This window comes from Spermophilus citellus (genome assembly GCF_964194105.1).
Source record: "Spermophilus citellus genome assembly, chromosome: 6".
In the NCBI taxonomy this organism is placed as follows: domain Eukaryota; kingdom Metazoa; phylum Chordata; class Mammalia; order Rodentia; family Sciuridae; genus Spermophilus; species Spermophilus citellus.
The window spans coordinates 38,616,655-38,760,833 of record NC_138187.1 but is presented as its reverse complement, the minus strand read 5'-3'; the positions used below and the strand labels follow the sequence as shown (position 1 = coordinate 38,760,833).

The following is a 144,179-nucleotide window of genomic DNA, read 5'->3' as shown; positions in this document are numbered from 1 at the left end:
GTGAAAGGAGCAGGATTTATTCTAGTGGGAAGACAAGACACAGAACTCTTGCAGGGAAACAGGGGACCAGATAGCAGGTTGACATTTGAACTTGGGGTTTATATAGCCCTTGGGTGAACACTATTAGTCCAAATTCATGCTAATCAGAGTTCCTTTTTTTTTTTTTTTTTTGGTACTGGGGATTGAACTCAGGAACATTCAACCACTGAGCCACATCCCCATCTCTAATTTTATTTAAAGACAGGGTCTCACTGAGTTCCTTAGCGTCTTGCTATTGCTGAGGCTGGCTTTGAACTAGCAATCCTCCTGTCTCAGTCTCCCGAGCCACTGGGATTAAAGGCAAGTGCCACTGCTCCTGGCTTAATCAGGTGTTAGAAAATACCAATGCTATTGGTTAGCCCTGGTCTGAACTTTCAGGTCTGCCCCCACTTCTAGTTTCCCTGATGCTCATGGGGGAAGTGGGAGGTTGAGGTCAGAGGATCATGGATGCTCCAGGGTTCAGGTGGATGGTGCTATGTGGACTAGATGTCCCTAGCAGCCCAGGCTCAGCTATTGAGGTGTGACAGGTCCACTCACTGTGGGGTGCCTCGGCCCTGGCTTGCCATGCCACAGGCCCACACTGGCATGGTGGGCTCTGTGGGCCACAACCTGTGCTCACTCCAACCCACCTGGGCCACTGTTTCTGGGACTTGGCTTAGATTCACTTTCCTTTCCCAGCACCACATCACATCATCTCAAAACAGGACAAGCTGAAAATACTGAGGCTTATTTTTGAGCTCAGCTTCTTCAGGAAGAGACAACAAAATCAAACTTCCATCAGGAGTTTGTTTTAAAAAGCAAATTACCACAAAAACAAAGCAAATTCCCAGAAATATTTAGATGTTAGTTTTCAGTTACCCCCCACCCCCACCCCAGGCATTCCCACTGACAGTTGGAGGCAAGCAGAATACTCACCAAAAAGCTGGCAGGCTTCAGAGAGCCTGCTTCTCACAAATAATCGCTGCACAAGGGTCTGCAAGGGCAAGCCCATCCACCCTCAGACCCTCTCCCACATCACTCCAGCTCTCCACATTAACCAGAAATGAGCAGCCAGGGCCCACAAGCAAGGCCACCCCAGATGCCACAACCTGGGCCTGTGAATGACACTGCACTCATTCTGACATGGGCCAGGCCATTGCACCTGGGCTCTGCTCTCTTCCTCTGGCCCCAGCCACCCTTCACAGCATACGCTGCCTTGAACTGTCCCTCCCAGGCCTCTTCCTGGCATAGGGTGCCTGGTTTTCTGGTTGAAGCACAAATGCTACTTCTTGGCAAAGATGACGTGTCTGCCCGCTTTGCCCCCATGCTCTACATGCACCTTCTGTTTCTTTATGAACTTTACCACCATCTGTGAGTTTGTTTCTGGGGCTCTTATGGGTCTGTGGTCAGCAGGAGCTCACAAGGACCACGACTCTTGGCCATGTGCACACACACCCACCTGCCATGCAAAGCAGCTTGGATCAACTGGAAGCCACTCCTCCTCAGGTGGCCTTTGTGGAGCAGGAACATGACTTCCTGTTTCTTCCAAAACCTGCATACAGGAAGGCCATGTTGCTGACCACTCTCGACTGCACTGGCCGTTTTCACCTGAGGAACTGCTTTCACTGGGCTTGCTCTGTGGTCAGCGCCCAGCTGGGCCCACAGTGCGGAGGCCAATCAGGCCCAGCGGTGGAGGTCCCTGAGGTCAGCTCATCAGTGCTGATGCCCTGGAGGAGCGTGGCCTCATGGGACAGGCCTGTTGCCCTGGTTTTGTTAAACAGGGAGTCCCAGAGACCAGGAAACAGAGGTTGTCAAAGGGGCCCCTGGGAAGAGGGGACAGCACATGAGGGGTCCAGTAAAGAGAAAGCACACTTTCCTTGGGGGTCACTGGGATGACTGGCAGGGGTGTGGAGGGTGCCAGTCACGGTCCAAGTGGGCAGTAGGAGAGGAGTAGGGCGGAGCAAACATGGAAGATTTTGTTTTTCTCAATGAGATCAGGCCTGGGAGTGACCTACGGCGTTTCCCTTCATGTCCCACCAGGGGCTCCACAGGTCCCTCTAGTGGATGGGCAGGGCAGGGCAGGGCTGCTCTCAGCATGGCACCATCCAGCTCTGAAGGGACAGAATGGAAGCTGCTGGGGCTGTATGGGCAGCGGTCTAAATGTCAAGGGTTCCCTCTCATTCCTGCTGCTGCCGCCTTCCCGTCACATCTCCCTGAAGCAGTCACTTTACATGGGGCTCTTGAGAGTCATGGACCCCAAGCAGGAGAGGTGCTCATGAAAGGCGGGGGCGGGTGTCCCAGGAGGAGTCCCCTGCCCTGGTTGCAGCACCTGCCTGTGACAGGCCTCCTGTGGTGACGGCTTGCCTGCTCACAGGGCACTGTTCTTAAGTCCACCTAAATTCAGGAATCAGAACTGAGACCACAGGTGACCGACACACAGCATGTTCTGTGTTATCCAGATTTTCTAGAGTGCTTCCCTGTCACATCTCAATACTGCTGTAAGCCCAAATCAGAAGTGTAAGTGACATGGGAGAAGTCCTCATCTCAGCTCAGTCAGTGCTTCCTGTTTGGAATGCGAGGCTCCCACAGGAGTCCCTCCCTCTATAAGGTGCCATTCCTCCTGCTTTTAGCAGTGGATGGTCCACTCGTCCCTGTGCAAGGCCTCCTCTGAGTCGCTCTTGCTATACTGCTGAGGATGGGCTGGGAGCCCTGGCCACGTGTCCCCATGGACATCCATACATGAGTGACCAGCAGGCGTCTCCCATCTTCAGTCATTTGCAGGAGGTCTTAGAAAAACCCATTAAACTGTCACTTCGTCAGTGCTCACATTTCCATATTTTTGAGGCTTTTGATGTGATTTAACAAAAAAGGGGCGTGTTTGGTGGGGGACCTCATATGCTTGCGCTCTCGTCACTGATAGCACTTTTCCCTCGGCCCTGCTGGCCCAACCGTCCTGCTGACTTCTCATACTTCCCCACACCTACAGGCCTGTGCTTCTGAGGGCTATTAAGTTGAAAAATGCCTGACTCTCGCTGAATAAACACCGGGTAGGATGTGACTCTGCTCCAGGGCGTGAGGAAGAGAGTGGTCAGCACCTGGGGGAGAAGGCAGCAGAGCGAAGGAAACACAGGAGAGGGGCTGGGTCAGAGCCGGGCACGGGCACCCACTTACCTCACTTGCCCATGCGTGCACCTGACACATGCACTCTGTCCACGGTGAGGCCACGGAGACCTCTGCTTCAGGAGCAGTATCAGACTGAAGGTGGAGATTTACCCCAAAGCCTGTGAACCCAGCTACACCTGCACTCAAGATCCACCCAGGTCACTGTTCGGCTCTGACACAGTCAGTGGATGGTCACATTCAGGGGCACGCTGTATGGTAGTAGCCTGTGGGGTGGCAACTGGCTGTTTGATGGGAGGCGACCCATCAGGAAGACACGTCGTTTAAGGAAACTTTTAATAGATTTATCAAAATGACATCTACAGAACCTGCTAACTAACCACCAAGGTAGGAAATACACTTTTTACCTGTCGCAGCGCAGTGGCCCCGTCTGGGCAGTACTGGTGCACATCGGTGCTTCCCAGGGAGGAGCCCAAGGCAGAGCATCAAGGCGCTCAGCACTTAAGACTCCTGACAGCTCCCTGCTGTTCTGTCATGAATGCTTAGGTGCCAAAGCTACATGCCACCCCCATCTCATCCCACGCCTGGGGCCTCAAGCTTCCAGCAGGCACAGCTGCTCTCCATGGGTGACAAGCTGAGCACTGAGAAAGTGGGCTCAGGACTAAGTGGTTCTGAATGGGGTCTGGGCATAGCAACACTGAACTTCCTGATCACCTGGGGCCACAGCCAGTAACAGGTCAACTGGTTTCACTTAGTTCTAATGGAGTTAAGAAGGATGTTTAGAATGCTTTAAATCAATTTGCATAAGGTCCAAAGGTAATTCTCCAAGGTTCTAGAGATTCAAGACTCCATGAAAATCTATCTTTAAGTTTCTCCTAACTAGGCCTGTTGAACCCTGCAGGTGAACTCCCCATGTGATGGTGTGTATAGGTGAACAGGCCTTCCCCCCCCACCCAAGTTCAGCACCCTTCACCCACCCCCAGGGGTTGATGAGTTTCTGGCTGCCAACGTGCAGGTGAACCTGGAAAAAATTTTATCAGCCCGACAGCTGGAGTGAGCAGCACAGACAATGTACTAGTCTGACATTGAGCTGCAGGTCACTGCAATTTTTGACATCTGAGTTGCTAACCACACCTGACGTTCCTTAGAGAGAATGGCACCAAAAATCTGCAGGGCTGCGACACACAGAGAACTGCTCATTTGCAAGGGTTTCCTATGGTCACACCCAGTGAAAAAAAACCCACCTCCTTCCCGAGGCAGGCTGCTGGCCACAGCCAGGGGAAGGCTGGGTAGGTAGCAGTTCTCACTGTGCTAATCACAGTTCCACAAGCCTGGAAGGAACCTCAAGTCTGTGTACTTTCATGGCCCTCAACCCTGGCTTTGCATCTGAATCTCCCAGGACAGCAGGAATCCATATATATGATGTTTGAATCTGGGCAGCCTTGGCTTTGTCAGCTGAGCCAAGTACATCCCACAGCCACCTGCACCAACCAGGAACACAATCTGAGAGAACTCACGGCTCTGTACAGCAACAGAAGCACATTGTCTGGCAAGAATGAGGCAGAAAGGAGCACTGAGAACAAGGGCCACTGCCCAAAGGTGCTGGTGGGCAGGCCATCTGTAGAAGCCTGGATTTCTCCAGGGAAGGCAGGCTTCAAAAGGGCTCATTGACAGAACTCTGTAGCACCTGTGGCAGGATCTAAGGCTGCACTAGCACCGTTGCTAGCTTCCAGAAGCCCAGAAGAGGGAGACGGAGATCCTCACTATTTTCTAAAGGAGGAAACTCCACCTGCTGGCAACCGTTGGGTCAGAAGACACCTTGTAAGTAAGATGTGTTTTTTTTTTTTTTTTAATTGGTTGTTCACAACATTACAAAGCTCTTGACATATCATATTTCATACATTAGATTGAAGTGGGTTATGAACCCCCAATTTTACCCCAAATGCAGATTGCAGAATCACGTCAGTTACACATCCACAATTTTACAAAATGCCCTATTAGTAATTGTTGTATTCTGCTACCTTTCCTATCCCCTACTATCCCCCCTCCCCTCCCCTCCCATCTTCTCTCTCTACCCCATCTACTGTAATTCATTTCTCTCCTTGTTTATTTTCCCATTCCCCTCACAACCTCTTATATGTAATTTTGTATAGCAATGAGGGTCTCCCTTCATTTCCATGCAATTTCCCTTTTCTCTCCCTTTCCCTCCCATCTCATGTCTCTGTTAAATGTTACTCTTTTCTTCCTACTCTTCCTCCCTGCTCTGTTCATAGTTGCTCTCATTATATCAAAGAAGACATTTGGTATTTGTTTTTTAGGGATTGGCTAGCTTCACTAAGCATAATCTGCTCTAGTGCCATCCATTTCCCTGCAAATTCTATGATTTTGTCATTTTTTATTGCTGCATAGTACTCCATTGTGTATAGATGCCACATTTTTTTTATCCATTCATCTAATGAAAGGCATCTGGGTTGGTTCCACAGTCTAGCTATTGTGAATTGTGCTGCTATGAACATCGATGTGGCAGTATCCCTGCAGCATGCTCTTTTAAGGTCTTCAGGGAATAGTCCGAGAAGGGCAATAGCAGGGTCAAATGGTGGTTCCATTCCCATCTTTCCCAGGAATCTCCAAACTGCTTTCCAAATTGGCTGCACCAATTTGCAGTCCCACCAACAATGTACAAGTGTACCCTTTTCTCCACATCCTCGCCAGCACTTGTTGTTTGACTTCATAGTGGCTGCCAATCTTACTGGAGTGAGATGGTATCTTAGGGTGGTTTTGATTTGCATTTCTCTGACTGCTAGAGATGGTGAGCATTTTTTCATGTACTTGTTGATTGATTGTATGTCCTCCTCTGAGAAGTGTCTGTTCAGGTCCTTGGCCCATTTGTTGATTGGGTTATTTGTTATCTTATTGTCTAATTTTTTGAGTTCTTTGTATACTCCGGATATTAGGGCTCTATCTGAAGTGTGAGGAGTAAAAATTTGTTCCCAGGATGTAGGCTCCCTATTTACTTCTCTTATTGTTTCTCTTGCTGAGAAAAAACTTTTAAGTTTAATTAAGTCCCATTTGTTGATTCTTGTTATTAACTCTTGTGCTATGGGTGTCCTATTAAGGAATTTGGAGCCCGACCCCACAATATGTAGATCGGAGCCAACTTTTTCTTCTATCAGACGCAGAGTCTCTGATTTGATATCAAGCTCCTTGATCCATTTTGAGTTAACTTTTGTGCATGGCGAGAGAAAGGGATTCAGTTTCATTTTGTTGCATATGGAAGATGTGGTTTATGTCCTTGCCATTAGGTGGGGAGAGAAGGGAAAGAATTACAAAGCACCACTGTGTGCATGTGGACAGGGCACCACAGGGGCCCAGGGCTGCTCCGAATCCACACTGCTGCTGGGGCATTAAGGCAGGTCCATGGCTCTCAACCTCGTCCTCCATGGAAGGGAGTGGGGACCCTGACACAGATCCTCGGCTCAACCTGGGGGCTCTTAGGACATTGGCACAAGTTTTAAAGGCAGTGTTTTCACTTGGGAGGTGGCACTAAGACCCTGCACCAGAGCTGCAGGGCTGGCTCAAGCACTGTGCCCAGCAGCACTGGCATGCATCTCTACAAGCTACCACGAGGCGAAACTTTTGGTTAGTCTCAGTGAAGACTCAGAGGTTAGAGAGAAAAGCCATGTGCAAGGCCAGCTGGTTTTTGTATTTTAGTCATTAAATAGAGAATGTGTGTGCACACACCATCCTCAATTAAATTGTGTCAGGAAAGGAATGCAGTTCCTGTAAAAAGAAGGCTGTGTTATTAGGTACTGCAGATTAACACCAAAGTGAGCACTGGGATTTTCAGTAGTTTCATTAGTCCCCAAATCAGTAGCTAACATGGAGTTCCCGCATCCTCTTGCCTAGAGCTCATGGCTGGAGCCCAGCGTTCTTGAGCCAGGTATTCGACGGCGTGGATCTGAGAAGCCCTGCAGGACTACACAGGCCACAAGTGCCAACAGCCACACAGGCTGCCTCAGAAAGGCACGAGGGGGCTTCCTCTCACTGCAGCATGACATCCTCTAGGTTCTCCTGCAGGATCGTGTCTTTCACAGCATGGAACATGAAGCGGATGTTCTCAGTGTCTATGGCAGAAGTGAAGTGGTGATCAGCAGCTTGCTGTGGTCTTGTCTCTTTCTGACAAAACACTGGACCAAGTGCTGCTGGATGTCCTCATTTGGTAAAGGTTGCCCTTGAAATCCAGGAAGTGCTTCCTGATGCTGACCATCTTCACACTCTCCACCAGAAAGTCCCCCTTCTTGAGGAAAAAAAAAATTATGGAGATGTTGAAGAAGAGCTGTTGATGATAGTCTCAAAGATGTTCATCGACTCCATCAGCCAGTTGGTGTGCCTGTCCTCTGTGAGAACCTTGTTGTATTAGCTAGAGGACACCATGAACAGGATTGACATGTTCTCATTAAACACTGGAATCACTTTGGTGTTGAGACCGCTGGCCACCCACATCCAGCATTTTAAGAAGGTTTTTTAGAACAATGAAGTCATGTTCCACAATCTCCTTGGTGGTGTTCCTGGTGTCCTGCTTACTAAGGAAGTAGTTCTGTAAAATACAGGACAAGGAGACATTCAGGAGAAAATAAGAACCAAAATATGGCAAAAGGAAAGGGTGCAGGCAAAAGTTACCCTAACTTTGCAAGAAGTTTAACCAAAAACTAGAAACAAATTTGCAGAGTTATACATTTACTATGAAACAAAGTTAAAAAGGACTGAATGCCTCATTTCAAAATGAATGGAGGCTCAATCAATCTGAGGAGGAATGATCAGAAGCTCTATTGTCAAGTCCCATGGGAAGATCTCATCTAGCTTCTTCTCCAGAAGTCACTGTACTCCAAAGTGTATGGTGACTGAGACTGGATCCCTGGTTGCTTCATGGCTGTGGTGCACCTGCTGCCTAGGAATGTTTCTGTGCAAGGTACAGGATGCTCTGTTGCTATGGTGACGCCCTTCCCAAAGAGGCTCTGTGCAAGAGTCTTATCAATCTCAACCTTGATCTCAGGCACAGAGCTTCTAAGGCTAGAAGAATTCTAAGCCTGACAAGACAACCACAATGTTTCACTAGCGCTGCTACTTCTGAGCTGGTGGCTTAACAGTAACTTGAGCAATGGGCCACCTGAAGTGCTGCAGGAAGCTCCAAGCATTGCAAAGTGGAACACCTACAAGAATGTTTCTAGCCCTATAATCTTCTAGTGCACAAAGAACACAATGCCTCCATGTCCTTAACTTCTTGATTATGAGACCCTATGTAAATAAACTTGCTGGGCCAGCTCTTCAGTTGCCATTCTCCATCACAGTGCAACAGATCCCAGCTTTAGCTCAACACCTGTGTGTGTGTGTTTTTCTTAATCCACTTCCCCTCACAGGTTTCTTGGGTTCAGCTGTGCAGGGTGAGGCAGACTATCTTTTTCTTTTTGTTTATATATAATAGATATCTTCTTTGTTTCTCACTTCTAGAACATAACATTCCAAAACCTTACTATGACTTCATTTAGGTTTTGCAATGCTATTTAAATTTAGTCTGCAGTATATTTAATTTTCTTGTCTTAGAAAACTTTGTTTTTGCCTTTGGTTTGGTTGTCTGTATTCTTCCTTTTTTTTTCTTCTCATAACAGGGATTGACCCCAGGGATGTTTGTCCACTGAGCACATCCTTTGCCCTTTTATTATTATTATTATTATTTTTATATTTTGAGACAGGGTCTTGCTAAGTTGCTGAGACCCTTGATAGTTGCTGAGGCTTGCTTTGAACTTGTGATCCTCCTGACTCACTGTTTTGAGCTGCTGGCAGTGTAGGCCTGTGCTTAGCTGTATTCTTCCTTCTTAGAAGAGAGAGAATGCAGAAAAATGAGAACCAGTAAGAAATAAAACATCAACAAATGAATAGGGGAATACAATCATTTCTAATGTAAAAACCAGTGTCTCTAAGTTTTCATGCATGAGTCTCTCAGTCTAATTCTAACACTGTGAGGAAGCTGACGGACACTGGGCTACCTGTCGTGTTCTTCAGAAAGGCTTGTTCAACTGCCTCTCAAATGCATTGTGATAAGACGAAACTAAAATAGAAGATGGAAAGACCTCACCTGACAATGATGGCTGCCATTGTGCCATTTAAAACTGTCTTGCCACACTGGATACTATCCACTACACAGGTGGCTGGGAGAGAAGCCCAGACCATTTCTGGCACAAAGAGCACTTGGGTGGATGTACAGCAGCTGAGACATCAACTTCTGTGGTTCAGGGTTACTAGTGGTCCCAGAAATACAGAAAATAACTAATGGCTCACTTGCCTCTTCAGAGAAGAGCTTCACTTCCACACAAATACAGCTATGGGGACACACATCTGTGCACACCCACACCCATTTTGGATTCCTCCCACTTGTGCTTGGTAACCAATACCCACAGTGGAGAGCAGCTGACAAGCTGAAGCCTGACTCACAACAAAAAGCCTGATTTGTTTCTCAGCTTCAATAGGGGTTAAAGCTACTTCTGGGCTCTAACTGAGGTGAACACATAATCACTGCCCAAAAGAAGAGACTTTGAGAGCAAAAGGGGGCACTGTTAATAATCAGGCTAGGGCAACAGGCATACCACAGGACTGTCCCAGGCAAACAGGATGCAGTCCCCTAGGTTCTAGCATCCAAGAAAACAAGCTCCGCACTTACAGGAGACTGTTTTGTTCTAAACACCATCCTAAACCCTGTATGTCTGTTATTCTTTAAGCCTCACAAACTGTGGGTTAATCATTACTCATTGTACAAATGAGGAAACTGAGGCTCAGACAGCATAAGAGGTACTTTCTAAAACAAAACCTGGGTCTGCATGACCCGGGCTCTTTGACTCTTAGTCCTCACTCTGGGGAAATGAACTAATCTTTTTCATTTGGTGCTAAGGATAGAAGCCAAGGTCTTGCTCATGTTAAGCACGGGCTCTACCACTCAGCTATACCCCTCAGTCCCAGAAGCAAAAAATTCTGATATGTGAGACCCTCTGAAAAAGCCAACATTGAGACATGACAATTTTACTGTATTTGTAAAATAAATCCAAGTATCAGTAGAGGCCTGTGTGCTCAAATATGATGTAAAATATCAACTCTCTCCTTTTGGGAAAATTCAAGGATAAACACTAATCCAAGTAAAATAAAAATGCCATAGGATTAAAGCAAAAACAACCTTGGAAAAAATCTGAAATCTAAAGAATGACACGGTAAAGAGCAAGCCTTTAAATTCCAAGAATTATCCTCTGTTAGAATCAAGCAAGTTCTGTGAGATTCCAAATCAATTCATGATTGGTTTTACTTTAACTTTTATTAACTTTTCATTTTTCTGACATATAATCCATTTTACAAACAAATATATTACAAGATAGAGTTTGCAGGCTTGAACTCTATCTTGTAATATACTGTACACCCTGCATATTCTGTTGTTAAGATATGAATGGACTGGCACTTACTGTTTTTTTTTTTGGTATTTCATAGCACTTAGTTTTATTTGTTTCTCTTACCTACAATTGTCAGATTGTTTCCATTCTTGCCTCTACATTTTGCTGTTAGTATTTATATTTCAGATAACTTTTCATACATTTTGCCAAATTTGCTCCAAAAGAACCCACTGAGAAGATCATAATGCTATAATTTGTATCTCTTGAACAAAACTAATATTTATCCTACTTAATTCACATAGATTTGTGAAATAGATCCAAGTTTCTGCACTTCTGTTATACAGACTCCTAAGCCTGGATTCTAAATTTGATTGTACTTGCCTCATGTGGAAAAAGGACAAATTTTCCTTAGGTTTGAGTAAAATCAAATGATGGGGAATTAGATTGGTTAGAATTTATTATCTCTGCAGAATGTTCTTATTGCTATGTAGTCACCTACTTTTCCTAGCTATAGCACCCTTTCCACTTTCCAAAGAGCAGTAGCAGATGTAAGACCACCACTCCATTTATATGCTTTGTAAAGAAGAAATCAAGAAAAATGACATGTCATTGAGTAGATTTAAAAGTATTTCCACACCTGGGAAATAGCCTGAACAAGAGAGACAGCACACATGCAGTTACAAACATGAAGTCGCAGCAGCTCACCCCACTAAGAACACAAGGTGAAAACAGAACCATCTCTAACATAACTATTTTTTTCCACTAGCATCATAAAGTACTGCTTTACATGTATTTGCACATAAGAACAGATGTCTTCTACTCAATCTTGTAAGATAGTTTGGGCTGATTGGCAGGTAACACTTGAAAAATATAGCAATTCTAAACCCAAAAATCTTTCATTGAGTTCCATTAATGATTTAAAATCAGGATGCAATAGGGACAGTGGTTTGGATCTGCAGTGTCCTCTAAGGCCCATGCACTGGAGGCTTTGTCTTGCTATTGGGAGGTAGTGGAATTTTTAGAGGGGGGGGCGTGTAAATTAAGAGGTAGTCAAGTCAATGAGGGTGTGCCCTTGAGGAGGTATTGGAACACGGGCCCCTTCCTGTTTCTCTCTTTCCTTCTTGACTGCCATGAGGTCAATAGACCTGCTATCCTTCATGCTCCAACCATGAGATTCTGGGCACCCACAGGCCCTAAGCAACAGGATAAGCAACCATGGACTGAACCATGACTGTTTCAGTCATGGCTTTGGCTCTGAGATCAAGAGCCAAAGTGAACCTTTCCTCCTTTTAAGAGGGTTATCCAGGTTTTTTTTTTTTTTTGTCATGGAAAACTGACCAAAACACTAAGTTATGCCATGGAAACATCTCAGACATCTCAGGAGTTCAAACGAGAAAGGTGTTGTCCTTGGGCACATGGCATGTCCTCAGTGGATGTTCAGGCAGCTTGTCATTGGGTCCCTGAGGAACACAGGCTGATGGTGGCTGCACCAGAGGCAGAAGAGGGCTTTCTGCACATCTCATATTAGAAATACACAGCACTAAAAAGTTAATAAAGGTGATGTTGACTACAGCTGGGAAATACAGACTGCTAGAGCACACAGAGAGGTGGAGCATATGTGGGTGGAGGCTGTGGGATTTCCCCCTATATGCTAGCCCATGTTTTATACATGCAATCATGTCTGTCCTTGAATTCCCCATGACTTTCCCATGATCTAAAACATTAACCAAGCCTTGAATTAAACAGTCATACTTTTGCAGATAACCACATCCATCATCAGGCCGGGTAGACTGACACTGTGCCCTGCCATCTAAATCTTACTTACCCAGTAGTAAGTACTGATTCATCCCAATGAGTGCCACATAAACCTTCCCGTTTTCTCAGTGTCCCCAGCTCATCTGTGGCATTCAATTCATTCAGCAAAAATGAAACCATGCCCAGCACTGCTACCTGGAAGTGGTTGGGTGGCCAGGAACATTGCGGCCAGCCCTGGCTAAAGTTGAACATGGCCTGAGTCTAAACCCTTGCTAAGAGAGTAAAAGTGACAATGGTGACAGAAAAGCCACATATCCAACCTCCAGGGGACACCTCTCTGTGTGCTTTTCTGCCTCAGGTAGTGAACAAAAGCCATGTTTGGATGTCTAGGAAGCAAGGGAAGAAGGGTAAAGCCAGAATTTGCTTGGACCTTGCTCTCACCTCCCACTGTGCGCTCACCACATTCAGACCCAACTGGAAGCCTCTGCATGTCTCATCTCTCTCAGGTTCTCTGCACCATGACCTCCAGCTACCATGTCTCCTTAGACACCAACTCTGTCCTTTCCACTCAAAGAAACTGCTGGCTCCCCCATGTCCCCTCTGTGTCTTGAAATTCCCCATTTGGACAGTGAGCTCAACTGGCCTTTCTCTCAGGGGATCTAACTGTTAAAGACTGATATTACATATATTTTGCCCTCTTTTTGAACATGATTCATCTGGGACAGGAAATCTTGACCCTGAGAAAAGTCCACCGTAGCAAAGTCCACTGCTTGCACTCATTCTCTTTTTCTCAAGGCTTTCCCTGCTTCTATGGGTCATAGAACATGTATTTCTCTTCAGGTCCAGAGACCTTGGCTCCCATCAGGGCAAGGGAAAGTGAGAGAAGCAGAGTCAGCAATGTGTAGAGAACCTTCTGGGGAAGAGGTAGACGGAGCTTCCTAGGATGATTCTTTTTCTGTGGGTGGGGTACTGGGCATTGAAAGGGCTCAACTACTGAGCCCCCTTTTTTGTTTTGTATTTTATTTAAAGACAGGATCTCACTGAGTTGCTTTGCACCTTGCTGTTGCTGAGGCTGGCCTTGAACTTGTAATCCTCTTGCCTCAGCCTCTCTAGCAGCTGGGACTGCAGGCATGCACCACCATGCCCAGCCTCTTGGATGATTACAATTCTTATGGACTCTAAGGCTCAGTGAGTGGCTGCACCAAGCAGGACAGCAGGGTGTTTCAGAGTGTTCCCACAAATGAAGGACTTGAGGCCCAGCACAGTCCTGCCCTGTCAGACCATCATCATACTTCACCTTCCCACAAAAATCTTCCTCTTTATTTCCTTCTATAGTGATTTCAATTTCTTTTCTCTCTTGATACCAGGGACTGAACCTAGGGGTGCTCAACCACTAACCATATCCCCACTCCTTTAATATATTTTATTTGGAGACAGGGTCTTGCTGAGTTGCTTAGGGCCTCCTTAATTTGCTGAGGCTGACTCTGAAATCATGATGCTCTTACCTCAGCTTCGTGAGCTGCTGAGATTATAGGCATGTGCCACAGCACCCTGCCCGATTTCTGTTTCTTTAGGATCCCTACTACCTTCTCCAAATAGAGATTTTGAAATTTTAAAGTACTATAGTGAAATACTGTCATTCCCATTTAATTAGAATCTGTGAGGAACGGGCTGACAAACTGTACTGTAGTGATCCTACATGTCACCTTATGCTACAAGTAGTTAACTGCAAAGCACAATTATTTACTCTGTTATCTCCCCAGTATAACTATCATTATTGCTGCATCAGATTGTATCCATAAAAGGAAAAAAGTTGCAGAGGTGAAGGTACATATCAAACAGAATCTGCACATGTTACTCCATTTTAAAACAAGGTAATCACATATATTAAGATGGACTGTGCCTGCTATCAAGAACACAAGCAACAATAAAGGTTGGCAAGGATATGGGGAAACTCATACATTGCTGGTGGGACTGCAAATTGATGGAACCACTCTGGAAAGCAGTAAGGAGATACCTCGGAAAACTTGGAATGGAACCACCATTTGACCCAGTCATCCCACTCCTAGGTTTATAGCCAAAGGATCTAAAATCAGCATACTACAGTGACGCAGACACACTAATGTTTATAGCAGCTCAATTCACAATAGTTAAACTATGGAACCAACCTAGGTGCTCTTCAAGAGATGAATGGATATATATACACAGAATATTACTCAGCCTTAAAAAGAATGAAATTATGGCATTTGCTGGTAAATGGATGGAGCTGAAGAATATTATGCTATGTGAAATAAGACAATCCAAAAGAAGAAATGTGCAGATTCTAATTCCCAATAATGTGGGTGTGGAGAATAGAGGTATTTTAGATTAGACAGAGAGGAATGAAGGAAGGGGAAGGGTCATGAGGGTAGGATTGACAGTAGAATGAATGGGACATTATTACCCTATATGCAGATATGATTATATGACCAGTGTAACATGTACAACCAGAAGAATGAGATCTTATACTCCATTTATGTAAAATGTGCCAAAATGTATTATACTGTCATGTGTAACTAATTAGAATAAAATTTTTTTAAAAAAGGATGAAATATGCCTAACTGCAACATGTCTAGACCAGGTGGCCAGCAGAGATAGGAATTGGCAAACTATGAGTTGAATTTGGGCCAAAATTAATGGGACTTTTAAAGGTGTAGAAGAGAATTTAGTTTGAACAGAATCTTCTCACACAGTCATGCATCATTTAACGCTCAGGATAAGGACTGAAAAATATGCCCATAGGAAATCTGTCTTTGGGGGAAGTCACAGAGTATACTTACAGAGGCTAACTAAGTTGGCTCCTACATCAACAGGCGATACTATCGTGTGAGATCAACATCATGTATGTGGACCATCACTGACCAAAACATTATCATGTGGCATGTGGGTGTACTTGAAGGCTGTCCACTACAAGGGAGAGTGTGAACTTCTGATTTGCTATGAGAGAACCCAAGCAGCTCTGATGCTTAAAGACATCATGAATAGAAATCAATCGGTTTTCCACAGCAACATGACCTGCTTCCTGACAGTCAGGACCTGAGAGAGAGCTGCCAAGGAACTCATGGTCACTTGGAAGGCTGCTGGGTCCTCATTCAACTCTGAACATCCAGGGTTGCAAAACTAGGTGGACACTCATTCTCAGCTGGTAACACAAATCAACCTGCATTTACTCCTGCTTGGAATGGGGTCATCAGAATCATGTAAGACATTCAAATGCAAAATAAAACTTCAAGCACACCATGAATAACAAACATGGTCTTGTTGATAAGGTCCAACAGTGGGAAAAGAAAGTCTTGCAGCTTAAATGTGGAATCAACCCAATGCCCACTGAGGGATAAACAGATGGACAAAAGATGTTATCTTCTCTTCTGCTATTCAGCCTTAAGAAAGAGGGAAATTCTGACCCCTTCTCCAGCAATGTAGAATCTTGAGGACAGTACACAAAGTGAAATGACCCAGACACAGTGGGACACATACTGTATGAGTTCACAGTCCTCAACACAGATGAGGTACCGAGGGTTCTCAATTTCATAGAGACAGAAAGTATAATGATGGTCAAGTTGCGGAAGGAGAAGTGGGAATTAATGCTTCATGGGTGAAGAATGGCTGTTTATGGTGATGGAAAAGCTCTCCCGATGGATAATACAGCTCATGCCCCACATGATGACGTTATGGCCAACGATGGAACAATGCACCACATACATGAATTTGTCCCACAGTATGACAGCACAGTGAGATTGTAGCCATCTCAGTTGGCGTAAGAGCACTCTAGGATGTTTATACAATGATGAATCACCCTATAACACATTTTTAGGAATATATCTCCATTTTTAAGTGAGACATGCATGTAATTGAGACAATTCACCCTCTACACAGCACAATGGTTAACATGGCGAGTTTTCTATACATTTAAACACATTTTGTGGACAGAAAGATAAAACATGGATTGAATGCCCAGCTGTAAAGCAAAAGGCTAAGTTAGGACGTTTGGAAGCAGCTCCCCAGTTCCACTGGGTGCTGGGTCACATCCCATGCACTTCCCATCTTCTCAGCAAATATTATTCTCTGTCTTCAATCAGAAAATCTCCCATTTGTTTCTTTTTTCTACATGTGAGACTTTCCATAGGGTGCATAGGTGACAATGAAATATGCAGGTCAAGAGCAATGTCTGTGCTCCCAAATACGCTATGTAACTGGAGAGAGATTGATTGGAACTGAGAGGCTAACCTGAGGTGATCCATAGACTCCCAGATAGTGCAGACACTCTAGGAAAACCATGAACATGTTTACAATTTCCTATGATTTTATGACCTCAAAAGGAATCCTTGTGTCAAACATGCCTAAGTGCAGAGTGTGTGTCCCCTTAACAGATTTCTGAAAACAGTGAAGGCCAGTGGCACTTAGCAGATTAGATTTGCTAAACTGAGTGTTTCCTTTTAGGGTTTTCAAGTGATAATTCAGTGTGCTTGGGTTCTTTTGTACATACTGAGCTCCTTCTTGGGAGGTCATGTCATTTCTGCCCTCCCCCTTCTTCCTTGCCATACTCCTTCATCTCCCACTGCACTGAACTCTGAAATGGAAATGCCCAGAGGTTGGGTATCTAACATGTGTTGTGTTGACAATGGAGAGAAGAACCCGGGTCTAGACAGAAGTGAAAGAGGGAGTCAGAGACCCATAGGTTAGTTTGGCAAAGTGGACAGAGTTTGGATCAGTCACAGCAGAGACCATCTCCTCTAGAACTCTAGGACAGGTGCACATACCAGTCTGACAGTTACAGGTGTTTTCCTTCAAACTGGTTGCCAGGTTGGAATGAGTGATGACATCAGAGGCTTCCAACCTTCCTGATTGGAAGGGACAGACTCTGTGGACCACTGGCAGTGCAGTGGGCAACAGTTTGTTCTCAGCACTGTTCTTCACCTGATTTCTCCTGTTTGGAGAAGAGCAAACAGACTCCTATTCAACCAAATTCTGGAAGAAAGATTTACCTTAATAAGAACCTAGGTTTTGTAGAAGGAAGACAGAGTATTGGAGAACTTATGGCAGATCAAGAAATCTCCCCGTCTGGGCAATCGCCTTCCCAGTCTGGGCAATCGCCTTCCCAGTCTGGGCAATCGCCTTCCCAGCCGAGCACCTCACAATCCCACCTGGGGGTGGTGGTAGATGATGAAGTGGCAGGTCCATCAGGTAAGGGAGCTAGAGTGAGAACTGATTTGACATGATGACTGGTAAGGACGAAGGGGTAGAGCAGTCAGGAAAGGTGGGAAGCCCACTTTTGAAGATCAGAATAGGCCACGGGACAAGGAAGTCCACATGGATGGAAAATCTACAGAGAAAGGAATTGGGCTAGAAGATGAGATCTAAGTTCAGGAAGTGGGTAGAGGGAATGTAAAAAGGGTCACTCCACCCATGAGAGAAAGTGTCCATAATGAGGAAGAGTTTTAAGGAACAGGGAGATGGGACAATGATACAGAGAATCAGGGGAAGACGGCTACCAGCCAAGGGGAGAGATGGAACAATAGCTCAGAAGGCAACAGTTGAAGGTCTGGCGTGTGGGAGGTGAACTGGGATCAGAGGATGAAAGGATGAGTTCCAAATTCAGGAGCTTGACTCTGCTTCCTTTACTCAGCTCTGTGGGTAAAACCCTGCCTCCCATGTCGGTCGAGAAAGAGAGAGTGGACCTCAGAATCTGAGGGAGACTCGGAGGATGATCCCCCGGGGATTTTTGATTCTGCACCCTGGGTAGAATCTGGTCTCCTGCCTGAGACCACTGGCATAAAGAGAAAGAGAGAGTCCTCCACTGAATCTGAGGATGAGCTGGAGGATGTGGAAAGTGAGCTAAATCACCCCTGGGATGTGGAGTCACTGTGTGGCCTCAAAATGAAAGTCAAAAAACGGCGCATGGACTTGGTGCAACCAGAACACCATGAGGTTTTCAACAGGCTTCTAGGTAGGGAGACACCCAGGTAGCGCCCTTCAATCCTGCTCTTTACACAAAGAAGGAACTTATAGCCTCTGCACTTTTCCAAAGAGCCCTGCTATCCCTGAGATGCCCATTCCTGGAGGACTGAGGACCCATGTACCCTGTGAAACTCTTAGATGATGGATGATTACATTACACCTGAAAAATGACCCTGCTTGGGATCACAGAGCTTGATTCCAATTATCCTCACTGATTGCAGACACTGTGGCTCTACTAGATTTCCTCCTCCCTGAGGGGTGACCATCAAATGAGAAAATAACATAGTAACTCTAATTCTGAGGTGGTGCATTCTTGGGGGATGATGGGCCCTCGCGGTTTAATCCAAGTTCTTAGTCATACAGACATCTATCTCTTACCCCAACCCTCACTCAGTTGTTTCCCGGGGGGTTTCAGGGCAAAGCAGCTTTCCCAGGAATGTTCCTGTCCTTTTCCTATCCAACTGGGATATTTGGCTCTTTTGGGCTCTATTGCACTCCAATCCCACACCTTCTCCAATGGAGGTCCTATTCTTCTCTCTGTTCTCTATCACCCATGAAGCCCCTTCTGGTTCCCAACTAACACCAGTGTTCTGTTCACAGAGGATCCTGTTGTCAAAAGATTCCTGGCCTGGGACAAGAATCTGAGAGTGTCTGACAAGGTGAGGTGGTTCTCCACTGGGCAGTGATCCTGCTCCAGCACAGCCTGGAGAGGGGAGGGCTTTCTAGCCCATGGTCCTTCTGTCTCCATGTAGAACCAACAAGATGTGCCAAGTCCTGACCCTTTGTGACTTGTCAACATCTCCCTTCAGGGCCTAGCAGTTCCATGCAGTGAGGACAGGTGGACCTTGCTTCTGCTTGGGGTGTTGCATTCCTATCCTCCCCTCTCTGCTATTGTTATCTGAGATTTTGGGCACCTCTCCTCTTTTATTTTTTTAAATGTTTTTTTTTTTAGTTGTAGATGGACAGAATACCTTTATTTTTTTTATCTTTATGTGGTGCTGAGGATCAAATCCAATGCCTCACAGGTGCTAGCAAGCTCTCTACCACTGAGCCACAACCCCAGTGCTCAACAGCCTTTTATCTGTGATGCTAGGGATTGAACCCAGGGCCTTGTGCATTCGAGGCTAGCAAGCACTCTACAGAGTGAGCTATATCCTTATCGCTGGGGCTCCTCTCCTCTTTGCTCTCCTTGGGACCCCCCATTCTCCAGCTTACCCAAGACCCTCCTCACCCAGCTCACCTACATGCCTTTCCTCAAAAGGTCCCCTCAGAGCTGATCCTACAGTACACACTAAGCCTCCTCTTCCCCCGACTGCTCAGACTGTCACAGGTCCTTCCCCAAACCAGCAGGTCTCCTTACTTGGCGACCTTCTCTTAGGGGCACTCTTCACCCCAGACTCCCATTCCTCTGTCCCCTCTTTCCTCCTCTTCCAGGATGTGACCTCTCTCTGTGTTCTTCCTCTCTCTCCATCAGTACCTCCTGTCTATGGTCATAGCTTATTTTAGCCGAGCTGGCCTCTTCTCCTGGCAGTACCAGAGAATCCACTTCTTTCTGGCCCTGTGAGTATTTGGTCTCCTTCATCAATCAGGACTCACTACCTGGGAGGGTAGGAGGGGAGCAGAGGGGCACTAACCTTTCTTTGACTTTTAGCCTCTTTGTCCTGTTTGCTCCGTGTACACGAGATCACAGCACTGTAGTATAGTTTGTTTTTCTTTTCCACACTTCCCTAGTCAAAGCAAACACACATGCTCCCTAAAGGCCAGTTGTTAAAGATTCAAGGAAACCAAGGAAACACAAAGCCCACCTGAGAGGAGTGGAGGAAAGCATGGGCACCTCCTATCCCTGGCAGAGACTGGAGGTGCAGCCACATCTGACTGCTCTTCCTTCCTGTATCTATACCAACATTGCTCTGTTTTCTGCCTCTGGATTTCCAAGACAGATGCCCAATTCCCAGCCTGACACAGGTCCAGTATAGGGTGGTCCCCTCTGGTTCTTCATACAGGAGTCTTCTCACATTTGTGGCTCTTTCTACACACCCCCTGAAAATTCTCCCAAGATGGGTCCAACCACCCCTTAGGCCTCTCCCACAACTGTGTTGCTCAATGCTTTCTAGAAAAAGGCTGGAGTCCTTCAGAAGGTGTGTGTCTGGCAGAGTCCTCTGGACCAAGGTGTGGTCCTCCATAACACTTAATAGGGCTGGTGCAGTCCTGTCTGAAGATGGTCCTCTGGGAGTCCATTTGGGAAGCTGACTCCAAGGGCAGGTCCTTCTTGGTTGTGCCTCTAAAGAGCAACCTGGTTTCTTTCCCCAGCTACCTGGCTAATGACATGGAAGAGGACAACCAGGCTCCTAAACAAGAGATCTTTCGTTTCCTCTATGGGAAGAGCTACGCCCAGCGTCCCCTGTTCCACAAACTGCGCTATCAGTTCATCTGCTCTATGGGCTGGAACACTCGGGTTTCCAAGGAGGAGTGTGAGGAGGTGAGTGGTGCTGTGTGTGCTTGTGGGGGGAGAGGGATGGGCTGACTGGAGAGACAGGAAGGTGGGTGGCTGCAGGTGGGCTCTGGGGAGGAGAAAGCTCAGGAGGGAGGGAAGGACTTCCTGTGCAGTCCTCAGTTTTGCATTTATCCATGTTACTAAGTATTCTTGATGGATCCAAGCAGAAATATTCCTAATGTTAAACCAGTATTCTACTCAAATCAGGGACAATGATAAAGCTTGTCTCTTGATAAAATCAACTTTTCAAATTTGATGGGAAGAGACACCAAAAGGATTCTATCTGTCAAAGCATCTTTATAAATGCTTAATTTAGTTATCTGATACAGGAAAATATACTCGATTTTTATTGAAAAAAAATCTGAAAAAATGTGTCCTACATTTTATATAACATGATTCTGATGTGTCGTCCATGTGAGTAATAGCTGAAATAATGTTGTGATATCCATATATAGCTACTTCATTTGTCACCAGGCTAAATAAATCTAATAATTACACCTTGCTATATCACCTCCTTTGTAGCTGACAGAACTTAGTTAATAGAATCAACATTGTATTTGTTGAGATATTTGTAAACTGTTGAATCACGGTGACTAGAAAGTCCAAATCAAGGTGAAGTAATTTTAAGGAATGGGAAAATAAATTAACCATAACTTCAAAACCCTCAATATCCTGTAAAGTCATCAGCTTTGGTGGGGGCTCTTTTCCTTTCCAGATTCAAGCTTATAATCCGGAGCTCTGGGTGTGGCGCCGAGATCGCACCCTCATTGCCTAGAAGTCCTGGTACCATGGAGGCCTGAGGGGAGGGACAAAACTCTGCATCCCTGGCTTGATGACAGAATCAGTGATTATCTATTCAGGATGCTCGAGGACCTAACTTCTTGATCCTGTCCTGTCCACCTCCACCCACAGCCACCCTCTGCAGATGGTGAAACAACCTGAATCTCCAAGTCAGCTTCATGGTCTCAAACCCCAACCACACAGATGACCCCCTAGAGGTGTGCTGGGTGCTCTGAGGCTGCTCAGCCAGACCTGAGAGAGAACAGTTTATCACTCAGGATGTGTAAAAATCCTTAACCCACAGCAATTGGGCCCACATGTCAGCTTTGATGAATGGCTGATCTTGGTCTAAAGTTAATATCCTTTAGCCATGAATCTCTCTCTCCTCCTGTAAATTCTCTTTTTACCTCTCCTTTTAATTCATCTTGGGTCACTTATCCCTTAAGGATACTAAGCACGGAGATAATTTATTTACAGGATTGTCACAGTTTTAGTACATATGATAAATGTTGTTTATTTTGAACTATGGTTATTTTAAATAGTTTTGAGATAGATGTTGTTCAGAAAATTGTTGTTTCTTATTGGTTTTGTGATTAGTGTTATAACATGTTTGTGTACATAAATATTTCTCTCAAGATTTTAATCTTTTTATCTATTACTTTTATACCTCAGTAGTATTATCCCATAGTCTTATAAATATAGTTTTTATTTGATGTTCAATCATCAATATTGTGACTATTGAGCTGCTAGTATTTAACTTACCTTGACATGTTTTCTGTCATTTTTAAATATGTATCATTCGAGAGCACATGTGTTATGTGCTTGTGAAGAGCACAGCACAGTGCATTTGTGAAAAAACTGAATAAAGTTGAAAATCTCCTTACCTTAATGATACATATGATCATGTCATTCCAGATTGGTTGTTTGCTGTCAAATGATACTGCTGTTTAACAGTGTTGTTTTTAATTGACCAAATTTGTAACCTGTGGGGGAGAAAACCACCTCAATTATTTTTCATGTAGCAGAACAACAGAGAAGGTTGTAGAACTTAAACTAGAGACTGGAAACAGGAAACACAGGGAGGATGTTGCAAGAGAGAACACAGGAAGAATAAAAGAAAATTCTGGAGGAATTCCAAAGCCAAGGTAAAAGTAAAACTTCCTGGTTAAAGTCCAAAGACAGGGACACCCAGGGAATAAAAGACTTTGCTACTTGAGTCACAATGGGAGTCTTTCCTGAAACCTATGTATGTTTCTAGTTTTACATAAGTGAAGGAAATCCAAAGGGTCTTGTTGAAATAGAAACTAATGAGATGATAGGAAGTGCTAAGGTTGCTAAATAGATAGGCACAGAGAGGAAAGAACTAAGAGTGTGGGCACTGAATTACTGCAGACAAGCATCTTGGGAGATGGGAGAGAATATGGAAGCAGCTGTGGAAAGAAGCAGGTGAAGAAAAGTATCAGCAAGAAGTTAAACCAAAGTTAAAGAGAGGTTGCAACAGAGCCAGTGATGAGATGTGATGTGGGGTTAAAGAGGTAAGTGGAAATGATGTGAAGAGGTTAGAAAGGACCAACATGGAACAAGCTTAAGGTTGGTTGAATGTGTTAAAAGAGGGATGGTGGTTGGGTGAGTTGAGCAAGTGAACAGGTATAAGTTCCTTGAAGGAAGAAGTCACTAAAGACTGGCACTGTGCAATGCAATTCTGATGCTGATCAATTGCATGGAGGTCACATGCTACAGATTGAGGCTGCAAGCCCCCTCTACACTGCCCTGTCTTCAGAAACAAGCTGTAAGTTCCAGGTTTCCCAGGCCATTCACACTTCTCACCACTGGTGTATATTTGGGGATTCCCATGATCCTACTGTATAATTCTCTACAATATCTCACTGAGGTTAGAAGAGCACAATCCTATAATTACTGATTTGTCATGTAAAAAAGGACACAAACTGGGACCAGCTAACATAAGAGATAAGAGGCACATGGCTGGAGGTCTAGGAGGGTCTGAATAAAGGCTGTCATATCCTCTGGATGTAACATCTTCAGAGGACATGGATGTATATGACCTACCAGGGAAGCTGACCTTGGTTTCAGCTGAGTTTTTATAGGAATTTAACTAAGCATTTGGCATGAGTTGGATGAGCACAGCAATAAACTAGGCTCAAGTGCTGCTCTCTGGGTACTTACCATAGAGTGTGGGAGACAGGTTAGTGTCCAGGAAGTAAGACAAGGGCAGGTGGTACGGATAGAGATGGGGGAATCACGATGTAAACTATGTAGCGGGAGGGTGGCATCAGGCAGCATCAGGGTCTCCAGACTGTTTTTTTTTTCCTGATCCCCATGTGTGAGGTGCCCTTTAGAAGACCCTGACCAGCAAAGCCTTCTTGAGGAAAGGCCTGTCTTGGGTAATGCTGGGCAGGCAAGCACTAAACTCTGATTTTGGGGCCCACCGGGAGGCTTCCTTTCTGACCCCACCTAAGTTGGCCTTCCTATTCCCACTGTAAGACTGAGTTCCTGGCCACACCAGAAGTCCACTTGCACAGCTCACCGGAAATCCATGTTCCTGGGCTCACAGCAGGTCTGAAGGCAAGTACTTGATTTTACTTCCCAAGAGGCTATGCACCCGGTCACTCCCACTTAGGGACTATCTGAAACATGCCTGCTTCGTCTAACAGTTCAGAGGAGATATGCTGTGAGCACTGGCTCCCTACAGGCCTCCCACATTTCTCCCCAGGTTTCTCCTTAGATCAAGGGAATGTCTAGAATGCATTTTCTTGGTGTGGTGTTTTTCCTGATTGCATCTTGATTCAGTTTAGGTTACACACATCTATACATGTGGTAAAATGGTAAAATACCTACAGACTTCTTGCATAGATGACAATTTCCTAATGTACAGTCTTGTCATGCACATGCATTGGGGGATACTGCATGAATGGTACATTGAACCTGTGTGTTTTGTCATTACAAGTTTCCTTGAAACTGTATTTTGATATAATAAAGCAAAAAATTCGAAACAAGCATTTATCTTGACTAAAAATTCCAGAGCTTGGAGAGCACTGTTTAACTCTCATTTTATGGATCTTTGGGAAAGACTGCTCTTATCTATAGCAGCCTGGCAGATTTCTAGAGGGAAGGGCTGGGTTGGTCCTTCTGGAAAAAGTCACAGAAACATCTCATTATTTTGGTGATGATTAAATGGGCATGAGGCTTGATATCTTATTTAGAATAGCCATTTATTTACTTATTTTTTAACTGCCAGGGATGGAATCCAGGCTACATGCATGCTAGCAATTCATGTACTACTGAGTTATACCCCTAGTCTCCATGAAGAAAATTGAGCTCACAGTTCTGTAAGTCCAAGAGCACAGTGCTGGAATACTAGCAATTCCTCCAGCTCCCCAGACATCACAATGTGGTGCAGAAGTAGAAAGGGAGCAGGCCAAGTGCAAAAGGAGTCATATGCATGGTGTAGACTCCCTAAATAACAACCTGTTCTCATAACTCAGCATTTGAGATCTGCATTAATGCCTTCTGAGGTGAGTGTCCCCATGATCTAATTACCTTCCATTTGGCATCACATATAAAAGGTTCCACCACCTCAATACTGCCACACTGGGGAACAAGTTTAGGCACTTGGACCACTGGGAGGCACATATCTAGTTTCAGTAAGCTGTCTTCCTTTGTTCCATTTCCTGTGACTCCTTGGCTTGGATCGATTTGCTATCTGCATTACCCAGTATTTGAAGTTTTATGGGTAACAGGGAGAGGCTATAATTTAGAGTGGGGCACTGGGACCAACACTGAATTTATGATAACAAGCCAATTCCAATTGGGGAGAGCCAGCCACACTAGAAATGTCACCACATGATGAGGGGAGGGTGTGAAACTTTGGGCTACATATCAGCCAGTGCTCCAGGAAGCAGAGGAAGGCTAGAGATTGGGTTCTATTGCAAGACAACTGAAACCCCATGCCTCCCTAATGAATTCCAGTAAAAACTCAGGCCACTGAAACCAAGGTGAGCTTCCCTGGTTGGTGAGGCACTGAGCACATCAATGTCCTGGGAAGACGATGCATCCTGAGGACACAAATGCTTTCACTCGGGCCCCTCCCACACCTCATGCCATGTGTCTCTTTTGGGGCTGGTCCCAAATAGTGTCCTAACCTTGGGGATCCCCGTGAATAGGAAGCTTCCAAGCAAACTCCACTCACCTCCTCCCCAGCAGGTTCTCCACACCTTGTCCTCTCTTCTCAACATCCTCCGTCCTCTGGTGAGTCAAGGTCTCTGCACCTCAAAGAGTGTTTCCCCTCTGTGACCACAGATCCAGTGACATCCTTGGGAAAAACAGAATGAGCGTCAATGGTGGACTTTGGTTGCTTCTGCCCAACATGGATTCAAGGGTCCAGTTTGCTGTCCCAGCTGAAATAAATTTAAAAGGAGGGAAATATATATGGAAAGTCCATGTTTAGGAATTTAGATTCCTGAGAGGCCATCCCAGAGACATCCCAGAGACAGCCCAGCTCTCTGGCCAGATAGGGAGTGTTCAATCCACAGAGAAGGAGGGGACATGGGGTCAGCAGTGTCCCTGAGCAGAAAGGACAGGATATCTAAGGCAACTAGAGGTCACAGTGCAGAGAACTAGAGAGAGGCGAGTTTCAGAAGGGAAGGGGCACAGCAGAACTCCCCACCACAGTGTCTTAGGCTGGGGCAACTGTGTGCTGTTGACTTCCAACCAGAGCACACAGGCAGTGGGAGAGTCTAGGGCAGGGGACCAGTGATAGGTGTTTCCTGGCAGTGATGAGTCAGTGGGTGAGATGTTCCCTGCAGGCCAGCAGGGACTCTCTTGTGTTCAGCATTGGGTACCCCCAATCTTCTACCAGGCTCTGTCACAAAGGGGACTTCAGGGACTCCAGGTAGCTGATGGAGTAGTGATTAGATGTTACACACCAGGGAAGAGAAGGCATCTTCTCAAAGAGAAAATCTGGGTGGGGGAGCAGCCTCGAAATGCCAAACTTTACCAACATTCAGCATCTGAGGCCCAGCCATGTGGACTCTTCCCTAATGGAGATGGAAACTGTCAGAGCAGAATTGGGGACTCATAAGTGAGGGAGATTCAAAGGAAGTGGGGGTTCGCACAGATTCCTTTCCTCCTGTGGTCTAAGCTTTAGGTTTCCCTTTCAACATGTGGAAACCAGAGCAGTGCAAAGCCCCAGCCCCGTCATCTCAATCTGCGTGGGGTTGCCCAAAGTGTCTTTAAGGTTTTGGCTGATGAATAACACAATGCTGCTGCTGGGTATTCTGCAAAGTGCATCTAGAACAACAAGAATTTGTGATTCTTGGGCTGGGGTTGTGGCTCAGCGGTAGACCGCTCACCTCACACGTGCGAGACCCTCAGCACCATATACAAAAATAAACAAGTGAAATAAAGGTGTTGTGTCCAATTACAACTAAAAAATAAAATATTTTTTTAAAAGAATTTGTGATTCTTGCCTAAATGTGGGCATCTGTCAAGTCAGATGTGGGAGAACAAGTGCCCAAGGATGCACAGTTTGAGCCACCTGACCTTGTTAACTGGCTGATTAGACTGCCCTGGCTCAGAGTGGCAGATCCTCCCTGGGGAGGAAAAGCTTAGAAAAGCACACGCCCTTCCCCAGTCAGCATCAATATCAGCAGGGCAGAAAAGTCTTTGCTTTGCAGAAGGACACAGAGGGGACACATCCCATACTCTATTTGCCTCTAGAGGATTTGTGTAGAACTCCACAAATATGCTAGGATTTGGGGTTCCATTATGGGGTATGAAGTTTGAATCAGGCCCTTTGGCCTGCCACCTGGGCCATGGTAGCTAAGTCACTTCATGTCTCTGGGCCTCAGTTTCCCTGTCTGAAACATAGTGATGAAGCGAGAGTTTCTCTGCTTCTACTGCAAGGTGGGATTTTTGTAGTTACAGGCCTCTGAAGCCAAAAAATTCCATTTCTTCTCAACTCCCATGGAGTGGTGTTAAGAGTGGCAGCTCTCAATGGTGGGTCATGGGCCTAGTATTGCAGCAGACCCCACTGCTCACTGCAAATTTCTTCTTTCTGAATTCTTTGTCATGAATTTGAAGAATGAAAACCACAGATGAGGATAAGTGAGTGCAAGAGCAGAATATAGTCAAGTGTGAACAGAAGCAGAACTCCCACAGGGCAAGAGGAGACCCAATAGGATTGCTACTTGGGAGTGTGCTAGTCTAAGGATTTATACAGCACTTGGGTGAACACACTGGATGAAATTTATGCAAATCAGTTTTGGAAAAAATACCAATGCTATTGGTTAACTCTTGAGACTGAACTTCCATTCAGGTCTGCCTTACTTCTGTTTTCTCACTACTGGCCTGCAATCCCAGCTTCCCAGGAGGTTGAAGTTAGTGAATCCAGGATGCCCAGGTGTTCAGAACTGCAGCCCTGTGTGGAGAGGGTACCTGTACTGGTCCAGGGCCAAGTTGCAGTGGGGTGACAGGTTGGCATCCTCTGGCTTGCCTCAGTATTGCCTCACTGTGCCTCAAGCCAATTTTGTCATAGCAGGCTCTGGAGAGCTATGGTCTCTGTGGATACACATTCCCTGGGATATCTGCTTGCACTTAGCTAGGGGTAGCAGAAGGTGGTTGGCAATGTGGGTGGGCCCTGGTGTATTCCAGCTCACCCTGGCTATTGCTTTGCTATTCTGGGACAAGTAAGTACATGGATTCAGTGGCATCTGCAGCTCTAAGTCATAAGGCCTAACTGACTGACAGAGGTACAGCAACAGGTAGTGATAGACTTTGGTACACAGCAGCTGCAGTTGTTAAGACAATTAACAGGGGAGAGATTGCAGATCACAGCTAGGACCTTCTTTTGAAGGTTTTTTCTTTCAGAGCTATCACCATGGCCAAGATGTTGGGTTGCATGTGGCAGAGAGAACTGGGTAGGTCCCTCCTCCAGGGCACCCTTGGCTGCTAGGAACACATCTTCACCTTCAGTTTTGGGCTCCACATAAGAAGTGGGTCTTGTGCAGAAATGACCTGGCAGAGCAGAAGGATTTAGGTGGAGGCTGACAGTGGGTAAGAGACTTCCCCTACTGATGCAGGAGGAAGAATATGGCCACACAGGCTTCTCAAGAGGAGTTGTTGTCTGGTCAGACATCTACGAACAGATCCTAGAAAGGAACACTACAGAGTGACGCCCCTGGGCAGTGAGCTTTACAAAGATCACTTCCTGTGTGGGGTGCTGAGTTTAGGGTCAGCCCACTTCACAGATAAGGAAATTAAGGCTGGGAGAAGTCACTTGACCTGCGCATGTATCAGAGCTGGACACTGGTAGAAGCAGAGATTGAATTCAGGGTTACCTGGCCTGATACTGTATTGAAAGAGACTGGATTGGACGTGGGGAGCAGGACTTGGGAACCTGCAGCATGGCTGCTGTCCTCTAGGGCTCCTTATTGTCAGAGATCAGACAACACAAGAATGACCCAGCCGGGGAATGAGGAGGATCAGCGGTGGGCTGGCCAGTGTGCTTCCAGCATTCTAAGGGCAGGTGGTCCAGCTGGGCATAAATGTGCTGGGCTTTGGAGAAGAATGACAAGCTTCTATCTGAGACACTAGTGTGCCATGCCCTTCCCCTGAGGCTGGCATCCCGGCAGTGACTAGAGGAAGTTGGGCTTAGACTGGCTTTGCCCCAAGCAGGCTAGTTGGCACGTCTGGGGTCCATGACAGCTCCTTCCTAACTGCTCAGAATCAGCACTGCTGGCATCACGGTCATGCTCTACATCAGCCCATACCTGAGGATCTGCTACTAATCCTGTGGAGTCAGCCTCTCTTCACTTGTCCTGCTTATAGCTTTAGGAGCACTCCTCCCTAACATGTGGACACACAGCATCTTGCTGAGATGAGTCTGGGGTGGTCCTGGGACCTGCATTTCTAACAACTGCAGGGTAAGGCCAAGGCTGTTGGTCTGAGGAACTTGCAAACACTCCCACAGCCTCTATGCTTGGTCTGTGTCCATCTGTCCTTCTAGTATGCCATCTGGTTATCTCCCATCCTTCAAGGCCCTTCCCTGCCTTGTCAAACCCTTCTCCATAGCATGAGCCTACACTCCTGTTTCAGCCAGCCTGACTTTTTGTAGCTGAGATACATGCTTACTCCTACCACCCATGCCAGTGGGCCTTGCCTGGTCAATTTACAGGGTTCTGGTGTCCCTGCAGAAGTCCATGCCTCCCTGAGTTTCATTTTACAGCAATTCCCATCCTTTGTTTTTGTTTCCTTTTCTTTTTGCACTGGGACTGAACCCAGATGTGCTCTACCACTGAGCTACATGCCCATCCTTTTTATTTTAAATTTTGGGCTCAAACTTGTGATCCTCCTTTCTCAACTTCCCAAGCAGGTAGGATTATAGGAGTGTGCCACCCAGTTTAGATTATTCTTTACAAATATCTACACCCTGGGATGATAGTATTCTTGAGGGGATTTTCTTTTTCCTCTGCCAGGCCCCACTGGGACAAAGATGTGACCCTTCTCTGGGCAGCTCTAGGTCCCTCAGGGATGCAGTCTTCATCCCTCTCAGAATACGGCACCTCAGATTGGCAGCCAGGATCATACTGGCTCCTCGTCTCAGGAGCAGCGCAGCTCTGTTGCATTGAGCTCCAATCCTCCTGGTTCCTCAGTAGGTTTCTGATGGATCTGAAGTTTACCGGGGTATAGTTCAGACAGGAGGTTCTTCCTCATTAGTGTATCGTCTGAGTTTGGGGGAGTGTGTCTGACACAGCCATCCCTGGTCACAGAAAAGGAGCAGTCCTGCCCCTGAATTTCTCAGTGGCCCTGCAGCCAATGCTCCCCTCTGGAGGTCTTGGATAGTGTCTGTGATCTCACTGTTATCTGCTGAGGGGAGGGGTGGCTTACCTCCCTAGGTCAGGGAGCAGGGTCCAATCCTCTGGTGGTATGCTCCTTCCTGTTTGGTCACTCTGAGCACCATCCCATTCATCAGTCACAGTGAGACCCCTCCGGGCTTTCCTGGCCACTCTCCCTCCCTTGGGCTCTGCATTGGTGGTGTCCTGGCTTCCTCAGTTCTGTCCATGCCCACACTCCTGGGGAGTGAGTCTTTATCGTGGCTGTATGGGTGACCATACACCTGGTCCTACAGTTCTGGGGGTCAGGATTCTCCCTGGGCTGAGGTTGAGGTGTGAGTAGGCTGCATTCCTTCTACAGGCTCCGTGAAGAATTTCCCTCCTGCCGTCTAAAGCTTCTGGGGGAACCTGCATTCATTGGCTTGTGGACCCTTCCTCTATTCTCCAAGACAGCAATCAGCTCATGTCTTTCACTCTGACCTCTGGATAATGCAGAATAATCTCCCCATCTCAACATCTGCAATTGTACATGCAGAATCTCTTTTGCCATATGAGGTGCTATGTTCACAGGACCCTGGAACATTGTGGGGCTGTTTCAGCTGCCTATCCCTCCCTGAGGCTATTGTGGCACGTCCTGAAACCCATTTTATTAGCCCAACAGCCTTGTCAGTGTCCCTGCTTGGCTGTTGACAGATCTCAGTTCTGCCAACCAGATCAGCTCCCATGACCCTAGAAGAAACAGCAACCTGAGAAGTTACTAGCCCAGAGGTGCATACTACCTGACTCACAGGCTCAGCCACAGCCCTCAGACCATAGCATGTGGCTGCTTTGAGCTTTCATCTTCACAGCAGATGTTGCTAGCTCATATATGGTTTGGAAAGGGCTGGTCACAGACAGGAGAGGACAGGGCTTGCCTGCCCTGAGCTGGGGCGGGGGATAGGTCCCAGCTACCTCCTGACTTGCAGCCCTATCTCCCCAGATGGCATCCTGTACTTCTTGAAGAAAAAGCTGGGTGGCACACTGTATGTGTGGGTCTCATGCTGTCCTACCTGCACCCCCATGAGACCTGGAGATTGACCTTCCCAGGTTCTTCCCAGGGCAAGTGAGACAGTAGAAGACTGGGTACTTATATATGATGGATAATATCAACTCTCTCCTTTTGGAAAACTTTTTTTTTTTTTTACTTACTATTGTAAGTAAAATAAAAATGCTATACAATTAATACAAAATTTAAAAAAAATAGAGAAAAATACCTAAGATCTAAAGAATGAGATAGTAAAAAAAAAATAGCCTTTAAATTCCAAGAATTATCCTGTTAAGAGTCTCATTTTAAAATAGTAGGCAATCTATGTCCTCATTTTTGGCTCAAAGGCAGGTTTTATAAAGTAATTAATTGTAATAGTTCTCTTTTGCAGATAAATGGCGCAGATCTGTAAAAACAGTCCCACATAGCTGGCCCTCCAAGCAAAACAGAAAACAATACCCCCGCACTGTCTCCTGGAGAGCTGGGACCCTCAATAAGAATATGTCCTAACACTTCCATCCTAACACTATCCAAAGTCCCTGGGCTTGAAACACCTAGTGACAATGCCCATCGTCTCAGCAAATATTATTCTCTGTCTTCAATCAGAAAATCTCCCATTTGTTTCTTTTTTCTACATGTGAGACTTTCCATAGGGTGCATAGGTGACAATGAAATATGCAGGTCAAGAGCAATGTCTGTGCTCCCAAATACGCTATGTAACTGGAGAGAGATTGATTGGAACTGAGAGGCTAACCTGAGGTGATCCATAGACTCCCAGATAGTGCAGACACTCTAGGAAAACCATGAACATGTTTACAATTTCCTATGATTTTATGACCTCAAAAGGAATCCTTGTGTCAAACATGCCTAAGTGCAGAGTGTGTGTCCCCTTAACAGATTTCTGAAAACAGTGAAGGCCAGTGGCACTTAGCAGATTAGATTTGCTAAACTGAGTGTTTCCTTTTAGGGTTTTCAAGTGATAATTCAGTGTGCTTGGGTTCTTTTGTACATACTGAGCTCCTTCTTGGGAGGTCATGTCATTTCTGCCCTCCCCCTTCTTCCTTGCCATACTCCTTCATCTCCCACTGCACTGAACTCTGAAATGGAAATGCCCAGAGGTTGGGTATCTAACATGTGTTGTGTTGACAATGGAGAGAAGAACCCGGGTCTAGACAGAAGTGAAAGAGGGAGTCAGAGACCCATAGGTTAGTTTGGCAAAGTGGACAGAGTTTGGATCAGTCACAGCAGAGACCATCTCCTCTAGAACTCTAGGACAGGTGCACATACCAGTCTGACAGTTACAGGTGTTTTCCTTCAAACTGGTTGCCAGGTTGGAATGAGTGATGACATCAGAGGCTTCCAACCTTCCTGATTGGAAGGGACAGACTCTGTGGACCACTGGCAGTGCAGTGGGCAACAGTTTGTTCTCAGCACTGTTCTTCACCTGATTTCTCCTGTTTGGAGAAGAGCAAACAGACTCCTATTCAACCAAATTCTGGAAGAAAGATTTACCTTAATAAGAACCTAGGTTTTGTAGAAGGAAGACAGAGTATTGGAGAACTTATGGCAGATCAAGAAATCTCCCCGTCTGGGCAATCGCCTTCCCAGTCTGGGCAATCGCCTTCCCAGTCTGGGCAATCGCCTTCCCAGCCGAGCACCTCACAATCCCACCTGGGGGTGGTGGTAGATGATGAAGTGGCAGGTCCATCAGGTAAGGGAGCTAGAGTGAGAACTGATTTGACATGATGACTGGTAAGGACGAAGGGGTAGAGCAGTCAGGAAAGGTGGGAAGCCCACTTTTGAAGATCAGAATAGGCCACGGGACAAGGAAGTCCACATGGATGGAAAATCTACAGAGAAAGGAATTGGGCTAGAAGATGAGATCTAAGTTCAGGAAGTGGGTAGAGGGAATGTAAAAAGGGTCACTCCACCCATGAGAGAAAGTGTCCATAATGAGGAAGAGTTTTAAGGAACAGGGAGATGGGACAATGATACAGAGAATCAGGGGAAGACGGCTACCAGCCAAGGGGAGAGATGGAACAATAGCTCAGAAGGCAACAGTTGAAGGTCTGGCGTGTGGGAGGTGAACTGGGATCAGAGGATGAAAGGATGAGTTCCAAATTCAGGAGCTTGACTCTGCTTCCTTTACTCAGCTCTGTGGGTAAAACCCTGCCTCCCATGTCGGTCGAGAAAGAGAGAGTGGACCTCAGAATCTGAGGGAGACTCGGAGGATGATCCCCCGGGGATTTTTGATTCTGCACCCTGGGTAGAATCTGGTCTCCTGCCTGAGACCACTGGCATAAAGAGAAAGAGAGAGTCCTCCACTGAATCTGAGGATGAGCTGGAGGATGTGGAAAGTGAGCTAAATCACCCCTGGGATGTGGAGTCACTGTGTGGCCTCAAAATGAAAGTCAAAAAACGGCGCATGGACTTGGTGCAACCAGAACACCATGAGGTTTTCAACAGGCTTCTAGGTAGGGAGACACCCAGGTAGCGCCCTTCAATCCTGCTCTTTACACAAAGAAGGAACTTATAGCCTCTGCACTTTTCCAAAGAGCCCTGCTATCCCTGAGATGCCCATTCCTGGAGGACTGAGGACCCATGTACCCTGTGAAACTCTTAGATGATGGATGATTACATTACACCTGAAAAATGACCCTGCTTGGGATCACAGAGCTTGATTCCAATTATCCTCACTGATTGCAGACACTGTGGCTCTACTAGATTTCCTCCTCCCTGAGGGGTGACCATCAAATGAGAAAATAACATAGTAACTCTAATTCTGAGGTGGTGCATTCTTGGGGGATGATGGGCCCTCGCGGTTTAATCCAAGTTCTTAGTCATACAGACATCTATCTCTTACCCCAACCCTCACTCAGTTGTTTCCCGGGGGGTTTCAGGGCAAAGCAGCTTTCCCAGGAATGTTCCTGTCCTTTTCCTATCCAACTGGGATATTTGGCTCTTTTGGGCTCTATTGCACTCCAATCCCACACCTTCTCCAATGGAGGTCCTATTCTTCTCTCTGTTCTCTATCACCCATGAAGCCCCTTCTGGTTCCCAACTAACACCAGTGTTCTGTTCACAGAGGATCCTGTTGTCAAAAGATTCCTGGCCTGGGACAAGAATCTGAGAGTGTCTGACAAGGTGAGGTGGTTCTCCACTGGGCAGTGATCCTGCTCCAGCACAGCCTGGAGAGGGGAGGGCTTTCTAGCCCATGGTCCTTCTGTCTCCATGTAGAACCAACAAGATGTGCCAAGTCCTGACCCTTTGTGACTTGTCAACATCTCCCTTCAGGGCCTAGCAGTTCCATGCAGTGAGGACAGGTGGACCTTGCTTCTGCTTGGGGTGTTGCATTCCTATCCTCCCCTCTCTGCTATTGTTATCTGAGATTTTGGGCACCTCTCCTCTTTTATTTTTTTAAATGTTTTTTTTTTTAGTTGTAGATGGACAGAATACCTTTATTTTTTTTATCTTTATGTGGTGCTGAGGATCAAATCCAATGCCTCACAGGTGCTAGCAAGCTCTCTACCACTGAGCCACAACCCCAGTGCTCAACAGCCTTTTATCTGTGATGCTAGGGATTGAACCCAGGGCCTTGTGCATTCGAGGCTAGCAAGCACTCTACAGAGTGAGCTATATCCTTATCGCTGGGGCTCCTCTCCTCTTTGCTCTCCTTGGGACCCCCCATTCTCCAGCTTACCCAAGACCCTCCTCACCCAGCTCACCTACATGCCTTTCCTCAAAAGGTCCCCTCAGAGCTGATCCTACAGTACACACTAAGCCTCCTCTTCCCCCGACTGCTCAGACTGTCACAGGTCCTTCCCCAAACCAGCAGGTCTCCTTACTTGGCGACCTTCTCTTAGGGGCACTCTTCACCCCAGACTCCCATTCCTCTGTCCCCTCTTTCCTCCTCTTCCAGGATGTGACCTCTCTCTGTGTTCTTCCTCTCTCTCCATCAGTACCTCCTGTCTATGGTCATAGCTTATTTTAGCCGAGCTGGCCTCTTCTCCTGGCAGTACCAGAGAATCCACTTCTTTCTGGCCCTGTGAGTATTTGGTCTCCTTCATCAATCAGGACTCACTACCTGGGAGGGTAGGAGGGGAGCAGAGGGGCACTAACCTTTCTTTGACTTTTAGCCTCTTTGTCCTGTTTGCTCCGTGTACACGAGATCACAGCACTGTAGTATAGTTTGTTTTTCTTTTCCACACTTCCCTAGTCAAAGCAAACACACATGCTCCCTAAAGGCCAGTTGTTAAAGATTCAAGGAAACCAAGGAAACACAAAGCCCACCTGAGAGGAGTGGAGGAAAGCATGGGCACCTCCTATCCCTGGCAGAGACTGGAGGTGCAGCCACATCTGACTGCTCTTCCTTCCTGTATCTATACCAACATTGCTCTGTTTTCTGCCTCTGGATTTCCAAGACAGATGCCCAATTCCCAGCCTGACACAGGTCCAGTATAGGGTGGTCCCCTCTGGTTCTTCATACAGGAGTCTTCTCACATTTGTGGCTCTTTCTACACACCCCCTGAAAATTCTCCCAAGATGGGTCCAACCACCCCTTAGGCCTCTCCCACAACTGTGTTGCTCAATGCTTTCTAGAAAAAGGCTGGAGTCCTTCAGAAGGTGTGTGTCTGGCAGAGTCCTCTGGACCAAGGTGTGGTCCTCCATAACACTTAATAGGGCTGGTGCAGTCCTGTCTGAAGATGGTCCTCTGGGAGTCCATTTGGGAAGCTGACTCCAAGGGCAGGTCCTTCTTGGTTGTGCCTCTAAAGAGCAACCTGGTTTCTTTCCCCAGCTACCTGGCTAATGACATGGAAGAGGACAACCAGGCTCCTAAACAAGAGATCTTTCGTTTCCTCTATGGGAAGAGCTACGCCCAGCGTCCCCTGTTCCACAAACTGCGCTATCAGTTCATCTGCTCTATGGGCTGGAACACTCGGGTTTCCAAGGAGGAGTGTGAGGAGGTGAGTGGTGCTGTGTGTGCTTGTGGGGGGAGAGGGATGGGCTGACTGGAGAGACAGGAAGGTGGGTGGCTGCAGGTGGGCTCTGGGGAGGAGAAAGCTCAGGAGGGAGGGAAGGACTTCCTGTGCAGTCCTCAGTTTTGCATTTATCCATGTTACTAAGTATTCTTGATGGATCCAAGCAGAAATATTCCTAATGTTAAACCAGTATACTACTCAAATCAGAGACAATGATAAAGCTTGTCTCTTGATAAAATCAACTTTTCAAATTTGATGGGAAGAGACACCAAAAGGATTCTATCTGTCAAAGCATCTTTATAAATGCTTAATTTAGTTATCTGATACAGGAAAATATACTCGATTTTTATTGAAAAAAAATCTGAAAAAATGTGTCCTACATTTTATATAACATGATTCTGATGTGTCGTCCATGTGAGTAATAGCTGAAATAATGTTGTGATATCCATATATAGCTACTTCATTTGTCACCAGGCTAAATAAATCTAATAATTACACCTTGCTATATCACCTCCTTTGTAGCTGACAGAACTTAGTTAATAGAATCAACATTGTATTTGTTGAGATATTTGTAAACTGTTGAATCACGGTGACTAGAAAGTCCAAATCAAGGTGAAGTAATTTTAAGGAATGGGAAAATAAATTAACCATAACTTCAAAACCCTCAATATCCTGTAAAGTCATCAGCTTTGGTGGGGGCTCTTTTCCTTTCCAGATTCAAGCTTATAATCCGGAGCTCTGGGTGTGGCGCCGAGATCGCACCCTCATTGCCTAGAAGTCCTGGAACCATGGAGGCCTGAGGGGAGGGACAAAATTCTGCATCCCTGGCTTGATGACAGACAAAGTCAGTGATTTTCTACTTAGGATGCTCAAGGACCTAACTTCTTGACCCACTCCTGTCCACCTCCACCCACAGCCACCCTCTGCAGATGGTGAAACAACCTGAATCTCCAAGTCAGCTTCATGGTCTCAAACCCCAACCACACAGATGACCCCCTAGAGGTGTGCTGGGTGCTCTGAGGCTGCTCAGCCAGACCTGAGAGAGAACAGTTTATCACTCAGGATGTGTAAAAATCCTTAACCCACAGCAATTGGGCCCACATGTCAGCTTTGATGAATGGTTGATCTTGGTCTAAAGTTAACATCCTTTAGCCATGAATCTCTCTCTCTCCCCCTGTAAATTCTCTTTTTACCTCTCCTTTTAATTCATCTTGCGTCACATATCCCTTAAGGATACCAAGCATGGAGATGATTTATTTATATGATTGTCACAGTTTTAGTACATATGATAAATGTTATTTATTTTGAACACTGTTTATTTTAAATAGTTCCAAGATAGATATTGTTTGGAAAATTGTTTTTCCTTGTTAGTTTTCTAATGAGTGTTATAACATGTTTGTGTTCATATATATATATTTCTCTGAGGTTTTTATTCTTTTTATCTATTTTATCTTATTACTTTTATACCTCAATGGTATTAACCCATAATCTAATAAATATAACATTTTAATTTGATGTTCTATCATCATTATGGTGAATATCAAGCTGCTGTTATTTAACTTTTCTTTAAATGTTTTTCTGTAGTGTTTATTGTTAGAGAACACATGTGTTATGTGCTTGTGAAGAGTACAGCACAGTGCATTTGTGAGGAAACTGAATAAAATTGAAAATCTTCTTACTGTAATGATGCATATGATCTTGTCATTCTGGATTATTTTTTTGTTGTCGAACAATACAGGGTTGTTGTTCATTGACCAAATTTCTTACCTGTGGGAGAAAAACACCTCAGTTATTTTTTTAGGTAGCAAAATAACAGAGAAGGGTGCAGAACTTAAACTAGAGACTGGAAGAGGAAACACAGGAAGTCACTGAGAGAGACAACACAGGAAGAGCGAAAGAAAATTTAAAGGAAGCTGTACAATAATCTTAAATCCAAAATCGAGGAGAGCATATTAAGAGGAGATGGCTTCCTGGTAATGTCCAAGGTAAGAGACACAGGGGGAATAGTAGTCTTTGCTACTTGAGTCAAAATGGGAGTCTTCTCCACAACCTGTGTTTCTAGTTTTACATGTGAGAAGAAAATCCAAAGAGTCTTCTTGAAATAGAAACTTGTGAAGGGAAATGAAGGTACTATAGCAGGTTGGGAGAAGAATGAGATGATAGGAAGAGCTCGAGCTGGTAAATAGAAGGCACAGAGAGGAAAGAGCTAAGTGTTTGGGCAATGAATGACTGTAGACAAGCACCTTGAGAGATGAGAGCATCAGAGAATATTGGAACAGCTGGAAAGAAGCAGGTAAAGCAAAGTATCAACCAGAAGAAAAACAAAGCTAAAGAGAGATGGCAACAGAATCATCAATGTGATGTGATGTGGGGTTAGAGAGGCAAGTGGAGATGATGTGAAGGGACTGGAAGGGACCAACATGGAATGAGCTTAAGATTGGTTGAATGTGTTAAAAGAGGGATGGTGGTTGAGTGAGTGGAGTAACTTCAGAGGTAAAAGTACCAAGAAGGAAGAAGTCATTAAAGACAGCACTGTGTAAAGCAAATCTGATGCTGATCAACCACATGGAGGTCATGTGCTACCAGTTGAGGCCAAAGGCCGCCCCTACACCATCTTCTTTTTAGACATCAGCCATAAGCTCCGGATTTCCCAGGCCACTCGAACTTCTCACCAATGGCTGCAAATTCGGGGATTCCCATGATCCTATTGTATAATTTTCTATAACATCTCACTGAGGTTAAGAGAGCACAAATCCTATAATTACTGATTTGTCATGTAAAAAAGGACACAAATTGGGACCAGCTAAGAGAACAGACTCAATTTTTAAAATTTCCTATGCCCTTTTTTATTAGCCACAGAATGCTTAGCTCACTGTGAACTACTGCGATCAAAGAGGGGAAGATTCCAATATTTCCAGAGATATTTTCTAAGAAATGATTGCATAAATCTGTAATATGTTGGAAGAATTATCAAAAAGATTAGACAGAAGGGCTAGTGGTATAGTTCACTGATAGATTTTGGTTACCATGTGCAAGACCCTGGATTCAATCCCCAGCACCAAAACAAAATAAAGGGGGTGGCACAGAATCAGTATAACTCTAACTCATTAATAAAGAGATAAATAAACTTGTTTATCCTTTTACAGAATTAGACAGTTCTCCAAAACTGATGGCCAATGAGCACATGAAAGGTCAACACCGTTTAGTCAATTAGTCATCAAAAAATGCAAATCAAAACTACTAGATACCATTTCCTGATCACTAGGATGTCTATAATCAGGAAGTCAAATAATGTGTTGGTTAAATAATGTGTTGGTTAGGATGAGAAATTAGAACCCTCTACACTGTTGATGGGAGAGTAAAAGGTGCAGCTGCTCAGAAGTCTGACAGTTCCTCAAAAGGTTAAATGTAGAGCGGCTGGGGTTGTGGTTCAGTGGTAGAGCACTTGCCTGGCATGTGTCAGACACTGGATTAGATTCTCAGCACCGTATAAAAATAAATAAAGGTCCATTGACAACTAAAAAATATTTTTTAAAAAAAGGTTAAATGTAGAGTTACCACATGACCCAGCAACTCCACTCCCAGATATATACCTGAGAGAAATGAAAACACACGTCTGTACAAAAACTTGTGTGCAAATATTCATAGCAGCATTACTGGTAATATTTAAAAAGAGAAATACTCAAATATTCACCAACTGATGAGTAAAATGGGGTCCCTTCAATGTAAATTTAATCAGCCATAAGAAGGAATAAAGGTCTAAGCATGAATAACATGGGTGAACCATGAAAACATTATGCTAAGAAGCCAGACTAAAAGATAACATAGTGGATAATTCCACTTCTCTGATGTCCAGAATAGGCAAATCTATGGAGACAGAATGCAGATGAGTGGGTGCCTAGGGCTTGGTGAACTGGCGGGGGGGGGGGGGGGGGGGATGCTAATTGGTACTGACAGGATTTCTTTTGGAAGTGATGAAATGTTTGGAAGTTGATTGTGGTGATAGTTACACAACTCTGACATGTACTAAAAACCCTGAGTTGTATACTTTAAATGGGTGGATCACAGGGTATGCAAATTACATCTCAATAAACTATTAAAATAAAATGAAATAGGTGTCAAATAGAAAAGGCTATCCTTTACCTTTCACGGTGACACACATGATGGTTAACACAACAGCTATAACAACTGCCAGGAGGACCCTGAGGAAGATCAAGTAACTGTTGAGCAGGATTCCACAAGCACATCAAATCTCCTTTGCTGCATGACATGTGAAGTCAAAATGCCAATCCACCTGTCCAGAAATAGGGAGGGTCAGAAATGGAATCGAAAGAGCTGCTTTGTAACACATGATACAAAGAAGTAAAAGGAGGTAATATTTTCCAAAACAAGGTAACCCTGACTATGGAATATAATTTTCATTAATATAAAGACTTACTAAGTCTGCTATTTGAGGAGGCACCCTGGGAGCCTGTGTGCCTTTGACCTGCAATAGCCCCCACTTTTGGAGGTTTGCGGCTTCTGCACTTCTGCCCACCCTACAAAAATAAGACTCCCAAAGTAAGCTAACACCCAGGGGTGTTAACCACTGAGCTACATCCGCAGCCCTTTAGAGATGGTCTAAGTTGTCCAGGCTGGCCTAGAATTGTTGCAGTCCTCCCTTCGTCTCTCCTGAGTCGCTGGAGATTACAGGATTGAGCCACCATGCCCAGCGTGGCCTAAGCTAATTCTTCAGATCAAAATAAAACTAGCATATTGAATGAGAGGGTCTGTACTGGGGTACAGAGAAAATCCTGCCTCTGCCTCACTATCCAAAGAGGACAGGCTGGGGTGAAAAGGGAATCTGGTTTTCCCTAGAGACATTATTACTAGGTACCCAGCTGTGACACCTAACTCTAGCCTATTTTCCATATGCCTAATTTCTAGTGGCCAATGGTTTTGACATTAATGTTCCAATTTGGGAAATTTCCAATCCAAATCCTTCAGTTACAAAGGGGATTCAGGGTTTTTACAGACTTTAGATATTCTCTGGATTCTCATGTGCCTTAGATCCCTGTTACCACTGGGCCCCCAAAAGGAACCGGGAATGTGGGGAACTGCTGGAGGCTTAGCCATTGCTGATATCTGCATGGGAAGATGGTTCTCTGCACTAGATATCCTCTAACCTCAGCCAAGTAGTTGGTTGGCATCACAGGCATGCACTACAAACCAGATGAACATTATCTTTAATAAACTGTTTCCTTGAAAAAAAAAACATACACTAAGTCAATGAAAGAGTATGGCTTTCTTTCTTTTTCACTTTCTAAGTTTATATCATTGTTCTTATTTTATGTCTATTATAGTCTATTTAAATCCATTTCTAGCCACAAGGACGAAAATATAATGTCAGCTGCTGGAAAACTGCTTGATATGACTCAGAAATATGCAACTGGTAAACCAATAAACTACATGTTTGCTAAATTATTAAACAGAAAATTTATACATCTGTGGATTAACAAGATCAACACACATTGAATCTGAACCAAGAGGGAAGGCACTGAACACAGATGCAAACATGTTCATGGTGAGCACTGATAAAACTCAAAAGGAGAAGTCCTCTGGTTTTATAACTATGATTTTATAACTCACTGCAGAATAATTAAAGACAGCAGTGAACAACACAAAGTAATAAGAAGTCTGACCCATCCCTATAGATATTTTAGCAAAAGGCAAGACTGCCCTATTAAAGATTCAAGCCCAGATAAGAAGCGGAACTGGGGGACTGGAATTTAGCACAGTAGTTGAGTGCTTGTGTTTTTCATCAGTTTTGTGCTATCAGGTCGCCATGTCTACACAAAATAATAGGGAAATGATCTCTGAAAAACCTGGCCCTAAAAACTACAAAGTTCCTGGAAAGCAGATCACATTTCTTGTTTTGAAATCCCTTTCCCCTTCAGAATCTACTTTTTCAGAACCATATTATTCTTTGCCCACACCCTTTGCAAGTGGACTTCATGCACCTGTGGCGCTCCCCACTGGTTCCACACTCGGGAACAACACACATATGCGGAGCCATTCCGCTTCTTGAGAAATTCTGCCACCCCCAGCTCAAGAAGGGCAAGGAAGGGCATTATTTCCTACTTCTGTCTTGCAGGGCAGGAGCTCTGCTCTCCCGAAAAGTGGGAACCATGCAAGTGCACCTGGCTCTGTTGTGGTGTGAACTGATAAATACAATCAATAGGAGTGTAAATTAGATTACATATTAGTTTAAAAATACAGCTTATAGATATAAGAGTTTGATAAGTGAGATAAGACAATTATGAAGCAAGAACTGTCATAGACAGGCCTAAGACTCCATTTTGCTGCCTTCTATAAAAAACTGTTACAAAAGCTGTTTTCTTATAAAAATTGTTTTTCTGTACTTTGTACCCCACAAATTGTACCCTAATCAGGATGCAGTGGTAGTCATGGTGAGCTACATCCTGGGTCTGAGTACACTTGTGGGTCTATATGCGAAAACTGAAAAATAAATATTTGAAAAAATTCTCTCTCTAAAAAAAAAAAAAAAATCCTGTCTGTAACTATTAACAGTCACTCATTTCTCCCAGTTCACCCAGCCCTAGGCATCCACTCGTCTGCATTCTGTCTCCACAGAGTTCCCTACTCTGAACCTCATATAAGTGGACTTTTGGTCTGGATTCTTAGCAAAATGTTTTCATGGTTCATTCATGTTATATGTTCAGTACTTCATTTCTTCTATGGCTGAATAAGGTTACACTGAAGGGATAGACTACATTTATTCACTTGATACCAATAATGCTGCTGCTATGAATATTTGCACACAAGGTTTTGTACAGACATGTTTTCATTTCTCTCAGGTATGCACCTGGGAGTGGAGTTGCTGGGTCATGTGGTAACTCAACGTTTAACCTTTTTAGGAACTGCCAGACTTCTGAGCAGATGTTCCTTTTACTTTCCCAACAGCAAGGTAGAAGGGTTCTAATTTCTCATCTTCGCCAACACATTATTCTCAGACTTTCTGATTATATGCATCCTAGTGAGCAGGAAATGGCATCCCGTGGTTTTGATTTGCATTTCTTTGGTAACTAATGGCATTGACCATCCTTTTGTGTGCTTACTGGCCATATCACTTTTTTTATATCACTTTTGGAGAATTGTCTACTTCTGTAAAAGTGTAAACAAGTTTATTTTTTCTTTTCTCAATGAGTTAGAGTTATGCTGATTCTAAGCACTCCCTTTTTTTTTTCCTTTTTGGATCTGGGGATCGAACCCAGGGCCTTACACATGTTAACAACAGTCTACCAATGAACTACACCCCCAGCCCCTCCAGCTATTCCTTATGATAATTTTCCCTATAAACTAGAGATTTCTGCAATCATTTCTTTGGAAATATCTCTGGAAATGTTGGAATCTTCTCTGATTGCTGTGGTTCCCCGTGAGCTGAGCATTCTGTGATTAAAAATATACGTAGGAAATTTTTTAAATTGACCAGGCAGAAGGGCTGCATAACAAGTCACCATCCAAAGGATTTGAGGATTTTTTTGTCTTGAGTCAGGATGAAGGAAGATGCTTATCAATTGTGGGTGGAAAACTGGAAGGTTAATAATACAAGGGATGATAGAGTGCAGGTCCTGACATGATGCCAGCACCATCACACTCCTGGTCAGAGTCCAGGAGTCCTCTGCAGGTCATGCAGGTGTTGTGGGTTGCCTGTCCCACAACCTCCTCCAAACAGAGCCCTGCTTTGTTTAGTCCACCCCAGCCCTCAACACCAAGGATGTCAGAAAAGTTGGCATGAGCCCAGCTCACACAGTCCTCACATATGGGTGACTGGTTCAGGAGTGGATATGGGACCCAGTGTGGGCCACTGAAAATCAGGAGCATGTGCTGGAAGTTTCTGTGGAAGTGCTTCCTTGCTGCTCTGGGAGAGATCAGGATGGCTATGTAGTGTGCTGCTGCTTGTCCACTCCTCCACCGAGGAGGTGAGGCTATGAGAATCCTGATGCCCATTCACTTCTCACAACCGGCCCCCCTGTACAGGTCCTTCCTACCTTTAGATTGAGTAACTTATAGCTAGAGGTATCCCAACTGAACTAAAAGCAATATTTCATAAACACATGTCAGTTTACCAATTTGTTGCAAATAATTGGTATTGAATGCCTTATTAAAAACATGATGTAAATTTCCATGAAGAATACCATAAATTTCAAACTAAAAATCTTCCTGAGAGCAAAGGAAACAATCAAGAATGTGAAGAGAGGGGCTGGAGGTGGGGCTCAGTGGTAGAGCGCCCCCTAGCATGGGTGAGGCCCTGGGTTCGATCCTCAGCACCACATAAAATAAATACATAAAAATCAAGGTATTGTGTCCAACTACAACTAAAAAATAAATATTAAATAAGAAAATAAAAAAATAATGTAAAGAGAGAGCCTACAGAAAAGGAGAAAATCTTTCCCTTCTGCACCTCTGATAGAGTATTAATCTCCAGTATATATAAAGAATTCAAAAGGGGCTGGGGTTGTGGTTCAGGGGTAGAGCGCTTGCCTCGCACATGCGAGGCACTAGGTTCAATCCTCAGCACCATATAAAAATAAATAAACAAAATAAAGGTATTGTGTCCATCTACAACTAAGAAAATTTTTTAAAAAAATAAAGAATTCAAAAACGTTAACACCAGCAAACAAATAACCCAATCATTAAATGGGCGAAGGAACTTTTGTGAAGTGAATAGATACTTCACAGAAGAAGAAGTATGATCAATCAACAAACAGATGAAAAAAGTCAATGTCTCTAACAATTAGAGAAATGCAAATTAAAACTATACTGAGATTTCATTGCACTCCAGTCAGAATGGCAATTATCAAGAGTACAAGTGGGCTGGGGCTGGGGCTCAGCGGTAGTGCACTTGCCTGGCATGTGGCACTGGGTTCGATTCTCAGCACCACATATAAATAAATAAAAGTCTATCAACAACTAAAAAAAATTTTTTTTAAAGAGTACAAGTAAAAATAAATATTCGTGAGAATGTGGAGAAAAAGGTACACACATATATTGTTGGTGGGACTGCAAATTGGCACAACCACTCTGGAAAGCAGTATAGAGATTCCTCAGAAAACTTGGAATGGAACCACCATTTGATAACCACCAGTTATCCCATTCCTCAGCATATACCCAAAGGACTTAAGCCCATATACTATAGTGATATGGCCACATCAATGTTTATACCAGCTCAATTGACAAGAGCTAAGCTGTGGAACCAACCTAGATGCCCATCAACAGATGAATGGAGAAAGAAAATGTGGTATATATACAAAATGGAATATTACTCAGCCATAAAGAAGAATGAAATTATGTCATTTCCTGGTAAATGGATGAACTAGAGACTATCATGATAAGTAAAATAAGCCAATCCCTCCCAAAAAACAAAGGCCAAATGTTCTTTCTGTTATTCAGATGCTCTAACACAATAAGATGGTGGGGAATAGAAGTCTAATCACTGGATTAGACAAAGAGGGATGAAAGGAAGGGAGGAGGTAAAAAAAAATACTTGGGAATCAACCTAACAAAAGAGGTGAAAGACTTATACAATGAAAACTACAGAACCTTAAAGAGAGAAATAGAAGAAGATCTTAGAAGATGGAAAAATATACCCTGTTCATGGATAGGCAGAAGTAACATCATCAAAATGGCGATATTACCAAAAGTTCTCTATAGGTTTAATGCAATGCCAATCAAAATCCCAATGACATTTCTTGTAGAAATAGAGAAAGCAATCATGAAATTCATATGGAAAAATAAAAGACCCAGAATAGCAAAAACAATGCTAAGCAGGAAGTGTGAATCAGGTGGTATAGCGATACCAGACTTCAAACTATACTACAGAGCAATAGTAACAAAAACAACATGGTACTGGTACCAAAACAGGTGGGTGGACCAATGGTACAGAATAGAGGACACAGAAACCAATCCACAAAACTACAACTATCTTATATTTGATAAAGGGGCTAAAAGCATGCAATGGAGGAAGGATAGCATCTTCAACAAATGGTGCTGGGAAAACTGGAAATCCATATGCAACAAAATGAAACTGAATCCCTTTCTCTCGCCATGCACAAAAGTTAACTCAAAATGGATCAAGGAGCTTGATATCAAATCAGAGACACGGCGTCTGATAGAAGAAAAAGTTGGCTACGATCTACATACTGTGGGGTCGGGCTCCAAATTCCTCAATAGGACACCCATAGCACAAGAGTTAATAACTAGAATCAACAAATGGGACTTACTCAAACTAAAAAGTTTTTTCTCAGCAAAAGACACAACAAGAGAGGTAAATAGGGAGCCTACATCCTGGGAACAAATCCTTACTCCTCACACTTCAGATAGAGCCCTAATATCCAGAGTATACAAAGAACTCAAAAAATTAGACAATAAGATAACAAATAACCCAATCAACAAATGGGCCAAGGACCTGAACAGACACTTCTCAGAGGAGGACATACAATCAATCAACAAGTACATGAAAAAATGCTCACCATCTCTAGCAGTCAGAGAAATGCAAATCAAAACCACCCTAAGATACCATCTCACTCCAGTAAGATTGGCAGCCATTATGAAGTCAAACAACAACAAGTGCTGGCGAGGATGTGGGGAAAAGGGTACACTTGTACATTGTTGGTGGGACTGCAAATTGGTGCAGCCAATTTGGAAAGCAGTATGGAGATTTCTTGGAAAGCTGGGAATGGAACCACCATTTGACCCAGCTATTTCCCTTCTCGGTCTATTCCCTAAAGACCTAAAAAGAGCATGCTACAGGGACACTGCTACATCAATGTTCATAGCAGCACAATTCACAATAGCAAGACTGTGGAAGTAACCTAGATGCCCTTCAATAGACGAATGGATAAAAAAAAAATGTGGCATTTATACACAATGGAGTATTACTCTGCATTAAAAAATGACAAAATCATAGAATTTGGAGGGAAATGGATGGCATTAGAGCAGATTATGCTAAGTGAAGCTAGCCAATCCCTAAAAAACAAATGCCAAATGTCTTCTTTGATATAAGGAGAAAAACTAAGAACAGAGTAGGGACGAAGAGCATGAGAAGAAGATTAACATTAAACAGGGATGAGAGGTGGGAGGGAAAGGGAGAGAGAAGGGAAATTGCATGGAAATGGAAGGAGACCCTCAGGGTTATGCAAAATTACATACAAGAGGAAGTGAGGGGAAAGGGAAAAATAATACAAGGGGGAGAAATGAATTACAGTAGAGGGGGTAGAGAGAGAAGAGGGGAGGGGAGGGGAGGGGAGGGGAGGGGAGGGGGATAGTAGAGGATAGGAAAGGCAGCGGAATACAACAGACACGAGTATGGCAATATGTAGATCAATGGAAGTGTAACTGATGTGATTCTGCAATCTGTATACGGGGTAAAAATGGGAGTTCATAACCCACTTGAATCAAAGTGTGAAATATGATATATCAAGAACTATGTAATGTTTTGAACAACCAACAATAAAAACAATTTAAAAAAAAAGAAAGGAAGGGAGGAGGCAATGAGGGTGAGAATAGGAAAGACAGTAAAATGTATCAAACATAATTTTCCTGTGTTCACAAAGGAATACATAACCAATATAACTCCACATCTTCTCCAACCACAGAATGGGAAGTTATATTCCATGTATGTATAATATGTCAAAATGCATCCTACCATCATGTATAACTAAAAAGAACAACAACAGAAAAGAACAGCATGAAAAAGGTAAGAAGCAAACAAACAAAAAATCCAGGTATGGAAAAAGTATTTGTAACGCCTTAAATGAAGAAGCTGTCTCCTCAGTATATAAGGACTTCTACCCTAGGAAGAGAACCCACAGGCAGGAGAAAGACAGGCAGACAATATGAGCAGGAAGAAAACAAATGACTTTCAAATGTATAAAATGTTTAGCTTCAATTACGAAATAAAATCTGTTAGTACATTGCACTGGTGAGGCTGGGTAGAAATAGGCAGCTGTTTATTTTTTTTTCCCCAATGACAGAGGTGGAACCCGGGCCCTTGCATGCCAGGCAAGTTCTCTGCCATGAGCCAGGTCCCCAGCCCTCAGGCAGCTCATTTTGTTGGTGAGAAAGTAAATTAACTGAATCCCTTGGGATTGTAGACACTCATTTTTTTCCTATATATTTGACGTGTGCAAAGGAGCTCTTGTAGGGATCTTCATCATGGTGCTGTTCCTAGAAATAAAACATCAGAAAACACTATGTGTGTCCAAAGGTCATTGATTAGGTGAACCTACTTCATCCATTTCATGGTCTGCTGTGCACCTTTACGTGAGACAGTGATTCCTGGATATGGATTTGTGGCAGGCCCCTCCCCTGTGCCTCTGATAGTGCCCAGCCCAGGGCAGACTAGCCCAGAACCACTGCTGACCTCTGCCCTTAGGCTGCTGGCGCTGAAACAGGTTGCACAGTGGTGGGGGGAGAAAGAAAGAGAAAATAAGTTGTGAACAGTAAAGGGTGATTTCGTGTGGGCTGAGGTACAGGACATCATATGTCATTTGCTGGTCTTCTAAACAGAATATAATATGTATTGCTTATGTACAGACTGATCCTGGAAAGGGACACAGCCACTAGTAAGAAGTATCTAGTGAAGGTAACTGAGGGCTAGGGGTTCAGGGAAGGGAGGAAGTCCTAAAATTTAATGTATTGTTATTATCATCACCACTGTTCTGTGGTATTTTGTATGGAACCCAGGACATTGTGCAAGTGTTCTACCACTGAGCTACACTTCAGCCCTAAAATTGAGTTTTTACCTACTTGAACTATTTGCACTTTTTAACCTTCAGTTGCATTACATGCACCAAATCAGTGACGGTTTTTTTCTTATAAACTTTACTTTCAGGTCTGCTTTTTTAAAATAATTAACACATTGGTAAATCTTATTCTTGGCTTGTGTATATATTCTATTGAACCTATGTTTCATTAGTCACGTCTTAATAATTAATCCATCGTTGGAGCATAAATTCAATGTAATTAGCCTTGCCCTGATATTCCTCTATAAAAGAAGTATCAAAAGTTGTAGAGGAAGCGTTTGGAACAAATATAATTCTGTTATCTGTATTCAAAAAAATTGATCCTCAGGGATGGGATTGTGACTCAGCGGTGGAGAGTTTGTCTAGCACGTGCAAGGCCCTGGGTTCAATCCTCAGTGCCACATAAAAATAAATAAAATAAGGGTATTGTGTCCAACTACAACTAAAAAATAAATATTTTTTTAAAAAGACTGACCCTCTTTTTCTTGTTTGTTGTGAACACTTCTTATATTATCGCAGTCATTTCTTTTTCTATTATTTTTGTGCTTCTGTGTGTGCATGTGTGCATGGCCCTCAGGATTGAACCCAGAGGCGCTCTACCACTGAGTCATATTCCCAAGCCTTTTTATTTTTTATTTTTTATTTTGAGATAGGGTCTCTTTAAGATGGTGAGGCTGGCCTTGAACTTGCAATCCTCCTGCCTCAGCCTCACAAGTCGCTGGGTTTATAGGCATCTGCCACTCGTCCTGGCTCTTTTTTGATTTGAGAACCCTCCAGATGAAACCCTGTAGGTTTACCAGGCCCTGAGTGTGAGGTTTAACTGGAGACACCCATTCTCATTGCTACCATGTGTTCACAGAAAAGGCCCTTGACAAATGAGGGCAGCCGTTCTCCATGTTTGGCTTTGGAGATGAGATGCCTCCTTCTTCTCCTCTGCCTTTGAGCCTCAGGAGCTCTTGCTTATTTCCAGCCAGAGAAGATTGCTGCAGTGACCAAAAGCATCCACAATTTTGTGACACAGGCCTTTTCATTGCTCAGCCATCAGTGGCTGTACCTGATGCAGGGCCATAGGTCACTCGAGGAAGACGAGTGAGGACATTGCAACACAACTGTCCTTCTTGGTAGTGGGTCATCACATCATCCTGGTGTGCCCATGAGGAAGGAGCTATCCAGTTCTTTCTGCCGCTTACAAACCCATCATCTTGGCCATGATGATGGTGCAGAAAGTAAAAACCTTCAAAAGTAGGCCCTAGTTATGGTCTGGGTTCTCACCCGTTAATTATGTTAATGACAGCAGCTGCTGTGTACCAAGGCCTACCATTACCAGCTGCTCTGCCTGTGTCCCCCAAGCCTTATGACCTAGCAGAGCGGCAGTTGCCAATGAAGCCATGTACTTGTCCCAGGATGACAGAGCAGTGTTCAGGGTGGGATGGAGTGCATCAGGGCCCAGCCACATGGCCAACCACCTACTGCAGCCCCTAGCCACTTGGCAAGCAGATGTCCCAGGGACTATACATCCACACAGACCACAGCTCTCCAGAGCCTGCTATGTCAGCATGGGCTTGCAGCATGGGCAACAGCAAGGAAAGCCAGAGCATGCTAATCTGTCACCCCACTGCAGCTTGGCTCTGGCCCAGTACAGGTACCCTCTCCACACAGGGCTGCAGTTCTGAACACCTGGGCATCCAGGATCCACTAACTTCAATCTCCTGAGAAGCTGGGATTGCAGGCCAGTAGTGAGAAAACAGAAGTAAGGCAGACCTGAATAGAAATTCAGTCTCAAGAGTAGGAAGGGCAGCAGAATAAAATAGACACTAGTATTGCTGTATGTATGTATGTGACTGTATAACCAATGTGATTCTGTAACCTGTACACTCAGAAAAATGAGAAATTATACCCCATTTGATTCAAATGTATGATATGTCAAGATCATTGTACTGTCATGTGTAACTAAAAAAAAAAAAGAGTTAGCCAGTAGCATTGGTATTTTTCCAAAACTGATTTGCATAAATTTCATCCAGTGTGTTCACCCAAATGCTGTATAAATCCTTAGACTAGCACACTCCCAAGCAGCAACCCTGTTGGGTCTCCTCTTGCCCTGTGGGAGTTCTGCTTCTGTTCACACTTGAATATATCCTGCTCTTGCACTCACTTATCCTCATCTGTGGTTTTCATTCTTCAAATTCATGACAAAGAATCCAGAAAGAAGAAATTTGCAGTGAGCTGTGGGGTCTGCTGCAATACTAAGGGCATAGCCCACCACTGAGAGCTGCCACTCTTAACACCACTCAGTGGGAGTTAAGAAGAAATGAGATTTTTTGGCTTCAGAAGCCTGTAACTCACAAAAATCCCACCTTCCAGTAGAAGCAGAGAAACTCTCGCTTCATCACTATGTTTCAGACAGGGAAACTGAGGCCCAGAGACATGAAGTAACTTAGCTACCATGGCCCAGGTGGCAGGCCAAAGGGCCTGATTCAAACTTCATACCCCATAATGGAACCCCAAATCCTAGCATATTTGTGGAGTTCTACACAAATCTTCTAGAGGCAAATAGAGCATGGGATGTGTCTTCCATTTTCCCCTGGGTTTAAACTAATTTAAACTGGTTCCTTTCCCGTGGTGCCTTTCCTCATTTCTATGTGAAATACATGATGAGAGAGTAAACAGTCTCTGGCCTCCAACACATTTTTTTATGTAGGAAGTAAAATTAAAAGTATCCATGGACAGCCACCACCTACAAATTTCTATTTGGCTTTTGGGTCAGTACTGTCTTCTCTCACGGAACCACTCCAAACTGCACTGCAAATGATCACGTACGCACATGCAGACAGACACACTCATTGGAGACACGCCCTCCCATCCCTTACAGACTGAGCCCAGAGGCCTTGTGCTCTGGCTTCCGGCTGCCCCTCGGTTCTCTTCCCCGGCTTGCTGCTATGTACCTTCTATGTCAGTTAAACTAGACTACTGAGAGCTCCCTCAACTCCCTTTCCTTCAGTTCCTCCCTGACACATGTCCTCTCACTACTGCATTCTCCAGCAGCTTCCTAATCTCCCCATCCTCTAATTTATGCTCATTTAGGATCACTAAAATGCCACCTCCTTCTGAAAACCCCAGACCATATTCATTTCGTTGGCATAAATGAGCACACATGGTGTTTGTGCCTGGGTTCAAACTGCTCCTTGCATTAGTGACTGACACAGAGAAACAGCCACTCTAAGCCTCAGTATTCTGCTCTGTAAAAGGGGTTAATAGCTGCACCATCCTCATGGCTCACAGGGTTATTTCTGAGAATAATCAAATAAGTATTCACAGACTGTTTTATGTAGTAATCATCCTGCCAAACATGGCTATGTTTTAACTCTCCTGCTGGAGCATTAGCTGAGAATGTAGCTTTGATTTTAAATACATTTCCCTATCTCTCACCTTCTCTATACTTGAACTTTGCAGACTATGTAAGTGCAACCAGTGAATACTTATCCTAGGAAGTTTATGTGCCTTTAACTTACTAATCCAAAAAAGCAGGAAAATTAAAACTCCAAAAGGAAACTGAGGTCCACCCCTAATTGTCTTCATTATCACCATGGCCATCATCATCTCCTCTCCCACTTCTTTCCCCAGTGTGTCATCAGGCTGGACATGACACCAAGCGCTCCATGACTTCATTACTCTACATCAATCTGGAGAATTTGGCATTGGCATTATCAGTCCACTAGTGAAGACAGAGGCCTAGCCTGCCCGCCCCTTGCCCATCCCCCCTCACAGAGCATCACAGGTGTCCATGACACTAGAACTGCACAGCCTGAAGGGGAGTCCTCGTTTCCATCAGGAAAACAAAGTGATGTTAGAGTTCTAGTTCTTCTCCTCATTTAACACCACTGTATGCCAGGCACTGTCTGTAGCTTTAATCTGAACTTAAATGAATTAAAAGTAAACACACACATATTGCCATGTATGTATTTTTTCCTTCAAGACCCATCTTGACAATAGTAAATATTAAAAGGAATCTTTAAGAGTATAAAGATTTGACACACAAATTAAGGAAAACCCCCAATAACTGGATAAAAAGCAGCCAGACCAGGGATGGGGTTGCGGCTCAGAGGTAGAGCACTTGCCTAGCACATGTTGAGACACTAGGTTTGCTCCTCGGCACCACAAAAATAAATAAATAAATAAAATAAAAATATTGTCTCCATCTACAAAAATAAATAAATAAATAAATAAATAAAACAAAATAAAAAAATAGCCAGACCAGAGGTAGAGCTCCCTGATTGGTGACAAGGTAAGCATTACCAATATGGACACACAGGGTACAATCTATTAAAATAAACAAACAAACAACAACAACAAAAAAAAACCACATAAAAAGACACTTAACTAAGGGTCTTTTTTCCCCAGTATTAGGGACTGAACCCGGGATGCTCTACCACTAAGCTACATTCCCAGCCCTTTTATTTTGAGATAGAGTCTTGCCAAGTTGCTGAGGCTGGACTCAAACTTGGGATCCTCCTGCCTCAGCCTCCTGAGTCACTAGGATTACTGGTGTGTGCCAACTCATTGGGCTACCAAGGGCTTATTTATTGTGCCCCTATAATGCTTGATTACCTTACACTCTGGTGGATGGAAAACTTAGTGACCTCAGTGTTCTTAGCAAAAAGTACCTTGAACTTTAGAACAAGACATACTCTGAAGAAGCTCTTTGGTGCACTGACATCACCCAGGACCTACCTCCTCAAGGCCTCCGGCTACCAGAGCCAGCACAAGGGCAATGTCCCCTGATGGAGACTTCCCACTAAGCCCATTGCAGTGACCTGATGGCATCTTACTGCTCAGGAAGAGGACACAGGCAGAAGACGGTGGTCTTGGGTTCTAGGCTACCGTTGGGGTGGGCCACTCAGAAACACAGGCTGCCTGGAACCCAGCCATAAGGCTCTTCTCAAACATTACAGAAAAACAAAACTTAACCAGGGCGATCGACCCAATCAGTTCCCAATGAGTGACAACCCTGGATTGGACAGGTGGGCTGCTCTACTTCAACCCAATCAACACAGCAACTCAACCAATAAATATTCTAAATCCCAACTTTAAATACGCCATATAATAGGCTACTCACACAAAAAAAGAACTTAAAACATAAAATCCTGACCCACACAAACTTTTACATAAAATAAGGGCTACTTTTAAAACATCTGTCAATGATATTTGAAAAATCTGTCAATGCTTTCAAGGATTTTCTTTTTTCTTTACCTTGAGCTTTTGTTTGTATTTGAATAAAGCCCAAATCATGTGATTTAATTTATCATCTTAGTTTTTAAAGTCCACAAATTCTAAATTAGGTAAAACTTTAACTCAAGGAAACTCACAAGAAAATACGATTTACACTGACACTTTGGCTAATTTTTAAAATATACTAGTGAAAGGTACTTGGGCTTTATAAACACAATTTCTAGCTGTCTTTGGTAACTTTAAGCTGCCGATTCTGATTTTTTTTTTTAAATATTTATTTTTTAGTTTTAGGTGTACACACTATCTTTATTTTTTTACTTTTATGTGGTGTTGAGGATCGAACCCAGTGCCCCGCGCATGCCAGGTGAGTGTGCTACCACTTGAGCCACATCCCCAGCCCCAATTCTGATTTTTAAATGTTATCTTCTCCAAAATTTAAAAAATCCCTAAGGCAAATGTTAGGCAATAATCATCTGTATTTGACAAAAGACTAACAATAAAAATCATGCTAGATATTAACATGTTATAAAAGATTCAAAGACTAAATACAAGATTTCTCCATTATCACATGAACAGGTATTTACATTTTAAGTTCTATGTAAGGAATTCTACCTTGGGCCTGAAGAAACCCATAACCTTTTAGGTCTTTTAAGAACACTTTATGAGAACGACTTGTTCATTACTGCAAGTCAAATAACATGCAGATGTGTAGGAAAAAGATTAGCTTCCGTTTTTTTCCCCACTATGAAGCGGGTAACTTTTCTAAGCCTGTCCATACACTCCTAACAAGTGCAACCAGGTCTTACTTTAAAAAGTTATAGTCATACTATGAATGTATTAATCTGTAATCTGTTGTTGTTTTTTTTTTTTAATACAATACTTCACAGACACCTCCCTCAAGTCAAGACACAGGTATTCCCTTTCAGGTCTTTGGGTTATTAAGAGCTACATGATTTAGTCAGCCAACTAATGAGATCATCCTGGTTTCCCCAGATATCTAAGAAATTAAATTGTCTTTTAAACATAAATCTGAGGTCAAAAGCCTGGAAGATAATAAGTAGAAATCTCTTTTGGGGTTCACCGAACAGAGTCCATGTGATATAGAACTCAAAACCCTTGGCTGTTTTCATTATGAAAACCACCAACAATGACCTGAACAAAATACAAAGTGCAGAGGTTATTTCATGCAGTCCTTGAAAGATTTCAACAGAAATACTACTTGGATCATTGCACTGCCCAAACTGCTTGTGACCACCTCTACCCTGGACACGAGGACAGGCCCCCAGATCCAAGCCCTTGACACCCTTGCTTCTGAGCTGGCACCTGTAAGCCAACCGTTTAGCTGGCCAGAAGCCAATACTGTGACCTTCTATGAAAAGATGCTGCTGGCCTTGCGCTGGGGTGTGAACCAGGACACAGTGTCTAGTAGTACAATCAGATGCCTAGAGGTGACATGAAAAAGACACAGCAAGCAGGATGTCACCAGGGAGACTAGGCCTGTTTACTCCCTACTCTGCGGCATGTACGCATTTTAAACTCTTTGAAATTCTGGAAATAATTTCTAGATCTTAAGCTGTATTAAGACGTTTTATTCACTAGTATTGGTTTAAATAAAACCCAACTCAACCTTTACCTGGACACTGGGAAGAACTACTTCTACTTGTTTAAGCCAAGGATTCACTCCACAACCTGTGCTCCTAAAGGTTCCTTAGTGCCTTTTCACAAACTGCACAGCCTCTATGGACACAACACTAGTGATGCATGAGGCACCTGTGCCCAGCCATACCCACCTGTGCAGGAAATGCAGCTTGTGCATGGCTGCCAGCCCCGCAGCGATCTCGCAGGCCATCCTCTGCAGCAGCATGGTCTGTGAGTCCCCCCGCACGTGCTCTTGCTCATTGCGCAGGTAAGCTTTTAGATCGCCCTGCAAAAAACCAGTGCATGTAAGTGTCAAAGTGGATCATCAAACAAACTAGTCTCTGGACATATGCCTTAGTGGCCACTCATTATCAAGTCACTTACCAAGAGCTACTTGGGTTTGCACTTAATAAAGAATCTGGAACTAAAAAAATTTTGAATTAAAAAAGTACTTATATCCCAGCATTTCTAAAAGTATAGGACATTGTTATGCTCTTAAGGCCAGTCTAAGATTTTTTATATATAAACATATAAAACAAAACAGTATATAAAATATAAATCTGTAATTATGCAAAACGTAAACTAAGTGCAGTGCAGAAGTCTAGAAATTTTCAGAGAACCAAGAGGTGATGTGGAGGATGAAAGAAAGGGTGTCACTTGAACTGCCTGACTAGGAGACAGGTGGTCAGTGAGCCCTTCATTATGAAGGCTCCTTGGCTACCTCCAAAGCACCAGTGAGCAATAGAGGAGAGAAGGAGATGAAGATGGGGAGAGAAGGGGAAGCCTGCTCAGCGCAGGAGACACTATGCAGGTCTCCCCCAGCTTCCTTCCCTAGGGCCCTGTGCTGCCCAGAGAACACTGTGAGGAAGGGCATTCCAGTCACTCCTAATACTCACCAAGCTAATAAGCCTATTCAGAGGACAGCAGCCTGGGCAGGAAAAGGAACAAACCCAGTCAGACATCTGACACATGATACTGGAGTTTCTGGCTATTCTGTGTGACTGCCCTAGGTCCCCCATCTTTTTTTTTTTTTAATATTTATTTATTTATCGTTAGTTTTAGGTGGATACATTAGTTTGTTTTTTTATGTGGCACGAGGATTGAACCCAGTGTCTCATGCATGCTAGGTGAGCACTCTACCACTGAGCCACCACCCCAGCCCCAAAGGTCCCCCATCTTTACTTCACGACTGCATGTTGGGGGATGGGTAAGTCTATCTTTTTTGGGGAGCACACTTTTTTGGGGATACTGCTCCCCCAAAAGATAGATAGGATTTTTTAAAAAAATTGGGTAGTTCTAGATGGACAGAGTACCTTTATTTTATTTGTTTATTTTTTTATGTGGTGCTAAGGATTGAACCCAGTACCTCATGCATGCTAGCAAGCACTCTGCCACTGAGCTACAGCCCCAGCCCATTGAGATAGGATCTTGCTAAGTTTCCAAGGCTGGCCTTGAACTCGAAGTCCTCTTGCCTTAGCCTCCTGAGTAGCTGGAATTACAGGTGTGTGCCACCATGCTGGCTTGGGAAGTATATAACATAATTAAATACTTATTGACGTGATTTAATTCCAAATTCCAAATTAAAACTTTTTATGATTAGTTAGTAAAATCTGGAAAGCAAGCCAGTAGCCTTTGTTTTTGTTTTTTTTTTAATTGGAATCAAGAACAGATTCCTGAGGATGGATGTTTTCCTTGACCAGTTAAAGGGTACATTTCTTACAACTTATAAACTCCTCCCAGGGTAAAACTTAAAAACACAATATTCCTTTATCAACATTTGTCCATATTTAATACTAAATACATTCTAATGTAACTTCTTGGTCCATGCCAAGACTCTGCCTTTGTTTCCACTCTTAGTTTCAGTGATATTTGCACAAATGATAATATTGACATTCACTACCACTTGGGCCTTTAAGCACTGTGCCAAGCACCCGGTAGGGTTTTTGCGCTGGTTACCCGCGGCACACTCTCCTTACAACTGCACAAATTTTCCAGTATGGAACTGAGGCTTAAGAAATTTGCTCAAGGCTGCAGTGTTAATAAATGGCTAGACTGTGCTTCTATTTTTCCGTTTACCAACTAGTCAAGAGAATTCTACATAGCAAGTGAATTAAATTAGTATGCAGATTAAATCAATTTGTTTTACAGAAATGAACATGAAATAAGTTAAAGTCCCACATATCCATTTGTGGGCTCAGGGCACCCTCCACCGGCACCACCTGCACAGCAGCCAGCAGCGCTCTCCCCCTCAGATTTCTCTCCAAACAAGTCATTTTCTCCTTTTGTTCCCAACTGCACTACTCCAGAGAAGAAATAGACATTCTTTTATTTTTCCTTAAAAAAAAATCTATGTCCAGGCTCTGTTCAGCAGTGGGAGGCAGGGGGATAGTGGAGGATCCAGATAACAAATTAATTCAGAAAAATCCCAGCAAACAACTCCAGACCTGCAGTCTAATGGGATTCTTCTTCTTCTTCTTTTTTTTTTTTTTTTCCCCTGGTACCAGGTATGGAACCCAGGTTGCTCAACAACTGAGCCACATCCCCAGCCCTTTTTATTTTATATTTTGAGAAAGAGTCTCATTAAGTTGCTTAGGGCCTTGCTAAGTTGCTGAGACTGGCTTTGAACTTTAGATCCTTCTGCCTCAGCCTCCCAAGCAGCTGGGATTACAGGTGTGCACCATTGTGCCTGGCTGTAATGGGATTCTTATAAGGTAGCCCATCTAGAAAGTAAACATGAAACACATCATGAGTCTACCAATATTACCAACAAGAAATGACAGCTTAAATTCTTTTGCCTAACCCCTTTGAGGCAGCAATAGCCATTAAAGGAAAAAAACGACTCTCACTTGAAAGTATGATTATGCTGTGCTATGTCTGGCCAATTCCCAAAATAAAGTGTAGCTGCTGGCAAATAGTGTCACAAGTCCCTCTGGCTATGAAGCTACTTTTCAAGGTTATCTAAAGTAGATTCATTGCCACTCACTGTTCTTTAACTGTCTTCTCTCCAAATATCATATCCTACTTTCCAAATGTAGATGACTGAACATGATAAAAAGATTTTACTTAAAAATAGAGAAGGTCACCACAGTCTAGGCCAAAATATCTTTGACCAGGGAATAAGGAATTAACATCAAAGATCAGGGGCTCCTCAACCCAGCCAGATTACTGCTCCTCATGGGTGAGACTTACGATGGATTATATGGGATCGGGGTTTGTTTCATGTTCTAGAGGGGTCGCCTCAGAGCTCTCCTGGCAACATAGTTTAAAAGAAAAAAAAAAAAAAAAACAGCATAAAAATTTTAATCATTATATAGATTTTATATTAATCCACTCTATCAGAACCAGACATCTATATATTTAGGTATCTGGTTTGTTTTATCTATATTGTAATGGTACTTAATAAGAAGACATGGATTATTACTTTTGTCTATTATTTATTTTAGTTGCTGATAGAACTTTATTTTTGTTTATTTTTATGTGGTGCTGAGAACCAAAACCAGTGCCTTACCCGTGCTAGGCAAGCACTCTACCACTGAACCACCACCCCAGCCCCCTTGTCTATTATTATTGTTATTATTATTTTAATATTTATTTTTTAGTTGTAGTTGGACACAATACCTTTATTTTATTCATTTATATGTGGTGCTGAGGATTGAACCCAGGGCCTCATATGTGCTAGACGAGCACTCTACCTCTGAGCCACAACCCCAGCCCTTGTCTATTATTTAAAGAAAAAAAAAGTCACCAAGAACAGCAATGTATTTGGAATTAAATTGAATTTCCTTTATTCAGGTTTTAAAAGGCTCCTTCCTCACCACCCCTGCAAAAAACTCCAAAAGAAAACTCTGACACTAGGTGGCAGCAAAGGGCTACATTAAGAACTGATAGAACAAGCAACTGGAAGGGCTTCTAGGGATGAGCTCCTCCTAAATTCTAACACAAAAGACCAGCAGGGTTTGGTTTGTCTCATCCATCCATCTATCTATCTATTTATCTATATATCCATCCATCCATCCATCCTGTAGGACAATGAGAGCAATGAATTGATTTTAATACAATATAAAAACTCAACAAGTAAATGTCTTTATAAATGAGAAATTATCACCATAAGGTTAAAATGATTTTTAGGGAGAATTTATGACATTTCAATACAAATTTAATGAAAAGAAGAAAGAGGGCTGGGGCTGTGGCTCAGTGGTAGAGCGCTCACCTAGCATGTGTGAGGCACTGGGTTTGATCCTTAGCACCACATATTGATAAATAAATAAAGGTACTGTGTCCATCTACAACTAAAAAATATTTAAAAACAAAAAAAAACATGAGCTCAAGGACTGAGATCTAATAAAGTTACTAATTAAAAAGAAGAAGAAGAAGAAGAAAAAGAATAACAGAGCCATGTCTAATATCCTGTTCAAGAAATGAAACCTCACTGAGCCCCACCGGTCTCCATCCAGAGGCCATACCTCTCATACATCTTCCACAGCTGCAACCCTAACCCATCACCTCCTTGGTCACCATTGATTATTATCCTTGTGCCTTCTTAACTGAGTGGCCTTCTTAACTGAGTGTCCTCCTAAACCCATCATGTCTCAGCTCTATTGCTCAACACCTCTCAGGCAAACCAACAGAAGAATCAACTTGTCTTCCTCTTGCCCCCTCCCACTCCACTCTTCCTGACAGACTTCTCACAGGCCTGGGCTGCTCTGGCTTCATCTCCCGGCCGCTCCCATCTCCTGAGTGCCCCAAACACACGTTCAACCACTGCAACCCTCTGCCCCCAAATGATGCCACCTCCAAACACCAGCATAACAAAGCAGGGGCCCCTTCCTTCCATCTCCAAATGTCACCTGCTTTGGGACAACCTTTCCTGAGTTTCTCCCATGTCAAAGCCCTTCCTTCCCGGTACCTTTTACTTCCTCCTCTCAGGCACTTGGATGTACCACATGCCCTGGGGCCCAGCTTGCAGTCCTCAGGGCCATGGACATTTCTGTGTGATTTTATCCACCCATGGCATCAGAGGCCATACATCTCTGGCCCAGCTCCTCATCTCCAGGCTTGTGTGTTCCCTCCCTGTGCGGCTGAGAGGCATCTCAAGCCGGACACCTGCAGCACAAAACTGCCAATCTGCTGAACTCTTTTCCAACAGACCACAATTAAGTAAAAGATGTCATTTGTGAGTCGTCTTTGCCATGAAACCCCCACCTTCAACCCACCATTATTAGGTCCTGCACCTATTTTCAAAGTAAACTCAGAACCAGACTACTTCACAAGGCCACACTCTCATGCTGACCCAAAGTATACCCCACATGAAGGCATCCCCATGACAGCCAGAGAAGACCCTGCTCCCACTTGGGCAGCCCAAAGTCATGAGGTACCCTGGTTATTCCCTGACATTCTGTTTATTTGCCTATCCCTCTCACTAGAAATAAGGTGGACACAGCTGGGTTCTGGCCAGTTTCCTGCTGTGTTCTGAAACTAAAGAACAGCATCATTACCTTAGGTACACATATGACTGTAATATGGTGTGACACTACATTGTGTATAACCAGAGAAATGAAAAAACTGTGCTCCATTTGCGTATAATGAATTAAAATGCATTCTGCTGTCATGAACAACTAAATAGAACAAGAGCAACAAAAAGGAACAGGCACACAGTACCTTCAAGAATATCTGCTTATTAAGTGAGAAGGAGGAGGAAGGCCTCGGAGAAGTTCAAATGACAACCCCCAGAGTAAGAGGTGACAACCATTTCCTCAAAGCAGTTCCATCCCAGCATTTTAATTGAAGTCTCACAATGATAAATTTAGAAATAAATCTAATTTCAAACTTTTATTGAGCTTTTTTTTTATTACTTCATTACTCTGTGTATTAAACTTTACAAGACAACTAAGTTGGGAAAATACTATTTTATTCTTTAAGCAAATACAATCTGATTATGTTTAAACTTATGTCTTCATATGGCAATACAATATATTTTACATCAAGAACAGGGGGTCTGAGCTGGGCACAGTGGTGCACACCTGTAATCCCAATAGCTCAGGAGGCTGAGGCAGGAGGACTGAGAGTTCAAAGTCAGCCTCAGTGACTTAGTGAGGTCCTAAACAGCTCAGCAGGAGAGCACTTGCCTAGCATGTGTGAGGCACTGGGTTTAAAAAAAGGTGGTGGTGGGGGTGTGTGGCTCAGTGGTTTAATGCCCCTTTATCCAATCCCTAGCACCCCCCCCCAAAAAAAAAAAAAAAGAAATGGAGGTCTAAAGTATTCTCTGTGTGAGTGTGTGTGTGTTGCTGGGGACTGAACCCAAGGCCTTGTACATGCGAGGCAAGCACTCTACCAATTGAGCTATATCCCCAGCCCGGGGTTCTAAATTATTCTAAAACTCAAAAAGTTGTCACCTGCATCTCAGAGGGTGTTTCTCCAGAGATCCTTCACATTATTAGTGCCATTCCACAGAAACACAATGCAAGCAGATATACAATTTTAAATTATAGTGGCAATACCAAAGTCATAAGGAAATAAAAAGCAGATAAATGTAACTTTAGTAATATATTGTACTTGACCCAATAAATCCAATATAATATTTTTACATGTAATCAACATTTTAAAATTACTGAAGTTGGGCCAGGCATGATGGCACATGCCTATAATCTCAGCGACTTGGAGGCTGAAGCAGAAGGATCTCAAGTTTAAGGCAAGCCTGGGAAGCTCAGCAGCAGAGCTCCCCTGGGTTCTATCTCCAGTACCAGGAAAGAAAGGGAAAGAAGAGAAAAGAAAAGGGCTGGGGACCTAGCTGGATGGCAGAGCACTTGCCAGCACATGTGAGGCCCTGTATTCAATTCCAAGTCCAAAAACAAAACAAAACAAACAAAAACAAACAAACAAAACAATGAAATTTTAACTTTCTCTTTTGTACTAAACCTTCAAAACCTGATAAACATTTTGCAGGCCACAGCACACCATCCAGCCAAGCCGTGTCCAAGTCTCACAGGGCTGGCTGCTGGGCTGTAGAGTGCAGCCACAGATCCTGACAAGGGTCCTGGCCAGCCCAGCCACAGTGCTCAGGAGCACAAGGGAAGCCACATGCCAAGACAACCACTTCCATGGCGCCTCCACCCTGTGCTCCTGCTCTGGGCTGTACAAAAGGTGCTGTGAGCAGTGACAAGCTGTCACGGCAATGACAAGAGGGAGCAGGGTGGCCACAGGAAGCTGGTGGAGGAAGAACCAGGGAGCAAATGCAGGGTGGGCATGAGGCAAGTAGAAGGGTAGATAGGAAAGGCCTGGCCACAACAGTCAGGGCTGCCTAACACAGAGGGCCAGGACAAGCTGCCCAAGTAACAGCCAGGCATCGGAGGGAAAAGGCCCCTGAGAGGCACCAGGATTGGGCCAGGCCAGGGACTAGGAATATGCCCTTTCCAGCTGGTCACCCCACCCCCCCACTCCCAAGCTTGATAGGGCCGCCAGCAGTCAACACAAACATCCATTTGCTGCCTAGAAGTTGGACTCTGATCACCTGCTCCTCTGACCTCCGTATATCTGTTTCACTGTGACTCCACGTCCCTGCTTTTCTAACTGAGCTCCATAGGGTTAGGGACATGTAGTTCTTCTGTATGCTCAGCATCTGGAAGAGTCCCTGGTGCATGGGCTTCATGACCACAGTTATAAATAAGAGACATCCACTAATGAGGCATTTTCTGAATAAAAGGGCATAGGACAGAACCAGCCACCAGTTAAAAGCCCCACCTTAGCACTAGTAATACGCGCCCTTGTGGAAGTCAAGTGCATAAAGGATGATCAGAAAGCAGGACCTGAGGACACACAGACCTGGACAGGATTCTTCAACAAGTCCTTTCATCTGACTCAGCCTCCTACCTCACCCAGCTGTCAGAAGACGCCTGAAATGAGTGACGAAGGCCCAACACACTACATGAGGCTGGCACAGCAGCGTCACCCAAGGCAGGACCTTTCCTCCCTTACACCCTGTGAAAGCAGCAACCCAGATTCCTTTCAGGTCTGAAAGTCTTGAGCCTTAGCTCCCCTTGGTTCTGCCCAGCCAGTCACCTGGTCTTCACAAGCCCAAAGAAAGCAAATTCCAGAGGAATGTGGGATACATCAAACATCAAGTGGACGTCTCTCCCACTCTCATCTGGTCATTGCTAACTAACTGCTTTCAGAAATTCCCTCACTGCATTAAGTGTCCGAACATAGTGAAGGAAGCAGAATACCATATTCAGGAAGAAATCCTTGCAATTATCAGCCCTGGTCTGGAGTCCCATGATGGAGCTGAAGAACTGCTAACTAGAAAGAAAGCTCACCCTCTACTCTTCTGACCACCTCAGCATGCAGCTGGTCTCCAGTGGCCATCTCCCTGCCTCCCACCCAATCCTTCCCAGCAAACCCAACCTGCCTCACCCACCATGGAACCACGCCCCTGTCCCAAGACTCCACCATGCCCCTGTCCCAAGTCTCCACGCTTCAACGGCCAGGTCATCTACTGTTTCCACACTTCCAAACCTGGCTCCTGCAGTTGCTGCCTAAAGGGACTTCACCCATTCGACCTCCAAACCTCAGAGCAAATGCCAATTCCTGTGCAAAGCCTCCCAACTGCACCAGTCAGGATTTCTATCTTTTGTGCATTCTAAGCAAACATTTGTTTTAAAGGCTGGGGTCTGGCTCAGTGATAGGGCACTGCATGTCACGTGTGAGGCTCTGAGTTCAATCCTCGGCACCTCGAAAAAAAACCCCAAAAAAGAACAAAACCAAAACCCCTCACTTTTAGTGTACTCTTTCTCACAGCACTTCAGTGTGCTTACTCTGAGACTGGGTGGAGTCTCAGTAGCAATGTTGTCATTAGCTCTTCAAACCTTTATTTATTAAGTAATTATTGTCCATTAAGCAAATGAAAATAACTAGCACTTATGGAATACTTTCTATGCTCAATCATTTATTCACCATGTTATTTCATGGGTGAAAGTTCCCAGGTATCTACTCGGAGGCTTATAGAGGTTAAATAAGCACCCCTGGAGGCAGCCAGGGCTGGGACCAGGCTCCTGACCTCGGTATTCCCTCAGGACTGAGCACAGCTCTTCCTGCTCCATATATGTTCAGTATGTTTTGGTCAATGAGTGATCCTTAACCAAAACAGCCTCATCACCTTGATATCACTGTGAGGCACTGTGTCTCTGTCATGCCTACAGGGTACAGACAACAGCTGCCATCACCGCCACCTCATTTCATAACATGCCCCAGCCACACTACACCCTGGGTGCTGCAGACCAGCTACAAACGCACTTAGCCGAGTTTTTATCACTTTCTAAAGTCAGGATAATGGTTCTGTTTTATACAGAATTACAAGTGTACAAACAGCCTCTCCTTTCTACTTGAGAGCAGCTGCACTGTGATAACAGAAGGGGCCATTATACTTCAGTTTCTTCTAGCCTAAAGAACTGAAGATTGCTGGTCCTTCCCCTGTGGCTTATGTCCAGACCTGAGACCACTGCCCTCTCCATCCCTTGGACCATGGCCAGAGGGCAGTTCCTACCTTGGATGAAGTTACTCTTTTTGGGTTGGCCTGTGTCTGGGCAGGTTCCGGTCGTGTAGGCTGGGAGCAGGGCTAAGTGTCCAAGCAAGGCCCTGCTGTGTTCTGGGGACATCCCTGTACTCTGTTCAAGAGGATGCCTTCTTTGGCTCACCGGGCAATGCCACCTAACTGCCTCAGTAATCTCTCCACAAGCTGATTCCAGAGTAGCTGGACTTCAGGGACAGTGATCTGGTCACTGACCCATCCTTGCTGCTGAAGAACCTGTTGCTCTTGAGGTTTTCTAGGGAAGAGGTGAGAACATGAAGCTGGCCCATAGAGAGAAAAGTGACTTCTCACTACTAGGCAAGCTGGAGGGACCTGAGGTTAATAGCTTTTACCCTGGTATGGGACTGCCATGCCAAGCAATGAACAGAGATTCCCAAGGGCATACAAGCCTCCTCACAGTACCAATATCACCTGATAGCACCTTAATTGGTAGGTTTTTTAAAAATATGTGATAATAAATGCTTAACATAAAAATCTACCAACTTAGCCATTTCTAAGTGTACGTTCTGTAATGTTAGGTACATTCACATTCTCGTGTGATATCGCCACTGTCCATCTACAGTACTTTTTAATCTTGCAACTCTGAAACTCTGCATCCATTAAACAACTATTCTCCTCCTTTCCCCCAGCCCTTGGCAACCACCCCTCCTTCTACCTTATGTCTCTATGAATTTGACTGTTCTTGGTCCTTCCTGTAAGAGGAATCACATAGAACTTGTCTTCTGCATCTGGCTTATTTCACTTAGCATCCATGCTGTAGCATGTATCAGAATTTCCTTCCTTTTTAAGGCTAAATAATACTCCACTGTCTGTGTATACCCACTCCTCCATGAATGGACACCTGGATTGCTTCCATCTCCGGCCACTATGAATAATCCTGCCATGAACATGAGTGTGCAAGTATCCATTCCACTTTCACTTCTTTGGGACTATCCCCAAAAGTGGAAATTCTGGATCGTATAGAAATTCTGCTTTTAGAGGAACAATGACTGTTTTTAAATTTCACCTGTTATTCTGGAGGGTTGTATATATAAACTTCACCCCAAAGTATGTAAGTTGAATAATTCTAAGCTAGTTAATATGCATTGAACATTTAGTTACAAGTACCTGGATAATATGTACATATTTAAATCTGAGATCTCTTAAGTACTGGGGGAATTTTACAAGATTGTTAACGAAGAAAATATATATTTATTATGTTTTCCTAAAAACAATGTCTACACAGTGACAAAGATACAAAGAACATTCTAGAATTTTGTCAGTATTGGATCATTTATGGTAATAGTAAAGGAGGTGTGTATTTGGCTGTTTTAAGTATTTTGTTTCTTTGGTTTTTTTAGTTGTAGTTGGATATGGTACGTTTATTTATTTATTTTTATGTGGTGCTGAAGATTGAACCCAGCGCCTTGCACGTGCCAGGCCAGGGCTCTACTGCTGAGCTACAACCCTAGCCCTTAAGTGTTTCTTTATAAAGCAAGTTAAATTACTACTTCCCCAAATAAGAAGCAGCTTCAATAAAAACTAAATTAAAACAGCACTAAAATGAAATCCAACTCCTGAACTCATTCAGGGGAAAACATTAAGCTGTGTTTTATCATTCTAGGAAAAAACTCAATCATATTGTCTACAAAAACTTTCAGAAAGGGACCAGGCACAGTGGTGCAGGCCTGTAATCTCAGGAGACCGAGGAGATTGAGGCAGGAGTTCAAAACCAGCCTTAGCAATTTAGCAAGATCCTATCTCAAAGTAAAACAAAACAAAAAAAAAGGTCAGGCATGGTAGCATATGCCTATAATCCCAGTGATTTGGGAGGCTGAGGCAGGAGGATCTCAAGTTCAAAGCCAGCTTTAGTAATTTAGCCACACCCTAGGGAACTCAATGAGACCCACTCTCAAAACAACAACAAAACTAGGTTGTGTCGTTCAGGGTTAAGCACCTCTGGGTTCAATCCCCTGTACCAAAAATACCAAAAACTAAAATAAAATAAATAAATAAAAAATAAAAAGGGCTGGGGATGTAGCTCCGATGTAGAGTGCTTCTGGGTTCAATACTCAGTGCCAAAATAAAATATCTGAGTTTTATTGCTAAGAGCCACAGCCAAGTAATACGATGCATGGCACTTTTGGTTGAAAGGTGACACCAGCTAGCCATTGAGATGATATGATTATGTTAAGATTTGCATTCATATGGATAGTGGACTCCTGGAGAGTTCCCATTGGTTGGGGAAGTACAGTAGGAGGGAATTCCGGGGGAGGAACTTGTTCTGGGGTTCCGGTAGAAGCCACCGCGTGTGTGGATCGGCTTCTTCCCAGACGTGTACGGGGTATTGGCGGCATTTTCAAAAATAAAGTTTGTTCCTGCTTGAGTGGCTCGTGATTTTGTGCCCAGCCAGACTGCGGCATTTTATAAACCCTCATTTAGTCTAGACAAAGGTAATACTTCAAAAAGGTGCTAATCCCTACATATTTCTGTTATGTTTAGTCACAAAGAGTGTTTCAACTGTCACTTATAATCAACATTAGGAGCTTAAGGACTAAAGGTGGCATGTTCAACAGAAATGTGGACTTCTGACAAGCAGACCTCTCCTTCACACACTGGTGTGCCTTGGTGCTGTATCTTTTTACTCAGTGCTGTGTCACACTGGGATTGTCTATATGTTGGTCACTCAGAGCTAAATGAAAAAGAAGCTATTTTCATACCACAATAACCTAGGAACACAAATACCACAGCTCTGATCACACTGAGTCAATTAACACAGAACACCACTTATAGCTCCTTCCTCTTCTGTCTGTCCCATCTACATGAGACATAGAAGACAATGCATTTTGCCTCCGCATCTTGGAGACATCTGTCTGGTACTGCCCCACTATTAAGTATTTAGTATCTAAACACCTTCCACCACGGGATGACCCAAAGAAGTAGGTTTGTTTGTTTGTTTTTTAGAGAAAGAGAGAGAGAGAGAGAGAGAGAGAGAGAGAGAGAGAGAGAGAGAGAGAGAGAGAGAGAGAGAAATTTTTAGTATTTATTTTTTAGTTTTCGGTGGACACAACATCTTTATTTTTATGTGGTGCTGAGGATTGAACCCAGCACCCCGCGCATGCCAGGCAAGTGCGCTACTGCTTAAACTACATTCCCCAGCCCCCAAAGAAGTAGGTTTAATTCCAGTTTTCCTCACAGGGAGGAAACCTCTGCGAGGTTCTGGTTTCTTTGAGGCAGAGTTAAAATACTGATTAATTCTAGACTTTGCAAAGTTCAGTACTCATGTTACAAGTTCTAGTGTAGCCACACATAAAATCAAGAAAATTTTTAAAATTCAAACTGGTAGATGGGGAAAACTGAAACAAGAAAAATCAAGCATCCAAAAGAAGGCAAAAAAAGAAAACTCGGTAGAGGAAGGAAAATTAATAGACATAGGTAGAGAATTTTCCAAATATCTCATTAACTATAATAAATGTAAACAGACTACATGTTCCATTTTAAGTGACCAAGATTGCCAGATTAATAAAAATTTTAACAAAAAGCTATTTACGAGAGAAGTAAACTAGCCCCTCCCCCAAAAAAAGATTAATAAAGAACCTAACCAAACAGGTCAACTCTGCCCATCAGAATGTTGGCATAACTAGATTAACAACAGGCTGTGTTGTTAGTAATGCTTTTAACCTTAAAGAGAACCCCACCACAATGATTAAAAACTTCAAATCATATAAAATCATCATAAATTTGTTTCCCTTACACAACAAAGAATCAAAATGTATAAACAGAACAATGAAAATTTTAAGGAAAATTCATCGTTGAGGGGGGAGATTTTTATATGACTCTCTTAGTAACTGACAGAAAATTGACTCAAACCCCTTTACCCCCTCAAAAAAAAAAAAAATTAAAAGGGTGTAGGAGATTTGAACCTCACAAATTTGAATCCAAAGCTCCATCAACAACACTATATGAAAATTTACTACAATACATGTTTGTGAGTGTGCACAGGTGCACACACCAGCACATAGAAACAAAAATCACTGACCCCAGGATGAAAATGGACGTGGCCTGGAACAGAGCGCAGCTGACCCAGAGCCAACTCGGAAGCTGAGGGAAAGCTACTTTACTGCTGTGAGCACAGGTGTGGGGACTCAGGGTTATAGGCAGAATCCAAAAAAAGCTCATACATCAAGCTTACTAACTGATTTTCCTTTGGAATTAACCATCTTTGCCAATGAGAGAGATATTCAAATCGAATGCAGGAATTAAAGAAAAAATTTACCATGTTTATTGCACTCTTTCTACTGTAACTGCTGGAAATGCTATCTGAATTAATTGGAGATTTATTTTGGGGACTCCCAAGTTTCTGAGCACAGGCAAGAAGCTTAAATGTTCTGAAAACTGAGATGATACAAAAAAAATCAATTAAAACCTAGAAAATTCAATTAACATCTTCCACTGTTTTTGGAAAATAACAATTATGTGCTAAAAATAGGTTTGAGAGAAGATGAAATATCCTGCACAAGGGAAGAGCTGTTTATAGGAAACTTTCATGTAGAAATTGCTATTAAAATTATTCACAAAATGTACAAAACACCAATCAGTCCCCATGAGTAATACTATGTTAAAAGATAAAAAAATATATTTATGTAATTTTTTTTTTTTTTTTTGTACTGGGGAGTGAATCCAGGGGCTCTCAACCACTGAGCCACATCCTCAGCCCTATTTTTGTTTTTTATTTAGACAGGGTCTCATTGAGTTGCTTAGCACCTCACTGTTGCTGAGGCTGGCTCTGAACTCTCAATCCTCCTGTCTCAGCCTCCTGAGCCGCTGGGATTACAGGTGTGGGCCACCGCACCTAGCTTTATCTAAATTTGTAAAACTGCTAATGTTATATACCTTCACTATTCTCAACAACTGACACAGATCATAGGTGTTTTATTGGTAAGGAATATTCTTGGGTTTCCTATGTAGAAAATTCAAATTTTACAAATGTCTCGTTGAAGTGAAGATCTCAAGCTCTGACTCAGCCAAATACTTGATATACAACATTTTTCTGAAACTCCTTGAGCTTTATTTTAATCATAAGTAAAGATTGGACAAATATTCATATTTAACTCAAGGGTCTTTACTGAATATGATACTATAAGTACAGCACAGTGCTTGGAGTACAATGAAACACTCACCTAGGTGTAAGTTAATATCAAAGGTAATGAGTCAATACATCACAAAGTTCTTCAAATTTAGAACAGACATGAAAGCAGCCCCAAACCCCCCATATATATATCTGTCAAAAACACCTGACTGCCAGGTATGGTGGTACATACCTATAATCACAGGGACTTGGGAGACTAGGTAGGAGGATGGTAAGTTCAAGGCCAGCCTCAGCAACTTGGCAAGATCCTGACTCAAAACCAAATGGGCTGGGGATAGAGTTCAGTAGAAAAGCACCCCTGGTTCCATCCCCAGAACCACAAAAGAAAGAAAAAGAAGGAGGGAAGGAAGGAAACAAACCCATGTGGATATAACCATTCAAACCTTCAACTGGAATCTCTACTAAAAACTTACCAAGTCGCAGAATTCAAACACCAGAAGATAGGGAATGGCTTCTACACACTGTCCAACACACTGAAGAATATTTGGATGTTGAAGAATACTAGTAAAAATAAAAGTCATGGTATTGTTCATCAGGAAGTATGCTTCAAAAACTAATAAATAGTACTAGTAATTCAAGTTTTGACATTTATGATGATTTAAATACAGCATGACAAAGTAAAAAGATCTCTTATATATAACAGATGCAGATTATTACCTAATGATTAAATAATCCAAACCCAATCAAGTATTATCTCAAATTAAAAAAGAACTCCTAACATACATTTTTCTTCAGTAATTTAAGTTCAGAGACAATATTCTGAGGCAGCATTTAAAACAAAGGCAGACAAATACACAAATTCAAAAAGCATTTCTATCTGAATATTAAATAACTCAAGTCTCTCCTTTGGCCATCTAGTTTATACACCATTTCTATAAATTTTCACAGTATATGCAAACTCTTTTGGGGAAATAATTTTTCCAAAAGAAAAATAAAGTTAAATAAATGACAGGTCAAAATAATTTTTTTAAAATACTCATTCTGAAATGATTATGAGTTTATAGGAAACTGCAAAGTCAGTGTAAGAGGTCTGGTGCCCCTCACCCAGTCTCTTGCACTGGGACATCTGACACAATACCTACAGCACAACAACAAAACCAGGAAACTGCCTTGTGATGAAGCATCATGTGCACATAGCTCCACGCCAGGTCACATGTGCACATTCTTGTGACCACCACCTCAAAAGAGATGCAGAACTAGTCCATCAGCACAAAGATCTGCCCTACACATTCATTTTGTCCCCTAGCAACCATTTATCTGTCTTCCATTTCTATAATGTTCTCATTATAGAAATATAGGTCGAGGCTCCTTTATCCAAAATAACCGGGACCAGAGATGTTTCAAATTTCTTTGAAGTTTGCAATATCTGCATATACACAGTGAGACTTAAGTTTCAACAGAGCTTCATTTACGGTTCCACACTCACCACACACACCCTGCCACTGTCATATGGTTAGGTGTGGAACTTTCCATTGGCAGCATCATACTTGGTTGGCACTCTGCAAGTTTCAGATTTTGGAACATTTTGGATTTCTGATTAGGGATGTTCAGCCTGTATTATGTAAATGGAATCATACAGTATGTGGCCTTTTGAGACTGATTTTCTCACTCAACATAATCCCCTTGGGATCATCCAAGCTGCAGCACACATCAGCAGTTCATTCCTTTCAATGGCTGAGCAGTATTACACGGTATGGATGTACCACCGTTTGTTTACCCATTCATCTACTGAAGGATATTGTCAATTTTCCAATTTTTTGCTAATACAAATAAAGGTGCTTTGAACTCTCACAGAAGGGTTGTTGGGCAGACATTAAGTTTTCATTTCTCTGGAATAAATGCCCATGTATAACTTCTGGGTTATACGAGGTGATCGTTAATTCTATGTGTCAGTTTGGCCAGGCCATAGTGCCTAGATAATTTGGTCAAACATTATTCAGGACAGTTTCTGAGAAGGTGTTTTTGGATGAGATTATCATTTAAATCAGAGGACTCTCAGTAAAGCAGGTCCCTCCATAATGTGAGTGGGCCTCAGCCATTTAGCTGAAACCCTTGAAGAAAAAAGAATACCCTCTCCCATGGAAGAAGGAATTCTGCCAGCACACAGCTTTGAGACTTGAACCCTAGTATCAGCTTTTCCTGGGTCTCCAATCTGCTGGCCACACTGCAGATTCACAAATGCATGAATCAATTCCTAAAAATCAACCTCTCCATGTATATACCATTCCCCCATATCCACAGGCTATGCATTCACACACACAGCCAAGGGTTAAAATTATTTGGAGGAAAAAACTGCATCTGAAGATTACAGTCTTTTTTTTTAAATTGCCATTAATACTAAACAAGACAGTACCACAATTGTGAACAGCATTTAATATTATATCATCTACAGATGATTCAAAATATACAGGAGGATATGCATACAGTATATTCAAATACTCTTCATTTTAGGTAAAGGACATGAGCATCCTCAGAATTTGGTACCCTTGGGGGTGGGGGCACTGGAACTGATCTCCTCAGATGCTGAGGACAACTGTATACACACCCCAGCAATGTATGAAGTCTAGTGTCCCCACATCTTCCCAGCATTTGGTTTTGTCACTACATTTTCACTTCAGCTTTTCTAAAGTGATATCTCATTGTGAGATTAATTACTTCAGTAGCCAGTGATGCTGAATGTCTTCATGTGGTAACTTGCTATCCACATTACCTCTTTGGTAAAATGTCTCTCAAAGTCTTTTGATATTATTCTAATTGGATTGTTGTTATTTTTTTTTCTATTGAATTTTGTTTATTTATTTATTTTTTTGGTACCCGGGATTGAACTCAGGAGCACTCGACCACTGAGCCACATCACACCCCCAGCCCTATTTCGTATTTTATTTAGAGACAGGATCTCACTGAGTTGCTTAGCACCTCGCTTTTGCTGAGGCTGGCTTTGAACTCAAGATCCTCCTGTCTCAGCCTCCTGAGCCACTGGGATTACAGGCGTGCACCACTGCGCCCTGCTCCTGTCATCCTTGTACCTGGGGCCATGCTACTCTTCTCTGAATCATTTCAATTTTTAGTATATATGCTGCTGAAGTGAGCATATAATAATCTTATATTTAACCTTATAATAAACATGTGTTTTAAAAATCTTACTGGGATTTTGATAGGAAATGCAATAACTTATATATCAGTTTGTGAAGAACTTCACTACATTGAGTCTTCCAATCCATTAACGTGGTCTGTTTCTCGTTTATTTAGATCTTTGAATTCTTTCACCAGCTGTTTGTAGTTTTCAACACAGAAGTCCTACACATGTACCCAGGCATTTGTTTTTGTGCAAGTGTGAATGTTATTTTGATATTATTATTATTATTGGTAATAGGGATTGAACACAGGGGCACTTTACCAATGAGCTACATCCCCAACCCTTTTTTAATTTTCATTTTAAGTCAGGGTCTTGCTAAATTGTTGAAGCTGGCCCTCAACTTGGGATCCTCCCAAGTAGCTGGGATTACAAGCGTGTACCACCACACCCGATTTTGGTTTTCCCATGTTCATTGCTAGTTTATAGAAACAAAATTGACTTTTAAAGCTGTTTTAACAGTGCATAGGATTAAACTCAGAGCCTGAAGCATGCTAGACAAGAACTCTCTCACTGACCTACATCCGAGGCCCCAAATGATTTTTTTATGTTGACCTTATATCCTGCAACTTAGTTCTGGGAGACCTTTGTTGTGCAGATTCCTTGGGATTTTCTACATAACTCATGTCATCTACAAATAATGACAGTTTTGTTTTTCCTTTCTGATCCATATGCCTTTATTTCCTTTTCGAGCTCTCCTGAGTTAGTTACAGTTTCTGGTACTATGATGAATAATAGCAGTAAGAGCAAATACCCACGTGTTGTCCTGAACAAGGGAGTAAAAAGCATTCAGTCTTTCACCATTAATCATGATTCCAGATGTAGCAATTTTTATAGGACTCTTTATCAAGTTGAGGAAGTTTGGCTATAATTTTATTCATTCTGTTGTTCCTTCTTCCTTGTGTTTTGAGAGTTCTTTTTTAATTATTTCTTTTCTGTTGAGAAAAATTTCTTTTGCTTTCTTTTAGGGTAAGTTTGTTGCTAACAATCTCTTTTAGCTTTCCTTTGTTTGACAATGGGCTGATATTCTCTTCATTCCTAACACATATTTTCTCTGGACATATAATTTCACAGTTCTTTCTTTCAGTACTTGAAAAATGCCACCCTGTTTCCTTCTGCCCTCCAGGATTTCCAAGGAGGTCTGTGTCATTCAAACTGCTTTTCCTCTCTCAGTAAAGTGCAACTTCTCTCTCCTACTTTCAAGAGCTTCTGTCTTTAGTTTTTAAAAAGTTTGTGTTTATCCTGTTTGGGACTTGCTCTTGAATCTATAGATTTTGTCTTTTCCAAATCTGGGGAATTTTGAGCTATTATTTCTTTGAATACCTTTTCAGCCCCATCTCTTTTCATTCTGGGACATCTATGATATGAATGTTAATTTTTTTTTTTTTGTTATAGTTCTCCATGTCCCTGAGGCTTGATTTTTTTTGAAGTCTATTTTCTTTCTGTTGTCCAAATTGGGCAATGCTTATTATGTTCAACTTCACTGATTCTTTCCTCTGTCCTCCCTATTCTGCTACTGAGATCATTCACTGAGTTTTAAATTTCAGCTATATTTTTCAGTTCTATAATTTCCACTGAGATCTCCTTTATGTCTTCATTTCTTTGCTGAGACTCTAACTTTTTTGTTTCTATAATGATTGTAATGATTGCTTTAAAGTCCTTGCCAGATAATTCTTGCTACTCTATCACCTCAGTGTTGGTGTCTCTGCCTTCTCTTATTCAAGTTGAGTTTCGTTGGTTCTTAGAATGAATAAATGATTTTCAACTGAAATGTAGACAACTGAGGTTTTGTGAGACTCTGATGTCTTAGAGTCTTATTTAAACATGCATGCATGCAGAAACCTCAAAGCAGTTTTAAACACTTGATTTTGGGTGGGTTGGGGTAGAGCTCGGGGGGTACTGGGGATTGAATCCAGGGCACACTACCACTGGGCTACACCCCTAGCCCTTTTTATTATGTTTTGAGACATCGTCTCACTAAGTTGCTGAGGCTGGTCTTCAACTCGTGATGCTCCTGCCCCAGCCCCCTGAGTATCTGGGATTACAGGAGTGTGCCACTGTGCCTGGCTAAACACTTGATTTCCAAAAGACCACAGACTGTTTATAGAACAAATGTTAAGCCTTACTTACTAGTAAGGTTCTCCATTTTTCAAAAAAACATCTTGTTCCTTTGGGCTTGCACTTGCTTTTAACTCCTTCACTATTACTCTTGCCACACTGGTACCTGTGTAAATCTCTCCAAGAAGAACCTAAAACCAAAGAACAAGTTTTTTTTTTTTTTTTTTTTTTTGTTATTTTCATCAAAATGGTAAGAAAGAATACCTTATTTACCATGAAATGGAAAACGAGAAAATAAATTAAGCAACGACTAGATGGCCTTCTACTACTTTACATACCATCTCACAAAAGCTTAGAAAACTCAAAGAATTTTTCTTCAATAAAAGGGCCAATTTAGGGGCTGGGGTTGTTTATCAGGAATATAAGGGCAGAAAAGTGATGACAACGGGAAATTCTGATAATTAAATAAGTCATATTCTTTGTTTTAAATAGTTAATGCGGGATGGGGTTGTGGCTCAATGGAGGCACAACCTTGCACATGTGAGGCACTGGGTTTGATCCTCAGCAGCACATAAAAATAAATAAAGGTATTGTGTCCATCTACATCTAAAAAAATATTTTTAAAAATAGTTAATGAATGTATAAGCAGCATATCATACAATATCAATTTCAACTACTCCATTCAAAATAGCCTCAAAAAATATAAAATACTCGGGAATCAATCTAACAAAAGAGGTGAAAGACGTCTACAATGAAAACTACAGAACACTAAAGAAGGAAATAGAAGAACTTAGATAATGGAACATCTCCCTGCTCTTGGATAGGCAGAGTTAATATTGTCAAAATGGCCATACTACCAAAACTGTTGAACAGATTTAATGCAATTCCTATTAAAACCCCAATGACATTCTTCATAGAACTAGAAAAAGCAATTTTTGAAATTAATTTGGAAAAATAAGAGACCAAGAACAGCCAAAGCAATCCTTAGCAAAAAAAAAAAAAAAAAAAAAAAAGAAATGAAATGAAGCAGGAAACATCATAATACCAGACCTTAAACTACACTATAGAGCAATAGTAACAAACACAGCATAGTATTGGCACCAAAATAGACATGTAGACCAATGGTACAGAAGACACAGACTGACCCACATGAATATAGTTACCTCATACTAGATAAAGGTTCCAAAAACATATAGTGGAGATATATAAAAGATAGCCTCTTCAACAAATGGTGCAGGGAAAACTGGAAATCCATATGTGGCAAAACGAAATTAAACCTTTATCTCTCACCATGCAGAAAACTCAACTCAAAGTGGATCAAGGACCTAGGAATTCGACCAGATACCCTGCGTCTAATAGAAGAAAAAGTAGGCCCAAATCTTCATCATATTGGATTAGGCTCCAACTTCCTTAATAAGACTCTTAAAGCACAAGAAATGAAATCAAGAATCAATAAATGGGAAAGATTTAAACTAAAGAGCTTCTTCTCAGCAAAGGAAACAATCATTGAGGTGAAGAGACAGCCTACAGTATGGGAACAAATTTTTAGCACATGCACATCAGAGAGAACACTAATCTCCAGGATATATAAAGAACTCAAAAGACTTAATACCAAAAAAACCCAAACAACCCAATCAATAAATGGGCTAAGGAACTGAACAGATACTTCTCAGAATAAATAAACTGATCAACAAATATATGAAAAAGTGCTCAACATCTTTAGTAATTAGAGAAATACAAATGAAAACAGATACTCTAAGATTTCATCTCACCCCAGTCAGAATGGCAGCTACCAAGAGAGCACTCTCTTGTTTTTAAGTTTCCCAGTTTATGGAATTTTTATAGCAGCCTGAATGTTGGACAATCTTCTGGAAAGAGTTACATACCCAGGAATGCTGCAGGTTGCATTCCTATGCAATTTCACTAAGCAACCTCTATTCACACTACAGTGTCTATGGAGAATGTGGAATGTCACATGATATAATTCATAATTAACTTTAAATTCTAAACTGTATAATCAGGAGGGGGAAAAAAAATCAAAGTGAAAAAACACTGTACCTTTCCAAACCAGCCATTTCCAATTTCCTGTATGTAGTTTAGGCTGTGGCGGGCAACTTGAGACTTCAAACCTTCTGTAGAGAAAAGAACATTCAAAATATGAATATCTAACTAAAAATAAGTATTAAATACATAACCTATAAAGTACAAATTTTAACACAGACTTAATGCTTGTGCTACTGAGGATAGGAAGGATAGCAGAATGAAACAGATATTATTACCTTATATATATATATGACCGCATGACCGATGTGATTCTACAACATGTACAATCAGAAAAATGAGAAATTATACCTCATTTATCAAAAAGCATAAGTGCATTTACTATCATGTATAATTAATTAAAACAAATTTAAAAATTATTTTAAAAGGTAGAAATAAATATATAAAACACCTCTTTAAAACTAATAAAGCTGGGCACAGTGGCACATGCCTGTAATCCCAGTGACTTGGGAGGCTGAGGCAGGAGGATCACAAGTTCAAAGCCAGCCTTAGCAATTTAACAAGTCCCTAATCAACTTAGCAAGACCCTATCTCAAAATAAAAATATAAAAAAGGGCTGAGGATGAGGCTCAGTGATTAAGCATCCCTAAGTTCAATCCCTGGTACCAAAAATAAATAAATAAGTAAAAACAAACCAATAAAACCAAAACAGTTTTAACTCTTAACACGGACACTATTTTTGAATTAGTATTCTGTCTGATTCTAAAATACCTAGCTCTGTTTTATGACCCAATAACTCTAGTGTGGAAACACTGTCAAAAGGACCAATTATAGACTTAATGAAAGTCCAGAAGAATGAGAAAAGGAGAAAAAATAATTGAAGACAATGGTAGAAAATGCCCCAAATCTACTAAAGGATATGAATATACATATCCAAGAAGCTCTATCAACTCTAAGTAACATTAAACTCAAAGAAATCCACATCAAGACTTATTAAATCAAACTCTATCCAGAGATGAAGAACTCTGTAAGTGGCAAGAGAGAAACCACTCACCATGAGCACAGAATCTTCAATGAGATGAACAGTTACTCATCAGAAACTATGGAAGCCAGAGGGCAGTGTCAGTGGCTCACAGATAAAGAGCTGAAAGAAAAGATCTGCAAACCAAGAATTGCATGTTTGGCAAAACTATCTTTCAAAAATGAAGAAGAGGGCTGGGTTTGTGGCTCAGCGGTAGAGCGCTCACCTAGCATGTGAGAGACCCTGAGTTCGATCCTCAGCACTACATAAAAACAAAGGTATTGTGCCCAACTACAACTAAAAATAAATAAATATTTTAAAAAAAAGAAGAGGAGGAGCCAGTAGCAGTGGCACGTGCCTGCAATACATGCCTTATGAGGCCGAGACAGGAGGATCACAAGTGTAAGGCCAGCCTCAGCAACTTAGAAAGATCTTGTCTCCAAAAAAGGTCATGGGCTGGGAATGGGAATGGAGCTCTGAGGTAGAGTGATCCTGCGTTCAATCCCCAGTTCAGAAAGAAAAAGAAAGATATTCTCAGATAAATGTTTAGGAGTTTGCTGCCCATATACCTGACCTAGAACAAATGTTTAAAAGGCTCCTTTAAAAAGAAATAAAGATCTTCAGTAAACCTAAGTAGGTAAATACACAAGCTAATGTTATTGTACTATTGATATACTGTTCTTCTTTTTATTTCCTACATGATTTAAAATACAAATGCTTTAAAAAATAGAAGTAGGCACAAAATGTATAAATGTATAATTTGTGACAATGTAAAGGGAAGGAAAGTGCTGTACGAAAATAGGGGTTCTGTATGCTATTGAAGCTGATTATCAATTTAAACTCCATTGTTACAAATTTAGAATGCGAACCGTAATCTTAATCATATTCACTAAGAAAATATCTAAAAACTATAGTCAAAAGGGAATGAGAAAGGAATCAATGTGGTATACCAAAATAATAATTCCCATTAAATTTCAATGGCCTATTCTGTAGAAATGGAAAAGATAATTCTAAAATTCCTATGGAATCCAAAATAACAGAAAAAATCTTGAAAGAGGAAAACAAAATTGGAGGACTCAAACTTCTCCATTTCAAAATTTACTACAAAATAGAAGCTACAGTAATCAAAGCCATGTTATAATGGCATAAGGGCAGGCATATCAATTAATGGAATATAATTAAGAGCCTAAAATAAATCCAAACAAATAAGATAAATTGATTTTCCAAAAGTGTGCCAAGAAAATTCAATGGAGAAAGGACAGTGTTTTCAAACACTGTTATTGGGATAACTGGATATTCACATGTACAAGAATTAAGCTAGACCCTTACCCTACACCATATATAAAAATTAAGTCAAAATGGATTAAAGATTTAGGAGCTAAAACTATTGAAGATAAAGAGGAAAATTGTCATGACCTTGGATTTGACAATGATTTCTTAAATATGACATCAAAAGCACAGCATCAAAAGAAAAAAAAGTGGATAATTTGTATTTCATCAAAATTAAAAACTTTTATTCATGAAAGGACATTACCTAGAGAGAGAGAAAAGAGAACCTATAGGCACTGAGAAAAATATGTACAGATCGTATGTTATTATGAAGCTATCATAGTTAAGACACTGGTACTGAGACAAAGGAATAGACTGATTAAGTAAAAAGAGAGCAGAAGGCCTAAAATAGAGCCACACATGTAAGCAGAGAGGAAAGTCAGGACCAGCAAGTGAATGAAGTTGGGAGGAAAAAAAACAGTAATCCACAAGGAAAACTTGCTTCCCCATACTCAAAAATCAACTCAAGACAAGTTATAGGCTTAATGTCAAACTAAAACCTTAAAACATTATCTCTTTTTAAGACACTGAGTCCAAGACTATTAAATTTTGGCTTGTAAAAAAGATTGCTAAGCCAACTTAATATCAGTTCATCAATATATAATTTTTTTTGTGTATGTATGTGATTGATTTTTCTTTTTTAGAGTAACCTTTTGGTTTCCTTTCCTGTGAACTTTTTTGTGGTTACCATGAGGATTACAGTTATCCTAAATTCATAACAATCTAGTTTGAAGGGATACCAACTTAGCTTCAAAAGCTATAGCATAAACCACTGACACCCAGCTGGCAGGAACAGAAACTGGTGCAACTCCTGTGGAGGGTAAGTTGGCAAGAGCCATCAAAACAGAACACATACATTATTTGACCCAGTTCTAAAAACGTATTCTACAAATGCACCAGCACAACAACCTAGGTACCAGCTTTGTTTTTAATAGGAAAAGACTAGAAACAATCCAAATATGCTAATATTATATAATTCAAATAGTATAATATATAGGCAAGAATAAATATGTTATCTTTATTGATATGGAAGTATCTCTAAGAATAACTGGTAAATGGAAAAAAAAGCACAATACCAAGCAATATATCTACCATGGCAACTTTGAGTAAAAGAGGGAACTTCCTACACATGTGAGGGATGGACAGTGTATGGAAATCTCTGGGCCTTCTTCTCCATTTTGCTGTGAACCTAAAACTGCTGTACAAAAATAAAATCTTCTAAAAAATTAAAACAAATTTTAAAATGGAGGGGAGGGGTTTTCATCTGGAAACCCTAGAAAGATACCTAAGAAACCAAGAGGAGCAGTTGTTACCTGGGGAAGGCAGGGGTGGGAAATGAGGTTTCACTGAAATATGAGAGGGTGACTTTTCATCACTCATACCTTTCTATGCTTTGATTTGATTTTTGAATTGTGAACATATTATCTGTTCAAAACACACATTTTAAAAAGAGAAAAAAGGAAACAACGGATAGAACTCGCTTGTGAATATGTGGCACAGCTTTTTTTTTTTTAACATATAATCATAAATATCTTTCATAGTTAAATACAGCTTATCATGTCCCTTTAACAGGGACATGAAATACTTCACTATTTGCCTATACTGTAATTTAGCAAGTTACAGATTGCTATTTAAACATTTTCCATTTTGTATTGCCAAACAATGCTGCAATAAATCCCTTTGCACACCTTTGTATACTTAATTCATTCCTAAAGACAAATCATTAAAAGTTAAAGTGCTGGATCAAGAGCAAACACATTTTACATCTGTGTGTGTGTGGTGCTGGGGACTGATGCCAACTGCCAGATGCCCCTCCGGGGGGGGGGGGTTCTCCCCACTTTACAGCTCCACTAACAGCAAGTGGAAGAGACTTCCCGTTTACACACACACACACACACACACACACACACACACACACACACAGTCCCAATCGTGACCTATTGCCACTTCTTTTCCTCATCTTACTTGAAGTTTGCATTTCTTCAATTACTAGTAAAGCTCTTTTGTCTTTTGGCCATTTGAATTTCTTCCCTTGAGTTTCTTCTTTCATGTCCTTATCTTAATTTTTTCACATTACTCTTTTTCTTATACTCATGAGAACTTTTTTTTTTGCTTTTTTTTGTAATACTGATGATTGAACCCAGGGGCACTCTTCCACTGAGCAACATTACCCATCTTATTTTACTTTTATTTTGAGACAGAGCCTTGCTGTGTTGCTGAGGCTGGCCTTGAACTTTTGATCTTCCTGCCTCAGCCTCCTGAGTCACCAGGGTTACAGGCCTGTGCCACCACACATGACCTCTGAACTATTAATATGTTACAATTTTTCATCCTTTTTGTAGTTTACAAATATTTTTGCTACTATGTTAAATAGGTTACACTCTTTTTTCCATACAGAATATTTAATTTTATGAATCAGATCTGGCTATTTTTTTTATGGCTTCCAGATTTACTGCTATACTTGGAAAGCCTCTTATATCCCAAAATGATAAAAATACTCTGAAAGTATTCTAAATAGAGAAACTTACAATGATTTCTTCCTATTAAGGGGGATTTTAGAGTGGAGGAATTCAGCAGAACAGAAAGGGGCATATATATCCGACAAGAGGACGGTGGCCCAGCTCACGCCACGTCAGTCTGTGGCGTGGTGAAGGTAAACCAAAGCCAGAACACCTCTGGGAGGTTTTTCTTTCTGGTCCAAGGAGAGAGAGGGTCCTTTCCTTCCTCACTGCAAAACTACAAAGATATGAACACGGAGCGGCCAGCAGTCATTCTCCCTACTGAAGAGAGATGCCATCTGAGAGATTGAACTGACATATAAGAAAATGAGAAAGGAAAGAGAAAATGAGCAGTTTGACTGTAAAATGCCCATGGAGCTCAAGGTCCTGGTTCCAGCTATCTTCAAGATCGGCCTCACCCCTACACCTTCTACGGTCTGGGTCTCTTTTCTACTGATGATGATCTGAGTTAGGATTCAACTAACTGAAATTAATTGAGGGTTAAATTATAGTCCTATAAAAGCCCCAGTCTCTCAGGGCTTTCTTTACACATGAAGAAAAGAAAATTATCAAATAAACTACAATAAAGCATTCCAGTTTAAAAATGAGTATACTTAAGTTATCAAGAATATGTTGGACTCCTTTCAAACTAAGCTACTTTTTGTTGTGGTAAGAGTATTATTTACAGAAGTTAAAGCTAAGTACTATGTTTCATTTTTAAATATTGCAACACACACAAATATTAAAAATACCTTACTTTACAAATACCTTATATGAACTATACTGGTATATTATACTTTAACCTTACTTTTTCTTTTTGAGTCATGCATGCTGACGAAGTATAATCAACTTGGGTTTGTACTGCCCTAAAACACAACCTACAGTGCATGTGGTACCACAAATGGCAAGTTTGGCACCTATAAAACCTTAAACAGCCTTCTTTTAGCAGTCTTGGAAAACCTGACTTCTTAAACCCTCTACCTGCTATACAAATAGCAATAGTGTCCTTTAATGCATTCAAGAGATCAACTAACATCTAATCAAACTCTATCTTAAGAAGTGAATAAAAAGCCCATCTGATTAACAGAACTGTATATGCTCCCCTCCTTAGAGCAGAATGTTCTAGTAGAAGACAGGAATGTCCACAGTCTGTAGAGAAACCAGCCTACTGAAAGACAGCTGAGGAGCTCAACCCCAGTATGTAATTTCAGTGCATCTGGGAGACAAGTTTTATTCTTTTATCAGACCCAGGGTCCATAAAGGAAACAAGTTTTGTGTATTTTTTGTGTGTGTGTGGGCGTGCTACAGATTGAACCCAGGGGTGCTTAACCATTAAGACACATCCCCAGCCCATATATATTTTATTTAGAGAGGTTCTCACTGGGTTGCTTAGGTCCTTGCTAAGCTACTGAGGCTGGCTTTGAACTCACAATCTTCTTGCCTCAGCCTGGAAGCAACAGCTTTTGCTGGAATGAAATAAGCCCGAGCACCAGAACAGTGGGGAGCAGAAGGAAGAGAAACACACAGGCAGAGGAGGAGGTGGGCTGCCCAATATTGCACGATAGCAGCAAGGCTCCTATTGGCACTGCTCAGAAACAATTCGTGGAAATCTAACATTAGGTAAGGTCTTACCCACAGAAGGCTGGAACTGTGATGGAGCTGGAAGTGAAATATTTGGTACTGAAAGTGTGAAGACCTCTGCTGGGGACTGGACAGAAGGGGTGTCTTCTGCTGGTGGTGTGAAATCTATCTCATCATCAAAATTATCTTCAAATTCCTAAAATCAGAAGGAACCAGTATTAAAAACCATTGACTAACATTTAAGATATGACTCTTGCTTCAATTTACTTGTAATATGCTGTGAAAACTCCCCCAGTTCTTATTTACCTCAAGTGAAAAGCATATGCAATTATGCTCTCCAACTCCAAAAAGCAAAATAAATAAAATTTGAAAATAAATCACAGATATTTTATGTAACTTTTAAAATTGCTAGTTTGAAGTTAAATGCAAAATTTTCTAAAATGGCCATGAAACTTAACATGGAAATAATCTCCCAAGATCAAAAGTTTGCTTATAAATTATTAGAGTTTAGACAATTCTTCTAAAGTTATCGTTCACTTTCACAAATATATTTGCATACTAAATCAAAACAAATTAATTTTATTCTTAATATTGTATGCATTTTTAATTACACTGTGATTTCTATTAAAATAAAGACAGTTAAACAACCAGAAAAGATAGTAGTTTTAAGTAAGTCCTATTTCTCCGAGAAAGTAATGATGGAAAAAACTGCTACACTGGGCAGAAAAACCAGAGCACATGAATCACAAAGACCGGTATGACACTGTGCGGCACCTAAGTGCGCCTAGCTTACAAGAGAACCCAGTACTCCAAAGACAATGACTTGAAAATTGAGGAGGTCCCAATCAGGCTGTGGGAACCTTTCAAATGGCTCTATAGGGCAGAAATTCTCCCCATCCTCCTATCCTCATTCCTGTGAACCGAGCACACCTTGGGATCCAGGTTAATTTAACACAGAGAAGACTGTCAAGTGGTTCACTGATTCAGATAATTACAAAGTGCCCCCTTCCTCAGGCACCACACTGAAGCTGAGAAGAGATCAGTGGACAAGACCCCTTTTCATTTTTCTGCCAACATCCTTTTCTTCTTCTACCACCTTCCTTTAGCCCCCATTCAATACAAGGAAGAAACAAAAAATTATAATGGTAGATTTCCCAGGCATTTATGTTTTCACATACATGTGAGAAGACTTTATTCTCATATATGTCATCTATGTGCTTGAATGCATTAAAGGACATTATGGTTATTTATATGGGAGGAGGGAGCAGGAAAAATGTGATACTCAAGTTTAATATGTGAGGACATATCTGAATAAAGAGATTGTTCAGTTTTTCTTTTGGACATTCCTAAAGGGTTTTTCATTAAAAGGACTTTGTCCATCACGCTTTATCTTAAAAATAATGCCACTCAAAATGTGGCAGCAACATGACATAACCAGTAAATATACCAGTAGATGATTCTAAAAATTCAGAGAGGTGATACAGTATAATAGTAATTGAAAAAAAATGACATAAGCCTGGGAAATGGGTATCTCTTACAGTTATGCCAGTGGCTGTCTGGATGAACTTAGGCAAATCACTTTTCCAGACTATAGCTTCCTGGTGTGTAAAGGGACTTCTCTGGGACCATTCAGTTCTAAAATTGCAGAGCCCTATATCCAAAGGAAACAGATGGCAATATTCTTTTTTTTGGACAGCATGCCTTTATTTTATTTGTTTACTTTTGGTTTTGGTGCTAAGGATCAAAGCCGGTGCCTAATGCATGCTAGGCAAGCGCTCTGCTGCTGAGCCCCAGCCCCAGCCCAGCAATATTCTTATTTAGTCACATAGGCCCCAGAGCACTGTGGCCCCTGCATCAGAATCACCCCAGCTTGCTGGATAGCAATAAAGAGTCCCAGCCTTGAGGTAGCATCACAATAAACTCCTTCATTCAATACTGACATTCAAAACAGGCAAGAATTGCTGAGGCAAGAATAAGATATCACGAAATGTAAGACCTGACTTCACTATCGGCAACACTGATCAGACTTCATCTTTGTCCCGAAATGGCCAGGTTTCTGTGCAAAGTCCCCCAGCAAAATTGACCATGAGGGGACACAGATTCTCTATCCACAAATGTGCCCCCTACTGGGATGTCATTAAGTCCCCACAGAAATGTCGACAGTGATGTGATAGCCCAGGGGCTGGTGCTGTGAATAAAGCCTCACAGGCCCAGGCAGGCCAACTTTTCCACAGACAGTGGCCCATGCTGGGTGAGTCTCCTGCAGCCTTCCCTTGCTCTTGGCCTTCTGTGCGTAATGCAGTGTTGGGTCCAGAGACAGCGCACCTTCCTAAGTCTTTAGAGCTGCTGGCAGACTCCAGAATAAAGACCACACAATAAAACAATTAGGAGGCTATAGAAATCAGGTCCCATGCCCATTGAAAAGGTTTGGGTGAGAAGAAAATTTTTGTTTTCCAATTTGAACCAGTGGCCTTCAGGACAGTGCAGTCAGAGGGCAACACATTGAGGTACGTTTTCTCTGGGTGCATGCACTCCCTATTTACTTTCCCCATGTACTCCTTTTTAACTAATATTTTTGGAACACTAATACACGCTAGCAGGCATGCAGCAAGCTCTAAAGCAGGAGTTCCCAGATTGTTTTCTGGTAGATCCCATCCATCTACTGCTACATCAGCCCCTCTCTGTCATTCCTCTCTGGGCCAGGATTTTATAGTAAGCAGCATTCTCCCCCATCTTTGGGGACCTCAAGGTTTCAAGGCAAACCTGAGGCTTCAATACTCTTCCTCATACACAAAACGCTGGGGGGATCCCTTTGTGATCTAATGACCACAAATTTACCAGCCTACAAAAGTTTAGGAAAAACCCAAACCAGTCTGTTCTTACACATAGACCTTATAGCAAGTAAGTTCAATCCCGATGCTTTATTCCCACCTAGCAAAAACTTAAACTCACCACACCCTGTGCTTATTATCAAAGATGCTCCAAGGCAGGGTTGCCAAACTAAGGCCAAAGGCCATATCCAAAGTGCCGGTTTTTTGTAAATCTAGTTTTACTGGCACAAAGCCAAGACCATTTGTTAACATAGTTCTTTGGTTAATGTAGCACTACGACTGCAGGGCTGAGTTTTAGGGCACTGTTAACAGAGACTTTATGGCCCACAAGATTTAATACCCGGCCCTTACAAAAAAAGTCTGCTGAGCCCTGCTCCCAGAACACTGGTGCATAGCCACTCTACTGTAAACATATCCGAAGATGACTATAGTGTCTGCATCTGTGCTCACCTTAAAGTCTATTTCTGGGTCCTTACAGCAGGAAACACAGTTTGCAATTAACACTATTAAAATTATTAAGCTGCACACAGACAGGATTACAAACGATACAGGAACTTCTGTAGTAGGTGCCTCCCCTAGAGAGAGAGAGAGAGAAAGAGAGAGAGAGAGAGAGAAATAACATTAAAAACATATACATTCCAAAATCAATCTTAACTACTGATACTTTCTTCTAGATATAAAAGGGACCAAGGGTTAATAAAATATGCTTAATTGCTTATGATAAAGCTGATGGTCAATCCAGAATAGAAATTTTTTTTCTTAAATTTTATTTTACAATAATCTTACATTTAGAGAAGAGTTGTAAAGAGAATTCAGAGTTCCCACATACCCTTTGCCCAGTTTCCACTAATGCTCAAATATTACATTTCTGTGGTATGTTCATCAAAACTAGGAAAAAAAAAACATTGGCATAACACTATTAATGGAGCTTCAAACTTTATTTGGATTTTACAATTTTCTCCACTAAAGTCTTTTTTTTAATTCCAGGGTTCAATAAAGAATACTAACACTGCATTTAACCTACATGCCCCCTCGTCTCCTCCTATCTCTGATTTTCTGTCTTTCCATGTGTCCCATAACTTTGATACTTCTGAACAGCACTGGTCAGTTATTCTGCAGAATATTCCTCAACTTGGGTGGTCTGATGTTTTCCCAGGATTAGAGAAAGTTTACAGTATTTGGGATGAGATGACTTTGTTCTTGCATCACATCGGGGGCACATAACTTGCTCCTAGTGTGCTGAAATTTGACCATGTGGCCAGGTATTCTCTCCAACATACAGTCTTCTCTTGGCAAACTCTCTGCCTTACAAGCAGGTCCCAAAGTCAAGTGCATACCCACAGAGAAGGAAAGTAAGCTAGACTTTGTGGAGGGAGGACTCCTGAAGAGTTTGCAGACATGTCAAAAAAACTACAGCAGGGCTAGGATTATAGCTCAGTGGTAGAGCGCTCACCTAGCACATATGAGGCACTGGGTTGGATCCTCAGCACCATATAAAAATAAATAAATAAAATAAAGGTATTGTGTCCATCTACAACTAAAAAAATGTTTAAAAATACTACAGCTACTAATAAATAGGTACTTGAGGGGAGATACTTTGCTATGTAAATACTCTGCTTCTCCTTAAGGTTTTGCATACCCACTTTCTCATTCACCTGCACATCTTGCCTGCAGTGATTGATACCAAGATGTTTTAATGCAGATTTTCTAGGTCCTTCATTCCTTCTACATTTGTTATTTAAAACCCTTCTGTAAGGAATACTTATACTTTCTCCTCCATGTATTTATTTTATCCCATCACTTATACAGCTATTTACTCCTGGATGTTTGTCCTTGGGGTTACAATCCAATATTACCATTATTTATTTTGTGGCTCAAGCTGCTCTAGCATTGGCCCCTGGAGGTTCTTTCAAGTTGACTGCTGGCTCCTTAGGTAGTGCCCCATCCAGTTCTTTTGAATCCAACACCACTTCACTTTCTGGCACTACAGCAAGCTCTAGGTTCCTCTTGTATTTTCCTACACTGGCCCTAGAATCAGCCACTTTTTTAAGGAGCCCTGGCCATGATAAGAGCTTCTAACAGAGGGGTGTCTGCCACACCACAGTCTGTGTCCAGTTGCTACATGGAGGGACCTCTAGCTAAGTTAAGAGTTTTACATCTCTAAGGGTCTGCTTTAAAAACAAACAAGCAAAAAGAATATGTAATGGATACTGAACCACAAAGCCTAAAATATTTTACTATCTGGCCCATCCCAACTTAGAGCATAAAGATTTTTACGTTTTATTTTTAGAAAGGACTTAGTTCTCCTGGAAAACATTCAACTAGGATAATTCTGAACCTTTTTTGAGCAAACTGTTCACTCAGCTGCTGGTGTTTTACCAAGAAATAAACTTTTCCTTGAAATTATCATCTATGGCTACTGCACCAAACAGAAGGCAGAGGCAGGTTAACGATGTCACCATTTTTTAGGTGAAACTATGGAAATGAACCCAAATTCCTAAGTGAGCAAAACATATTCTTGAATATAAAATAACCTTTGTATCAGAGAAGTCTAAAATGAACTGTAAACAGGACTAGTTCTTTTTCAATATCCAAAGGTTCACTTGTAAAAGCAATACTGAAACTTCAAGGTCACTGGTGGGCTCAGCCCTGTTGAAGTATTTGATCAGAAGCAACAAAGTTGGCCATGGGTACTGAGAGCCTGCAGCTGTAAGTCAACAAAGTCCACAGAGAGGAGAGACGCGATGGCTCCTCTCAAAGCCAATCTGGAGGCAAATCAACTGTGACTGAGAATAAGGATCTCCTAGCCAGGCACCTTGTGAATGACTCGAGGAGCCTGAGACCCCGGAAGCCAACTTTCAATGAGTAAAGAGCAAGAGGGCCCTTTCTCTACCTTTGCAGCTTTCTCCTCACCTAGTGTGGCTGGTGCTTCCCCACTGGCATTCAACCTTTTTTTAGTTATATCTGGACCTTAATTTTACGTATTTGTATGCGGTGCTGAGAACTGAACCCAGGCCTCACACATGCTAGGCAAGCGCGCCGCCACTTAGTCACAACCCCAGCCCTGGTATTTAATCTTGACAACTCCGCTTCCCTCTCCTGAGTGAATATGACTACTGAGGGTTATGTAGCAGAGTGCTTTCACATGCAGTATGGCATATTTTATTGATTTTTAAATATAGTTTGTCCACCTCATTTTAACAAGCCTGAATTTCAGGTGCATCACACTTGAAACTACACTGGTTTAACTGGCAGCATTTCTTTTTTTTACAGATTAAGGAAGGGTGTGACTTAATCATCTGAGATTTGATAAAATATAATATTATTTCATAATAATACAACAAGGCCTCTGAAGCAACTAGCTCCCCTTCACAGATAAGGAAAGGGATATGCCCCAAGCACAAGGGGATACAGGCCCCAAGGGCAGGTGTTCAGAACAGGTCCCCATCCCTTCCTGGACACCACAGTTCTGCCTTCACATGATTACCTTTTAACACTTGAAACAGCCTGGTGTGCTCTGAACCCAAGTCTATCACTGTTCATGGAGGCGGTTCATACTCCAGGGCCTCCTCCAAACTCCACAAACTTACCTTTTCCTCTCTTTTCACCCACAAGATTTTTTTTTTTAACTCTTATACACTGTACATTTATTGTAAAACTGGATCAGGCCTGCAGGAAGGGCAGTCCAGCTATCTGATTCATGAAGTGGTCTTCCGTGAGTCATCGGGCAGGCACGAAGGCACACCCACATCAGGAACAACGAGCTGGGCCAGATTTTGCCCGACCTTTCCCCCATGTCTGTTCCTCTAGGAGCTGGCAGTGGGTGGCTGCCCTCCTTTCCTCAGATTTCCTCAATGTGGACGCCACACTCAATCTCAGGGCCTAACGGTCTCATTAAAAGGACTCTAGAGATTTCTGTTTGAGAAACAATTTGGCCTCAAGCAGACATTTTTAAGTTACCACTTTCAAAAACTATCTATTTATTGGTGTTTTCTTTGAAAAGTCCAAAGCTCTGTGCTTTAAATAAACTCTATATACCAATGGGAGAAAAACTCTCATAAAATGAAGAAATCAAATCACAGGTGGGAAGGTGAGATGGGTTTGCACAAACCACAGAGAGGAAGTAAGTCCTAGACGTGGGCAACCACAACTGAAACCCCCAGGTCCCAATGGCCAAACCAAAAACCCAACCTGAAAAGGCTTCTGGTTGCAACTGTCAGAAAACTATGAGGAAGGGTGCTTCCTCTCTACACTGCCAGCATACGACATCCAGAGACGTATAAGTCAATCAATCATCTGCTCCAAAAAACATCAACAGTGACAGGAGTGTCACCATACATTTAGACAGCTTTCCTGAGTATACACCAAGGAGGAGGATAATTAGAGGTTTGGGGTACTTGGTACATTTGGCATCTCCATAGCATATCCCATGAGTTTTCATTTTACGGTTTCCAAAGCATTCTAATAGCTATCTAGCACTCGACTTAATGAGTAGAAAACTGGAGGAACTCTAAGAGGCAGGTAGGTACCTATTATCTGCTTTAGAGACAGGTAATTTGGAGAGGTGGTTTCTCAGCACTGACTCAAGGCATGGCAGGAGCACTACCCAACAATTAATTTACCATCACAAATTCAGCCCAATTATCTGATGCCTAGAACCTCATGGAACTTGAACACACATGTAATTAACTACAGACTTGCCCATGAGTTCACTTCTGGATTAAAAAAAAAAAAAATCATTCAAGGTCCACAGGTTAAAAAGAAATGATGACCAATGTCCAGCTCCATTGGAGATTACAGCATGCTGGCATCTCATTTTGTCACTCCTCCTCCAGTGTCTCCCTCATGTGCTTTTATACACAAGTTTCCTCATATTTGTTTGGTTACCCAGAGATTCAAGTCAAGGGGAAAGAAAGGCTAGACACTTAAATCTTTCTCTCTCTTTACCAATTGTTTTAAAATATGAGTTGGTTCACTAGCATTCTGTGGCAGTTACCAGTTAGGAATGTTACTGACATTGTTTCAGGAAATCATTATAAGCTGATGGATTTAAACTACCTGATGACTTCAATCCTCTTGTTATTCTTACTGATGTTCATGCCAGTCCATCCTTGGCCAGTAAGACCTCTGCAAAGTTCTGCTCCCAAGCCCTCTGCCAAGATCCCAGGAGACTTGGGCTGCATTGTTTCCTGATATGTTCCAGGCTCCCCTTTTATATTTTCTGCTACAGACAGAAAATCATTGTCAATCATTGGGGGGGAGGGGGTTGTCTTGGTTTCTTTGAGAATGATTTTTATTTAAGACCCCAGCCTTGGGCAACAAAGATGCTTATTCACTGCTGGCATCACAAGAATTGTAGAAAACAATTTGACATTGTTTTGTAATACTGACTGTTGGTATCAGTGTGGTTTAAGAAGTTTCCCTCTTATAGTGAATGAGTCTGTCTTCCATTGCTATAACAAAATATCTGAGGCTGGATAATGTATAAAGAAAATGGGGTTAACTGAGCTGAGTTTTGGAGACTGAAAGTTCAAAATCAGATGGCCTCTGGTGAAGGCCTCATGTCAGATGGCATGATGGTGGGAGCACATATGGGAGACATCATGGTGAGATAGAAGTCAGATTCAGGGATCTGGCTTTTGTAAGCACTCTTAAGAGAACAACGAACTTACTCTACAATCCCAGCATCAATCCCTTCTGAGGGTAGTGCACCCAATGACCTCCCACCAGACCCCACCTCTTTTTTGGGGGAGGGGGGTACCAGGAATTGAACTCAGTGATACTCAATCACTGAGCCACATCCCCAACCCTATTTTGTATTTTATAGAGAGACAGGGTCTCACTGAGTTGCCTAGCGCCTAACTTTTGCTGAGGCTGGCTTTAAACTCATGATCCTCCTGCCTCAGCCTCCCAAGCTGCTGGGATTACAGGCAAGTGCCACTGCACCCAGCCAGACCCCACCTCTTGAAGGTACATCACCTCACACCACCACACTGCAGACCAAGCCTTCAACACAAGAACTGCTGGAGGACAAACTACGTCCAATCACAGCAGAGAGATACCTGAGATGGATTGGGAGACCATGGCCTATGAATTAAAACATGTCCATGGTTTGTTTTCTAAAGGCCTACAAACTAAGAGTAGCTAATAATTTACATGTTTGTGTAGCTGTTTAAGAAAACACCAGAAGTATAATGCCGCAGTCTGGCTGGGCACAAAATCACGAGCCACCACACCCTTGTAGATTCAAACAGCAATTCTTTATTCCTGAACTCTCACCGGCACTCTACACGCACGTTCTGGGGAAAATCCACACCCTCCACCGGGCTCTGCATACCAAAATACCCTCTGAATCCTGCGAGAACTCAACGGGAACTCAAGGAGTGGGCGCCTGAGGCAGCAGGATACGCCCTATTCCCAGCAAGATCCACCTAAACCCGGATTGCCCTAAACCCAGATCCGCCCTAATCCCTGAGCAAGGTCACCTTTCATGCAATGTCACTGCAAATGACCTGGGTCCAAGGCAAGCCCATTTCCACAATGGAGAGTCCTCCCTCTAAGCAACATTGGGTAGGCTGACAAGGAAATTGCCATGCGTCATTCCTACTTGGCTATGGCTCTCAGCAGTATAATACTTCATGACCTGTGAAATTCATATCAATAGCTGGTCGCATGCACACAAAGACAAGACATCACTTGTTTCCTGATGGGAAAACACATATCAACTTGGAAACAGTAAACCCCAAACAAAACAACAGAGTATCAAACCTGAACTGATTCGAACACTGATGTAGGTGGCAGAAATACAACGGCGTGCTTTAAAAACTACCAATGGATATGGAGATTCCTCAGAAAACTTGGAATGGAATCACCATTTGACCCAGCTATCCCACTCCTCGGTCTATACCCAAAGAACTTAAAATCAACATACTACAGTGATGTGGCCACATCAATGTTTACAGCAGCTCAATTCACAACAGCTAGGCTATGGAACAAACCCACGTGCCCTTCACCAGATAAATGAATAAAGAAAATGTGATTTATATGTGTGTGTGTGTATGATGGAATGTTACTCATCCATAAAGAAGAATGAAATATGGCATTTGCTGATAAATGGATACAACTGGAGATTATCATGCTAAGTGAAATAATACAATCCCAAAAAACCAAAGGCAGAATGTTCTCTCTGACATGCAGATCTAATGCACAGTAAGGCAGGGAGGGAGGGAGAGAGAACAGAAGTTCTTTGGATTAGACAAGGGGAATGAAGGGAAGGTGGGGGATGGGAATAGGAAAGACAGGAGAATGAACTAGATATAACTTTTCTATGTTCATATATGAACACACCACCAATGTAACTTCACATCAAATACAACCACAAGAGCGGGAAGTTATACTCATGTATGTATAATATTAAAATACACTCTACAATTATGTATAATTAAAAAGAACAAATTAAAAATTTTTAAAAATGAAAAAGTTAAAAAAAAAAACAACTCACCTACCACTGCAATACAATTGGCAAAACACAGCCTTCACTGAAAGACCCCTGGGGAGAAAAACCTGATGAACTGTGAAGAAAGGGGAGTGTCAGACATTAAGAGACTAAAAAGACACTCCAACTAAGTGCACTGTATAGATGTTACCTCAATCACAACTCAAACTATTAAAAATCATGACATTTGAGATGTTGGAAAGCCAAACACTGAATAATTGACCATGTTCAGGATGTAAGAATCATTTCTCCTAAGAATGTTAATGGTAACATGCTGACTTTAAAAACATAATCCTTATCTTTTAGAGATAGTGACCCATGTAGCAATGTCTGAAATTTGTGTCAGAATAGCACAAGAGGCACAGGGAGTGGATGGAGTTCCGGCTGGGTGAAAAGTATGTGGGAATACACCATGTTCTCTATCTTGTCTTGTAAATGCCTCAAGTTTTTCTTTTATTACATAAACAATTTTTCCATGCATTAAATAAAGTTTAAATAGAAAAAGGTAGATATAACAATTTGCAATCTATATTCTTGCCTGCTCTTAATAAAGTGTTTTAGCTAGCCAGGACTGCCACAAAAGTAACACAAAGAAGGTGGCTTAAACAAAAGAAATTTATTACCTCACATTTTTGGAGGCTATAAGTCCAAGATCAGGTATTAGCAGGACTGGTTCCTTCAGAGGGCGATTTGTCCTGTGTCCTCAGGCTACCTTTTACCTCTGCAACCTGGACTCCAGCTCTCAAGTAAGGGCTATGGTGACCTCTCTCATCCTCCCAGACCCATCTTCTGTCACTTTAGTCTTACATCCCTCCCCTGCCAGGAAAATTCTGCCACTGATCCCTTTTCCTCTTGCCCATTGTGGAAATCATCCCTAAAGTCTTTTAAAAACAGAGTTCCTGCCTTTGGACCCTCAATTACTGCATTTCCCCATCAAAGAACTGACCACTAGCTTAAATGTGTCTTCCCCTCCTGTGGTCAGGGACCAGGCCTCTGTGATCCACCACTGTGAGCCCAGGCCAGGACAAAAGAGGGAGAAAGACAGCAACCAAGGGGAACCACCAAGGGAGGGAGATGAGCAAAAAGGCCAGAGACCAACCCATAAGTAACCCACCAGTTAACAAATAAACAAGCTTTCAGGGTCAAACAAGATAGATTATTTTAGTAGCACTCCTTCAGTAATTTTATGCCCTTACTTGGCAAGGATTTTCCACTAACATACACTATATTGCAGTAATATCAGTTATTCCCCAGGTTTCCAGAAACTCCCACAACATTATTTACCCAATTTGCTATTTCTTTTTAGCAACTGTTTTCTTTAAAAAATAAGTTTTTTTAAAAAGTAGATTTCCCCAACCTGTGTTCTCCAGTGATGACAGGTATTCATCCACAAGCCCCAACTTCTCCACCCTCACTTCACAGAAGCTATCACAGTAGTTATAGTCTGGGCAAGTGAAGCAAGAATCCAAAGGCACCCACTTCTCCATGGAGCCCCAGGGAGTGATGGGCTTAGAGACAGCCCAGTGCAGGAGCAGGGCTCCTCTCCTGGTGAGCCATGACCTGTGGCCTCCACTCCAACATTTATTTTTAAAAAAGGAACCTAAATTGATGCTTCTAAAACTTAACCATAACTTTGTCTGAACAACTTTGTCTGAACATTATGCGTTTGAGTTTACTAGTGCTGCTGAAACAAAACACCACAGACGAGGGCCTTCAACAGAAAGTAAATGTCCCATAGTTTTGGAGGCTTGAAGGTGCCAGCTGGCTTGATTTCCCCTGAGGCTTCACTCCTTGCCTTGCAGATGGCTACCTTATTGTATTCCCACATGGGATTTTCTTGTGCACATACCTGCTATCTCTTTGTCCAAATTTCTTCTCTTTCATTATTATTACTTTGCAGCACTTGTGATAGAACCTAGCACCTTGCACATGTTAGGCAAGGACTCACTCTCTGAGCTACATCTCCAGTCCTTTATATTTTATTTTTGGAGACAGAGTCTCACCAAGTTGCCCAGGTTGACCTCAAACTTGTAATCCTCCTGTATCTGCATCCAAGTAGCTGGGATTGCAGGTGTATGCCACAAAGTCCCACTCAAATTTCCTCTTTTCTTATGGACCCTACTGAGACTGGATTACAGCAGCCCACCCTTATAACCTCGGTTTAGCTTATTCACCTCTTCAAAGGGCCCTACCTCCAAAAACCAGTCGTGGTCTTAGTTATGGGGGAGGAGGACAACAGGGTTCAGTCTGTAATACTGTGAATTTATTAATTTAAGAATGCCATCCCAGCCGGGTGTGATGGCACACACCTGTAATCCCAGCAGGTCAGGAGGCTGAGGCAGGAGGACTGGGAATTCAAACCCAGCCTCAGCAACTTAGTGAGGCCCTAAGCAATTCAACAAGACCCTATCTCTTAAAAAAAAAAAGAAGGGCTGGGGTAGTGGTTCAGTGGTAGAGTGCTTGCCTCAAATGTGTGAGGCACTGGGTTGATTCTCAGCACCGCCAATTAATAAATAAACAAACAAACAAATAAATAAAGATCTGTCAATACCTAATAAAATATTTTAAAAAAAGAAAGAAAGAAAGAAACAACACCATCCCACTGGATGGGAATCCCTCCTGATAACACCAGGAATAAGCAGACATTGCCTTCCTTCCTGCCTTCCCAGGACATGTGGGTGTGGGGATGACCGTGAGGCCGTGTATAAAGTGCAGGTAATGGGAATGTGAAGCTTCTATTAGGTACTTTAACATTCAGCTTTTTCATTTTGGGCAGTGCTAGGGACTGTCCCCTAGGCCCTGAGAATGCTAGGCAAGTCCTCACGCCAGGTACTTTACACAACTCGTCTGTTTTTTGTTTACCTAGACCCTCTCACCTCAGGAAATTTGTACAACAGAACCTTGTGCCTCCTTGAGAATTAAAATTTTTGAGGAACTGGGGGTTTAGTTCAGTGGTAGAGGGTTTGCGTAGCATGCACAAGGACCTGGGTTCAATTCCCTGTATTGCAAAACAAAAACAAAAACAACAACAACAAAAAAAACAATAAATATAACTGATGCTACCAGACTTAAAAAAAAAAAAAAAAAAAAAAGGGAAACAGTAAACTAAGAGAAGCTAAGGTCCTGACATAAAATCTGCCTCTAAAACACAGTTTGGGCCTTTAAAAGAGAAAAGGTTAAGGCCAAGAAAACCATTCTTCTACTGGCTTGAACAAGTAGTTTTGCATCCCAGAGACTTAGTTCACCACTTGGGGAGAAAACATGGACAATCATCACAGAACACACATATTTATTTATTTAACACCTCAAAATTATAAACCATCTATCATAAAGGTGCACTGACTCTTAAGTTACTGAATATCTTCCTTGCTCTTAAGGTAACAATACATCTATTTATGATAAGATCAAATAATCTAAAAGCTCCCTAATGTCTTCTAATATTAGAAAGGGAAGGGGAAATGAACATAGCACAAAATATACTCGAGCACGCACAACGGCAAACAGCACACTGATGATCTGGTCGATGAATCAGAGGCTCTACAGAAGACCCTCAGCAGAAGACCAGCAGCCTAAGAGAACAACTTCACCATGCACTAGCTAGTTCAGAAGTGATTTCCAAGGTCAGCCAGTCTAATTGTTCTCTCACACTCACAAAAAAGTTACATAATTCAACTGCTGATGAGTACCTGTGAATGAGATCATTTTATATGAAACTAGTTTCTCTCGGCCTAGTCCATTAAAATCTGTTATCAAAGGGTCAGTTTCCTTGCACTTTAAGAACACTAATTGGGATGGGAACTACTGCAGAAGACCTAATATAGCACAATTTGGCCAAGAGAATGTCAGACCTGGATGACTTCTGTTAGTCCAGTGTGCCCTATACCTCAATGTACTGATGGGATTGACAGTAGAATCTTAACTCAGCTGATGGCATAGCTGAGGTGCAGAGTGACCCACAGCACTTATATGTCTGTAACAGCCTCCAAGCAGGATCTTTCTCTAAAGCCAGTTTGGGAACGGGAAGCTTCTAATCCCAGAAGCAGAAACTCAGAGCCACTTTCCCAGGACTTCTTCCCCCACAACTGGTCACCTGGAGTACCCCTAATGTCTGGGGGAAGGATACTCCCTTTCATGCAACTGCCCACTGCAATCTGGAGAAACCTGTGGGTAATACGACGGTCGAACCAGATCCTCCACATTGAGCCAATCCCAGGTCTACACTGTATAGCCAAGAACAGGGTAGAGGACTAAACACGTGCGTTCATTTCCAGGCAGGGAGTCCTAAGGATCCCAGGAAAACATGTTTGCCTTTCTCAATAAATTTCCTACAACACCTTGCCAGGGCCTGTGTCCTCAGAACCCTTCCAGATTCCTAAAATCTAACAACAATTCTTGCTAATCTAATATGATTAGGTAATGTGTCCTTAGTTTTCTCTTTAGCAAAGAAATGGTTGTGATGCTGATGCAGCAGAAGGTGGTGTGGCCATCAGGGATGGAAGGCCTGGAAAAGGACGGGGGTAGAATTCATTGTACTCCTCTGTCCACTTGTGTATGTTCAAGTCTCCATAATAAAGTTTTATGTATTATGTTCACAACTAAAGCCAGATACTGATCCTGATGGGGTTCCAGAGCACTTAAAGGAAAGATCACCTAAGGCTTCCTATTTGATAATGCTTCTACTGCTCTGTCTTTATATCATAGAGAAAGACAAGCCCAAAGACAATGTAACCCAATATAACTGTTTCTAGATACTCAGGACCAGTCATCATAAAAGCCTATAGATAGTTAGGAGGGTAAGGGGAGAGGCGTGTCTCCTACTGCTATGGTTGCTCAGTCTGCCTACTATGGAACCTATCAGTCCACACCCTTCATCCATTCCTCCAACAAACCTCTACCAAGAATCTTTTAAGACAGGCACTGCTATTGGTTCTGAGAATACAGAAGTGAAAAAAACAGTCCCTGCACTCAGTTTACATTTTCATGCAGAAAACAGATAACAAGATTTTTATATATATATATATATATATATATATATATATATATATATGTACATATATATGTGTGTACATATATATAGTACCTCAGATGGCAAGAAGCACTATGGAAAAATGAGGAAAAGCAGAGATTACTATTTTACAGGAATGAGCAGGAAACATGTTTTGATATTTTAATAATTCACACAAGCAATGACAGTGATTTGGTCCAGGGGGTTATGAAATACTAATACTTAAATGGTGATTACCATGTGCCAGGCACTATTCTAAACTCAGGCAATTCTACAATAACCTCTGAAGTAGGTAACCATTTTATTTTTTTTTTAATTTTTTTTAAAGAGATAGTGAGAGAGAGAATTTTTTAATATTTATTTTTTAGTTATCGGTGGACACAACATCTTTGTTGGCATGTGGTGCTGAGGATCGAACCCGGGCCGCACGCATGCTAGGTGAGCACGCTACCACTTGAGCCACATCCCCAGCCCGTAGGTAACCATTTTAAAATGAAGAAACCAGGCAATGGAGAGGCCAAGTAACTTGTCCAAGGTCATAACACTACCTGCTGATGCTCAGAGGGCACACTCTTCTACTCCATGAAGGGCAGAGGGCGGGAGGAGGAAGCTGGCAGTGCCAGGACTTGCCAGCAGATGTGAGGTGGAGAATGAGGGAAAGGGCCAAGGAGGAAACCTCCAGTCATTTCTTTAATCCTGCTCTGAGAAGAGTGGATTTTCAAAAAAAAATCACCCAACACTTAAGAAAACCTCTTAGGTAAAGGACAGAAACTAACATAAACAGACATGAAGGGGTAGGACAAGAAAAAAAAGTAAAACAAAATAACTATGATATTTTCAGAATTAAGAGGAGATACTACATGCATGACAAGAGAGACACCATTTAAAAAGTAGGGGAGCTGGGTACAGTGGCATGCACCTGTTGGTACAGCGACTTGGGAGGCTGAGGTGGAGGATCATCTGAACCCAGGAGTGAGTCCAGCCTGGGCAAACAGTGTGACCCATCTCTAAATGAATGAATAAGTGAATGGAGGAAGCTCCTGGCAATTAAACATAATAGAAAAATTCACACAGTGGTACAGAGACACAAAAAGATCAACAGAAGTAAAGCAGAGTCTCATTCTAAAAAATCCAACTGATAAGTTTTAGAAGGAAAGAATGAAGAAAAGGAAGAGGAAGCAATTCTCCCTAAAGGGGTATGTATATGTAAACATAAATAAGAATTTTCCAGGGCTCTCAAGGTGCAAATGGCCTTCTGAGTGTCTATATTAATGAATGTGATAAGTGGAAAGAGACACCTACCAAGGCACAGTTTGAGAACTTTTCAGAATCTAGAGAAAAGTCTAAATGCTCCCAAGGAGAGGGTAAGAAGATGACATAGGAAAGGAATAGGTCAAATGGCCTCTTATCTCTCAAAAGAACATAAAAGTCAGTGAAAGCACACCATTCCAAGCCCAGAACAGGGTCCAGAGGTTCCAGGACAGACCAGTCAAACACACCGGAACTTAGATCCCTGCCCAACACTATGGGATACATTAATGATGTGCACACAAAAATTAAAAAATGGTAACAAAGGGCAAATCCAGTGAAAACAAAAGATGTCAAAGAAACTTAAATCATCAGAAACACCATAGGGTCAACTGGGAATAGTATCTGTAGTCATAAAAATAAATAATAAACCTTAAATGATGAGAGGAAAGTTAATCAAAAACTCTGAAACTATTGAGCCAGGTCTGGTGGCACACACCTGTAATACTAGCAACTCTGAAGGCTGAAGTGGGAGGATTACAAGGTTGAGGCAACTTAGCGAGACCCTGTCTCAAAAAAATGTTTTAAAAGGGCTGGGACATAGCCCAGTGGTAGAGTTCAATCCCCCACAAAACCTCAACAGAAAAGGGGAAGTACATATCCGTGTGTGAATGTATAAACCCTCTTCTTCCACAGTAGAAATTTAGTATTTAATTAAACCAAGAATGGTGCAAGCATGTAATTTAGCAAGATGGCTAAAACAGCTGCAGGACACTGTGGCTGGGGATCAGGCAGAATCCTAATAGCCAGGACAGGGAGGGACAGTATGGGGAAAGGGGCTCACTCTTTTCATTATAAGCCCTGGAAAAGTATTTAACTTTTAAAACCATTTAATGCATTATTTGACAAATATTATAACTTTCAAAAGAGATAAGAGGATGGGAAGAAGGGAAAAGAAAAGAAATCCAAGGAGACAAAAAATATTTAAGGGATGTGACAAAGAAACAGCCGAACAAGAACGAGGATGGAGGGTGCTGCGGAGGCAACAGGAGCACACTGCCCTGGAAGACAGAGGACGGCTGGCTTGCTTATTTATTTATTTATTGGTAGCAGGGATTGAATTCGGGTGCACTTAACCCCAGCTGTTTTTATTTACCTATTTATTTTTAAGTTTTGAGACAGGGTCTCGAGAAGTTGCTTAGAGCCTTACTAAGTTGCCAAGGCTGGTTTTGAACTTGAGAGGATGACCTTTTTAAAAGGGTCATGGAAAGAAATATGGTGATCAGTAGTAAAAGAACCATAAAATTATTCTATTAAAAAGTTATCCTTGAGGGCTGGGGATGTGGCTCAAGCGGTAGCGCGCTCGCCTGGCATGCGTGCGGCCCGGGTTCGATCCTCAGCACCACATACCAACAAAGATGTTGTGTCCGCCGAGAACTAAAAAATAAATATTAAAAATTCTCTCTCTCTCTCTCCTCTCTCACTCTCTCTTTAAAAAAAAAAAAAGTTATCCTTGATAACTAGCATAAGGTCATGTAGAAAACAGAGATTCAGTGAATTGTCATCTACTTACGTACACATGCAAGAGGAAGGGATGAGAGCCAGGGCAGCTGCTGCTGACCAAGCTCCAGAATGTTGCTAGAGCTTAGAAAGGAAGGGACAAAGCACCCAGATCAAGAAGCTGGTGTTAAGAAGCTGAGAAAGAAAAGGAAAATGGCATTTGCCTACTACTGCACATGCCTAATTCCTACCTGCCTGTGGACCCAGAAAGAATACACAAAATACCTGCAGATGAGCACTGTTCCTGCGGATCACAATAGTTAGCAGAATCTTAAAAAGGGGCCTAGCCGCCCCACCTTCTGCTCCAAAACACAGATAAATTGATGGTGTCTAAAAGATTTTCCATGTTTACAAAAGAATATTTACATGTTTATGACTATATTTCTTAAAAATCAGAAAAAATTCTTACCACTTTTAATTAAATGCTGTAATTTCATTTCATTGGTGGAAACTAAAGAGTTGTACATATGTAACAGCCAGGCATGGTAGCACACGCCTGTAATCCTAGTGACTCAGGAGGCTGAGGCAGGAGGATCAAAGTTCCAGACCAGCCTCAGCAAATTAGTAAGGCCCTAAGCAATTTAGCAAGACCCTGTCTCAAAATAAAAAATAAAATGGGCTGGGGATGTGGCTCAGTGGTTAAGCAACCTTGGGCTAAATTCCCAGTACCAAAAAATAAGATAAATAAATAAATAAAAATATATAATAATAATTATAAATATATACAAATGTGGTTTTTTAAACTTAATTATGGACGTTAGCATTTGCTTTCAATTTTCAAAATGGACTCTTCTTTAATTCTTCAAGAATCAATTTATGACAGTTTAAAATTTCACCTCTATACTTTCAGACAATAACTAGAAAAATACATATCTAAAAGAGACTGATTGGAGTTAGGCTACATATATCACACTAACAAGAGTGTCTTTAAAGTATGAGGTGGTTCCCCTGGAGGACTGTTTGCTAGGGTTCCTCATGCCAGAATTACCTGACTCTACCTGCCATATAGGATTGCACTATTAACTTCTCTGGTCTCCATTCCTCTACCTGTAAACTGGTATTTCGGCGTTAATGTTCTATGGACAAGGATTTACAATGCCAAAATTTTCTAAACCTACCAGGTGTCTTTTGGGCTAACACTGGATCTTTTATCAAAGTTAATTTTATTTTCCTTAAAGAAAACGAAGTTAAATTACAGATTTCTGGATTGCACTGCTACAGCAGCCCTCTGTAGAGTTCCCAGGGACTATTTTGGTAAGTTTGTTATTTTTCAGTGCTTTACTAGCAATCAGCACATGGGTGTTGCATTTTAATAACAGTCTGAAGTAAAAGTCAAGTGAGGCTCTGCTCAGTAACTGACAGGCTGTAACCTTGAGAAAGAACAGTTGCTGCCTACAGAGACCAGCTACCGGGCAGGTAGGAAGAGAAATCTCCTTTTCAAAGGAGCACAGGAATAATTTATTGCGGTTCTAAGGAAGAATCTGTAGTGAAACACTTAAAACTTAAATTTAGCAGCTAATCTTTTTTATTTTCTTTTTTTTTTTTGAGATGGGGTCCTGACAATGTTGCCCAGGTTTGTCTTAAACTCCTGGGCTCAAGCAATCCTCCTGCCTCAGCCTCCCAAGGAGCTGGGACCTCAGGCGCTCACCACTGCCCCCAGTTTTAGCACCTAATTAGAAAAATGCCCAAGAGATGACAATACATGAGTTTTGCAATAAAAAGCTGAAACTACAAAATTTTACAATTACTAGTTGGTTAAAATAGATAGTTTAAACATGCAAACGAACTGCAAACTCATCCTCCTTTCTTAGAGATATACTTCACATACATAAAGATTGTAGCCCAGCGTGGTGGTGCATGCCTATAATCCCAGCGACTCAGGAGGCGAGGCAGGAGGATTGCAAGTTCAAGGCCAGCCTCAGCAATTTAGCAAGAGCCTGTCTCAAAATAAAAAAGGAAAAAGGGCTGGAGATATAGTTCAATGGTACAGTGTCCCTAGGTTCAACCTCTACTACTGAAAACAATAACAACAAAAAAGTTGAATTACAGTGTATCAAACTCAAGTCTCTTCTTCAACATGGCAAAAAATAGTCCATATTAAGGGAATGAACTTTGAACATGAATTTGAAAAGGGGAAAGGACATAGTCCTTTAAAATTAAACTGTAGTTGTTTAACTTAAATAAGGACAACTTCTCTCTCAAAAAAATACTATCAGAGTGGACTAGGGCTGTGGCTCCGTGGTAGAGCGCTTGCCTAGCATGTGTGAGGCACTGGGTTCGAATCTCAGCACACATATAAATAAATAAATGAAATAAAATATTTTTTTTTTAAAAAAAGAAAACACTAGCAGAGCTGCTTATAACTAAATTCTCCCACTCAAGGTATACATGTTGCTAAGAGTGTACTAGTGCATGAGCCTATGATGTTCTCAAACTCAACTGATTATATACTCATTACAATGTAGCAGTTTCTGAGATAAATGGTTCACTTTTTTTTAAGCTCATCATCAGAATATTTCACACATCAAAACATTCACAGCAAATACATCAAAATATAACTAGCTTTTTAAAAAGCACCTATTGAAAAACATGAAATAGGCTACAAATTCTAGTCTATATCAAAATAAATTGGCTTTGAAAAATAAACAATTTAAAGCAAAATGTTAACAACTGAGGGATGGGGGGCCTTGACAGTCACCACACACATGAACAGTCAGCGAGGAGTTAAGGATGTTGTTGTGTTACACCTGCTCTAACTGAACTTCCTGCATAGTACAAGGCCTCCTAACTCAAGCTGCAATGGACTGATGCCTGGCACATCTACGCCAGGAGATCCTCGGTCCATAGTGTCATCATCTACTGTCAAGCTCCCAGCTTCCAGTTTTGGTATTTATACAGGATAGTTATAAAATGTACAGAGGCTATTATTCATATCAACTTCTTGAGGTCAAGCTGAAGTCAAAAAAAAAGACAGAAGTTACTTAGAGGTTACAGCACTTCTGCTTTTTCAGAGGACTCTTCAGAGCAACATCCAGGCATGATGATCAGCACTACCTAGCATTAATTTTAAATTTTAATTGTTTTTTTTTTCTTTGAACATCCTTAGTTACACAAGTCGCAGGTTTCTATTAAATAAATGATATGACTTTATATCTAGAAAATACAGTATTTGTGTTGCAGAGGGCAAAGGGTGGGAGCAGAATAATAGAACAGAACTCTGATTCAAGTGGTTAGTCAGAATCCCAAGTCTATACTTTTGCAAATACCTACACAGTAGATGCTGATCCTGATACAAGCGATCCTGTTTTATAAAACATTCTTCCTCCTGAAGCAGTTACAACTGAAGCAACCCGGGGCTGGGTTTTACATCAAAACAAAAGGGTGCTTGCTGGCAGTAGTAAGGGTACAGGTGAAACAAGACTGACTGTAAATTTAAAACTGCTGATGCTGGGCAAAGGGGAAGTGAAGATTCACCATTTATTTTATTAATATATGTTTGACATTTTCCGTGATAAAAATGAAATGAAAAGCTCTGGAAACAGATGGAAACACGTCCACAGCCCCTTGGGAACTTCCGGAGCCTTGCCTTCAGACATTTTTATCTGAACTTTGACCAATTAAAGGAGTTGCCTACAATCCCTTTAAAAGTATTCCAATGTTGAAAGACTTCCTAAAATAATCCTCTCTTGCTAAAGGTTTAGGCCAAAGAAGTTCCCCTTGCACTCTGAGGAATTTGGCTGTTTTGTGGTACATCAAATCTACTTTTCATACATCTGCTGCTTTAAAAAGAAAAATAATATCCTACCAACATTATCATAATGCAATTAATACCACAAATGTGGTATTCAAAATATATGTGATGGTATTTAAAAGAATGCCAGGGAGAGAACATCAACAGATTTCTTGCAACTTGCCTGTCTCTAAGTGGTCCTTTGTCCCTACAAAATTGTTCCTCCCCCAGTACTAAAGAGTAGACAAAGGAAGCAGAAGATTAAAACTCATTATTTAAGTGTCCCAGGAGCATCGAGCAAACCCAGCACCCAGATCTTGGTTTACAATATCCTTCTCCAAACAAATGAACCAGGGCTCCCTGGAGAAATGGCTGATTCTAAGACTGGGGCAGGGAATATACAAGATGAGTCTGTCACTCCTTGTAATGCCAGAAAGTAAGGAAGTACTATCGTAAAAAGAGAAAAGAGGGCTGGGGATGTGGCTCAAGCGGTAGCACACTCGCCTGGCATGCGTGCGGCCCGGGTTCGATCCTCAGCACCACATACCAACAAAGATGTTGTGTCCGCCGAGAACTAAAAAATAAAAAAAATATATATAAAAAAAAAAAAAAGAGAAAAGAAAACAGGAGCCAAATGAAAGCGCTCCCAAGGGCCAAGGCTACTACAATTTGAGCAACAAAGTAAATAACACAGCATTGGATTACAAAGCCAATAAATATCCATGTGTCCAAATTGATATAAACAGAAGCTTGCATAAAGAAATAAATGGGGGAGAATAGTCAAATCTCCCATACAGAAGAATTCCAAATCATATCTGTAGTTACTTCCCACTCGGGGTGGAACATTAACTCACATTGTGCAGTGTGCAAATGACAGTTTGGAGAGGGAGGAAAGCTGTCAAACTCCTCCTCAGCCAGGTGACCAGTGTCAGGTCATGCAGAAAGCATTTAACACCCTTGACATTACAAGATGAGAAAGGCATTTTATCTTTGTGATCTTCCTCTCAAAACCTATAATCCCCACCTAATCATGAAAAACCATCAAAGAAGCTCAGTGGTGGGACACTACAAAACACCTGACCAACACACCTCAAAACTGTCAAGGTCATCAAAAGCAAGGAACAACTGGAGGAGCCCAAGGAGACAGGACTACTAAACATAATGAGGTATCCTGGAGGAGAAAAAGGACATGAGAAAGATACTCAAGTGGGGACTTCAGTTAATAATAATAATTAATATTGTTTCCTTAGTTATGACAAACGTACTACATTTAACATAAGATGTTAACAATAGGGGAAACTGGGTAAGAGAAATACAGGAACACTCTGTGCTATCTCTGCAATTTTTCTATGTAAAAGTTTTCTCAAAGTTTATTGTATTTTTTAAAGACTACCAAAAATTTTATCAAAACAAAAACACAATAAATGGCCTCATTCCAAATGAAGGCTTTGACTGGTTGAAAAGTCACGTCTGCAGGAGAATGAGATGCTAACTTTCACCAACTCCTTCCGACACACCTGCACACTGCAGAACTCTTTTCTCCAGTACCATCTTCATCATCCTCACTTCTAAGTTCCAATTGGGCATCTGCCATGCAAACACATTAGAAATACCAATGATATGAGACACTGTCCTTGCAATCCAGATAAAGAGACTTAAACAAAGACAGAAACGGTGGTTCATGCCGGTAATCCCAGTTACATGGGAGGTCATAGCAGAAGAATCAGAAGTTCCAGGCCAGCCTGGGCACTTAGCAAGACCCTCTATCTCAGAACACAAAATAAAAAGGACTGGGAAATGTAGCTCAGTGGTAAAGCACCCATGGATTTAATCCCCAATAATGAAAAAAAGAAATAATAAGTAGTGGTAGACTGGTACAATGACTCCAAACCCATCTGATCACACAGTCTAAAAGTAAATTTTCCCTACTTCCATTCCATGTAAATTATCTACAAACCACTAAAACATGTCAGTGTACCAATGTATGTATTCTATACCTTAAAGAGTCACATAAGTCAAAATTTTAAAAGGATGAACTGAAGATAAATCAAAATCTAAACTGCACTATGTTCACCCAGCACCCATGCAATATCTTGTCCCACAGGTACAGACCCTAGAGTTCACCAGGGTAGCAATCTCTAAGGACCGTTCCAGGACACAGAGCTCAGTAGGAAGCTGAGTCTATAAAGAAGTTAAAAAAAAAAATCTGAACCTGGAAAAGAAAGAGAAGAGACAGGCATTCACAAATAGGGAGAATACATACAGAAATGGAGGATGGGAATTTGCAGAGTATTCTGCAAACTGTAAGCAGATCAATTTTGCTCTTAAGAAAAGTCATACAAGGTGGAGAATGGAAGCAGGAACGAGACACACTACTGCAGATTTGTAGATGCTATGATTTTCCCTGACCAAACTGGGGTTAGATACAGGGAGCCAGGGGCTACTGTGGCCATGACACATGGTCCACACGTCTATTTGACCTGATGGTAACTGAAGTCTTTAAAAATATGAAAACAAACACATACTATATGGTAAAATAAAAATTGCCAAAAATGTCAAGTTTCAGGTTACCACCACCACCATCACCTCCAGTCCCAGGAAGTCAAGGGAACACAAGTCACTCTTGGTAGCTTTGGCAGACAGAAGGCAAGCCCTAGAAGGGGCAAGTAGAATAAGAGGCACTCGCCTGTCAGGCTTCAGGCACCTGAGACATTTGGCATCAACAGTTCTCACTTTTCCCACTTGAATCACCATAAAATCAAATGAGCTTTGGGATTGCTGCACTGTGCTAACCTTTGCCAAGAATACATTTTAAAAATACTCAGGTTATTTTTCTGATATGACTGTTTCCTGTGGCAAATAACTGTAATGCCAAGGCATGGTTCCAAGTTAGTCACTTACCACAATTTTAAAATACCTCACTTCAATATTTTTGCTCCACAGACACAATGATTTTACCATATTTCCCCAGCTTTCTCTTAAAATGGTATCTTCATATGAGGACTCAAAAAAAAAAAGAAAAGAAAGAAAGTTGAGTCCTCATATGGAATCATAGCAACCCTAAATGTGGCAGTCTGTTCCAGACCAGAGGGGTCGGTCCAGCTTCTCCTCTCTACAATAACCCTTCCCTCACATCTTAGTAGCACATTTAAATTATGAAGAATAAAGCACAGTCAGTAGACTGCAAAAGTACACAATTTTAAAGGAGAGAAAAAGAAAAAAAAACCCTAATCGTCCCAAAGGACATTTTCTCAGGGGAAAACGTCAGCCCTAGGCAAGTTCTTCCTCAGTCTCACTGCCTTTGGGGATGCTTAATGCAAATATGCAACTGTGTCTGGGATCAAGGAAACTTAGATTGCTCTTGTACTTCTAAGTAAATTAAAACCAGAGACTGTTCACTCGCAAGAGCTTTAGTCATGCTGAGGCCTAAAAACAGGTTTATTATGAAAAAAAGCAGACTGATCTAGGTCATCCTAAAAATTTATAGCATAGTTTCTCAACTTTATATATTTCAAGAAGTAACAATATCAGCTTATACATCATATATAAATCAAACAGATTTATTTATTTCTATTGGTCTCTATTCATCATATATCAACTTATTCTGAGAAACAAAGATTTCAAATCCAGTAAATTCTAGGCATTCCCTGTGAAATAGCTTAATCTCTTAAGTTATACCACCTGCCATTAGTCAATCCTATAACAACCCACCAAATTTACAAAAAAAAAAAAAAAAAAATTGAAGTGTTTAAAAAATCTACATTACCAAGTACATAATGCTAACAGATATGGTGTCTCACTGCAAGACTATCCCACCCTCCCAACATCCCTTTATACAGTAAACATTCTTTTTAATAGTTGAGTGCTAAGAAGTCAGAAAAGCCCAGGAAACTGGCCCATAATCTTAAAGCTAGTGAAGCAGAAAAGGAAGACCTCACACCTAAGTCTAACTCCAAAGCCTAAGTTCTTTCTAGGACATCATGTTCCACCTAGGATTGGTTCACAGATTTACTCTCAACTGCACTGAAAAGTTATATTCTTTTTCTACATCCAGTTACAAGGACTTTTTTGAGGACTCATTTGCTTAACTGTTTCAGAACCCTGGACATCCCCTGTTTACATGACAATGTCTTTTTTATTATATGTACAGTTGTTATCTAAGTGACAAGGCCCACAGGGGACAGAGAGGGCCCAAGGACTCTCCTAATTTGAAGAATATTGCATGAACAATCAGCACATTGATATTAGCAAAACAGTAGGAATTTGGTAACTTCAATGTTAATCAGCTACGAAACTGGACAGACTTCCTTTTACTGTGCAGATGGGCATATTTACTAACACAAAAAATATCATCAAGTAAAAGCAATTATAGCATCTCAACCTAAATCCGATTTCAAACCTTATAGCCATAAATCCTGAAAGAATTTGCCTGTTGAAAATTTTTATTTCTCAAAAATTATTAAAATAATCACAAACTCATACTTCAGAAAGCAATTCCTTTACTTATATATAAATCTCTTTCAAGATAAAAGTCTGTTTAAAATGAAAACCAGGGTTTCACAAACTGTGTTTGTGGCTGAGTCGCACCGGCTTCACAGGCTTCCGTGAGGGCCTTTATCTGGAACTGCTAAAAGCTTCCTCTGTACTCTGTGACCTAATATGCCACAGAACAATAGAAGTGGGCTTCCCTGTCTAAGCACTATCCTAATATTAATAAGAAAGTGGGGCTCAGAGGAATGCTTTCACATATACATGATCTTTCTTTATTTTGAATCCCAATTTATGATGTGAATCCTGGGAATCTTACAAAAGGCACCATCATGTTTTCCAGAGAAGAATTATGCGATAACCATGATCTGCAGGAAAAGACTGAACTATAATCTCAGTATAGTTATTTAACAGTGTATGAAAACAGTAGACTTTCTCCCGTTATATAAGCTTCCTAGTGGGACCAGCAAGGTCTCAATCTACATAACAATAAGGGCCTTGCAGCAGAAATATTGGATTCTCAGGAAAAGAGGCTCCCAGACAGGGGCACAAGGGCATTCCATAGCCATGAAGAGGCCCAAAATAAAGTTCAACCAAGAAACGCCTTCTGATCTGAGGGTCAAGGGCAATCCACATATTTACACAGTTTTATTAAGATTCAATGAGTAAATACCTTTTCGACTTTCAAACCCAGAAATAACTCTGGATGACAAAGACACTTTGGAAAAATGAACTTCAATTTAAAAGCTGAATTTTAGTTAACTGCCTCATTTGTTCCCCATACAAATAGGCTGACAAAGGATAAAACTCAAATATTTTTTTCAACCTATTTGTGATAAGCATACTTTTAACATTGCACCATTAAACTCTGCACTTTAAAAAGAATATGACCAAGGAAGCAAAAGACCCTATGCAATGAGTCTGTGCTTAATTGAGAAAAGTTAGCCCTATTTTGGTTTGGCCAACAGGCCCCTAGATCATCAGAAGCTTGAGAGTTTCATTTTCAATGTTTAAGTGCTCTTTCACCTCCCATCTATGTTCAAGAGTTCTTCCAGTACGGGGTTGTGGCTCAGCGGTAGAGCACTTGCTTCTACCCAGTGTGAGGCACTGGGTTTGATCTTCAGCACCACATAAAAATAAACAAACAGGGGCTGGGGTTCTGGCTCAGCGGTAGAGCACTCACACATGCAAGGCCCTGGGTTCGATCCTCAGCACCACATATAAATAAATAAAATAAAGTTATAAAAAAAAAGGCTAACATGTACACTTTATAAAAAAAAATAAAATAAACAGGGGCTGGGGTTGGGGGTCAGCAGTAGCGCATTTGCCTGGCATGTGTGAGGCACTGGGTTTGATTCTCAGCACCACGTATAAATAAATAAAGGTCTATCAACAACTAAAAAAAAAAGTTTAAACAAATACATAAATAAACAAACAGAATAAAGGTATTGTGTCCATCTACAACTAAAAAAAAAAAAGTTGTTGTTCTTTTCTTAACCACAGATCACTAATCGGGATTAGCTCAAAGGTTTTTTTATTCTTCTTGGTCTAAAAACATCACGACCAAGAATCTATCCCAGTTCAGAATTAATAACCTCTTTTGGATGGAAAGACAAATGTCTGTGCATCTTTCCCACTGAATTTAACTCTAGGTACCTATTTTTCACATACCATACACCTTAACCACTTAACTCTAGGTACTTATTTTTCATATACCATACACCTTAACCATATACCTTCTGGTCCAAGAACCAGAAAGAACAATCTGCAAAAGTTGCTATAAATTATCAAGTCCTTCCCTGTGCTTTATTTATGTCAAGATATGATATTTCTACTTACAGGTTCATTTTCCTGATTACTTTGTTTACAGTAACCCAACAAAACTCAGCTTTTATAATTTATGCCTGCATAAAATGGTAAAAGAATGGAATAAAAGACATGGGAAGAAGTATAGAGTCAGACATATTTTTATAGGTTCCTATAAAGAACTTGTTTGCCAAAATGTACAAATATTCAACTAAGTGCAAAGTCTTCTGGAAGCTTCTTGAATTCCCTTGACATAAAAATACTCTGTATCCACCATCCTACTTCAGTGCTAACTGTGAATTTCAATAGCAATATCCTTAAATATCAACATCACTATCTTTCCACATAATCTTTTATAACTTCCCAGGTACTTTCTGAGACTTGTACCTGGGCTGCCTATACACTTTGGACAACACTCTTATGTACCAGAACACAAAATTCATCTTACAAAGATTTGCTCTAAGGTAATAGCAAAAATTTGGTGCTACTTTATAAAGTACAATGATACACTAACATTCAAAGACACTCCTGGTGTAGCTCTGGAAGCAATTACATATAGTTTTCACTGTAGATTTATCTAACAAATGTGTCTTTACTGAATGCAGAACTTCCACATTCAGCAGCCAATTAAAATTATTCTAAAATAACTTCTGACTCAGGAGTAATATTCCATTAACCACTAGAAGACTTGAAGAAAACTGAAAAAAAAAAAAAAAAAAAACACACAAGCGTAGAAATCTAAGACCTGGGTTTGCAGCTCCAACTACAATTTAGCTGTGTCACCTTGGGTAGGTCATTTGACCACCATTCTTCAACTGTAAGATGAAGAAATTGGACTCCATTTTATTTAAGGTTTCTTCCAACACTATTTTTTTAATCTATCAAATTTCAACTGCTCCTCATTGCAACAATAATCAGTAGACAAGCAAGGCAAGTTTGCCTAAAAAAAAGTCCAACTGGAAATGCTTTCTTGGGTTGAAGCTTTTTTTAGGATAATAAATCTCCAAAATGCAAACAACATGAAGAAAATGTGGAGGGGGGCGGAGAAAAAGGAAAATCACACGCTGTTAACGCTAAAATAGAAACTTCAATTACCCTTAGGCCAGTTTGTCAATAGTTATTCAAAATCTGCTACTCTAATCACTGACTTCCTAAAATAGAAATATTATCGTTGTTTCCTTCTCATCCCCTGAGATTCATTCCAAATAAAATGCACAGCGTCTAAAATCAATTTACAACTTCAGAACAAGTTGCAGGGAGGGAAGGAAACTCGGCACAGCTCGACAAGTCATTTGCATTTAAGTATGATGAGAGCTAAGAAATGGTTCTTACAATAAGATGTGAGAAATGCACAAGAGGCAGGTGACATCTGGGAAAGGAAAAGAACTGTCGTGAAGGGAATAAGCTGGGGACCTTTAGCCAACAGGTCCAGAGCCGGTACCGCAGCCTAGTGGAGAGGGGTCGCTGGCTGCCACCTCTCCCGCCGCTCTCCCCAGCCCCCACGGCACCGCCTCGCCCCTGCCCCCATCCCACGCCCCTGCGGCAGAAATCTCCCTCATCATTAGCGTCCCCGGGCCTCCTGTCCTCCGCACGCCCTCTGATCCCTCCGCGCCGAGGCCAGAACCCGCCGACCCGCGGCCCAGCCTCGCCGCAAGCGGCCCCGCAGCCCCGCGCCCGCCGCGGCCCGCTCACCTGCACCTGTTTGCGGAAGTGGCGCGGCCCCGGCACTGCCAGCGGCCAGGAGCAGCAGCAGCAGCAGCTGTAACGCAGGCGGCCCCGGCATCTCGCCCACGGCACAGCCCCCCGGGGCCGACTCTCGGGTCGCCTTCCGCGGGTCGGTCCGTCCGCCAGTCAGTCGGTCCTGCCTCCCTCCGCTGCCTCAGAGACACCCGCGCCGGCTGCTCCTGGGCACACGATGCTTCGGCCAAACCTCAGCCCGGCTCCTAGTCCGCACCCGCCGCTCCGGCCGCAGAAACACCATCCTGCCCGCCAGTCTGCGCCGCCTGCGCCGCCGCCGCCGCCGCCGCCGCCGCCGCCTCTCAACAGCAGCAACGCCAGCAACCCTGCGGAGCCGCGGGCCCGGGCAGCCGCGCTCCTGCCGCCATGATGGGCTGCGTCATGTGACGTAGCGCGGAGGCGGGACGTCGTGATAGACAGCCCGACCAGCCATTCGTCAGTACATATCGGCCCTGGAGACCCCGCCCCTCACCCTGGAGGAGGTGGCGAGGTGGCCGCCGGTGCGCCCCCTGCAGACCGAGAAGTGCGTGGGCAGCAGGTAATATCGACAATTATTTTAAATTTAAAAATACAGGAAAATATAAAGAAGACAATAAAAATCCACGCAAAATTCATCCTGATTTTCCTCGGTATTTTGTGACACCAAAAATAGGCCTGTTTTGTTTTCTGCCTTTTTTATTTGCCAAAGCCGTCTTAGGCTTTTCTGCTTAGGTTGACCTATACATCCTATCAGCCTTCTGAGCGCTTTGGGCTTTTTATTTCAATTCAACGAGAATTCATCACCCACTGACTCTGCTCCTGAGCTCAAGCTGTTCCTTCTGGCAGGAGAGCCCTTCCTGTCCCCTCTTGTCCACCTGGCAGAGACAGTCTTCCTTTCAATTGTCAAGACACACCTGAAAGCATGACTTCATGGAGGAAGGCTCCTTTCCTATTCCCGGGATGAATGACTGACATCTCCTAGAACCATGAACCTGACGTCATCCTAACCCCACTGCCATGTTTTATTGTTCCTGTGACTGAAAGTTCCTTGAGGACAGGAACTGTGTCTGATTCAGCTGGGAGTTCCCCAGAGCAGGCACAGGACTTGGCTTGGAGTAGGGGCTCTTTAAAGAAATGGTGCCAGGTCCTGGTCCTGGGTGCCAGGGAGAAGCATTACCAGGTGAGGCCAGAGCCATAGTCTTGCAAAGAAAATAAAGAAAGCACTTTCTAGGTTATCTGTAACAGAGAAAAGTGCTGGGGAAGCACATGTGGTCCAATGTGCCATGAAAGAAACGGATTTGAATTGTATCAGGTAAGACTTTACCAACTGGAAAGGGAGCCTGCCCAATAGAAACATCCGAAATGCTAGCTGTCCTTTGTGCTAATCCAGAGCAGGACACAGACAATGTCAGGGGAACATTTGTTGTATGTTTGAGGAAAGTCAGTAAACATAAGGAAACCAGTATCTGGCATGTGGCACAGCAAGTAAAAGATCCATGACTTTCTGCTGATCTCTCTGGGAGAAAAAAGAAGGAAAGCAAAGGTCTAGAAAAGAGACACAATAACCCTCTTGTGCTTCTACTTTTATCAGGAAGCTCCATGTTTTGCATTTAAGGAAGCTGGGGAATGCTCACTCACAGGTGGGAAGAGACTGACTGCTTACAGCATTGTTGGCTGGATAAAGGCCCTGCCTCCTAATCCTGTGGTAGTTAATTAAAGTACACCCCAACAACACATCATTCTACAATCACAAAGCAAGTTTTGTTATTATTTGAACAAGTCCAAATGTTAAAAAAACAAACAAACATTTTTTTCCCCTTTGCACAGAGCAGGGGTTAAGGTACACATTCTTCAGAGGGCGTCTAATGGAAACTACTCCACCACTCATCTCATCATTTATACCTTTGCCCTGTACTTCCCTTGAAGACTTCCAGTTGTAGATTTTATAAAACAAAGTCCTGTTGACCTGTTGGCTTTGGTAAGTTTCACCCAGGAGTCAGAAAACTGAGCCTTTGGCACAATTTACGATTAGATCCCTAAGATAAGAAGTGATACCTTTCGGCATTTCTATAGCTGTTCTCACATGTGTGCAGCCTTTTCCAAATTTTCCTCCATGCCAAGTCATCACTTGGAAGACCCTCTGGCAGTGTGTGTCCTGCCATGAAGCTCTGGCAGTGTGTGTCCTACAGATACCTAAGGTCCATATACTGAAGAATATGGAGTCAGTTTAGTACTGGGTGAGCTGTACTCCTAGAATACTTTTAAATACCCTGCACCCAGCAAATACTATAAAGGTTTACAGAGCTTAACTGGATCAAATGGGGGCATCTGGGAGGGTCCAGTCTGTGGGGCACTGGAGGAGGCTGGTTCCAGCCAGTGAAAGCCAATTATTAAATCTTCAGGAGTCTTGCATGCCAGTTGTCAAACACAGCCATCGTTAAAAATTAAATTATAAGTGGGGCTGGGATTGTGGCTCAGCAGTAGAGAACTTGCCTTACATGTGTGAGTCACTAGGTTCCATCCTCAGCACCACATAAAAATAAATAAACAAAATAAAGGTATTGTGTCCATCTACAACTAAAACAAATCAATTAAATTAAAAATAAAATAAAATAAAATTATATAGCCAGACACAGCAACTTGGAAGGCTGAGGCAGGAAAATGACACATTTGAGGCCAGCCTTGGTAACTTGGTGAGACTCTATCTCAAAAAAATAAAAAGTGCTAGGGATGTAATTCAGTGGGTTCAACTCATGGGTTCAATGCCTGGGTTCAATTCTTAGTTTGACAGGAAAACATAAATTATATAAATTTGCAATTAAGTAAACTATATTAAAACAAAGGTAATGAAAAGAATGCTTCCAGAATGGAAAGCTGGCAGATATTATCAAAATCAACTTTTCAGAACTCTAGAAATATGCCAAAGGTTTGCAACAACCCAAGTCAATTTATTAAAGAAAATGGCTGGATTTTGGTAACAGCAATGAGTTTCACAGCATTTTTCACTTGCTCAGTCCCATTTTTCTCTCCTCATGTCTATGATAGCCCTGGAAATAAGCAGCGTTACCACAATGATAACCATGAAAACAAGCATCCAGGGGCTGGGGATGTGGCTCAAGCGGTAGCGCGCCCGTCTGGCATGCAGTGCGGCCCGGGTTGGATCCTCAGCACCACATACCAACAAAGATGTTGTGTCCGCCGAGAACTAAAAAATAAATATTAAAAATTCTCTCTCTCTCTCTCTCTCTCTCTCTCTCTCTCTCTCTCTCTCTCTCTCTCTCTCTCTCTCTCTCTCTCTCTCTCTCTTAAAAAAAAAAAAAAAGAAGACAAGTTAAGCTCTGTAAACCTTTAGTTTGCTTCCTGGAATGGGAAGCAAACTCCTGCAAAAGCCTTATCCCCAGAGAATTGTGACTGTTCCAGAGGAGCACGGTTTTCCAGGCTTCTCCTTATTTGATAAGACTCAGAAATTCCTATCTCCAGTTTGTTGAAAATAATCAGCAGCCGTCATCTAACATGGCAGCTGCCTGAGCCAGTAACACCGGTTGGCTGGTCAAAAAACTTAAAAAAAAAAATGATTGATATGTTAATAGGAGCCTTGAAAAGCTCCACCATATTGCTGGAAATCTAGAAAGCCATTCGCCTGTTCAGGACTGTGAATACACCCAGGAAAGGTATGAGAAGGCCTTCATTTCTCATCCTGGCTGATCTTGCAACTACATAAGCAGAAAAAATTAAGACGGGGCCAACTTTTAGACTGCAAGAGCATTCCCTAACCCCTATATCACATGCCACACATACCACACCAAGGACATGTATAAAGAAATCTCTGTATAATCATTAACTGACCACTAAGTTAACAGAGACTTTGGTGGCCATATACAAATTTAAAAAGTAGAGACCTTATAGAATTAATCCAGGAAAGTCACTTTAAAAAGTGAATGGTGGCACCAGGCATAGTGACACATGCCTGTGATCCCAGCAGCTCAGGAGACTGAGGCAGGAGGATGGCGAGTTCAAAGCCAACCTCAGCAAAAGTGAGGTGCTAAGCGACTCAGTGAGATCCCATCTCTAAATAAAGCACAAAATAGGGCTGGGGATATGGGTCAGTGGTCAAGTGCCCCTGAGTTCAATCCCCAGTACACGTCCCCACTAAAAAATGAATAGCGGCAGCAGCAGAAAGAAAAATACAAAATTGGGGGAAGGGAGGTATCAAGGAATACTGATTTCCAGAGCTTCCACATTACATGATTGAAAATGTCCAGTTTTATACATTGGAAAAGAGAGAGCCTCCTCAATAAATGGTGCTGGGAAAACTGGAAATCCTATGTAACAAAATGAAATTAGACCCCTATCTCTCACCTTGTACAAAACTCAACTCAAAGTGGATCAAAGACCTAAGCAGTAGACCAGAGACCCTACTCCTACTAGAAGAAAATGTAGGCCAAATTCGCCATCATATTGGCTCAGGAACCAAATTCCTCAACAAGATTCCTAAAGCACAAGTAAAATCAAGAATCGATAAATGGGATGAAGCTAAAAAGCTTCTTCACAGCTAAGGAAACAAACAAGAATGTGAAGAAAGAGCCTATAGAAGGGGAGAAAATCTTTGCCACCTGCACCTCAGGTAAAGCATTAATCTCCAGGATATGTAGAGAACTCAAAAAACTTGACCCCAAAATATCCAAATAACCCAATAAATAAATGGGCAAAGGAACTGAATAGACACTTCACAGAAGAAGAAATACAAAAAATCAGTCAATAAATATTTGAAAAAAAATTTAATATCCTAGCAAGTAGAGAAATGCAAATTAAAACTACACTGAGATTCTATCTAACTCCAGACAGAATGGCAATTATCAAGAATACAAGTAACGATAAATGTTGGAAAGAATGTGGGAAAAAGTACACTCATACATTGCTGGTGAGACTGCAAATTTATGCAATTACTCTGGAAAGCAGTATGGAGATTCCTCAGAAAACTTGGAATGGAACCACTATTTGACCCAGCTATCCCACTCCTTGGTTTATACCCAAAGGACTTAAAATCAGCATACTACAATGATATGGCCACATCAAGGTTTATAGCAGCTCCATTCACAGTAGCTAAGCTAGGGAACCAAACTAGATGCCTTCAACAGATGAATGGGTAAAGAAAATGTGGTACTTTTTTTTTTTAATTCTTTTTTTTTAAATTTATTGTTGGTAAAATGTGGTACTTTTACACAGTGAACTAATTCAGCCATAAAGAGATGAACTTATGGCATTTGTAGGTAAATGGATGGAACTGGAAACTATCATGCTAAGTGAAATAAGCCAATCCCAAAAAACCAAAAGCCAAATGTCCTCTCTGATGTGCGGATGCTTACTCACAACAGACTGGGGGGAGCAAAGAGGAGGTTCACCAGATTGAGCACAGGGGAGTTGGAGGTGGGAATAGGAAAGACAGTGAAATGAATTGGACATAACTTTTCTATGTTCATATATGAATACATGACTAGTGAAGCTCCACATCATGTACGACCATAAAAATGGAAAGTTTTATTCCATGTATGTATGTCAAAATACTTTCTACTATCATGTATAACTAAAAAGAACAAATAAAATCAATCAATCAATCAATCGCCAGTTTTCAAAGAGTTAAAGACATGCAAAGGAAATGGTAAAATATGATCTATACACAGGATGGATTTCAATAAAACTGGGGAGAATGGTGGCACACCTGTAGTTAAAACTACTTGGGAATCTGAGATGGGAGGATCTCTTGAGTTCAGCAGTTCAAGACCAGTCTGGCCAACATAGATCCTGCTTAAAAAGGCATAGTGCGGGACACCTGTAATCCCTTCTGCTTAGGAGGCTAAAGCAGAAGGATCACAAGTTCAAGGCCAGCCTGGCGACTTAGGGAGACCCTGCCTCTAAATAAAATAAAAAAGGGCTGGGGATGTAGCTCAGTGGTAGAACACCTGCACAGCACATGCGAGGCTCCGAGTTCAATCTCCGGTGCTGCAAAAACAAAAACAAAACAAAATGTTCCTTGAGGAAGCTGAGAAGTTGCACTTAATAGACAAAGGCTTTAAATCATTTTCATAAATGTCTAAATAATTAAATGTCTGTCGAAAGACAATAAAGAAGACTTCAAGAAGTAGCAAGATGGAAGGAGACCCTCATGGTTATACAAAATTACATACAAGAGGAAGTGAGGGGAAAGGTGAAAAAAAAAAACAAGGGGGAGAAATGAATTACAGTAGATGGGGTAGAGAGAGAGGAGGGGAGGGCAGGGGAGGGGAGTGGGGATAGTAGAGGATAGGAAAGGCAGCAGAATACAACAGACACTAGTATGGCAATATGTAAATCAGTGGATGTGTAACTGATGTGATGCTGCAATCTGTATACGGGGTAAATATGGGAGTTCATAACCCACTTGAATCAAAGTGTGAAATATGATATGTCAAGAACTATGTAATGTTTTGAACAACCAACAATAAAAATTAAAAAAAAAAAGAAGTAGCAAGAGACTTCATGTTTGTGGCTCAGAAGACTTAATATTGTTAAGGCAATACTTTCCAAAAGATCTGCTGATCTAATGTGATCCCCACCAAAATTCCATAATTATTTTTATTAGTTGAGACTCTAGTCCTAATAGTTACATGGAAATTTGGGGATCCCAGAATAGTCAAAACAAACTTGGGGAGCGGGGAATAAAGAAAAAATGTTGAAGGAATCACACTTTGTGATTTAAAAATGTGGTATGAAGGGCTGGGGATGTGGCTCAAGCGGTAGCGCGCTCGCCTGGCATGCGTGCGGCCCGGGTTGGATCCTCAGCACCACATACCAACAAAGATGTTGTGTCTGCCGAGAAGTAAAAAAATAAATAAATATTAAAATTTAAAAAAAAAATGTGGTATGAAGAATAGAAGTCCAGTGGATTAGACAAAGGAGAATAAAGGGGAAGGAGGAGGATAGGAATAAAGACAGTGGAATGAATCTGACATTACTTTCCTATGCACACATATGAATACACCACAGTGAATATCAACACTGTGTATTTCCACAAGACTGGGATCCCAATTAGAATAAGATATACTCCGTGTTTGTATAAATATGTCAAAATAGACTATACCCTCGTGTATAATTAAAAATAACAAATAAAAAAATTAAAATGTACTATAAAACTATGGTAATCCAAACAGTATGACACTAGCATATGTAGTTCAAACAATATAATTGGGGATCTAGAAATAAACCTCAATGTTTACAGTCAATTGATTTTCAATAAGAATGCCAAAACAATTCAATGGGAAAGAATAGTTTTTCAACAAATTCTATGGGGTAGTGGATATCCACAGGTAAAAGGATTGTGGACCCCTATCTAACACCACATGCAAAAATTAACTCAAGATGAATCAAGAACCAAGCACTAAAATTATGAAACTCTTAGAAAAAAATATAGGCACAAATCTTCATGACCTTGGATTAGGTGATGTTTTCAGTGAAGGACATAAGCACAAATAAACAGAGAAAAGTTGACAGATTTGATTTCATCAAAATTAAAAATATCTGTGCTTGTTATTCACCATCAAAAAGTAAAAAGACAACCCACAAAATGGGGCAAAATATTTGAAAATCAAGTATCTGATATTTGCATCTAGAATCTATTAAAAAAACCTCTAATAACTCAATAACAAGAAGGCAAAGAACTCAATTAACTACTGGGCAAAAGATATGAATACACATTTCTTCAAAGAATATACACAAAATAACAAGAAAAAATAAAACAACGTTCAATCCTCAGGCACCAGGGAAATGCAAATCAATGCCACTTCAAACCCACTAGGATGAGTTTTTTAAATACCCCCCCCCAAAAAAAAGTGGCAAGATATTAGTGTTGGCAAAAAGATGGAGAAATTGGAACTCATTACTGATAGGCACCTACATCAGTGGCCCAGATGCTCTGGAAGACTGGCAGTTCCTTAAAAGTTAAACAGAGGTTCCCATCTTACCCAACAGTTCCACTTCCACATATATTTTTCATAGTATTGAATACATATGTGCATATGAAATCTTGCCCACAAATGTTCAAAGCAAAATTATTCATAACAGCCAAGAAGTGGAAGGAACCCAAATGTCCATCAACTGAGGGACAGATTAGCAAAACATGGTATATCCTTATAATGGAATATTACTCAGCAGTAAAAGAATGAAATATAAATAAATACTATTCACTTGGTACTGCTCTTTCAGACCACGAGTAAAATGACAACCCACAAAATAGGGGAAAATCTCTCCAAATCACATATCTAATAAAGAACTTGTGTTCAGATATATGAACGGCTCTTTTAATTCATAAAAATATAAATAACTTATTTTTTCAATGGATCAAGATCTAAATGGGCAGTTCTCCAAAGAAGATATTCAGCTGGGCATGGTGGTGCCTGCTTATCACCCCATTGACTCAGGAGGAGCACAAATTTGAGGCCAGTCTAGGAAACATAGGAACACCCTGTCTCAACATAAAAAGTAAAAAGGGCCAGGAGCATACTCAGAGGTAGAGGGCCCCTAGGTTCCATCCCCACAAAAATGAAATAAAATACCATAAAAATGACCACAATAATTAAATAAAATAAAATGGGCTGAGGATGTAACTCAGTGGTAGAGCAGCCTTGGGTTCAAACCCCAGTACCCACCTCCACAAACACCAAAAAAAAAAAAAAAAAAAAAAAAAAGCACAAGCGGTTCCTCAAAATGTTATCCATATCCTTATAATCCAGCAAGTCCATTTCTAGGTTTATACAAAAGAGAAATGAAAACAGACATCCAAACACTTGTACTTGAATATTCATGGAGGCATTACTCACAATAGCCAAAAGTCACTCCGCTGCCCATCAACTGGTGACTAGATTAACAAAATACGATATAACCATATTAATGGAATCTTACTTGGCAATAAAAAAGAATGAATTGCCGACCCATGCTACAACAGGAACGAAACTTGAAAACATTATGCTAAATGAAAAAAGCCATTAGTATTCATTTTTATGAATTGCCCAGACGAGGCGAATCCAGAGACAAAGTAGATTGGTTATGCCAGAGACTTAATAGGTGTAGGATTTTTTTTTTATAAAGTGACAAAAATATCATAAAATTAAATAATGGTGATGGTTGCACAACTCCATAACTGTACTAAAGGCCACTTTTAAGGGGAGGGGTGTTTTACAGTCTGTGAATTATATTTCAATAAAATTGTTATTTAAAAAGAAAAATAATTGATTCCTAATTATTTTTACTACATTTTACTGTTACCTGTGCTCTTGAGATTATTTGCACCTGTTGTTTCTGTACAATGGAAATTATAATACTGTGCCTTTTCCCAATTCCAAGTTCAGTGACGTGTGTAGCTTGGAATAAGCCCTGGTGTGACTGTTTAAACCAAAGAAATTGCCAAACACACTACTAACCAAGGCGCTTTCCTCCCAGAGAGCCATTTGTATTTCTTTTTCTCCCTGTTTACTATTTACCAGCAGCACACTGGTGGTCTTGCCATGAATACCCTCCACAAAGCCTTTATGATCACTCTTGCTTTATTTGAATCTGTGCTGCGGTTGTATTGCTTTAACCCAGCCTTTGGCAAATAGGGAAACCAAGGAGGGTCAGAGTCATCTGGCTCTCCCTAGTTCTCCGCCAATCAAAGGCCACTTACTGCTTCCTGGATGGCAGCTGACATTATCCTCAGGATGGGTTGGCTGTCTGTCATGTGCCTTTGTGTGACATCCCCACATACTCTTGCCTCCTAAAGCCTCTGCCTAAAGCTCTCTGACTCAGGGACAGCTCATCAGCATCTGTCAGATCCCTGAGCCACCTCCCATTGTAGAGGCGGGGAGACCCAGTCTTGGTAAAGTTAATGTCTAATAGAATAAGACTTTTAACATATGTAGTTTATACTGCAATATAATGATGCTATCCATAAGATAATGACAGGATTTATAAAATAAGTACACAGACAATAGGACTCAGGAATGGAATACCACTTTTTTAATGTATATTTTTATTAGTTGTTGATGGACCTTTATTTTATTTTCTTATTTATATATGGTGCTGAGAATTGTACCCAGTGCCTCATGTATGCTAGGCAAGCGCTCTACCACTGAGCCACCATCCCAGTGGTGGAATACCACTTTAAAATTGCATCTTCAACAGATTTTTTTTTTCAGGCTCATTAGCATTTGTGCCTTTATTTGGAGGTAAGTTCTACTTAACAATGACGTACAGATCACTTTTGATGTGTCAGACACTTCTCTAAGCATTTTATAAGTAATAATGCTTTAATCTTTATCTAATTTTAGAGTATTTTCATCACTCACAAAAGAAACTGTACCTGTTAACAGACATTCCTTATTCTCCCAACCCCTGGCAACCCTGAATTACTTCCTGCTTCTATCCAGAATTTATATAGTTATTTAAGTTTATTATATAATTATATAATATACCATATTTAAGTATATGTTAATTATATAATATATATAATATACCATATTTAAGTATATGTTAATTATATAATATATATAATATACCATGTAATATATAATATACCATATATAATATATACATAATATATATAATATACCATATATAATATATAATATACCATGTGGTATATTATATAAATATATAATATATATAATATACCATATTTAAGTATATGTTAATGGGCTGGGGATGTGGCTCAAGCGGTAGCGCACTCGCCTGGCTTGTGTGCAGCCCAGGTTCGATCCTCAGCACCACATACAAACAAAGATGTTGTGTCTGCTGAAAACTAAAAAAAATAAATATTAAAAAAAACTTTCAGCCTTTCTTTAAAAAAAAGTATATGTTAATTATATAATATACCATATATAAGTATATTATATAATTATATAATAAACGTAATTATATCAATTATGGATAATTTACATAAATGAAATCGTACAGTATGTGGCATTTATTTTTATTTTTAATTTTTTAATTTTTTGCAAATGGCTTAGTCTATTGTCATTTCTGTGTTGTAGATGAGAATACAGAAACAGAGAAGTTAAATCACCTTGGTCAATGCCACCCAGCAGTAGTAGAATCCAAACTCAAGCAGCCTGATGCCAGAGTTCTTGCTAAGTCTCAGAATCAAAACTGAATAATTTCAAAGGTAGACACTGAAGGTCTTTTGTGAACATGAGGTGTGGACCAAATTGTTCCATGTGCGCCTCTCCGATGAGAGATTAACAGTTTGCCTTCTCCTGGGGCCAGAGGTGGGGAAGGCAAGAATGGCAGAGAGGGAACAAGTTTTCCCCTGAAGGAGTAGTTGCTCAATCAACCTTTGTCTCTTGACAGAGATAGAATCTCTCCCGGGATAAGCACCTGCATTTTAAATTCCTGTGGCCTGCCCAGCAGCTGAATCCCTTACCACATGGAGAAAGCCCCATGATACAGTCTTGGTGCACTGCAGAAACGGAGGGCCAAACGTGCCCTCTGGTCCCTAATCCAGACACAGGCACCCCCGCCCCAGGGTGTGAGCTGTCACACTAGCCTGCCGAGCAACCCCCATAGCAGGACCTGGTGACCATCCTCCTGCTCAGCCTCCTTGGGTACTGCACGCATTCTGAGCCCAAGGTCCCCAGCTCCCCATGCCTGTTCTCTGCTCTCCAGGTATTTCTCAACCTTCTCCAAGCACTTCCCCACCTTGCCCAGGCTCTTGGAGGATCAGAAGCGACTCATAACCAACTCTCAGCTGCTTTGAGCTTCTGCAGAGACCCTTGGTCACTGCTTCTTCCCATGGGTAAGCCAGTATCTCAGGGCTGCCCCTGGACCAGGCCCCTGGAGGAACCCTGTCCCATGTCATCCTCATTGAGATATTCATGAAGCATTGATTACCTGTCCATCATTTTTTTTTTTTTTTTTGAGACAGGGTGTTGCTATGTTGCCCAGCTTGGCCTCGGATTTTCCATCCTCCTGCCTGAGTCTCCCAGGTGGCTGGGATGGCAGGTGTGCACCACCAAGCCTCGTTTCTAGTTAGCATTCTTCACTTTTCTTTTCTGCACTGATATCAGAGCCTCACTGGCCCCAGGTCCAGCTGGGTTTAGGAGTGAAACCACTGTGGACAGGATAGCCTCAGTCCTTGTCCTCCTGGTGCTAGTGCTCTGGCTGGGGACCAAAATCAGACAGCTGATTACACAAGGCACCACGAATGCACTATTGTGATCTGCTAGATGGCAAAGAATAGGTATGCAGGGCACCTGACCTGGCCTCGGTGATCAGGGAGGGCTTCTCTGAGGAGGTGATGTTTGATCTGCACTCCTGTGGATGAATAGGTGGTAATTAAATAAAGGAAGGAGGGAGGGAGACTTCCCGATAGAGGAAAGAGAGTAGGTCTGAGCATGTTGTCTGTGGTGTGTTAAAGTGGAGGCTGTCAGCGTCTGGTGAAAGGACCCAGGAAAGAAAGGAAGAGTTGTGTAGGTGACGGAGCTTGGGGCATGAACAGGGAGCTGGATGGCAGAGTCAGGCCATGAGCGTGGTGTAGAGAGACTAGGCTTGGGGTGATGTGGGTGATGTGAGGTCAGGCTCTGACTCCTCCCACTTCCTTCCCAGGACACAAGGTGGTGGCGCTTCCCTGGAGTCAGGTGGGAAGGGAACATCTTCCTGGGGCCCTCTAGTCTGTGGTCGGTGGCCCTGGGGTGGGGGGGAAGGCTTTAGCAGGTCAGGTCCAGGTGGCAGCCGGGGGCTGGGAGAGGTCCCTGCTCTGCTTGTCATAGCTGGTCTCTGTGGACCTGGGGCTTTTCTTGCACAGGGCTCGGGTTCTCTGCACATCTGCCCTTTCCCAATCCTTCTGTCACTGGAGAAAAGATGTCGCTGGAAGAGGGTTCTCAATGGGAGAGGGAACTCAACTTAGGAAATCGGGGTCCTTGGCATACGTGATGGAAAAGAATTTCAGCACCCATCAGTGGAGATTTACTTAGAAAAGCAAAGAATCCACATTCAAGGGAGACCGTAGGCCAGCTGGAGGGTGAGGGGTGCATTTTGGGGGGTTCCCAACTCCACTTTTAAAGGACACTTGGTGAGGGGTGGGCAGGGGAAGGTCTGTGAGGATAACATGGGTCTGGTGATCACAAGATAGTTTATGGTGGTTCTCAGGATTCTTTCATTATCTGGTCAGTAGATAACACTACAAAGTCCCCTAATTACAGGTTTCTTAAAATGTTGCATCTCCCTTTGCCTAATTTATTTATTGCATAGGCTTATTAACAGTGCACAAGGTCATTATCATAACACTAACTTTAAGATTTATAGATTTCTCAGAAATTTGGGAGTGACAGGCCTGGGAAGATATGTGGGAGCTCAGGTTAAAATTATATTTCCTTGTCCTGCCCGTATGTCTCCTTTCTACCTATTTTTTGTTTCTTCCATCCTACCTCAATTCAACAATCATTTCCATTAGCAAACCTGCTGCCTGTGATGAGCCTGTCCCAGGCCAGGGTGAACAAGAGGCGGTCCCTACCCTCAGGGAGGTTACTCCAGCCAGGGAGAGCCAGGACCACAGTGGAAAACCCTGCCTGCCTCAGCCTCCCTGCCAGGCAGGGACCCTTGCCCCAAGCCCATGAAACTGAGGTTGGCATACAGAGTCACCTGCTGGGTGGGTTCCCGCCAGGCCAGCTGGGCAGGGCGGGGCAGGTGCAGGCTGGCAAGTGGGCAAGGTAGGGCAGGGCCCATCAGCTCAATTGACCAGCCAGTTCCTGCAACGTCAGCCACGGGCTCTTCCCTGGCTCTGGGCCCAGAGGGCACTTCAGGAAGCAGGACATACAAGCAAAGCAGGTCCTGGGGAGGCTCCTCCGGCAAGGCCTGCCTGGCCTCTCCTGGCCTCTCTACCTCTCCAGATTCCCTAGGGAGGTCTCAGGAAAGTGTGGGGAGGGTTCTGTCTTCTCCAAACTTCTGGGAGACTCCCCAAGAGAGGAAGCGAGAAAGTGACCCTCCTGTCACCCACAAAATCTGGGGTCAGAGGTCACCCAAATAAACGACGAGGCGCTGTTTGCAGTGGTTATCTGAGCCTGCCCGTGGCTCCTTTCTTTTAAGGCTCAGAGTCCAGCAGCACCCCCTACCCCTGCTGCTGGGGCCCAAGTCAGGGAGGCCACAGGTGACTTCCTGCATGTCTAGTTGTTCCACCTGTTTGTGTTCAAAGGTATTTATTAGGGCCAACAGGCTTAGCCAGGCGGAATGTGTGGCTCCTTCTGTAATGCTCAGTGGATTTATTATTTCATAGCAGAGGGAGGTGTAGTTTTTTGTTGTTGTTGGTTTTTTGTTTGTTTTTTGGGGTGTTGCTGAGGATTGAAATAAGGGAGCGTCCTGAACGCCGGACAAGCATTTTTCCCCTGTGCAATGACTCCTGGCCCCAAATCGAGCCTTTGCCCTGCTCCCTGTACAGCCAGGTCGTAACTCTTCCGCTCTCCTCTGGGATTCCCCAGGAGTAGACCACACACGATTCGGATTCTGCTCAGGGTGCTCCGCTGAAGCCTCTGTGTCCCAAGGGACATCAGGCATCTCCCAGATGTTATGTCATCACTCCCCAGAAGAAATCCTCCGAGGCTGGAGCTGTGGCCATTTTCCAGATGCAGGGACTGAGCCTCATCCCAGAGGATGACACTGCATAGGCTGGTGTCCAGTCAGCAGCAGGGCCCCTGCGGAAGCTGATCTGCCAGCGACCTCACTTTGGCCTAGAGGCCATTAGGCTGCCTCCCCTGAGCCTGTTTCCTCTTGGGGGAAAATGGGCACTGCTCCACCTGGTGAAAGGCTGGGACTTAGCTAGCCAGGCAGCCCATTGGAGACCCAAGGAAGGACAGGGCAGAGGAGGCCTGGACACCAGGGACCACCATCAGAGGACAAACTCAGTTTCTTAGCTGAAGAACAGGGACTTTCTCTACCCTGGGAGGTGTCAGGTGATGAAGGGTGTGTGTGACATCTCTGGGCATCTGGCAGACTGCAGGCACTGACATGGGTCTTGCTCCAGCACTCCCAGTGTCCTTTGAGAACTACGATTCATGACTTTCCTCTCAATGAGATGCTCAGAAATAGAAAAGCTGTAAGCTGATGGTTCACATGGGAAAAACAGATTGCCAACCCCTTTACACCATAAAAAAAGTATTCTAAAGAGAAGACACTATAATCCTTTTAAAAATATTACTTTTACTCTTTATTGCATATATTTAAGGTGAAATGCTTAGAGTTGTCAAGCAAATTGACATATCTATCATCTCACATAGTTACTCTATGTGTGTGTATGTGTGTGTGTGTGTGTGTATGTGTCACAAGCACCAACATCATGTCAGGCATGGTAATCCCAGCAACTCAGGAGACTTGAGACAGGAGGATTGCAAGTTTGAGGTCAGCCTCAGCAACTTAGCAAGACCCTGTCTCAAAATTAAAAAGAACTGGGGATGTAGCTCAATGGTAAAGGGTCCCTGAGTTCAACCTCTTACACCAAAAACCAAACCAAAAAAAAAAAAAAAAGCACCAACATTTAGTCTTTCACTAAAAAATCCCAAATATAATTTAAAAAAAAATATTTATTTATTTATTTTAGGTGGATACAATATCTTTATTTTATTTTTACATGGTGCTCAGAATCAAACCCAGTGCCTCACACGTGCTAGGCGAGCATGCTACCACTTGAGCCACATCCCAGCCCCCCAAATATAATTTTTTTAAAACAATATTTTTAGTTGTAGATGGACACAATATCTTTATTTATTATATCTTTTTTTTTAATGTGATGCTGAGGATTGAACCCAGTGCCTCACATGTGCAAAGCAAGCGCTCTACCACTGAGCCCCAGCCCTCCAATATAATTTGATAACTATAGTCCTCATATTTTATATTAGATCTCTAACTTATTCATCTGGCATATCTGCCAATTTGTATCCTTGATACATGTCCCCATTTCCTACTGTCACCCCCCCCCCCGTAAAGCAGGTGGTGACCAGTGACTGATAAATCATCTACAGAGGTTAGTCAGGTGGGACAGAGGCCTAGCTAGGGAGCTGGGGTCTGGCACGGCCAGCCAGGTCCCCATAAACACCTGAGTGCCCTGTACAGGCCCTGAGCACAGGTTCCTGCACACACACGGGAGGTCAGGAAGATGTAAAATGGGAAGTAAGAGTAGCAGAGAATCATATCCTGGTGAGGGAAGCATGTGGCAATACAGAATATTCCAGACAGGATGGGGCCAAAGTTCTCAAAACACAGGAAGGGAGGATCCCACAAATATGACCAGACAGGGAATGATCACATCAACAGATGAAAATCCTCACTTTGCCATGTTAAGTAAAAGGAGGCTGCGTGAAGCCCCTGCATATATGCATATTAATGCTCACGTCATACATATTCATAAGGACTGGAAGGAAATCATCACAACACGAGAACACTAGCAGCGGTTGTCTCTGAATTGTAGAACTAGGGATGTTTCTTTTTCTTCTTAAAAATTTCTTCATTCTTCTATTATGATCCTGAAATATTTTATAGGCAAATGGGAGAATTTTTTGTTTTTAAGCTGGGAGGTTTTACAGATGAGATTTTTTTACTCCCAGCAATATCATGTCAACGACAGAGACTTTGTTACCAGCATAGCCTCACAACCAGAAAATCATTAAGGATTTTTTTAAAGTATGCTTTATAATATGGAAACGATAATGTTCATTTCTGAGCGTTGATATTCCTGGCTGAGGCAGGCCACCTTTATTTCACACCTCGGGCTCTGGGTGCCTGATTATTCACTGTCATCCTCACCGACTCACTTGCTAGATCTGCTGCCTGCTGGGAGGTGTTAAAAAAAAGCCCTTTTTTAGCGAGATAATTGAATTGGGTGAGGGAAGTGGAGTGTTTTATTTTTGGTGGGAATGGCTGGCTCATTCCACCGAGTCTTTTAAAATTTTACTTGAAGGATTGTTACCGTCTGGTGATGGCTTATAGCTTTTTTTTTTTTTTTGTCCATTTTACATTGTTTCTGAACAAGGTATAGATGCCCCCGAGAAGAAATTCTACTTTGTGGCGTCTTTATTCAAATCTGGGTGTGTGTGTGTGTCTACGTTCAGAAGGAAGCTGGAATCGTTAGACAGCTGGCTTGTTTGGAGACAAGAAATCCATGTGATTTTGGAATGTCTCGGTGGAATCTCACTTTCCACAAGTCTGGGCTGGTGGCTCAGGGGGTCCAGGGCTCCAGGCCCATCAGTTAGCTCAGGCTCGTTAGTGGATCTGTCTTTCCTCATAGAAGAACAGAGTTGGAGGGTTGGCTGGTTATTTTGCTCCATATCGATTACAATTGTCAATGAATTGACTCAACTGATGGGATATTTTAGCAATATGTTACTTGGCTTTAATCCTGCTAATAATATCCAATGGAGAGAATCTTTGAAGACGCTGAGCTCTGAGCAGACTTTTTTTTATCATTATGGTAAAACACATAAAATTTACCATTTCAACAGCTTTTGAATATACAGTCCAGTGGCATTAAGCACATTTACATAGTCAAGGCACCATCACTACCATCCACCCTTTCTGTCTTCCCCAAACAAACTCTGTGCCCATTAAGTCCCCCTCCCCCTCCCCCAGCCCCTGGCAAGTCACCATTCTACTTCCTGTCACGGTGACTGTGACTTCTCTAGGGACCGCATGTCAGTGGAATAATCATATACTATTTGTCCTTTTGTGTGTGACTTATTTCATTAGCACAATGTCTTCCAGGGTCATCCATGATGTAGCGCGTATCAGGGCTTCATTCCTTTCTGAGGCTGGATCATCTTCCACGGGCCAGATTTTGTTTATCCATTTATCATCACTGGGGTTTCTACCATTTGGCCTTGGTGAATGATGCAGGTCTGAACACGGGTGGGCAAACATCTGATCCCATCGCTGTTTTCTGTTCCTTTGGGTCTTTGTATCCCCAGAAGTTGAATTGCTGAACAAGCAGACATTTTAATAGAAATAGAAACTAGGCCATTTGGAAAATCCTTGGGCTCCCGAGTCTTGCTGTCAATACCAGCCTCTAGGGGAACCCCTAAGACATTTAGAAAATACAGCTCCGGCAAAATCCTAGCCCATCAGTCTGAGCTGGGAGGGTCATCAGAAGTCACGGAGTTCAAAGCCCTCCCTTGATGGATGAAGAATTTGCTTTGAATCCAAGTCATGCTACAAGCCAGTTCTTTTCTCCTGACCATGAAGGCTGGGCCCAGGGCATACCCACCTAACTTCTCCTCCTGGAGGATAAAGGAAAACAAAATGGCAAACACAGAGGAGGAATTGGAGGGGAATCTTCTGCTGGGTCAGACACTGCTTGCTCTCTGGGACCGGCTTGCTGCATCTATATGTCTCTTGGGAATGGCCCAGGGAATTCCAAGAGGCACCTGACGGACTCACTAAATCCGAACTGACAAGCAATCTAGAGCATTAAAAGGTGTAGCTGATAGAGTCATGGATTGAAGCCACAGTCCATCAGGGATTTCCCCCATGCAGACAGACAGAAGAGGCTCTGTCCAGCAAACAGCCAACTGAGATTCTGGTTTGGCAACAGCTGTGGGGAAGGCTAAAAGGTGGATGTCAAAGCCATTTATATTCTTTCTGGCTGCCCAGCACCAGTCATAGAAGCCTGCTGATCATTTTCTCTGCCTTCCTTGAAGCTAGGTCCTGCCCGAGCTGTGTCATGTGCCTTGAGACTTGTTCCTGGTTCTGTAGACTCTACACCAGATTCTCCAGGCTTCTTGGAAATTCTGAGTTACCCAGTATTGTTTCATGCATTCCATTTCTGCTCAAGTCAGTTAAAATTAGTCTCTGTGGTTACAACTAAAGAATCTAGACTGATTCAACAGACTACTTGTTATAGGTTAGCATTAAGTTTGGCTGTGAAGAGCGGTCACACCTCCCACCCCCATCCCTGCCAAATAAGGGTGCTTTAAACAAGAAATTTATCTCTCTCCCACGTAAAAGTCAGGATGAGCTGTCTCGGCTGGTCTGGCAACACAAAGACCTCTGGTGTCCTCCATCCTTCCAGCTGCTCATTCTGCCATTCCTTGCATGTAACCTGCATCCTCATGGTCCAAGATGATGGCTGGATCACATTCACATTTCAGTTTTTTGGGTTTTTCTTTTTTGTAACAGAAGAAGAGACAAAGAATTTGTAACAGCCATTGCTTAAGGTTTTTATTTATTTTTTTAATTTTGGTACCAGGGATTGAAACCAGGGGCACTCAGCCACTGAGTCACATCCCCAGTTCCATTTTATAGTTTATTTAGAGACAATTGCTTAGTTGCTTAGCGCCTCGCCATTGTTGAGGCTGGCTTTGAACTTGCGATCCTCCTGTCTCAGCCACCTGAGCTGCTGGGATTACAGGTGTGAGCCCCACCGTGCTTAAGGTTCTTGAATGTTTAAAACTTATTGGCCCTTCTGAAATTAATGGCAATAGTAGCATGACTTTCCAAGTTGTACTGAAAACTCTCAGATTGCACACTCTAAAAGGATGCATTTTGTGGTATGTGGATTGTTTTTCCCTTTGAAAAAGAAAATGAAAAGTAACTGGACCGTACTTAGACACATGGCCACATGGAGCTGCAAGGAAGCCTGGGAAATGTAGGCTATCCTAGGTGGTTGCCATGCCAGCTAAAAAGGAGGGCTTTCATTCACTAGAGAAGAAAGAACAGAAATGGGGACAGTTAGCAGCCTGCCCCAGTGAGGGAGCAAGAAGGGTGCTTGGACATTTGCAGGTTAAGGTCCTTATCCCTCAGTTGTCCACAAACCAGTCAAAGTCCTGGAAGTGACGCCTTCATTTTCGTAGAGGAATGTCCTTTTAGTTTCTAAGTTTCTAACAACCATGGCTCAGTTAACTAAGAGCAGAGAAATTTAGCGTCCTTAGCCTTAACTGGAGTACACAGCACTGGGTGGCCCGTGAGGGTCAAGGTGAAGATGTGTGGTGGAGGACTTGGTGTTCATGCTCGGCCCCCGAGGCCACCTCGGGATCCGAGCATCAGAGGTCAGAGTGTACACTCACCGGCAGCGTTGGCATCACCTGAGGGCCTTCTTAGAAATGCACCTTTTTAGGCCCCAGCTCAGGGGCCCTACATTTAGGGCTCCCGAATTTAGGGCTCCCGAATCAGAAACTGGGGCAGGAGCACTCACCTGTGTCTATACAGCCTTCTACGGATTCTGAAGTTGAGTTTTGAGAACCACTGCTCAAAAAACCCCAGGAAGCTGGGGCTGGTGGCACATGATTGTAATTCCAGCTGCTCAGGAGGCTGAGGCAGGAGGATCGAGAGTTCAAAGCCAGCCTCAGCAAAAGCGAGGCACTAAGCAACTCAGTGAGACCCTGTCTCTAAATAAAATACAAAATAGGGCTAGGGATGTGACTCAGTGGTCAAGTGCCCCTGAGTTCAATCCCCCACAAAATCTCCTCCCACCTCCCCAGCCCGGATGTCAAAAAAACAGTCCAGGCAAGTTCTGCCTCTCCCAGAGCTGTGTACGTTGAGTTTTGCACTCACTACTGCGGTTTCCAGTACCAGGCACATATAGGTACTCAATATGTATTTGTCAAATGAATGAGTGAGTGAATGAGTGAGTGAATGAATGAGTGAATGAATGAATGAGTGAATGAATGAATGAGTGAATGAATGAATGAGTGAATGAGCGAATGAATGAATGAGTGAATGAATGAATGAGTGAATGAATGAATAGATGAGTGAGATGTTCTTGGCTCTCATTGAAGGAAACTGTTGAAATTCAGGGCTTTGCCTTTGCTGTGGTACATTGTTCGTCGTTCCTCTGTCACCCCCATTTCCTGTGCCCTATGTCAATCTCCACATTAGAAATTTGTTTTAAAACCTAGAGCTAGGAGGAACTTGCCTCCCCTGAGGAATGGTGTTGTATCCGTTGGGGTCCCACCAGGGTCCAGATGGCAGACTTAGGAGGGGTTATTTACAATGGCGCTGTTGACAAAGGTGTGGATAACCGCAGAGAGGTTGTTATCAGCCTTGGCTGGAAGGAGTGGGGAAGGAGGGGTTGCCAGACACTGGTGACAAGAGAGCTAGGAATGGGGGGGGGGATGACCTTCAGTTGAGGGGACTAGCCAGCCCCAGACAGCTTGACCTTGAAGGGATGAGAAGCTGGGGGTAGGGAGCAGATTCACTGCTAAACCTCTCCCTGATCTCATATTAGTGCACAACCCAGCCAGAAGCGGATGGTACAGGTCTCTCTTGATATGGTCTGTACAGCTCAGCTTCCTACATCTAAGAATGGCCTAGAGAAAACTTGAAAGGAGACCTCGAATGACAAAGGGGAGATAAGTGACATAGATGTGCTTCTTTCCTGGACAATAAGAAGGGCATGACTGATGAATCCTGTCTCCCTTTTCACTTTGCCTGTCAGGAAGCTCTGGGCCAAATTAGAGGCTTGCCCAGAGCAACTGTATCAGCCTTTGCCTTACCTTTTGGCTTCTTTTGTCCCTTGTGGTCACTTTTTTTTTCATTCACTCAGCTCTGATTCCTTCTTGCTATCTGAGTTCTGATTATTTTATTGCATGCTTTTTTTTTTTTTGTATGCCATCTCTACCTTTGTGGTCAGACTCTTGGCACATATACAAGGCTTTAAAATAAAAAATAAGAACCAGAGAGAGGATTTCAAAGACTCCTAGGACAAATCAATGATAAATGTTCAAGGAGATGGAAATGCTAATTACTCTGATTGGATCATCACACATTACCTCCATGTATCAAATTATCACAAGGTACCCCATAAATATGTAGAGTTATTATATGTCAATTAAAAATGTAAAAAAAAAAAAAGTTAGATTAAAAAATTATAAAATAGCAGGCCTGAAGGTATTATTTAGTGATAAAGCACTTGCCTAGCATGTGTGAGACCCTGGGTTCGAATCCCAGCCCTGTCAAAAAATAAAAACAATAGTCAAATTTAAAATTAAATGCATCAAATGACTACTCCGTGCCAAACGCTGTCATAGGTGCTAGATGACGTAGGAAAACCCAGAGAGACACAATCTCAAGGTGACCCCAGAGTCCACATTAGGGCGTAGTTCAAGGATGTGCGGATGCCGTGAGGAGGGAGAAGGGGGCTGACGCCAAGCCATGGGGGAAGATGAACTTGCACCAGCCTCTCCAGGGATGGGTGAGGTCACACAGCTCTTCTGGAGTCAAGCACAGGACTCAGGGCTTCACTTCTGAGGCCAAGTCCAGGTCATGCTCAATCTGCCCAGGACGGGGATGGGCATCTCAAACGAGCACCTCAGCAGGAGTCTGTGTAAAAGTCTGCAGCTTCCTGCTTTGTGTCCAAGTCTTCTCCACAGTGATGAGATCCAGGAGAACCACAGCCGGGGGCCAGGACGCCCCACTCCTCAACTACACCCCAGCCACAGGGGTGGCCGGCAGAACGTTCTGAGATGATGGAAATGTCCCGAAGGGCATGGGAAGAGTGGAGAAAGGGCTGGGGTTGTAGCTCAGTGGTAGTGCACTCTCTTAGCATGTGCGAGGCTCTGGGTTCGATCCTCAACACCACATAAAAATAAATAAAATAAATAAATAAGTAAATAAAATAAAGGTATTGTGTCCAACTACAACTGAAAAAAAAAACAAATTAAAAAAAAAGAATGGAGGAACTTTGGATTGGGCAAAGGGTGGGGAGGAGTTAGGAGGATAAGAAAGATGATGGAATGAGACAGACATCATTACCCTAGGTACATGTATGATTGCACAAATGGTGCGTCTTTACACTGTGTACAACCAAAGAATTGAAATGTTGCACTCCATTTGTGTATGATGAATTAAAATGCATTCTCCTGTCAAGTACAATTAAGTAGAACAAATTTTTAAAAATCTACCATTTTCACCTTTTGTGTGTGTGTGTGTGTGTGTGTGTGTGTGTGTGTGTGGTGGTGGTGGTGCTGGGGATTAAATCCTGGGCCTTGTGCAAGCACTCTGCCAACTGAGCTATATCCCCTGTCCCTCATTTTGACCATTTTAAGTGTGCCATTCAGTGGCATTAAGCACATGCACATTATTGTGCAACCATCACCATCATCGGTCTCCAGAACTGTCTTCCCAGACTGAAACTCTGTCCACACTAACTCACCATTCCCCACTACCCCTATCCCTGGCAATCATCAATCCACTTTCTGTCTCTATGAATTTGAGCACTCTAGGGACCTCATATAAATGCACCCATACAATATGTGAACCTTTGTGACTGCCTTATTTTACTTAGCACACTGTCCTCAAGATTCATCTACAATGTATTCCATGTCAGAATTCTTTTCCTTTTTAAGACTGCATAATATTCCATTTTATGCATAGACCACATTTTGTGTATCCATTCATCCATGGATGTATGTTTAGATTGCTTCCACCTTTGGGCTATTATAAATAAAGCTGTTGTAAACACAAGTGTGCAAAAATCTGTCCAAGACCCTGTTTTTACTTCTTTGGGGCATATCCCTGGAAACAGAGTAGTTGGAGCATATGGTAATTCCGTGTTTAATTTTTTGATGAATTGTCATACCAAGTGTATTCGTCAACTTTCCGTTACTCTAACCAAATACTTGAGATAATCAACTTAAAAAGAAGAAAAGTTTATTTAGACTCATAATTTGGGAGGCTTCCATCCATGGTGGGTTGGCTCCATTGTTTTGGGGCCTCTGGTGAGGCAGCTCATCACGGTGGAAGCACATGGCAGAAGAGCAAGCTGCTCACCTCAGGTTGACTGAGAAAAAGAAAGACAGGAAGGGGTTGGGCTCTCAGGATCCCCACCAGGGCCTGCCCCTGATGACCAAGTTTCACCCACTAGGCTCCACCTCCTAACAGTTCTGCCACCTCTCAATAGCACCACAGGCTGGCAACCAAGCCTTCTGCACACAGGCCTCTGGGGGACACTTATCTAAACCATAGCACCAAGGAACTGAACCTTGCACTTAAACAGTCACAGGGTTACCTACGGGACAACGCAAATACAGAACATTCCCTGCACTTGACCACGCTCCTTGGTGGCCCCTCTCCATCATTTTCTCTCCCCCAGGTAATCCCCGATCCTGATTGCTGTCACTAGAGACGAGTTGTCTCTTCTGGAACCTCAAATAAATGAAAACATACCACAAAATCGTTAGCAGCTTCTTTCGTGCAACACCCCACCGCACCTGTGCTGCACAACAGAAAATAAAGAGGCCTGATTCGAAGTGGTGGCTGATGTTCACAGAGCTGCCACTCTCACCAAGGCCAACCTGTGATGTCAGCTGGGCCGGATGAGCTGGCCCCAGCTCACTGCTGTACCCTCCCATTGCCGTGTGTTCTAAATACTGGAGTGAGTTTCGCTCCATTTCCCACATCCCGCATAGTAGGGGTAGCCCACTGCCCCCACCCACATGAGCAGGGCCCTCAGCTCTTCGATGACCCCTTCAGGGACAAGGACCTGGAGAAGCTAGGTCCCAAGGGAATCATCACCTGCTCCCTCCTGTCCATCACCCCCACGCCCAGGAAGGGGTACTTCCTCCTTCCTGTCTTACTCTTAGGTAAACTGAAGAAGTCAGGTCTTGGCTGATTGAATATTGATAGAAACTAGAGGAAATTAGAAAACTCCCTTCCTCTGGGACAAAGCTTCGGTTGATCTGTTGTTTGGGGACCATGACTTCTTCGTTTTCATTCTGTCCTGTCCTTCCCTAGGGCAATCAAACTTGCTGGATTAGCCTAGGACAGGGGTCAGCAAACTACCGCCATGGGCCAAATCTGGTTCCTGGTCCATCTTTGGTGTGGTCCACGAGTAAGAATGGTTGTTACATTTTTTTTTAATCACTGAAAAAAATTAAAAGAAGTATACTATTTCATGACACACAAAAAGTATATAAAATTCAAATTTCACAATCCCCAAATAAAGCCGAGTCGGAACACAGCTTGATGCATTGGCTGATGTATCCTAAATGGCTACTTTCCAACGACAGTGGCAGTGTTGAGTAGTCTCAAGAGTGTGATCTTCAAAGACTAAAAATGCATACTAACTGACCTTAAATGAAAGAGTTTGCTGACCCCCCAGCCCGGGAGATGGAAGACTGAAAATGGAGCAGCTGAAGGGAGAAGTGAAAATACTCCATTTATCCCATAAACATCTCGATGTAACAACAGACCCTCCTGTTTGTAAGTGCTTATGTGAAATGCTTAAAGCACAGCTTCCAGGGGATGGAACAGTGTGGTCGCACCACACTTTGGATGTTAAATGTTCCCCAAAGACCCAGGTGTTAAAGGCATGGTCCTCAGAATGGCAATATTGGGAGGTAATGGACCTTTAAGAGGTGTGGCCTAGTGAGAGGTCTTTAGGTCATTGGGAGGTTCACCCTTGGAGGGGATATTGGGACTCCAGCCCCCTTCTCACTCTTTTACTTCTTCATAAGGAGGTGAATGGTTTTATTCCATAGTGGTGTACTGCCTCAGAACCAAAACAACATGGCCAATCAATCAATATGGACTGAAATCCTCAAACTGTGAGCAAACATGAACCTTTTTTCTTTGTCAATTGATTGTCTCAGGCATTTGTTATAGTAATGGAAAACTGACTAACACAGATGGTTGTTTTGTGTTCAACACCTTCTCTTCCATACTGACAAACTGACCTGTTAAGGACAAGTGACCTGTTAAGGACAACTGTTCTCACCCTCCTTGCTTCCTTTCTGATTTTATTCTTCATTTTCTCAACCTCTGAGTGGGTGGGTGGGGAACCCTGTAGAAGACTGGGTGAACACAAGAGCCACACAGGAAAGGCCTTATGGAATGCATCCAGCTGTCAAAGGTGACCCTCACAATTCCATTCTTTCTAAGCACTTGCATCTATCTATCCAGCCACACATTCCTCTGAAGGGTAGCCAGTTTTTCCACCCCTCCACACACATTTTTTACTGGTGGATTATAATTGCATATAATGGTGGGATTTGTTGTTAGGCAATATGACAATATAATTTGGCCACTATTAGTCCCCAGTATTTCCCCTTTCCCTCCTCCTCTCCCTCCCTCTGGTCCCTTTCCTGTGACAATGGCAGTGTTGCTGATCTATTCTGCTGATCTCCCTACAATTTTCATGAGATCTCCCGCACCCCGTCTCCAAGTAGCAAGGTTTTGACACCTTCCCCTGTACTTGAATTCTCATTTGCATGTTTTTTTTTAATGTTTTGAGTTTCAGGGATGTACCCTGTAAACGATTCCTTTATAAACAGCACTGAGAAATGTGTGCATTCTATGAAATGTTGGGTACTGAAAACAAATCGGAGAGAACAGGGGAAAAAATAAAAACAAAACAAAATAAGGAAACAGAAAAGCAAAACCCAATCGGCCTCTCTGAGAAGAAGTCCATCTCAGGTGGGAGGCTGAGTGGCTAAACCTACCAGGGCCAGACCCTAAATGACAGCAGAACTCTGACCCATACCTTCAGCAACCTGCCAGAAAGCCAGAGCAGAGGCTTCGCAGCCCTCAGCCCCAAACCCCAGGACTGGTTCAGTGACAGCCAGCCTCCCTAATTTTTGTCCCCACGTCCAACTTAAGACCAGCCAGACGTGGCCAGATGTGCTCCCAAAAACTATTGCACACAACGCCCTGCCTCTTGTTAGCTACCCGCAGCTGCCCAGGCCAGCAGCCTGCAATCGGGACACCCTGGACCTTCTCTTCTTCACCACAATGCCTTCCTGCTCCTCTGCCTGACCCTGAGTCTCTTCCCAGTACAGGTGCTGGGGGCCAAGACCCTCACCACCGCTTCCACATAGGCAGGCCCCTCTCTCCTGGTGGCAGTCCCCAGCGCCCTGCACTCTGTACGGCAGGAAAGGTTTCACTTTGCCTCCGTAGAGCAGCATGACTCGTCCAAGCTTCCCAGAGCATCCCACTCCCCAGCTTGGGAAGGCCCCAGGGGCCTCCGTCCTGGGCTTCATCTCTTATCTATCTGTAGCCTGGTTGATCTCAGCCAGACGTATATTATCAGATATTTTCCATTAACAACTGTCTGACAACCTTGATCTTAAACCTCAGACTTATATAGCAATACCCATGCCTTGTTAACTACACATGATAGCCAGGCATATTGGCACACCTCTGTAACCCCAGCAACTCAAGGGGCTGAAGCAGGGAGATCTAGGCCAGCCTCAGCCACTTAACAAGACCCTGCCTCAAAATAAAAAAAATAAATAAATATAAAGGAGCGGGGATATTGTAGCTCAGTGGTATATTGAGCCGATTCCTGGTGTCAAAAAATAAGTAAAAATCACAGGAAGCTGTTATTTTGAACGAAGCTCCAGCACCAGGCCTCCACAGACCCGCCCACAAATCAAAATGCAGCCATTCATGTATAGGTTCCACCCAACGGAAGCTGAAGTGGAAGCTGAAGTGGTCACCGGACCTTCCTCCTCATTTAGAGTGAGGGTCTTTTGCAAGTTCATTAAAGCGAGGATCTTGAGATGGGCTTATCCTAGGTTCATGTGGGCCCTGAACCCAAGGCCAGTTAACTTCATGAGAGACAGAAAAGGAGAAGGCACACAGAGACACAGAGAGGGTTCCGGAGGCTGAGGCAGGAGGATTGCAAGTTGAAAGCCAGCCTGGGCAACTTAGCACGATCCTATCTCAAAATGAAAGATACAAAGGGCTGGGGGCACAGGCCAGTGGTAAAGCACCCCTGGTTCAATCCTCAGTACTGATCACAAGCACACAAAGAGAGAGAGAGACAGACAGACAGACAAAGAGAAGGTGGCCACGTGAAGATGGACAGATCTTGGAGTGAGGCTGCTACAGCCCAAGGAAAGCCAAGATCACCAGCACGGCCAGAGCGGGAGAGAGCCTGGGACACAGAGCGCATCCTCCAAGGGAAACAGCCCCACCCACACCTTGAACTCATGCTCTGGCCTCTGAGTCACGTTCCTGAGGTTCGAAGCCCCCAGCTCTGTGTTCATCTGTTTTGACAGCCCCAGGGAGGCAGAGTAAAGAGGGGAGACCCGCTGGCAGAGGGCTGTGGTCATTCAGGCAGAAAATGATAGGCTGAGGTAGCGAGGTAGCAAGTAGAGAAGAGGGTGGAGAGAGACTCAGGTGTGACCATCACGACGGGACCATCAGTTGGATGTGGTGGAAGAGCAAATGGGAAATACCAAGGGTGCTCTGAACTTGGGCCTGTGCAGCTTGCAGAGCTGTAGTAGCCACTGACTGGACATGCGCAGTAACTCAGTTAAATCATCACATCAATCCAGGGAGGTAGGCGCTGTTACCGACCAGATTTTATAGATGAGGAGGAGATGGAGGCACAGAGAGATTAAGTAAACTTGCCTAAGGTCACACAGCAAGCAAGGGGCTGAGATTCCCCCCACCCCCACCCAGGCAGTTTGGCTCCAAGGTCTTCAAGCTAACCCACCACACTGCCCTGGTTCCCTGCATTTCACATCAGTTAAGGAGGAGAGAAAAATCCAAAATGTCTGTCCTTACTGATGACAACGGTGAACAAACCAACCCAGGCCTTCCAGAAAGTTCAAGCTGTTGTGAGGTTTAACGTCTAGTAGGGTTTCCCTGGCTCCCCCTCCCCCTGCCCTGCTTAAATTCGCTTAGCTTATAGTTCTTTTTTTTTTTTTTTTTTTTTTTTTTTTAATAGCTCTGGGACTTTAAAGCTGAGACAGGCAGTATTTGGAAGTTTTATGTCCCACATTATGAGGGTTTGATGTGGCTTCTGCAGGATTCTCCTTTATTGATTCAGGATTAGCTGCCACAGGGGAGTTTTCATTCTCCTGTTGTGGGCCAGAGCTCCGTAGAGAGAGGAAACCGATGTCACTGCTCGGGGACTCTAAGTAAGCGGCCGATTCCCTCCACGAGGACCCAGGTGGTCACTGAGCTGTAGGAGAGGATGCTGGAGGACTTGGGGCAGATGCCGCTGAACCCACTCATCAGCCTGGGCCTGTCGTCTGCCCTTTACTCCTCCAAGCCGTTGAGAGCAGAGAGTACCAGCTTGGATTGTCAGTTCCCCATCTCAGCCCTGCTGCCCATCACCTCCACTGTAAGGTGGCCAACCTGGGCAGGGGTAAACAGACACAGTCCCTCAGTGTCCCCAGTGGCTGCAAGGAGGACTCACTGTAAGTGCTCAGTAAAGATTGATTGAGGGGCTGGGGTTGTGGTAGGGCACTTACCTTGCATGCATGAGGCACTGGGTTTGATCCTCAGCATCACATAAATAAATAAAATAAAGGTATTGTGTCCATTTACAACTAAAACATTTAAATTTTTTTTTTTTAAAAAAAGATTGATTTGTTAACAGGGTGAGAAATAAGGAGAGGCTTTGGAAATAACAAGTGAGCCGGGTGTGGTGGCACACGCCTGTAATCCCACAGCTCTGGAGGCTGAAGCAGGAGGATGGCAAGTTTAAAGTCAGCCTCAGCAACTTAGTGTGGCCCTAAGCAACTCAGGGAGACCCTGTCTCTTAATAATAATTTAAAAAGGGCTGGGGATGTGGCTCAGTGGTTAAGCACCTCTGGGTTCAATTCCTGGTACCAAAAAATAAAGAAATACTATGTGATTTGAGCTACAAGGAAAGTAACTGCATAGCACCAAGGAGGCAGCAAGCCAGCCCGGAGGAATTGGGCAAACGACATGAGTTTGTTTCTGAGATGTGCCTTAAGGACATAGCGTGTCCCCCTTTTTTTTGTGGTGCTAAGGATTAAACCCCTTGTGCATGTGGAAGCAAGCATTCTACCAACTGAGCTATCTCCCTAGCCCACGTGTCCTTCTTAAAGGGGACAACGCAAAAGAGTCATGAGGCTCTGGAGTACAAGGCCGGGGGTTGGGACTCTGTCCCATGGCCATCA

At 42.5% G+C, this 144,179-nt stretch overlaps 3 protein-coding genes and 1 pseudogene across 4 annotated transcripts; 2 read left to right on the top strand and 2 right to left on the bottom strand.

Annotated features, from left to right (window-relative positions):
- Window positions 1-6,134: 6,134 nt before the first annotated feature.
- On the bottom strand, window positions 6,135-33,114 carry LOC308652011 (guanine nucleotide-binding protein subunit alpha-12-like; annotated as a pseudogene). The gene is made up of 4 exons (XR_014024440.1): window positions 32,755-33,114; window positions 25,802-25,924; window positions 22,479-22,577; window positions 6,135-7,735 (listed from the first exon to the last, which is right to left on the bottom strand). The product of XR_014024440.1 is annotated as a guanine nucleotide-binding protein subunit alpha-12-like (transcript).
- LOC308652264 (speedy protein E4-like) lies at window positions 17,581-21,857 on the top strand (the record flags this gene model as incomplete). Its single annotated transcript, XM_081300038.1, has 6 exons — window positions 17,581-17,587; window positions 18,106-18,309; window positions 18,921-18,979; window positions 19,795-19,880; window positions 20,631-20,799; window positions 21,530-21,857. 6 exons carry the CDS (start codon window positions 17,581-17,583, stop codon window positions 21,587-21,589), a joined length of 585 nt encoding a protein of 194 aa, XP_081156164.1. The 3' UTR covers window positions 21,590-21,857.
- A 98-nt stretch (window positions 33,115-33,212) lies between the features above and the next one.
- Window positions 33,213-37,221, top strand: LOC308651231 (speedy protein E4-like; the record flags this gene model as incomplete). The annotated part of the gene is made up of 6 exons (XM_081298181.1): window positions 33,213-33,219; window positions 33,738-33,941; window positions 34,553-34,611; window positions 35,427-35,512; window positions 36,263-36,431; window positions 37,162-37,221. 6 exons carry the CDS (start codon window positions 33,213-33,215, stop codon window positions 37,219-37,221), a joined length of 585 nt encoding a protein of 194 aa, XP_081154307.1.
- An 18,626-nt stretch (window positions 37,222-55,847) lies between these two features.
- Window positions 55,848-114,624, bottom strand: LOC308651230 (serine/threonine-protein kinase LMTK2-like; the record flags this gene model as incomplete). Its single annotated transcript, XM_081298180.1, has 6 exons — window positions 114,301-114,624; window positions 87,727-87,851; window positions 84,497-84,641; window positions 78,074-78,147; window positions 56,269-56,402; window positions 55,848-55,920 (listed from the first exon to the last, which is right to left on the bottom strand). Exons 1-6 carry the CDS (start codon window positions 114,389-114,391, stop codon window positions 55,848-55,850), a joined length of 642 nt encoding a protein of 213 aa, XP_081154306.1. The 5' UTR covers window positions 114,392-114,624.
- Window positions 114,625-144,179: the final 29,555 nt, after the last annotated feature.